The sequence below is a fragment of the Chelonoidis abingdonii genome, chromosome 1 (assembly GCF_003597395.2).
Source record: "Chelonoidis abingdonii isolate Lonesome George chromosome 1, CheloAbing_2.0, whole genome shotgun sequence".
NCBI lineage: Eukaryota > Metazoa > Chordata > Testudines > Testudinidae > Chelonoidis > Chelonoidis abingdonii.
In genome coordinates this window covers 65,984,411-66,128,589 of record NC_133769.1, presented here as the reverse complement: position 1 = coordinate 66,128,589, position 144,179 = coordinate 65,984,411, and the positions used below count along the sequence as shown (strand labels likewise).

At 41.9% G+C, this 144,179-nt stretch overlaps 2 protein-coding genes across 3 annotated transcripts in view; one reads left to right on the top strand and one right to left on the bottom strand.

Annotated features, from left to right (window-relative positions):
• The window catches only part of GNS (glucosamine (N-acetyl)-6-sulfatase), a 33,741-nt gene extending 28,477 nt beyond the window's left edge, over positions 1-5,264 (top strand). The window contains exon 14 of the mRNA XM_032775237.2: positions 1,249-5,264. Coding sequence (XP_032631128.1) covers positions 1,249-1,321 — 73 coding nt within the window. The 3' untranslated portion in view covers positions 1,322-5,264. The remainder of the gene's footprint in view (positions 1-1,248) is intronic.
• A 26,307-nt stretch (positions 5,265-31,571) lies between these two features.
• On the bottom strand, positions 31,572-131,328 carry RASSF3 (Ras association domain family member 3). 2 transcript variants are annotated; one of them, XM_075066116.1, is made up of 5 exons: positions 131,244-131,328; positions 42,209-42,316; positions 38,535-38,799; positions 36,349-36,464; positions 31,572-34,398 (listed from the first exon to the last, which is right to left on the bottom strand). In XM_075066116.1, the coding sequence occupies exons 1-5, from the start codon at positions 131,292-131,294 to the stop codon at positions 34,249-34,251; spliced, it is 690 nt and encodes a 229-aa protein (XP_074922217.1). In that variant the 5' UTR covers positions 131,295-131,328; the 3' UTR covers positions 31,572-34,248. The 2 variants fall into 2 exon arrangements, with proteins under 2 accessions (XP_074922217.1, XP_032631129.1); XM_032775238.2 differs by lacking the exon at positions 131,244-131,328 and adding an exon at positions 102,934-103,220.
• Between the last annotated feature and the right edge of the window lie 12,851 nt (positions 131,329-144,179).

Sequence of the window (144,179 nt, the reverse complement as noted above, 5' to 3'; positions counted from 1 at the left end):
TAATTTTGTAATCATCATTAACAATTGTGTAGCAGTTTAGGACTGTGTCTTATAAAATCAGTTCCCTTGACATAAGACTCAAAAGTTTTTTTTTACTTTTTTCGGAAGTAGGGCCTTCCCATCTCTCTAAAAAGATGGGGCCATAAATGTTTTTAAACTTAAATCCCTGGAAATTGTCAAGCAGTGTAGACATTTGGTCTGAGGAGGAGACTGTATTAATGGAAAGGAAGGTGGGTATGGGACAAACTAAATTCTAAAGCTGAATGTTTTGTCTCAGACCTAGTATTGCATTTTTCATCCAGGAAACTCCATCTAGACTTATAATTTAGTGTCAATTAATTTAAATGTAAACTTGAGACTATAAAGGCTAAATGTAGATAAATTTACTGTACCTGGTGGCTGTAAGATATGATAAACTATGGATATTTCAAATGTATCTTCAGCAATGGTGTCATTAAACATCCCTTTCCAGGTATCTTTATCAGTCACTGTTGGTTTGAAATGAATGCTGCCTATAGAGCTCTTCAGCTGTGCTGACCAATCAAAGGAACAATGGGTTAAATAAGGAAATAATCACTTGCAGCTTATTAAAAGCTTTGTGTGTTGCTCCACACAGGAACATTCTAACTAAAGTATTTGCTAGTCTTATCTTACTACTACTTTGGAATCAAGTCTTGAATATTCAAAACAAGGAATACTGTCAAACTGCCATGAAAACAGAGCTTGTATCATGCAGCAAAACCATCTGTGTGAGTCAGTCACACCTGCCTTCTCTCGAGTTAAAAGCTGCTGCTTTGTTTTGAGCTCAAAACACTTTTCTAGAATTTTTACAGCACTTAAAAGGCTGTTATTATTTATAAATAGGCTTGCATTTACATGGTAAACTGCTATAACATTTTGCTGCTGTAAATACTGCAAAATATTGAAAATGCAGCTCCTGGACACGCTTTTCCTTTATTCATATGTAATGCTGCTGCAGATACACCTTAGTATTGTACTTAGATGCAACATTTACACTGTTGCTAGAAGTGCCACTACACTGACTTTTGTCAACTTCTGAAGTATTCGTTTGTGACTAAATTGAAATGTTGTAGCACTGTCTGGTAGAGAACTAGTTCCCTATTGTGCTCTGCTGAGGGAGGCTGCCATTCCAATGAACTCTGCTTTAGTACTATATGTTAGATCTATTATGTTGCTGGTAATCCTTGATCTAAATGTAGCTCATGCAGACCTTCTCCCCACTCTTAGGTACAGATTTGACCCACGCCTAATGTTCAGTCATGGTATTTGGGCTCACAGACTTTCCACGCGGTCTCTGTAACAGCATTTATCAGCCTCTTCAGTTGGCTTCCTGTGTTCATTTCTTCAGAGGGACTCCAGCAGGTCTGTCTGTATCTAACTACAATAATTACAGCAGGGGTACTCAATCAACTGGTTTTGTTAAAACTTTTAGCGGTGGGGAAGGGCAGAATCCCTAGAGGGCTGCCTTGTGCCCAGTGTATATTTTTACAACTGACCTGTAATTCTGAACAGTCAGACATGGCTAATCTGTCTTGCTCATATACCTTGTCTTTCAAATACTTTTTCATATCAGAGGTATAGTGTTGACTTGTGACCTATAAATCTGACTTGGATTTATTTTGTTTTTGTATGAATAAAGACAGTTTATAAACTGAATCATGTTAACCCAGGCCAGGACATATTGCACAGAAATCTTCACCCATCTTCATTTACTCTTTTACAGACTTTCTTGAAAGCCAAGTGTTTAAGAGCAGTGTTGAACACCTGTAATTTAAATTAAGTGGAATAAACTACCATAGTATGGCATGGGAGAGTAAAAGAGAGAGCTTAGGGATCTGAGTAGAAACTGTCCATCTTGCAGACTTTAAAGCACTGTACATAATAATCTCAATTGCAAATTCGACCTGTAAAAATATTCATCTCACAGGTCTGCTTAAGCAGCTTTCAGACACAAGGATACTCTTTCAGACTGTTTCCAATTCAGAACATTGTAACGGGTTATTATATACAGTGGTAACTATTTCAAAATGTGTTATGTTAGAAGTAGGCTTTATTAATATGTTAAAACTAATTTGAAGGGTTGGAATAAAACTGAGTGCCTGTATATTGGTCATGATGGACCAGCTTTGCTTCACTAATCTGAACTGGAGTAAACATCAGAAAACAAAGAAATAGGCACCACAGTAATTGTCATGTGCACGTCATCTCCAGCCTTCTCAAGTATCTTGTGAATAATTAAACATTTCAGATTGACCTGATGCATACAGTTATATTGGCTTTGCCTCCTGAAATATAAAAATCACAAATCCTCATTTAGCAGAGATCATGGTAGGATGACTACTTAGGTCAGTTTGAGTGCCTCTGCCAGAGAGCTGCTTCTGTGCTGAAAACTACCTCCGTTATGCCCTTCATGCCAAAGGATTCTGGTATGTTACTGCTTTTGGTATTTGAGTGAGGAGGTAGTTGTCTGTCTTCAATTTACTGATGACACTATTTTCACACTTAAAAACACTCATATGAAATTAATAAGTGATGTTTGCTTTTTCAAAATATTGACTGCCTTTCTAAACTTAGAAAATCACCTAAATTCAAGAGCCAGCAAGCTTACTAAATTAGTCTCCATAGAAATGCATTACCAAACCAACAGCTAGAAACCTACTGAATTATCATCTTGATCTCTCAGGATCCTATAAGAAAATCATGCTGCTTGAAGGCAGTTGAACTGTAGCTGAAGGAAAAAACTGATATTACATATTTTTCATTGTCAAATTAAAGCTCTCCTCATTTTAAGCTGTTGCTATTTACTGTTTGTTTTTAATATATCTACTTATCCATTTAGAAAACAATATCCTTAGGTCAGAAGTGTAGGTACTTCCTGATTTGGTGCATTGTCAAGTAGATGAAGCCCTATGCTAAGTAAGTATTATTTCAGATAGCTGAACCATAAGAATAGATCTAATTTCAGAAACCAAAAAGTACACCCCATTTTACAGCTTCTTGAATCTGGTAAAAGCAACACTTACGCACATGGTATTGACTACATTTTACTTCAGTATTGACAAACCTGACCAGCTGCTACTCATCCTTCTTCCTTGTGTGACTTCCAACAGGAGGTAAACTTGATGCCATCCATAATCATATGGTGAACAGATTTAATTTTGCCTCCCAAATCTGAACATATTTATTGTTGATCCAGAGGCATTAGAGATGCCTGGGGAAAACAAAGGGAACATACTGAGAGGCTGTTTCTCTCAATGCATATTACAACACCTCACTACTTTCAGTCTCCTCCCATTAAATTACTTGGATCCTTTGAAATATTCCATTTTCTTTATCTACCATAATTATGATTTTCAACTTTTCTCCTCCATTCACCAAAACATCTTATCCCACCTCAGTGTCCCTGAGTCTCTGGCCTCTTCTGCAAACACATCTCCTTCCTAATCAGTGTGTTCCCTAGCATCTTACCTTTTTCTCTACCCATCTGTTAGGTCCTGCAACAAGTTTTTGCTCCTATTCTTTGACCAAGCCAAAAGTGATATAAATATATTTGTCTAACACTACCACACTTAGATTTGTGTTCTGCTTTTTCGTTAAACTTGCTGGTGGCTGTACTTGATTGTAGGTTGTGAAGGGTCTGGTGAGGCAAATCTTCAGTCAGTGATGTATGCGTTAAACTTTGAGCATCTCTGTCCAAACTATTCTAGCTGGTCATCGAATTGAAGTTCCAGTGTGATGTTTACTAAGTGTCCACAATGCAATGGTTGTCATTGTCTGCAACAGTGGTGTAGTGGTGGTCTTTTAAGTAGACATTTTCTCTTTTTGTAGAAAAAGCTAGTATATAATCATGACCAAAAGTATAATTTGATATAACCATGTTTCCTGGTATGATGTATTTGGTTAGCAGGAAGAATTTTACTCTTTAATGATAACTATGTATCTTGCATATTCTACCTCTATAATTCATTGACATGGAAATTGATTGTATAGAACTGGCGTAGAATATCCAGTAAGTCTGATCAGCGGGAAGAATTTCACCCTAACTTAACACGCTGTTAGTAATTTTCATGCAGAAAATACCGGTCAGTCATTTCAGTAGCAGCCAGACTTGTTCCCTTATATTGCCTTTTTCCTCAACTGACCATGAGTCTACCACACCCACATCTGAAGTTGGCCAGTTAATAATAATTTACCACAGAAAACCTTCACATCACTACGTTCTACTCATCAGTCCTGCTGTGACTTTGCAAAAATGCAAACACTTCTGAAGAAACGTGCACTGGAAGTGCATTTTAAGCTTAGCTGAAGCAAGGACAGTAACAATCAACTGCTGCCCTGTTTTTTGTTCTGATTTAACTGTTCAGTGTTTTTTCCCCACAGGCTGCAATAAATCCTACGGATATTTTCACACATGAATGATCAATATTTACTTTTTTCTTGAAAACTGAAATAGCATGCTACTTCAGTTAACTTACAGCTAGACCAAATTCCAGAACACAAGTGGTTCAAAAACTGAGCCTTCCTATGTTCCATTTAATAACTGGTTGAACACGGCTGTGTCCACTTGCACCTTATTACTTGAGCCATTTAATAGTTGAAAATGAATAGAAGCCTTACTAAGCACTAGTCTCTTTCATATCAAATGTGATTATAGGTCATTTTTAAATGTAAACTGTTTCTATTGATAGTCTAATCTGACTAAGCAGATACTTATTCTGCAAAACATTGCAGCAGAAGCAAAATTGTTGCATCTACTAACACACACATCCTTACTCACTTAACTGAAAGTGTTGTCACTTTAGCATGAGTGAAGAAATCTGATAAGTGCTTATAGGGCCAGGAAATTGACTACTTGTATGTCAGGGAGTAAATGTTGCTTTCACAGATTGTTGTCCCCTAGAGTGCTGATCTTAAATCGTCTATAGTAGGGGCAGTAGTCTCAGACTAAAATAACTTGGTAATGTCTAAATCTGTTTAAAATGATCCACTACACAAGGCAAATACAGACATTTGGTTGTAATACTGCTGAATCAATGAAGATGGCTGTTAAATTATTTTTTAATGTGCAACTCTATATGTATTCCTAACTTGTTCCTCCTTTGTACAGTGTCTGACTATACTTCACTGTGGACTTACTAATTTCTGCTCTCTATTGTACCATAATTGTTTTGTTTAGAAAGTGCCCTTCAAAAGACCCTGTTCACTGCTGCACCTTTTGAAAATAAAAATTGTCTACTATGAAACTCTCTCATACCTTTTTATGGTGAACTGAAATTGTGAACATCTTGAAGGGAGGTAGTTTTGTCTAGAAGTCTGCTGCCTAGTTTAGAACATTCTAGTGCCCAGAGCTCTGGTATCTATCCACCTTGCAAGGCTTAAATTAAGACTATTGCTTTTGGTCTTAATGAGATATTTAATGTCTCTAGTATTTAATCACTTGGGAAGACCTAAGGAAAAAAATATACCTTGCAGCTCTTCCTAATAGTGACCATGTCTGAACCTAATTCTCCACCTACCAGGAGCAGCTGCAGGCCCATTTAAAAGCTCGATCCCTAAGACAAAGTGACTGATTTACCCCTGCGGGGAATGTTGTGGCATTCAACCAAATCTGCTTAGAAAGTGATATTGAATTGGTGCAAAACCCTGGGGCGGACACTCAGACTGGTTGAAGTGCCTTATTGATTAGTTCTCCCTATGTTAAGAACTTTACCAGCAATGTTAACAGATTTTAAGTGAATTTGAAGCTGAGGTACATATTGCCACTATTGCCAACTCTTTAGAAAGTGCTGGAGCTCATCTTGTGATGACATAAGAAGATCCAGCCCCCTGGCAACATAGAGCTGTGCTTGAAACCAGCAGTCTCACCCATCTGCTCACCATTCTCACAGCAGCTCCACTGCTGCCACCCCTGCTGTAAGAAACAGATGAGATGGCACATCTGATCCTCCCCCCTGTGGCTCCCAGAACAGGAGGGTGAAGAATCCTAAGAGGCACAGAGGTGAGGATGGGGTAGGGTGGGTAGGGATTGGGAGACAGGATTAATTGCTGGGAAAGAGAGAGTGGGGAGTGAGCTTCCGCAGCGGGGGCTAGAATCACTTTACCTAATAGATTCAGGAGAGATTAAAATATCATGACATTTGATCTCTTGAAGTTGGCAATGCTGTATGGCTTTTCAGTATGTGGAAAGGGAAGTGAAAGTATTGGAATGCTATTGCCCATTGAAGGTAGCAAAGAATCTAGGAGACTTTTTTCCCTTTAACTTACTACCATGTTTTCAGGGTTTGGGTGGGTGTGGTGTCTCTTTACACAACCTTAGCTGTCACAAAATTAAGATTGTGTAAATACCAATTTAGCAAAAGTTAATGTGTTCATAGGCAGTTGTATACAGTATTATGCTTGCTTTAATTATACCCATTTCTAAACTACTTTAGATAAACTAGTATAACAAGTTTTAAGTGCATTTATACTTGTATCTGGATAAGGACCCAGTCAGGTACCTAGAGCACAGGCCAGTTGTCATACCTAGGTATGAACTATTTTGACAGAAAAGCTGATACTTAGAATTGCCAGCTATAGAAGATACCTTGTGGCTTACCCAGAAATCCTTGCCTACACAAACAAGCTGTGGTGTAAATTTACCCCAGCCTAGCCTGACATGACATCAGTATCGATGTGGACCCTGCTGACATACACTAAAATTCCTAGCATACTTTGACATACTCCCATTTCAAAGAAGGGTAGGTCAAAGCACACTAGGGAACTTCTAGTGTGTAGCAGGCTACTAGATAGAGTTACAAACACTGATTTCATGGTAAACGGGGGTGTAAGTAACCTAGTTAATCAAAGAGCATGAGTATTCTGTACTACTAAGGATTTGTAGTAGAGTTCTAAATTTTCTCATGCTCTTAAGGGCAAATGAGCACCCTATGCTTTCCAAAATATAAGTAGGTGGTTTAAAGAACATGACTACAACGACCATGACATGTACACTTAGAGGTTGCTTTGAATCTCACTGAGGTCTAGGCCCTATGGAGATTAGCCTATATTCAAGCAGTCAGAGGAAAGCGTAACTTCTACATCTGCCTGTGCAACTTCACATCTTACACAGTCCCGTGTTACTGGATTTTAGCCTTCATTTAAAGTGGATAATTGTTTATCATTATAATCCCTCTGCATCCAGAGCCAAAAATGGAACATTATCTGATCTAAGTTCTAGCTGAAATATTTGTACAATGTTGGAGGAAAGTTCAACATTAAAGTAGTGTGCAGAAGAGCTGTATTTCTGAAAATGCTTTGAAGTCGTTTGAAGAAACACCACTGTTTTTCTTTCCACGTACGTGAATTAGGTGTATTGTAAGCATACTTAACTCAAGTTTTGTGTATTAGTTTAGCACCCCAAGAAATGGCTGTTCTGTATTACCTCAATGTATTTTCCCATTGTTCTCAAAGACATCCCTCGTGGCCCATCATGCTACCATCAGGGTCATGAACACTCTCTACAGTTTCTCCTTGGTTATTAAGTCATGTTTATGCAGACAGATGTGCTGAGTGATACTGGAGTAACCTGTAAAAATGTAAGAAGGCATTGGTTATTTCAGAACATGTTCCATTAAAGGAAAATTGGTATTAATAGAAGGGGGATTATGTAGGTATAGCTGTAACCGTGCAGATTTGCCACTTGCCAGATAACATTACTCTTGTGGGCAGATGCAAATAAACCGACAGCTAAAGCACACTAACTACTTTCACTCAACTGTTTCTGCCACAGCTGGATGTCTGATAGCTCTGTGGTAAGTAACAGGTTGGTAACTCCTGAAATACAGCCACTGCCTTAGCATCTCAGGAAAGGGTGGGCAGTGGTGGAGATTATAAATTGCCAAAAAGCACTTAATGAGAGAGAGACTGAGGTCCCAGGGGAGCCATACCTGAGGTTGCTCAATTAGGGCAAACTACAGAGAATGGGGCAGACAGTCCCCGAAGCTGATGGGTATTCCAATACAGTACTGAGATTTACCAAGGCAGCACAAAACAGCTTCTATAATACCCTACTGGTTAACCAGAAGACAGCCTGGTTGCCCTTTAGCAACCCAGCCGCCCAAGTCACATATGAGTAAGATTACTGAAAACTGTATTCATCATATAAAAAAGTTCTACCACTCCCAAAGGATTGGGCACATTACCTCCCAAGTTGATGAATATTTCAAATCTTACCAAAATGCATGCTTACAGCTAATTCTTAACTAAACTAAAAATTTAAAGAGAATATTGGTTAAAAGATCATGAACACGAATAGAGTTTTGAGACCAGTTTCATAGTAGCGAGGGCAAGCTTTGTAGTTGCAAAGAGTTTTTACAATTAATCCATAGGCTATAGTCCAATGTTCATATCCAGGTGGGACTGGATATCTGTCTTATGACTCAAGTTTCCCCTGCATAAAGAATTAAGCAGATCTGAGATGAAAGGATCAGGTCTCAAGAGTCTTTTTATACAGGTTTTCTGGCAGCCTCTTGACCGTACAGTCCTGGGTGAACAATAGAAGTAGGATACTTTCAAAAGCCTAAACATCACCAGTAATTACTATATATGGATTAAATTAAGGAAATTTAGCCATTAAGCAGTTTGTCACAAACTTTAGAGATAACATTATTTCACTCAAGATTCATCTAAATGTTAATATTCCCTTTTGATCACTGAATCAATAGCTATAGTAAGAAACAAACTCTGTTTATATGGCTAATATCTAACAAGACACAAGTAAACATACAACTAGCATCACCTCTAATTCGCTAATAATACAGGTTTGCATTTCAAAGTTCTAGCCCATCTAACATGGAATGGCCCTAATTACCATTTACATGCTTTTCCAACATGTCTCTAAAGGTTGACTCTGGGTCATTTAGCCTGCGAGCTGCTTAACCCTTTTTGGCCATCTGTCACAATGTGGACTTGCTAAAGCAGAGTTGAAATCACTTACCAGTCCCAATCAAAATTATGTATCAAGTACGAAGAAAAGAAAAGATGAGTTCAAATTTCCCTAAGCAACTTGCTTAATCTCAGCCAACTGCAGGGTGATGATTTTACTCTGAGAGAAAGATGTGCTGACTCTCTGTATGTGCAGGCAAATAATGGCGCTCCAATAGTAAAATCCCAGCTGGGTGTCATAGTTTACGACTTCTACAACTGCCTTAGAATAGAAGTAATCAAAATGCAGAAGGAAGCATACTTAGGATATGTCTATACTACCCACCGGATTGGCGAGCAGTGATTGATCCGACGCAATAAAATCGACCCCCAGAGCACTCTCCCATCAACTCCTCTACTCCAGCGCTGCAAGAGTCCCAGGCAGAGTCGACGGGGTAGTGGCAGCAGTCAACTTACCAGTGAAGACACTGCGGTGAGTACATGTAAGTACATCGATTTCAGCTACGTTATTCACATAGCTGAAGTTGCGTAACTTAGATTGACACACTCCCCTGCCTCCTCAGTGTAGACAAGCCTTAGACTATAAGTGCTTTTGAATGGGGACCATGTTTGTATGGCAACTCATACAATGGGGTCGTGGTCCATGATGTCTTGTCTACACTAAGGGATTGCTGCTATAGTTATACTGGTAAGCTGTAGTGGTTCACCTTCCTAGGTCAGACATTGCTTATACCAACAACAGTGCTTTCGCCAGCATCATTTACATCAGTTCCCTGGCCAAAAAAGCCATACTGCCAACATCGCTTCTTTGCTGGTAGAATTGTTTATACTACTGCTTACAGCAGCATAGCAAAGCCCATTTAAAACAAAAGACAATAACCCGAACCAACAGTTCTCCAGAATAAGTTTTAGGTATAGGTCAGGCCTGAGATTCGAACATGCTACTGCAGTACTACTGTTACTCAATGTCAGATTTAATTCACCTTTGCAATAAGTCACTTCAGGGATGAGATCCTAAAGCATTCAGAAAAGGAGCAAAAGAAACTAGGAAAGCAAGGAGTAAATATTCTCAGTCTGTATGTGCCTTTTTTTGATAGTCTGATGTTAGGTGGATTGCCAGGTAGGTTTCAGACCAGCACTAGATCCACTCAGCCAACAGCTGCCAAAAAAAGTGAATTCATATCTGTTTAGGTACAGCAGCCATTGAGAAACACAGGCAGTGAAACAGTACAGTATATCAGTTGCTGTACAATTCACAAGAGGATTTTCAAATTGTAGAGGAAGGGGCTTCATCAGAACCAGCAAATCTGTTTGAACAAAGGGGATACTATTTATTGGCTATCCATCACGATGCTAACTGCATACAATTTACATAACTTAAATCTCTTCCTCAGAACAGCACCTTATAGTGGCTCCAAGCAGGGAAAACTACTTGCAGAACTCACATTCTTTGTAAAATGAGAGCTGTGCCCTAGCATGTTAAAATTAGCTCTGATGTTGTATGAGATGACCAAAATTCAAGAGTAGGAACTGCTGTACTAAGTTATCCTTTTAATCCCACTTCTCCTCTCCCTCTACCCCCGTAAAATGTTTTTAAAAATGGAAAACCATGGTAAATTAAGCATCTTAATTTGAAGAATGGGATACTTGGCTAATAATGCTAAATCACACAAATGTTTCCACTTTCTGAGGGCAGCTTTAGGAAATCCAGAGGTGCAAGTGTTTATAAGGAAGGATTATTTAAGCAGGACAATTGCAATAAGGTTTGATTAAATTAGGAACCAAAGTACAGTAGCCTTATAGGAGCAAGCACTTATAAAAGCTTTATACTGGGTGGAATGGCTTTCCACCTCCACTTAAAGCATACTTCCATTTCAATATTAACTAAACCTCAAGCGTTGGCCTTCAAAAAAGTTAATTTTAGACATTTCCAATATTATCATTTTTAAATGGACAGTTTCAGCTAAAGCATTAGAAAATTATGCTTGTGACTAGAAATTAAATCAACAAGTCAGCCTAACCTGATTTGCAATGTTTTAATTCCAGGAGGGGAAAATTGAGGTTTTACATACAGGATAATTCTGCATGTGCTTGTTTCTGTGATTAATATGTAGTCTTCAGCTGGAGACAATGCATTTGCCATGTATAAGCCACCAAGCAGAGTTCTGGCTGTTCTTGTGACAGGGTCATAGGCCAGCAGACATCCAAGACGGTTAGTTTCTATGATCTTAACCAAAACAAGTCATTAAAAAATGAAAGGACTTAGTAATTGAATCCAGATTTCTTTTAAAATATCTAGCTAACACAAAATAGGCAGCAATTGTTTTAACAATTTAGTTAAAAGCAGACCTTACATGTAGTACCACCATCTTTAATATAAAAAACATGTTTGCCACACTGTGAAGAAACAGACTGCTTTGTTCACTGTTTATTTCAGTGACTCTCCAGGGTTGTACACCTGGTTGATCACAGCCCTCAGGAAGTGAGAGGAAAGCCTCTCTGCTTCCTCTACAAGCCAGAGGAAAAAGTTTGGCAGTAAAGCCCTGAATCAGAACTCTCTGAGGCGTATCCTGCTTTGCCAAGCTGCTTGAAGCCTCTCCCTCAAGCCAGGCAAATCAGGAAACGGCATCACACCTGCTTGTCATGGCAAATAAAGATTTGACATTTCACTTCAAAATACCCCACAATTTAAGCAAGCTTCCTTTATTAAATGATCTGCATGACAAAGTTAGATTGTTTTTAACTGTAAACTCCACAAGGCAGGGGCTGCTTTTATGTCTATCTCTGTGCTGCCCAGCCCTTTGTCAGCATTTAAATAAGGATGAGACTACGCTATGCTATAGGACTGCAGCACTGATGAGTTAAGGACTGTTAAATTCCATCACTTGATTTCCAATCTCTAAGAGGAATCTTCAGATCATAAAAAGCTCTTTGGATTCCCTGCACCCTAATATTCCTCTGATTTAAATTGCCAGTCATTAAGTTCTCACATCCTTGCAGCCAAGGAAGACTAGATAAGACTATTGAAAGTTCATTAACATCACTTCCCTAAATGGCCAGGGAGGAAGCTATAGAGCAATGCAGCATGTTCCCCGCCTCCAGGGCTTAGCATATAGTCTCTACAACTTGCTTAGTTCAAACCAGCCACACAAGCAAGAGAGCAAAACTGCAAATCAAAGCTGTTTCTTCTCGGTGATAGTTCAGAGTACCACCAGCACCAAATGATGCTTTAAATATATTTAATCACCCCTACAACTGGCTAAGGAGAGCATCTCACATCATATCTGCTACTTGAATTAGTGAAATAAATGGTCCTGTTACATGATACTTCTAGTCCATTCAAGAACCTAAAAGGAATTCCATCTACACTGGATTAACAAAAACACCCAGTGATCAAATACAGCGGACAAAATCAAAGTCTGAAAGTGTACCTGATCTATCTTTTAAATGAAACTACCCACTTTCACTCATCCCATCAATCAGCTTTCTGAAAGTGAAACTATCCTGAAACATACAATATGTGATAGAAAGTAAAAACACAATATTTGCAGTGTTGTATCCCTGTTGGTCCCAGGCTATTAGAGAGACAGGGTGAGGGAGGGAATATCTTTTATTGGACCTACTTCGGTTGGGGGAAAGAGAGAAGCACTCAGAGGGTGTATCTACACTGCAAAGAAAAACTCACAGCACTGCATTTCAGAGCCTGGGTCAGTTGATTTGACCTTGCAGGCAGGGCCGGCTCCAGGCCACAGCGCGCCAAGCATGTGCTTGGGGCGGCATGCCATGGAGGGCGCTCTGCCATTTGCCGGGAGGGCAGCAGGCGGCTCCGGTGGACCTGCCGCAGGCGTCCCTGCGGAGGGTCCGCTGGTCCTGCGGCTCCGGTGGAGCATCCGCAGGCATGCCTGCGGCAGGTCCACCAAAGCTGCGGGACCACTGGACCCTCCGCAGGGACGCCTGCAGCAGGTCCACCAGAGCCGTGGGACCGGTGAGCGGCAGAGTGCCCCCTGCGGCGTGCCGCTGTGCTTGGGGCAGCAAAATTGCTAGAGCCAGCCCTGCTTGCAGGGCTGGGGCTGCAGGGCTAAAAATAGCAGTGCATATCTTCCCACTTGCGCTGGAACCCGGGCTTCAAGACTCCCTCCCCTCACTGGGTTTCCGAGCTGTGAGGAAACACTTTTCACAAAATTATCTCTCCGTACCTGACCTCTCAATACTCATCCTCAAAGGAAACCTGCACAACAACTTCAAACAGTGAGCCTGAGAGTGTAAATTCATAACTTTGCTGAACACTAAAAATCATGGCATGGAATGCCAAATTTTATATAATTAATGTCACAAAATGTTTTTAATTAAAAGAAACAAACATGAAATAATTGTCTCCTCATTTAGCATCTTGGTCTCCCTCAAATACTTCTTACTGAATCATTTTAAGCACTACATGCCTATGAGTCATTAACACATTGGGCTAAAAACTGGGACCAAGAAACTATATTCATAAGCCCGATATTCTTAGAAGTCAAATGTGTCTTCAGTTATAAAACAGTACTGCTATATTCTGAGAATTTTCTTTTAGGAGAGAAGCTGAATAGATCCAGTACCACATTTTTCCAAACATCCTCTAAAGGGCAGAGGGGCATTCTGGAGGTGAAAGATGGGTGTCTAAGAAACTGATCAGTTGCTGTCAGTGAGGATGCATCTCTGTGACCTTTCACATGGATTTAGCACCAGTGGAGCTCCAAGGATGCTAGCAAAGTTGGAAGCACTAATGTAGCTCAAGAAAAAAGTGTTTTATCAGTACATCATTTAATTCTGCACTTACAGCAATGCTACACAAACTGTGCAAAAAGTCAAAATATAGACAAGGCCTCAGCCTCTGCAGACATTTTAACAGTGCAGAAATTGTTTTAGTCCTCTGTACACTAATAGTTAAAACAGTTTTCAGCACTGGTTCAAGGAACAACCAATGTAAACAACAATTATTGGTGTAGATATGAATGGAAGTTGTCCGTAACTCTGAAATGTTTGGAATTGTGAACAAAGCACAGTTTGGGCTCCAGATCCAACGCTGAAACTCCAGGCCAGGCTTCAGCAGCAGCTTCCTTCCCTGGGTCCCACTGAGTAAGCTTGTTCTCCTCCCAGCAGGTGGGGGTGGGGTGAGGTGCATGGGAGTGTGTAAACAGCACACCTGTGGGGGCGGGGGGGGGAGAGGAAGGGGTGAAAGTGGCGCAGACCCCAGTGATGCTCCTCCTCTGCTGACTCTGGCTACCTTGGACTGGCAGCCCCAGTGTCTTCACCTTCTAGCTGTAGGTGGCTGCCCTGTCCATGGGGGTGAGGTAAGGACAGAGAGCCCAGATATGCCTACCTTTAAGATGCAATACAAGCACAGTACAGTATTTGCTTTTGAGGCGGGGGGAGGAGGGGGCTCTCTGCTGCTGCCTGATTGGTTACTTCCAGTTTCACATGGTCAATCCGTAACCCTGGTGTTCATATCTTTGAGGTTCTACTGTAGTTCTCTATTTTCTAAATCCAGAACACTCTTGTTTCAGTCACCATATGGATTTCAAACAAACAACAACTAGAAATATTCCAGATCTGAACAACTTTGAAATTTCTGAAAGTTCAGATCCAAACTTCATGGCTCGCCATATTCTAAAAGTGGCCCAAATTAAAATCCCACCTCTGAATGCCCTTGGGCTTTAGGGAGTAATGTCCAAACTGCAGCTCAACATTATATCTATGCCCCCCTCCCTCCACTCCACTCTCCCCAAAAATCCCTGGTTATTAAGAATATAGGGCACATTGAAGCCAATGAATGTTCAATCAGGCCCAGGCCCAGTATCGCAAATATGATGTTGGTCTCTAAGAATTAGAAATTCTTGCTCCTTTAGTCCATGTACTAACAGTTAGGGCAAAAAGCAGGCCAAATTAACTCCCTAAGTCAGCAGAGTGGTGTCACTTTTTTCACTGGAGAGCAGAAGGGTTTTCTCTCCTGTCCATGGATTGACTCTATACAGACCAAAATAAAATCTGCCACAATCAAGTAACCATCCTGATACATTTGTACTCCATGAGACCAGCCACACACAAGTTCATTGTCTGGAAATCCTGAGGAAAAAAAGGAGAAGTTACAGAACCAGTGGGTTCAGAAACCAACGATGCAGTGGCACACAGATAGAAAAGCGTTAACATGAGTATCACCTCCCTCAATAACTCAGATCCTTACAAGGATTCTCTGGTAACCCCTCAAAGGTAACCTACAAAGGAAAAAAATTGTTCTGTACCCCTTTTGCTTCTTTATAAAGACAGGCTGAAAAACATTTTTTGTGTTGTCTGCCTCATTTTTATGGGCTTTGTCCCCTCACCCTTTAAAAAAATGCAGGACTCCCTCATTTTTCCAGGAAGAGTTTATGGATGACTGAAGAATTGTTATAATTATAGTACCAGAAAGATCATGCAAGTGAAGCTGTGAAACTAACAAAAAATGATCTGTCAGACTGTTTAAAACTCTTTTTTGTTAATAGCTGTTTAATTCGAATCCCCAAGAAAATCTTGGAGAAAAATTGCCTTTGTTAAAGATTCAACTAATACTCCTCTTCAATTAAGGGGTACAAAGCCCTACAAGTCACATATAAGACTTCCAGCACATCCTTCAGCAAACAGGAAACACCAGATTGGACATTCTCAATTATTTCTAAAGTAAAAACACAAGCATCCCCTCTGAGGATCATTACCTTGTTGTGGTGGAGGGACTTAGGGGCTTGCATGTTTCAACAAACCTCAGGGCTATGTCGTCTGGAGCCTAGTGCTCCTGGTAGGGTCACCCTAAGCGAATAGGTCTGTGGGTGAGGTTCCAGACTAAAAAAAAAAAAAAGATCCCCCTCAAGACTCTCATGAAAGCCCAAAAATGACCATGTGAACCTCCCCTGGACTAGGGATACTGGGACCTACCTGGGGGGTGGTGTCAGGTAAACTTCTAGTGGTCGGGCTACCCATGTAACCTAGCCTGGCCCAGCCTGAAAAAGGGACTTGGACCCATCTCATGGGCTCACCACCTGTGAGGTGAAGGGTGAGGGTCAGGTGCGATGCCAGAATGTCAGCAGGAGAGACAGACCATGACAAACTGGCCCTCCGCAATGGAAACTGACTTTAGGGACGTGGAATGTCACTTCATTGGCAGGTAAGGAGCCAGAGTTGGTGGAAATGTACCGACTAGATACAGTTGGCTTCACCTCCACACACAGCATTGGCTGTCTGTGGAAATAAACTTCTCTATGGAGGGTGGTCTCTCCTACTCAGAAGTGGCCCTGTGTGAGAGGCCCCGGACAGGTATAGGGGTACTCACACGTCCCTGACTGGGTGATGTGCAGTTGGAGTTTGTCCCAATTGAGGAGAGGGTCACCTTGATGAGACTTTGGGTACCAGAGAGGAAAATCTTGACAGTTGTTTGCGCCTATGCACCTAACAGTAGTTCAGAGTCCTCAGGCTATCTGGAGACAGTGGGATTGGTGCTCAATAGAGCACCCCCTATAGACTCTGTAGTTCTACTGAGAGACTTCAATGCTCATGTAGAAAATGATGAAGATACCTGGAGGGGAGTGATCAGGTGGGCCTCTCTGGTCTGGACCTGAGAGGTGAATTGTTATTGGACTTCTGTGCTAGTCATGAATTGTCCATAACAAATACCATGTTCGAACACAAGGTTGCTCATAAGTGTACTTGGTACCAGAACACCTTAGGCTGAAGATTGATGATCAAATTTATAGTCATCTCGTCAGACCTAAGGCTGTATGTTCTGGACACTAAGGTGAAGAGAGGGGCAGAGCTGGCAGCCAATGACCATTTGGTGGTTAGTTGGATCCGATGCATGGGATGCTGGCCTGGTAGACACGGGAGGTCCAGACAATCAGTGTGAGTCGCCTGGGAACATCTCATGGAGGACCCTGTGCAGAAAGACTTCTTCCGGAGGTGGGAATTGAACTTCTCCTGCATTCCAGGTGAGGTCTTGAACATGGTCCACTTGGACTCAATGTCTAGGGTCTCAATCGTTAAGGCAGCCATGAAAAGCTGTGGCCTGAAGGTGGTTGGTGCTCATCATGGTGGCAACCCTAGGACCTGCTGGTGGACTCAATCCAGTGATAAGGGAAACTGTCAAGTTAAAGAAGGAGGCCTCCGAGCAATGCTTGCAAACTGGACTCCTGATACGGCTGAGAGGTACTGGCTGGCTAAGAGGGCTGCGGCTGAGGCAGTCATTGAAGCGAAAGCCCATGCTTGGGAGGAGTTTGGAGAGACTATGGAGAATGACTACCAGATGGCCTCAAAGGTGTTCTGGCAAACCATTCATTGCCTTAGGAGGGGTCAGCGAGACGTTGTCCAGGCTGTATTCAGCAAAGGTGGTGAAACACTGACCTCAGCTGAGAAGATCATACAGAGATGGAAGGAGCAATGAGGATACCAGACTTGTGTCTGCCAAGTTGTCGCAATCAAAATGACCTTGGCCATGTCCTGCTTGATCTTGTTGAGAAAAGAACGACGACACTGGTGGGTCAGTGTAAAGAAGGACCTTTGTTCATGAAATGAGAAAGGCATCTACTGGTGACTGAAGATCAAACCTCTTGAGCAAAACTCTTGCACTGGCTGCGATGGCAAAAAGGTTCACTTCTAGAAATCCCCAGATTAGAAATATGTTGTTGAGGACTCATGAATACAACTGTCACTTGGAATGCTGGGAGAAGTGTCTGATGAGGTCATCAGCTATAGTGTTTGGTGCACCCAGAAGGCGAGAAGCTGAGATGACTATCTGGTTGGCTGTGCACCTGTCCAGAACCCAAACTGTTTGTTGAGCCTGGACTTGTAATAAGGTTCTGTAGATTTGTACGTCTGAACACAGGTAGCTAAGCTCTGGTTTATACGGGCTCTAGAGCAACTCTTCTGAAATCTATCCATTGAACTAGGATCAAAATAGACTTCGAGATTGATCTGGAGGCCTAAATTGTAGAACAAGGACATTGTCATTTGTACAGCTGATAGAACCTCTTGAGTAGCCAATCATCAAGACAGGCAAAAACAGTTATGCCTAGATGACGCAGATGAGCAGCTACAACTGCCATGACCTTTGAGAATATTCTTGAGGCAGAGAAGGGGCCGAAAGGGAGCACTCAGTATTGGAAGTGGTTGTGGTTGACTGTGAATCGAAGGAACCTCTTGTGAGAGGGGTGAATCACAATGTGGAAGGTTGAGAGTTGCAAACAAGTTTCATTATTCTAAATGGTTTCATGTCATTATTGAGACATCCGAGATCTAATATTGGCTCCATCCTGTTTTATTTGGGGGACAAGAAAGTACTTGGAATAGAACCCTTTTTCCCTTGAGTTGAAGCAGAACTGGTTCTACTGCCCCTAAATGTAGAGAGGGTCCTCTACACTAGTCTGTACCTTCCTAGGAAAACCAGACAGCTGGAGCCAAGATTCTCATTGCATCATGATTGCAGTGAATATGAATCAGACTGCAAAGTCGGCTACATCCAAGAAGGCCTGTAAAGATGTCTTTGTTAACATCTAACCCTCATTTATGATGGTCTTAAATTGTTCATGATGTTCCTTTGGCAAATATTCACTAAAGGTGTTAAACTTATTATAGTTTAGATAGTCATATTTTGACATGAGTGCTTGATGGTTTCCTATTCTAAATTGTAATGTTGCAGAGGAATAGCTTATCAAAAGGACTTCTGGGTTTTTGCTTGGTGGGTTAATCTTTGTGTTATGCTGCCTCATTAACTGTATCTACAACCAAGTAATTCAGTGATGGATGTGAAAATAAAAATTCCAAATCCTTGGCTGAGACACAGTATTTATTGTCAGCATTTTTGCGAGTTGTGGGTGCTGTAGCCAGTGTTTGCCAGCTGGTCCTGTCTGGCTCTAAAAGAGCCTCATTAACTGGTAGTGCCATACGTGTTGAAGCTGAGGTGTGTAAAATGTCTAGGAGTTCGACAGGAGACCCCGTCTTCCTCAAGAGGAATCTGAAGCATATCCATGATTCACTTCATCAGTTCCTGGAATTGCCTGAAGTCATCTGCCCTGGAAGATGGTGGAGTCATTACAGTCTCATCTGGCAATGACGACGGTGTTACTTCCTTGTCAGCCTTTCCCTCTCGTTCTTCAAAGGTCTCCTCTACCAGTTCTAGCTGGAGAAGAGGGAGTGAAGGTACAGGAGAGCAAGAATGTCTATGCTCCCTGTGGGCTGAACTCTGAACCCTCAGAAATTGTTGGTTGTATAGAGTCCCTGGAGGTAGCCCGTTTTGGTCACCCTACCTGGTCAGAGGTCAAGGTTGCCTGTTCTCCCTTCTCTAAGCATGTAGAGGACAATAACATTCCATTGAATACACAGAAGATCCATGAACAAAGAGTTGTGAGTCAGAGCCAGAATTTCCTTCATTATAGGCCATGGAAGGTGATAAGTGCTTTCCCCGGATGGTAAGAGTTGGGGAATCAGGGTGTCTCAATAAGAAAAGTGCGATCACTGACCTAGAGGATCTCAGTACTGAAAGATGCGTGGAACCAGACAGCAGAGGAGACTGTTTTGTTGGATACAAAGAGGTCTTTTGAGTACCAGAACTCCTGAGATACCAGCAGAACGATGTAGGTTGACATCGATACTGATATAGATACCTGGCTAGCATGCACTGTGAGGTGGACCTGCGCAGGCATAGACTCAAATGCAGCAGTCCAGGATGCCAAAGTAAGTACCCAGGGCACTGAGAAGCCAGATAGTGCTGATCTCTTCATCATAAAATGTCTGCTAATACAGCTGTGACCACCTGAAGCAGAGGAGGTCTTTGGTACCAGCTCTTTTTTTTGGAAGAGGCATGGCTCTTAGAAGCCACGTTAAACACCTCCAAGATGCCAGATGCTTTTGGGGAGCCTCATTAATACTGCCCTTGGGGCCTGAGATCTCCAGTGACCAAGACCTCTTTGAAGGCGATCCAATGGTTATGCCCCTCTTGACATTATTATCAGCTTTAAATTTGAGGCTGCCAGTACCATAGGCATGGGTATAAATGTCTCGACTCCCGAGGCTTTCATTGACTGGCACCTCGAGGGTAGTGATCATCTTGTCCTTTGCTGCTCTTGGTGACTGGGACCTGACAGCAGATGGAGTAACAGCAGTTTTACCAACTGAAGCTCTTAGTGACTGGGATCCAGAGGTGGACAGGCACTATATACACAGTGGTTCTCATAACTCTAGTCAGAAGCCAGTCTCAGGGTTTGCTCCAACAAGAGGAGCCTGAATTTTATTGCCCTGTTCTTATGGGGTGTGTTTTTAAATGAACAGCAGATTTTACTCTTTGAGGGCATATGGGCATCCCCCAAACATTAAGGCACTGAGCATCTCCGTCACTAAGTGGGGAGGATTCCTGGCAGGAAGAACAATGTTTAAAGCAGTGGTTCTCAACCCACAGCCCAATCAGCACACAACTGCGGCCCATGTGGTACTGGACCTCAGGGCCATACAGGTAGTACTGGATGCAGCCTACAATGGTAAAGAGGTTAAGAACCACTGGGTTAAAGCCTGGGAATCCCAGCATACACCAGTAATGAGTCCAAAATAACCCCTGAAATGGGAGAAGAACACAGACAAAGGGGAAAGAACAACCTTAAACTAACTAAACTACTATCTAACTAAGCCCAGTCAAGTGGGCGTGCTCAATGCTCCAGCAAAGGCCAGAGGCGGTTGAGAAGGAACTGAGGATAGTTCATCAGCACATCCTCATATATCCTCAGTACAGAGCATGAGTTGTGTAGGGCGCGTGCATAGGCTGTACAGAGGCACATGCACACCTGAAGTGGGGCACTCATAAGAACATTACTCCTCGAAGAAGAATCGAGGTTTTTTAAGTTGTGATTGTTTTATTTACCACCAGGACAAAGCCAAAAGAGCATTAAAACTACAGAAGAGGGAAGATTTCTCTCCCTTTACAGGCTGAATAATTTATAGTTACTTTTGCTCTGTTCTTAAAAAATAAAAGAAAGAGGAAAAATATCATATTATAACTTGTTCTACTTCAAGTCCCATGACAATTTCTTTTCACTCCAAAAACATCTGTGGGGGATATGCAATGTATTTGTTTATTACATCACAGTGCTGGAAAAATGCTATCAATGATCTAGCTACACCACACCTTGGGAAAAAAGCAGGTACATTCTGCAACCTTTTAGATTGGTCTACCCTACAGCTACAGTTGTGTCAGGGTACTGTGATAGTCCAAGGCATGTTTCAGGGACATGACGGAAGTCCTATCTACACTGCAAAATGGAATGTGCTTTAACTATATCATGGATCAACCATGTTGGAAACGTTCCTCTGCCATGCCTGTAGTTGTACAGATTTGCAGTAAAGTTGACAGGATGATTTGATTATATGCTTCTTGCACTGCCACCTTGGCCTTGTCCTCTAAAAAAATGTGTACCTGTTATCCAGCGATACTGCAGGCACTAATGTTTGCAGCGTTCAGGAAGTTTTACCACCATGTCCTCTCTGACATGATGGCCAGGAGACTGGTAAAAATGCTGAGCCCTAACTACTCCAAGTGAGCACTTTCACTAGGGCTGATAACAGTTACAAAAACTCCCAGCACCTCCTCACCCTGGGAGTGTGCAAGCATATGGAAAAATGTTGTTGGCTGATGGACAGTTTTGCAAGATAGCAGCTGTCAAATTTAGATTTTAAAGCTTAAGAGAATGATAGAGAATTACAGCATACAGGAAGCACCTGTTTGTCCAAAGGACTTGAGACACTTCACTTAGTTTTTCTGGGGGAAGTAAGTCTGAACTTTGCTACTCCCAAATATACAGGCATTCAGCTCCCTCCCAGGCATGCTGGAAGTAGCTAGAATATATAGTGCTTTGCATACCAAAGTTCATATTTCCAAAGAGAAATATTAGACTTGCAGTGTGATTTCCTATCACCCTGTGTATTATGCTGATTTGCTCTATTTCAGTTAATGCAAAGACTAAGTGGATTTGCAGTAGATTTTTCTTAACAGTATATTTTGTTGTTAACAATTTACTACAAGTATTCATCACCATAGTATCTGGGTCCAGTCTCAGTTAAAAACAGTATTTCTCTATATCAGGGAACATTCCCAAATTTATTCCAACCTTCACCATCCTCTATAAACTCGACATTCTGCACCCCTCTCCCTTACCCCATAAACTCCCCCTCCCCCCCACAAAAAAAAACAAAAAAAAAACAACCCAAAATAGGAGAACACCGGCTAAGTCAGACCCATGATAGGGGAGTGCAAACAGCCACAATTAGGGGAAGTCTGACCAAAGATACACGTCATACTACACCATCATAAATGAAGCAAAACTCAGCAAGACATACCACTGGAGGGAGTTAATTCCAAAGCTGAAAAAGCACCCCTGAAAAGTGGCCATGCATTTCACACTGGGCACTGACAAGCAGGAGTGCTCCAGCTGATTTGCAGCTACCACTGTGGAACACAGTGAGAGAAGAGATCTTGGAGATAAGAGGGCCGAGGCTACTCAGGGGCTAAATGGAAAATCAATTTAATCAAAACTTAATTGTGCCAGAAATAAACAGTCAGTACAGAACACAGAGCACTGGTGTAATCTGCGCTCATCATTCTACCCTACCTAAAAGGAAAGCAGCCACATAATGCCACATTTGAAGTTTCTGAGGTCTTCAAAAATTGTCCCCTGCAGAGCACAGTGCAGTAACCTACTTAATCTTTGCAGTCCTGGAATCAGGAGAGTGCAAGCCACCAACTTCCCACCCCCATTCCATAAATTCCTTGAGTCCTTCTTTCGGGCAGCTAAACATTATTAAAAAGTCATCGCTCTCTGCAATTACATGAGAAATTTAGAAGCACAGATAAATCCAGTAAGACCCCAAAAATTGTGAACAATTTTGACAGTGGGACATATTCCCTCAATAGAAGGTGGAGTCACAGCACCTGTTAATTCCTTTAGAGCTTCTGCTTTGCCTAAAAACATCACCTGTCTTTCCTGGACTGAGCCTAAACCAGCTAAACTTCCATCCAGGTTCCTACCTCAACCAGACTGTGAAAGCAGGAAAATAGCTGGGTGAAAAAGCTTGATTTAATAATAGCACGGTCCATAAAGTCTCCCATTCATCTATAGTGTCCCTGTACACACCATTCTGCTGCTTCACAGCTATCACACAGACACAGTGGATTATGTAGACATGTAAGCAGAAGTTTTGTATTACAGTGCAGAATTTTGCAAAGTTACTTTATATCCCCCAAAGGGTTTAAAAATTATTACTGAACAATTGTGCAATGAATTTTTTAAAAAAAGCCCATGACCTACTCATCCCTCTCTAGTTCCACGTTCAGATGTGAAATAATGGTATTGTGTATGCTGGATTTGACAGCTAAGTGAGAGACCTGAAATGGAAAAAATTAAAGGTAGGTTCATAACTAGTTCTGTGCTGACTGTCCGTGTTATCCTCACTTTTTGGAGAATTTACATAAAATCACTTAGCTTAATTTTTGTAAAATATTTGCAGGTCACCTTTAATGGGTACCTTATTTGCCATCTTATCATAAAAAGATCTTTTGAGACCATTTCCATACAGACTGCCAGCTTTGTTTAAAATTCAGTAGTAGATACGTTGGCTGTACCCTCCTTGGAGCAGAAAAAATGTTGCCCTCCCAGGCAACAATAAATCATCATGAAATATTTTCAAATTTAAGAAAGGTAATTTATAAATGCACAATAGCAGCTGAGAGAGAAAATGGTTGTTTTATTATTCTTGGACTGTTGATCCTGCAAACCAGTCATTACTACAGCCCTATTTTCTGCCTTTAAATTTCATTCAGCAAGTTGACTTTTTTAATAGTTAGACCAACTGGACATATCCATTATTTAACTCTTGTGTAGATTATCTACTTACCATCATCATCAACAGTAAAAGATTAAGGAGCTTTCACATATCCTTGGAAGATTCTTCACCCTTTGTGAAATTTCTTATTTACTTGCAAATCTGTACCAAATGAACAACAAACAAGGCTTAACCACACTGGAAGATAGACTGTGAATTGATTTTAAGTAGCAATTGACATGAAAAAGACAGTAATAATGTTTATATATTTTCTTCCCAAGATATAAGTAACAAGATAGTCTCTAAAATGTCATTGTAACTGGGTTAACACACCACTCTGGCACCTCCTGCTGATTGCCTTGGGAATTAGCTCTGCATGGTAGTGTGCCCTCTTTGGGTGTTGCCTCACCTGCTGTAGGATCCACGTCTCTCCAAGGACCGCGGCATCCTCTTCAGTGATACAGCCCTCTGTCCGTGCCACACACTGCTCCCACCCTTCGGGGGGGTCCTACAGTCCACTGTTCAGCCACTTCCCTTAGCGGTTACTGCAGTGTATTGTCTGGCCACTTCCACGTGGCCCCAATATCCTCTTTGTCCTTGCCTCAGGGCCTTAGCCAGCAAACCCCAGCAGCCAGCCAGGAGCTGTCTCTTGCTCTCCCGGGCTTGTTAGCAGCACTGCTCTGCTCAGAGTGCTGGCAGTTCTCTGCCCTCCAGAGACACAGTCCTTCCTCCCTGGGATCCCAGCAGAAAACTTAACTCCTCTGCTCTGCAGCTCCCTTTTTATATGGCCTTGCTTTGCTGCTCTCTTCAGCCCTTCTCTGATTGGCTGCCTCCAGCACAGCCTCCCTAGGGCTGCTTTTAACCCCTTTTCTGCCAGTGAGGGGCAGCCGCCCCATCACAGTAATCTTGAAACAAACTCACTCACTGTCATGTGTTTTTCATAATTTCCATTCTAATCATGTTTGTTAAAAATAATTGTCTACCTCTCTTTATATTCTAATTTTCTATAATCATGCAGCAGATCTCACAGATTTGAGATAATCACAGTCCTTTTAACATTGCATTAGATGACCCTAAGAGAAGTTTGTGACTGTGCTGTGGCACCAAGCAGAAGAATTAGTTAGACTGTAAGAATGGAAAAAAGTTCTCTTTAAAAATAAAGCCTTCAGATATGTATGATGCTATTACAAAGCAGACTGCTGTTTAAATAGTCATTTTTTTTTCAATTTGAAATTCCCTCTTTATTTGAATATCTTATAATTTACCCCTCCCCATCCTCTTACCTCCACAAAAATGCAACTGGCATCATTGCCTGCAGCTGTCCCATCTTAACGTCCATTCCTGCCAAAACTCCACTATTCCCGGCACACGAGGGAGATTTTAAGGCTGCATGAACAGCTGTGCAGGAGATGAGCTGCCTGGACAGCATTTGAAAAATCCATCCTCCAAAATACCATTGTTGAAAATATTTCATCAATGAATTTTATGTTGCTTAGTTAACACCACCAATTGATATTAGTCATGTTTAGAGAGAGGCAACAAATGGGAATAAAGAGTATTTTATGAATAAATTCATATTGCTGTGAAATTTAGGAATGCTTGCTGTGGCGTTCACAGGGCCCAGATGAAAAGATACCCTACGTGCAGTATTTGGGGCCATCTCCTGAAGTATTTGTGTGGGCAAAACTTTCATTGGCTTTGATGGGAATTTTGATGGGAGTTTTATCCAAGTAGGGGGTCCAGGATCAGGTCCTCAGTCTTTAGCCTCACTGTCACCAGCTCTCAACCTATTAAAACATTAATACTGCACTGGTTAATACTATATTGATTTAAATACACTTTTTAGCAATGTTTCTCTTGTCTAATTTCAGCTGAGAAACACGTGGCACATTTTCTTGTGCATGAGATCAACTAACTTGCTTTATTTGCTGCTACAACATGAATATAGAAAATGAGTTGACGAGAAGGTTATGCACCTTATGCAGTAACAGAGGTTCTTCGAGGTGGTTGTCCCTGTGGGTTCTCCACTTTAGGTGTCTTGGTGCCCTGCGCTTCTAACTGGAGATTTGTAGTAGCAGTGCCCCAGTTGGCTGCACACACAGGGCAGCCACCTCGCACCACTCCGTGCGTGCAGCCAACCATCCCCCAGTTCCTTCTCTACTCCAGAGGATTGATGTGAAACTCTGAAGTACAGGAGAGGAGCGAGGGTAGTGGAGCACCCACAGGGACAACCATCTCGAAGAACCTCAGTTACTGCACCAGGTGAATAACCTTCTCTTCTTCTTCAAGGAGTGTCCCTATGGGTGCTCTGCTTTAGGTGGCTGTAGAGCAGTGCTCTCAGTGGAGAGGAGGGACTTCAGAGTTGATTTATGTACAGTGGAAAGCACCGAGAGCCAAAGTGAGCATCTGCAGCTGACTGCTGTTCTACGTCATAGTGCTGGGAGAAAGTATGGGGTGATGCCCAGGTAGCTGCTTTTCAAGTATCAGTGATGGGTACATCTTTGAGAAAGGCTATCGATGTGGACATAGCTCTAGTGGAGTGTGTGCAAAGTCTGGAAGGAGCTTGCACATTGTATTTTTGTTAACATAATTGAATACAGTTAGAGATCCATTTAGAAAGTCTCTGTTTGGAAATGGTTTGACCTTGTGACCCTTCTGTTGTGGATATGAATAGTCTGGATGATTTTCTGAATGTTTTTGTTTTCTCTCTATAGAATGCCAGCACTCTGCGGACGTCCAGCGTATGTAGGGACACCTCCATGTTGTCAGCATGTGGCTTGGGGAAGAATACAGGTAAGTAAATGGGTTGGTTGAGATGGAGGGGGAGGCGACCTTGGCTATGAATTTAGGATGTAGTCGTAGGACTACTTTGTCCTTGAGGAATGTGGTATAAGGTGGGTGTACCATTAGAGCACCCAACTCTCTCAACCTTCTTGCTGTGATCGCTACTAAAAAGGTGACTGTCATGGATAAGTGCAAGTACGAGCAGGTCGCTAGTAGTTCAAAGGGTTTGCCCATGAGAGCACAGAGAACAAGGATGAGGTCCCACATAGGGGTCAAGTCCCTTAGCATGGGATAAGTGTGCTCTATACCCTTGAGAAAGTGCTTGGTCAGTGGATGGGTGGACAGTGAATCTGTCCACCTTAGCATGAAAGGTGTGATAGCTGATAAGTGCACTGTGAGTGAACTAGTGGAAAGGCCCGATTTTTTGAATGTCAATATGTAATCGAGGATTGTGCGTAGTGGGGCCGATTGTGGAGTAATTTGCTTGTCCCAGCACCAGATGGAGAATCACTTCCACTTGTGCACATATTTTTTCATGTGGATAGTCATCGGCAGTTCGGTAGAATGTCCTGTACTTCCTTGAAACAGCACGTTTCAAGTTCTGTCATCCATGGATTAGCCCACCTTGAGATGGAGTATTGGAAAGTTGGGGTGATTGCGGTGTCCTGCATCCTCTGTCAGTAGATTAGACATGAGGGAAAGAGTTCGTGGTGGTCTCACAGCAATCTGGTCCAGATATGGGAACCATGTTTGTCTAGGCTGTGCTGGTGCGGGCCATGTTGGTGCAATTAGTATGACTCTGGATTTATCTTTCCTGATCTTGTGAAGGACACGGTTCAATAAGGGGGTTGGGGAGAAGGCACACAGGAGCGGGGCTTCCCATTTGATAAGGAAGGTGTCTCCCACAGAGTTGTGCCCCAGTCCAGCTCGGGAGCGGTATTGTGGGTATTTGGCATTGTGGTTTGTTGAGGGAGATCCCCATTGTTTGAATATAGTTTGCAATATTCCTGGGTCCAGCTCCCACTTATGCATTTGTGAGACTTTCCTGCTTAGGTCTTCTGCTGTGGCATTCTGGCTTCCAGGTAGGTAGGATGCCAGGGTATGTATGTTGTTGGGTATGTTGCAATGCCAGAGGTGAACTGCTTCTCTGCAGAGCAGGTAAAATCAGGCCCTCCTTGGTGATTTATACAAAACAGTTGCCAAGTTGTCCATCAGAATCTGGACAGTTTTGCTGCAGATAAGGGGGAGAAAGTGGTGGCAGGCGTTTCAGACTGCTCATAGCTCCAGTAGATTTATGTGGACATTTGACTCCGCTAGAGACCAGCAGCCCTGGATGGTGTTTTCAGACAAGTGTACCCCCCATCCCACCAGAGAGGCATCAGTGATGATAGTTACTGAGGGGGGTTCCCATTAGAAGGGGATACCTAAGCAAACATTTGTTTGTTTTGTCCACCATCACCCTGCTGGGCATTGTAAGAAGTCTGTTGATGGAGTGTCTGTGAAGAATACAGACAGCGCATAGCCAGGTTTGTAGACATCTCATATGAAACCTGTCACGTTTCACAACAAACATCATAGCTGACATGTGCCTTAGAAGTTGTAGGCACTTTATGGCGGACATCTGTGGGCTGTGTCATACTGTTGTAATTAGGTTTGTTAAGGTAAGAAACTGTTGTTGGGGTAGCCATGCTGATGCCGTGATACAGTCAAGGTGTGCTCCTATAAAGTCCAGTTGTTGGGTTGGAGTTAGGGTGTATTTCTGAAGCTCGATTTGTAACTCTAGGTTTGTAAACAGGGTTATAGTCGTGTAAGTGGCATCAGCTGCCTCCTGGTATGCTGGTGCTTTTAACAGGCAGTTGTCTAGGTAGGGAAAGATTATCACACCCTGCCTGCAAAGATGTGCTGCTGCAACGGCGAGAACTTTGGGAACCTTGGGGCCATGGATAAGCAGAAGGGGTGCACCCTGTACTGATAGTGCAGGTTCCCAACAGTGAATCAGGGGAACCTCCTGTGCACCAGGTGCATAGTGATGTGAAAGTAAGTATCCTATAGGTTCAGAGTCAAGAGCCAATCTCCATTCTCCAATGCCGAAATTATGGTTGCTAGGGTTAACCATCTTGAAGTGCTGTGTTCCCATGAACTTGTTTAGTTTGCGTAAATCCAGAATGGGCCTCCATCTGCCTGTTTTCTTTTGTGTAAGAAGTAATGTGAATAAAATCCCCGGCCCCTGTGCTGAGCCGGTACGGGTTCCACAGCATCTAATTGCAGGAGATGGTTTTTCCTGCTGTAGCATGTGCTCGTGAAATGGGTCCCTGAAGAGGGATGGGGAAGAGGGTGGGTAGGTGGAATAGAGACAAAGGGGATGGAATAGCCTGTCTGTATAATTGCCAGAACCCACTTGTCTGAGGTGATGGTTCTCCAGACTGGGTAAAAAGTTGTAAGCCCGTCCCTAAATGGGCTGGAAATTAAAAGTGACTCTGGAATTGGAGAATGTGGGCTCTTGTGTTCTCGACCAACACTTCTAAACGTTTGCCCAGAAGTGCATGGTTGAGACGCAGACGACTGCTCTTGCATTTGTCAGTGTCTCGTCTGGCTCTGCTTGCGGTGTTTGTCATAATTTCATTGAGGCTGGCTGTATGGGGCAGTCCGGAATCGTCGTTTCTTTTTGTTGGCGGGAAGGTATATGCCCAGTGTCTTTAAGTTGCACAGGAGTCCTTCAAGGTGTGTAAGGATACATCCGTGCTCTCTGCGAACAATTTTTGGCCTTCGAAAGGTAAGTCCTCTACGGTAGCCTGAACTTCCCTGGGGAAGCCAGTGAGATAGAGCCAGGAAGTCCTCCGCATGACGACGGATGTGGTGATTGATTGGGCTGAAATAAGAGGAATATCTAGAGTTGTTAAGGAAGCTGCTGTCATTCTGACTGAACAGGGGGATGGTTGGCTGCGCACCTGTGGTAACTGCTTGGAGTGGGTGAGGCAGCTGCCACACGTGTGCAGCCAACCGGGGCACTGCTACTACAAATCTCTGACACCAAGACACCTAAAGTGGAGCACCGACAAGGACACTCCTCAAAGAAGAAAGTACAATTACTTCTCAGCAAACATAAACATTACTGAACTTAAAAGTAAAAATAAATGAGGACCTACATGAATGGCTCTGGATCAATAGGCGATGGCAAAAGGTAAATACCAATAACGTTTGCAATGACAACAAGAAAGTTATCTCTGCCAATTGAGTTAAAGAGTTCTCCTTTGTTATTTACATACAGAATCATGATACTAATACAATATTAAAACCAGATCATTTTAAATACTCCAATCCCTTCTTGTTTTTGCTGTTTGGTTACTTTTTCCATTTTGTTATCAATTTGGACAGTGACAAAATCTCAATGTTGCAATGTTTAGAGTTACAACCATTACCAAAGAAAGTGTTTATTTTGTTAAAAACTACCCTTCCTATTGGAATTTTAAAGAAAACAATCCATGCAAACATTTCTTCTGGTCTCATGTTTCATAAAATTATGTTCTTCCAAAACCTAAATTTTGGGCCCCCTTTGAATTGAGCATGTCCCTTACAAATTCAAAGCACCCTTAATCCAAGTGCTGGTGCTAGAAAATAATGTACTGAATTAAGCATTTTTGTAACAAGGTTCTTAGGAGACAAGGAATTTTTCTTTTGTTTTATAAATAATTAAATAGCAGCTAGCTTTTAAGTAGCGTTTTTCATCATTAGATCTCACAGTGCTTTACACTTCGCCTTCCTGTTCCTTGTAACCTCCATGTTACAGATAGGAAAACTAAGGAACAGGAAGGTGAAGTGACTTGCCCAGTGTCACCCAGGATGACAATAGCAGAGGTGGGAACAGAACCTAAATCTCCAGAATCCTAATCCAATACTCTGTCTACTAACCTACTGTGAGTGCTTATATTGTTAATCAAACCAGGAGACAAAATAAAAAATAAACTTTATGCTGATGGTGTGCACATAGATACCAAAGTAAAATATTTCTTGTCTCAGATAAATTATCCTGGGGGAATTCTGCACCACTGCGCAATGCAGAGTTTCGCAGAAATTAATGTTGTGCATGCAAAATTTCCTTTCCCCCACAGAAATGAGCTGCAGTGCTTCTGGCCGCCACTAGGGGCTGCTGGACCCAGCAGAGCTCAGCTCTCATATAGAAGACACTGCTGGGGGAAGGGGAGAGAGCTAGAGGGTTCCCAGCAGCTTCAGTTCCCAGCATGCCCTGAAGGAAGGAGGCACTGGTGCACAGGAAACACCACACAAGCCCGGGATTTAGCATCAGGCTGATTTTCCCTCTGGATCCCTGAGCATCGAGGGGTAGAGAGGGTAGGTGTTTGGGCTGGGGGGGGGCCTGCAGCTGGGTTCTGAGGGAGTGAGGGTGGGTGTCTTGGCTGGGGGACCCTATGACTGGGCTCTGGGGGGAAAGAGGTGTGGGTATCTGGGCAATGGGGGCCCCCGCAGCTGGGCTGTGGGTGGGGAGGGGTTGCGGGTATCTGGGCAACGGCTGGGCTGTGGGTGGGGAGAGGTTGCGGGTGTCTGGCCCCCCAGCTGGGCTCTGGAGGGAAGGGGGCAGAGAAACAGGAACTGGGTTGTCATAGGGGTTTAACTTTCTCCTCCTGGGGGAATTTGTGTGTGTCTCTGTATTGTTACAGACATACTTGCTGACAGGTATTTTGAAATAAGTTAGTAAAATAATTGAAACTGCCATGATTATGTAGTATTATTTTGACAAATAAAATTTGCAGAATTTTAAAATATTGTGCGCAGAATTTTTTTTTATTTTTTGGCAGAGTAATAAATTCCTCCCAGAGTAATAAATCTTAATTTGTGCTTAAAAGGAGGCTGTATTTTGCCAAGTAGCTTCCTTATAAAGAGGTCTTGTTTAGCATTAAATGAACACAACTTGAACGTCAGGTAATACAATATTAGCAAGGTAAGTAAACACTACACAAATGACAAAGTACTGCCAACTTCAACTTTAATAATGGAACTATCATTTGCCATTTCAATAACAACATCAAGGGGAATAAAAACTTCCCTATAAAAATAAAATTAAACTTGTCAAAATTATAAATAGTATAATTTTTTTTAAGACATAAATTTTAAAGGTTTCCCTGCATTGCCCCCAGGTCATTTAATCATAATTCTGGTACCATCACATAATGAATACAAAACAGTTCTGCAACAAAGGTTTGACAGCTTGATCATTTGATAATAAAATTAAAAAGAAAAAAAAATGGTCCAGATTTGACCATTTCATTTAAATTAAAGCTGTTGTAGTAACCAGTATGTAAAAAAATAAAACAAAACAGTCTCAACAATTAACTGTGGACTAAGACAAAATTAAAATACAGTAAGGTTTTTTTTCCAAATTAAAACTTGTAGTGCATAAGACACTGATTGAGGTTTTGGCTAAAGCAAATGAAGATGCCCACTTTAAAGACAGATAATTTAGTTCAAGTAAAAAAATTCACATATCTATAAACTACAGACTCAAACAGTGTTGAAATCTGAAGAACAAATGGTTCAACGTTAACTATTATCTAATGATTACATTGTTATAGGTAACACCACATAAATTAAGTGGATGTTGATAGAATACTCATCCATATGCTGTAGTATTTATAGAAAAACAATGTTAACAAAATGTAAAAGTACTCCCTGAACCATTGTGGTAAAGTGTCTCAATTTGATGATAAACGTCCCACATGCCCTACAATGTTACATGTGAAATAAAATAAAAACAAACAAGATATACCATATATATTTTTATAGTTAGTCCTACTTTTTAAGTTCTCTTAACACTTTAAAATGTATGATTGTCTTGATGCATCTGCAAAAAATATTCCTCACAGCCCACCCCCCAAAAAAAGGAGTTGTCCATTACTAAATAAAGGAAACAAAGGCACAATTATGTCAAATTCATATAAAGAACAGAAACAGCTTGGAGTTTCACAGAGCATCCACTAGGTGTCACCAAAGTGTCAACTATTCCTTGGGAATTCACAATGAACATCTTTAGGGTAAGAGAAACAATTGCTGTTCTTGAATCCTCATCACTATCCATTTATCCATTTGTTTACTAGCATAAATCCTGATCACCACCACCACCACACCCTATGTGGCTCTGACTAAAATTTGTCAGTTATTCAAACCTTCTTCATGCTTTTATTGCACACCCATTTCTTTGGTATCTTTGAACGTGCTTCTTTAGATAAATATTTCTGAAAGAATAATAATTACATTTACAGTAAAGTACAAAATTTTCTTTTGCTACATTTTTTTTCCTACTCTTAATCAAGTAAATCAGCAGTGTACAGAATTTGGTAACTAGCTGCTGGACCATTTTTTAAAAATATAATTAGTAGAAAAAATCTAATTATCAGAACTGGAATTATTAAGCTGTTCATCTACAACATGACCAATATATTCTACTTCTCTGCTTCCTTGGAAATACAAACAAGAAATTCTACTTCTCTTTAAGTAAACACACTAGAAGGATGCTTTCATGTCTCCATAAGATTGGACAATTTCAAATTGTCTATCCTAAAAAATGTCTCTTTGACCTCAGTGGAAAGATCTGATTTCAGTTAGACCAGTGTACCTGCATCTATATTTCTAATCTAGACATTCAGTGACCAATTAGGTGGGTGTTCCTTATAAAAATGAGATATACTCACTATCCACGTTTCAAAATTCAAGCAGGTAAACAGCTCAGTAAGTTCGTTGCACATCTCAAACCACACATGCTTTCACATGTTTAGGAACTAGCTTCTCCAATATAGGCAGTTTAATCTCACTAATATTTAGCTTCCTTCCTTCCCTTCCAGTACTTGTATTAATTATCCTCATTTCTATTCTAGTGAGAATATACACAATTCTAAAAACTTATTCACAATATTAGAACATCCTAAAACTTTTTTTTTTTTACACAACTACTCACTATAAAAAATAAAATTCCACTTCTTCTTCTACATTTGTATTTCCACTCTACATCAATCTTCCATCAGCTATTACAGCACTTCCTCAGCTCTTGCCTTCTTTTCAACTTGCTCTTTACTTTCTCCAGTAAGACTACTTTAAAACTTTCCACAATTTCACAGAACCTCAAAGGTTTTGCATCCCTTCCACCTATAACTGTTTTCTCACAAATTACACAGTAAATATTTGAAAACAGAAAGGTAGTGCAAATCTATTTAATCTCAAACATAGTGCTCCAATCTGATTTTTGTTCACACATGGCTAAGCTGTTTTATTAATTTTTAAAATGATCAATTTGCACTTCCTTACTTTTAAAGCTATCATTAATATTAAAGCAAATAATAAAAAGTGGTAAAAAAATTCTTATTTGTTAGCATCCTAGGTAACAGATTCAGAGCTTACACAAAGGTAACCTGGAAAGCCCTCTAAGGCACAATAGGGGGTTGCAAGTTGATGTACAGACATGCAGAATTCCTTACTTATAGGTGCAAGACTCTAAGTGCCCTGATTTATGGGTCTAAATCTATAGAAAAGCACAAGTAACTCTCGCTTCACAAACCAGTCTTCTGAATAAAGAAGACTAATCTTTGCTGCTGTTCTGTACGTTTGGTTTGGCATGCTCCATCGCATTTTTCCTGAGTGTTCTTTGGCCCCACTTTAACCTGGTTTCCACACCCCACCAAGGGCTTCTTCAAGTTTGTCTTTGTAGGCTGCATAACGCCTCTTTAAGATCTGTAGTTGCTCATCTTCCTCTTTGTCCAGTATACGCAAGAAGTTCTGCAGTTCAGGAAGGCTAAAGGCTTCCCACTGGCATGAAAAGAAATGGGAAAGACTGATATAGTGAACCGGAAATACACAAGTTACTCAGATTGTATTTTTAAAGGGACACTTAACTCAAAACCTATTCTGCATCAAGAGAAGAGCTAAAAATAGTTTTTCATACTAGGCTGGAGGTCCCTCCTGCCAACTTCTGTGGTTTTTTTCTTTTTTTAAATTTTTCTCTTCTGTTCTGTGAGGAACAATGAGGAATCTAACTACACATGAAGTGTCTGCAAATCCACAAAATAAACACAATGGGGGGAAAAAAAACAGAAAAACATTTCTCTACACTCTTCTACACCATTACCTGTAACAAATAATACATTAATACAATACATTTCCAGACACAAGACCAAGTTATAATTTGATGGTAGCCACTTAATCCTAACTAAGTCAATGAATGAAAGTTGGAACTAAGTAATTTCATCCACATCCTAATAATAGCATTACTGTATGGCAGGGGTAGTCAATAGGCAGACCATGGGCCAAATCCGGACCACCAGACACTTTTGAATTGACCCCAGAATCTTTTTATTTACTTATTATTGTTATTTTTTTAATTATGTTTTCTGGCGTCTGGACCTGGACTATACCTTGACCAAGAAACGTGGACCTTGACAAAAAATAATTGTCAACTTGGTTTTTGTACACCATATAGCAGGAGTAAACACAAATGTGCCCAGTGGAAATATAAAGTTAAATTTCCCCTACAGAAACATCAACTTGGCCAGGTTACACATATGTATAAATTTCTATTCCTGTTTTTCTTGTAGCATACATTTTGACAAATGGCAATATACTATAAACTATACAGAATGTGCAGAGTAGCAGTTAATGTTGCTGTATTTACATTAGATTTCATGCTTACTGATAATTTAAATTATAACTTGGAACTTTCAAAACATTGCACTGACATAGAAAAAATTAAATGCAAACACTCTCTTTTTAAACGGTCTGATGCTTACTAATATTAGTATTGACATGGTCCCAAACAGGCTTTGAACTTCACATCTGACTGAGGTAAAAGGATTGGGAGGGAAGAATTCCAACCTTTACAGTTGCTGTAGTTGTCTGGTTAACTATGGTTAACAGTGGGACTATTCCTGTGACTAGAGATACACTTGTCCCTAGTTCCTAAGCATTTCCAATTGTTGATTCCCAGTGGGATATGCTTTGGGGGTGAGGGTGGAGGAGATTTTGTTTCAATTAAATATTTACAAATCAGAGTGATGCAAACCATTCCAGTAGTTGCCTAACAGCACCAGCCAACTCCTTGGCCAGGTGAGGCAGGGAAAACGTACATTGTGATGTCACAAAGAGGGTGGAGTTTTTGATTAAACGCTGCCATAAATGTGAGATATCCACGTATGCTCACAAATAATTTACACACTAACTTCAATACTCAATTATCATAATTATCTTATTTTAAAACTTGCTTGTGTATATACTGTACTTTGAGGACTATTTAATTTCAAATTTCAGTAACTTTTTAGTATTGGGGGAGCAGGAGTGTTTGTTTTCAAAATGGGAAGTTTTTCTCACCATTGCAGAACTCAAAACATGAAGAGATGTTGCTCATCCTTACCCCGTACTCCCTTCAAAAGTATGTATTCAACCTTGAACAGAGCCCAAGAATAGAAAAATTCAGTCCAAGGTGAATTGTTCAGAAAGGTGTATCTCATGTGAGAGGGGGGCAGGGAGGGGTCTAAAACAAAACACTCTTTTCTAGCTACACTGCAGTACTCACTGCTTTAATATTCCATGTTTGAAATAACCTGCATAGCTACTTTTGGTCAGTATTTCACAATTTTGTGTATAGTTATATAGACACTAAAATGGATCATCATGAAAAGACACTTTGGAGAGAGAGAGAGAGAGAGAATGAGTGTATTTAACAGATCAGTGAAGCTAAACAAAAAAGACACAGATGTAACTTACCATAACCTCTCCAGTTTCATGCTCATGCAGAACAAAACTGAGTGTTTCTGTGCTGGGACCTGCTACCAAACGCAGATAGAGGGGATGTTCTCTGTCTGAGAGCTTGCATGTATAAACTGCAGAAGGGAAAGTTACAATTATTATTCAGTTTTACAAATAAAAGGTCTTGACTATTAATAGAAAGTGTGCTAAGGAGCAAAATCTTTAAAAAACAATCCACTCTCCACCCCAAAATATACACTTGTAGCTACAAAACCTTTGCACTGCTGGGGAGATTTTTGTACAAACAGCCATTGCTGGGAAGACTGAGCAGAATGTATTGTGCATAACAGAGTGCAATAACTGACACTCAAAACTGAATGACCTGGCTCTTAACCAACATTAATATTTATTTTAATGTATATTCAAAAGAAACAAGAAAACAGGGAAAAAAACCCAGGAGCAAAATGGCACATAAGAAGAACAGAAACAAAAGTTTTAAAACTGGAAAATTAGCTGGTAATTTGCAGAGTTCCTTCCGCATCACCATTCTATGCAAGGTGCCCAAGGGCACAATGTGGCTACAGATATTTCCCACCCCCACCCATCCCAAGGATCCTTAAGTGACAGGAGGACAAAACACAGGGCATAAATCTTGTAGAGGGAAGCAAGAGCCTTCCCTCCACTTCCATGTCTGTATGATATGAGGGCCCTACTTGAAAGCTATAGGATTGGATCTTCTGGCATTTTGTATTTTTGGTCCAGTTCTTGCTGTTGCAGGCCACCGCCATTAGAACTTCTAAAGAAAAGGCTTCAGTGAAGGTTCCACATACACTCTCAGACATGCACACTGTCTACAAGACAACACTGCCTGTTTAGATGGAATCACTGCTGTCAAGAAGTGTCATATTTCAGCTGGCTGCTGTCATCGTCAGTTCAAGCAGCTGGATTCCAAGTGTGAAAGCAAGAAGCTGACAAAATGAAAATGCCCCTTGAGTATCTATTTTTGCTTTTCATTTGGCACTTCCTGATGTACATGCACTCCTAGCTTTTAACAACACTTAGTGCAAGGAGAGATTCCTCTCTGTACAGGTTAACTAACCCAGGAATCACATCAAGCACATTAACAGATTGAAAAAACACCTGTTACATTCCAGCAGAATGTTACTTTTGAAACTCTACTGCTACCTATTTTCCAATATCACTAACCATAAGTCAAAAAACATGAGACATTAATATTTTCTATCTTAACACTGGGCCACACTGTAGACTGTAGGTGACAGTATATAGATGCCTATTCACTTTTGCAGCATTAGCTATTCAGCTAAAACAGTATTTTAAAAGAATAAGTTCATATAACTATCCAATTCTTCTGCTTGCTTCCTCCAATTTATTAAACATTATCTGTCTCATCATAAATCTCAGCCAGCTACCAAGTACATCTCCTCCAAGTCCCAATTTCTAGCAGATATTCAGTCAATCCATTTCACTGCACCACCAGGATCCACCATTATGGAAATCTACAACTGCCTGTACATTGCAGCCACCATAACTCATGTCTCTACTACCCACCCTAGGAACCTCATGTTCGCAATGAGAAGCATCTTCGAGGAGACTAGTGGTCACCCAAAATCACTCTCTGGATCCTCCTAGATAGGAGTGAAGCCACCTCAGAGTGGTTCCCCACTCTCTTCTATGAGGGACCACAGACAAACTGCAAAGTCCTATTCCCACACATCACCTCCCCAAGAGACTTACATTCCCATCATACTATTACCCATTCCAGCAAATCCTCATTCCCTGTAAGTATAATTATAAAACAACAAATACCTCTCCCTTTATATATTCTTATTGCCTTATGTCCTTATTCCCAAAACATCTTACCATCCATTGCCTAAACCAAGATGGCTCTACAAAGGAACAAACCCCAGGACCTCTCTCCTCAGATAATAATGCTCTCTCATCTTACTCTCCCAACACCTGAAAAATAGCCAATCTGCTCCCACAACCAGAAAAGACATCCCCGACCCCCTCCCCCCCACAACACAAAATAAGAACCTGTAACCTGAATCTATGGAAATGAGAGAGTTATCGTCACCTCTCCCGTATCTGCCCTCTCCCATCCTGCTTATCTCAAACACAGCTATAGTACACCTCCCAACCCTTTGCCCATTCCAACATCAGAAGACAACAAATCTAAATTCTACCTTGATCTTCCTTGTGACAGCGTTTATAAAGTGCAAACTTGGCAGGGTTGTCAAACACTAAAAATTTTTTGAGCAAGGCCTCAATAACTTCACGAACAGTGTTAATGCTGCTTATATGAAGCTTATTCACGTAGCCTGGAGGCAAGTAAAATGAAGTCTCGTTATTGTGAGCATGCTCTCCTGGATTCACAGAAGTCTGTACAGTAATAGGTCTGTATAGTTCCATCTGAACTTTGATGAAGCCAGTGTAAGTCCCATTTGAGTTCTGCAGCAGGAAGACAAGCACAATATTTTATAAAATTAAGAGTGACCTATTTATTATGACAGCATCAATAGCAATAAGTACGGATTGCAATGGACTCTTTAAAATGTGTTATGATACATGAGGCAAATATTTTTTTTTGTAAGAGTCAGTGTTTTACACAGCCAGACACATTCACCTATTCCTCCATAGCTGACACAAAATTCACTTTAGTTTTTGGAATTACAGTTGAATTCCAAGAGATCTAGATAAGCATCAAGCAAATAATCCTATGAAAGCTAATGCTGAATTTTCAGTCTTGGTAGAAAAATTAAGCAGCCATCTCACCAAGCTACCAACTGATGGTGGAAACGGGGAAACTGCAGAGAGAGAGAGAGAGAGAGAGAGAACTGGTATTCCCAACAAGCTGCCAGAGCTCTGCTTTAGCAGGTTACAAAGGGGAGATTCCACTACTGGACACAAACAATTAATCCATCTTTTGAGCTCACACTGTGGTTAGTTGGGGAAAAAAATGAGATAAGTTTGCAAGATACTTGATTGTTATTTTATATTATAAATGTATTATTCATATTAGTCAGGAAGCATGTGAGATCTTGTAATTCAAACTGTGACCTCAAATTAACCTTTACAATTTATAACACAGATGTTAGAAAATTTACAATATTTTACAAATGAAAACTTGTTCAATGGATTCCTTACATTTTAAATATAAACTTTTTTTTAAAAGCACAAAGAAAAAAAATCAACAGGTTTGAGAAAAGTACCACTGAAAGTCTCCGTATGAAAGGAGAATAAAACCAAAGCATCTCCTTTTTACCTATCCCTCTTCCACCTATTTCACTTGTTCTGTGGTATACTTCCCATGAAACAAAATCTAAACTAGAGAGAATACATTTTGAGATTGTCAAACTAGTATAGTCACAAATTCCCCCACAAACATGTTCACACACTTTTTTTAATTTAAAATAGGCAGAGTTGGTAGCAATTCCTAATATTAAGGTTGCCCAACATTTCCCATTACAACAGCCTGTTTTCAGTTGCTTATAATTTTGCCAAACCCACTGTGAAACTCACTGGGAAACCACATCCATCTGTTCTCCCTTCCCCCCTGCTCTGCATGCTGGTCCACAAAGGATGACATCCTACTACTGCTAGCAGTTACTACATTAGCTCAAGTAGCAGGTGGATGAGTGTGTGTGTCTGTCTGTAGGTTCCAACCCTGCTAATGACCCATGTCAACATGGTGGAATTTGTTTTTTCCATTTACTTTTTTAAAAAAAAAAAAAAAAAACTAAGAAAACACACAGACAGACGGACAGACAGACAGAGTTAAACGAGCATCATTAAGGTAGCAAAGTCAAGCACTCAACAATTAGGAAATGCCACAAGTTGCTGTACATCCTTAATTTGGCCCTCTTGTACATATGCATTATGTTACAGTCTTTAATTACCTGATCATATCCTGTTTTTTCCACAGGATCCCTGATGGACTAGCTGTGGGAATAAGTCCGGGTTGTGTGATAAAGGACGCTGTTGTCTAAAAGTCCCCAACCTCATTTGTTGCCAAAACTGGAAGGTGTGTAGTAAATGAAGCAAGGTTTAAGGTAGTTGAATGCTTCTCTGGAGCACTGGATTCTATTCCTGCTTCTGCTGCAGAGTTCCTATGGGATGCTAGCCATGTCATGTAAGCCAAAAAAAACTTCACACAGGTGGTCACTAATTGTGTGTTCTTCATTTTCTAGGGGTCTGACTTGAGACCCTGGGGTCTGATTTGCAGAAGTGCTGAGCTCTCACAGCTGTAATGGAAGCCAGTGGGAGCTGTGCTTTGAATACGTGAAGTGCTATATAATGCTAATGAAGTATTCCGAAAAGTCGATTTCAAGGTGTCTCAAATGGGGCATCCAAAATTAGTAGGTACTTGTGATCTCTCTGTGCTTCAGTTCCTCATCTATAAAATGGGGATAATACTAGTCCCTCACCTCAAGGGGGAGTTGTGAAAAATACCTTCATTAATATTAGTGAAACAGATACTATAGTAATAAGTGCCACAGAAAAGTCAATGAGGAAATGAATAATTCTATTCAAATCCTGCTCTGAATATAATGTGAGTAAATAAGGCTTGACGGCCAAACACTGAAAAATGAGACTACAAAATATTGAATACCTGCTCATTAAAGACTGCATAATGCATATGCACAAGAGAACTGAAATTTTGGCATTTCCTAGCTTCTGGGCACTAGACTTTGCAACTGGAATAATGTTTTTAACAGAGTTTCTGTTTGTAAGATTATATATGTGCAGATATATTTGCATACACTTTATATTAAAAGCACACTCTACAATATAACTTTGCATACATACATAACACAATGTCATACACAGTTGTGCAATGCTAAAAGCTGTGATTGTCAAAGGGAGTTAGATGCCCAAATTCTATTGCAATTCAATGGGAATTGGGTGCCTAACAGACTTACCCCTTTGAATATCTCAGGCTAAATGCTTATGCTAACCTAACCAACATGGAAAATTTCTTCTTGTAATTAGTTCTGAAAACAAGTAATTAGTCAAATGTTACTGCATTACAGGGCTTTTGGCAACGTGATTTTACAAGTATTAATTCCAAACCATATGAAAATACATAACAAAAATCAGTTTAGTAGATAAGGGTTCCATATATAAAGTAATTTAGAATGTAACAGAACTTCTAAGTTTGGATGTACAGTACATCTAATGGAACATACAAGGATCTGACAATTTATATATAAATTGAGTTATAACATTTTAGCCAGGTAAATATGGATTTTATTAATAAACAATCACAGAAGATTTAGAAGTTAAGAATCAGTGTGCATCTTAACTTCTTTATTATGTAAAATATTTATTTATATTCTTATCACACTGAAAACCTATTTCTTAAAACCATCCCCAGAAATCAAACTTTCTGAAATTAATGTAAAAAGTGTCATAACTACAAGAGTTATTTTTGCTTGATTTAACATATTTGGGTGCCATAGTAATGTAGTTTTATAAGAGACATATGTATAGACAGTCTGATAAAAATAAACAGCCATATTCTCCCTGTGCTGGCTGTACTGGTATAATTGAGAGGCGGAAGGAATCCATTTATTTTTTGACACTTGAGCGTATTTTAAACATGTTAACTTTTCACAACACCATGTACAGGTTTGTGGTTTCTACCCTTATCCCCTTAACCCCAAACAAATGAGGGCTGAAAGTGGCTTAAATACATTTCAGGGCTAAGAAATGGCCCTTTCCCTGTAGTACACTACAAAGTCATTAAGCCACAGTTGCACATGAAAAATGCTAAAAGACAAAGTGTCAAATAATGCATTATATGGAGTTACATTCAGCTATTCAATTATAAACTACAGCAGTTCTATGTGAATCTTACCAAGGTCATCTTTAATTTGTCAGTAACAGATGAATTATAGTTTTGAATCTTCTCTTTAACTTCTTCTTTACTGAGATACGAGTGGGTTTCTCTCTCTTTCTGAACATCCTAGAACAAAACAAATATTGGCAATCTTAGAAAATGCAGAAAAAAACAACAGTTCATTTACATTCTAGGCTATGAGCAAACAGTGCAATCAATCATTACCTTACACAGGCTCCATATACAACAGTTATCCATGCAGTAATACAAAGATCTAACAAATGAGGTATGTCAAAAAAGCTGCTGTGCTGATCATAAACAGTTAAACTGACACACCCAAAAACACGTGTCATTTTTTGCCAACTATTTTTGTTCAAATATTTATTATCAGTATGCAAAGCAGCTCAACTCATTTCATGATTAGATTTTTTTCATTTCAATGCTATGTAATATTTTCCAGTCAGTACAGTATTGCATTTAAGGCATAGGTAATTAAAAGAAACGATCTCTACACAAAGCAGAAAAATATATAAGAAATCCAGTACCTGATAAATAAGTAAAATCAAGAATGTATAAGTACTGGAATATGAGCATCTCAGCATTCATCAAGTTATAATAGTCTATCTTCCTGCTTATATGATACATCACAAGTATGCATCTAGGCATATATTGCTTCTCCAAATTCAAGTTTTTTGTTGTTTTTTTAAGAAGCCCCTATCAGTTTGTCAACTGTTGTCTTTACAAGCAATATACTGATTTTACATGCCACTGTAAAACCAATCCTAAGCATTGGCTATTATCCAAAAAAGCATTTGTTCCCAATCCACATTACTGCAGCAAACCAGTATTATAAATACACTCAGATTTCTATCACTTGCATGAACACCATATATAGTTATGAAACTGATTCAGCTCTCAACTTTAATGATTTAAGACCTCTCTTAGGAGAGGAATATATTGGCTTGGAAACATCTGGGTACCTCTGAACACAGGAGTACTCATGCACCACGTGCACAATGGTCAAGGGTCAGTATTTTACATTACCCATCCGAATGGACCCTGGAGGAGTTTGGCCTAAGAAAAGGATTTTCCTGACCTCAAAACCCACTCCTATAACATAATCTCTTTGAGACTTCCCAGCACAGCTGGCAGGCATTTCAATTTGCCAGAACTGAACCCTGTGACATCTCCTCCCTGGTCACTTGGTTACAGACCTAAAAGTTGCAATATTACAAAAAAAAAACTTCAAAAACAGACTCCAACAAGAGATTGCTGACTTGGAATTAATTTGCAAAATGGACAGCATTAAATTAGGCTTGAATAAAGACTGGGAGTGGATGGGTCATCATGCAAAGTAAAACTATTTCCCCATGTTTATTACCTCCCAATCCCCATTCCTCACACATTCTCGTCAACTGCTGCAAATGGACCATTTTGATTACCACTACAAAGTTTTTTTCTCTCCTGCTGGCAATAGCTCACCTTAACTGATTACTCTCGTATGGTAACACCCATTGTTTCATGTTCTGTGTGTGTATGTTTATATCTATATATAGATATATACAATCTTCCTACTGTATTTTCCAGTGCATGCATCCAATGAAGTGGGCTGTAGCCCACAAAACCTTATGCTCAAATAAATATGTTAGTCTGTAAGGAGCCACAAGTCCTCCTGTTCTTTTTGTGACAACACTGTGTCTGATGCAGAGCTATACATTTTTGCTTGCCAGAAAGCCTATACAAAGCTGAGAGTTTTAGATTCTTTGATTTTTTACTATATACATGAATAAAGACACATGACTCCGCCATCCTCCCTACAGCTAGAAAAGATGTGGTCTGAGCAAAGGATTGGAAACAAAGAACTCCCAAACTCTAATCCTGGCTCAAATACTAACTTCCTTTGGGGTCTTCGATAAGACAATTTCTGCCTCAGTTTCACCATTTGTAAATTAAGGATACCACCCACCTTAGATATGAACATTACAGTTTTTATGATAAGAATGCTACTAGTTCCTTAATTACAGCATTTTTATCATGAAGTTACAATATTGTGGCACAGTGATCAACTCCACTACAAGCGGGACCAAACCACCTGGAAGTTTTCAGAATCAAGACTCCCCCTCTCACTAGAGAAATTAAAAATATTTATCATCCTTTTATTTTTTCCCTTCCTGTAGCCTGTTCCTAGAAAGCAGTAAGTACAGTAATACTTAGCACTTTAATATAATGCTTTTTATTCCCTTACAAATTTAGGGACTTTTATAGTTTTGCAAAGGGTTCCCTTTGCGTGAAAAAAATAAAATAAAAAAAAACAGTAATTTTTTCTTTAAAATAAGAAAAAATTTGTTGGAGCAATTTTAATGTTTAGAAATTATTAAATATAAAAGATTGTAGCGATATTATATGTGTAGCAAATAATAAGAATCTGAAAACACCAACATCCTAAACATTGTTTTTTGTTTTAAATTTTAAAAAAATATTTGAGGCAACTACTGCACCCTCAATTTTCATCCCATTACAAAAGATATGCTATGAGTAGGTAACGGTAATTCTGCAATTATTTGGCCACAGAATGTATGGAGCAAGCACCTGCCACAGAATTGTGCTCAAGAATCTACACATAAATTTTAAAAGTTTCTAGCCCTTACAGTTGTGAACATGTTCTTCCAAATTGGCACTGATTCAGACCCATATTCCTGAGGGTAGACAGTCTGAAACATTTGCTTTGAAAGGTGTGAACTCCTCATTCATCTCAATAGTGGAAGTTCTGAACACTAATAATGCCATTTGAAAATCAGAATGTGTAATTATTTTACTGCTGACTGTTTAGCAGATACTTCTAGCTGATAAGTTTGCCCATTTTTGTTGCATGCAGTCATGGATGGGGAAAGGAGGGAGTTGACCACTGTCAAGGATTGCTGCATCACCATCCACAACTACTGTCCAAAGAAGAAAACAACAGGGAACAGGAGGGAAAGAAAAGATTAATCTGCCCTTTCCCAGTGTCAAAAGCCTCAACCCATTTATCTGGTTCCAAAACCAGCTCCCTGTTTCCTTGACAGGACTACATATATCATGGAGGGCATAATTTGGCCTGCAGAAATGCTATTAGTGGAGATTACGAAAAGAACCAAACCTGCCTTTAACAGCAAAGGGTAAGTCTGCAGGGCTGACAGCTGGGAAAAAAAATTATCTATCTGCAATCTGAGCAAATTTGGTATAGACATCAACGAGACAATGAATAGGAAAGCCCATAAAGCCATTTTAGATAGTGTGTTTTATTTAGGGAAGAACAAGACTTTAATCACTATAATATTCATTGCTATTTTCATATGAAATTACTCACTCATCTATTTAATTCAGTAAGACCCTCTATTTTGAACATGCCTCAGAAATTCCAGTTTCTTTCACCAAAATGCCACAGAAAATCAGGGAGCCTTGCCACAGATTTTAGTCCAGCTTGCTGGAGAGTACACAGGGCCTTTCTTAGGGAAAGGTATAAGATGCATTATTACATGGCAGTGAGAAACATAAAGCAATAATTGACTCTGCCACCATGTACATCTGAACTGTTAACAGAGCATCTAAACAGTACGCAGATTAACTCCAAACTGCAAATTATATACAAAAAAAGGGCTGTGGGGGAGAAAACAAGCAGCAAAGCAATAAGGATCTGAACTTTTGAGGTCTCTATGGGCCTGATCCAACTCCCCTTAAATTCAGTGGAAAGACTCCCAATTTACTTCAATCAATGTTCTGGACCTTATGTTAGTTTCAGGTCAGTTAACAGTAAGGAAGGTGATGAAACTGTGGAAAATATTTTATTTTCAGCCAAAAAAAAGTTATGCCTCCACTTCAAGTCCATTATCCCAGGAAACCCAAGTCTGGGAACTAGAAGCACAAAAAGCATTAGATTCAAATGATAAATCACATAACCAGAGCTCAAACACTGCAACTATTTGTGCACTGAGGGATGCACTTCAAACCAACAAAAAAATTCCTTCGCAAGCAATTTACCACCACAAATTGTCTAATCAGCAAAGGTTATACAACAATTACATGGTCTGAAGAGAGGGGGGAAATCCTGCAAATTGCAACTGAGAGGCAACAAATGAAGAAATACCACATGAAAGTTGTAAGGAATGCTAGTGCAATCAAGTCTACTGTCATCAAGGATCAGAGGGGTAGCCGTGTTAGTCTGGATCTGGAAAAGCAGCAGGGTCCCATGGCACCTTATAGACTAACAGACGTATTGGAGCAGGAGCTTTCATGGGTGAATACCCACTTCGTCAAGCTAATGCTCCAATACGTCTGTTAGTCTGTAAGGTGCCACAGGTCTCTTTGCTGCTGTCATCAAGGAGTCAGTCATTCTGATTAGGTATCTCCAGCTAAATGTTAACACATCTGTCAACTCTTGAATACCTGTGGCACCCATGGATTATGATCTTTAGTTTAATTCAAACATCCAACAGCCACAACTTGCTGGCAAGATGCCATGTCGTTTCTTCCCAATACCCACAGAGCCAAATCACCAGCAGTATGTAATTAATCTTTATCATGGTCTCTGATCCAAAGTTTGGCTAGACAAAGCAATAGTGGCAGAAGTAATCTTCTTTTGGCCAGTGTGCCCAGGCTAAAATCAAGGAAAAGAAGGATTTTGCGAGAACTGCTAAACATTTCCTTCAGCTTCCCACAATCCTCTCCTTGCCTCCTGTATTCTTTACCTCCGGGGTTCTCAGCTGACCCATCTGTAAACCCTGATTGCCTGTCACAACCCAGAGACTTCCTGAGATGCCCCGAGACGAGATGCTGCTCCTCCCCACTCCCCGGCACTGCTCGGCTGCAGAGCGGGGGATACATCAGGGGCCAGCACTTACTGGAGAACATGACCACCACCCCTCTCCTGGCTCCTGTCCCTTGGGGCTAGCTGGGCTTGGCTCCCTGCTCTGGGTACTACAACCTCTAGGGTCGCAATACTGCTCACTGAAATGTGGCCCAGACGCTTTCCTCCCCCCCGCCCCCAACCAAATCATCATGATAGAGCAGCAGCTAGGCCAAACCTGGAGCAGTGCTGACACTCCCATGCACCAAGTCACAATGCCCAGAGCAAGGAGCTGAGTCTGGCCAGCCCCGCAACCCTCTGATGCAATTTTGAGTCACAATCCCCCAAGCTGAGAATCCTGCTTTACCTTACTGAAAGGGTCCTCTGCTAATACTTTGATTCGGTATAAGTCCATTTTAAGTTACATCAGTACAATTCCACTAACTTATAAGGAAATAAATATCCACCAGTTTGGAAACCTTGTATGCATCCAACGTAGCATGTACAGTAAATTAACAATGACAGGAATTAAGTACCATGCTGTTCACATGGATTATGGGGGTTGATCGAGAGGCCAGTAAACTCTTCTCTGCAATGACTGTGTGGGTGATATTATGTAAAAACATTCTTTCTGAGACTGGGAGTGCTGGCAAGGAACTCATTCATCCTCTACTGCTTTAGCTACTCTAACTGGATGGAAAAACTATTGCAGATTAGGTGTTGCAGCTAAGCAGGTCTCACTCCATTTGTTCTTGCAACAGTTCTCGCTGGCCAGTGAGAGGACAGACCGGTTCAGTTAATCCCCAAATAGATAAAGAGTACTACCCTCAGCTGTTGCTTTGTTTGTGAACTGAGCACCTGTTCTGTAAGTCCTGGCACAGCTCCTTGGAGCAGGTGCATTACAAGTGTGCAAATAGTAGCAGATGCATACCTCACAATACATTTCACGTATTACACAGATACAACTGATATCTGCATATGGTGCATTTAACCCAGCATACATCACTGAAACAGATTTATTTATGTTTTCATTTTCTAATACAGATTTTGCAAATAGTTGCTTCAGTAGTTAGTTCCAGTGATTGCTTCCAATGGTCTGTCCTACTCAGAGTATGTGTCATGAGCACAGAAGTGAAACACAACCATGGCAAGCCATCCTGGCAGAGGCCATAAGCTCTTCTTCACCCAGTGCTAGACAAGGCGACTATGCTGAGTGGGTTTAGTTTTACAGTATTTTTGTACAAATGTATTTTGACTAAAACACGGGAACTATATGAGGTGTGGCGTCATACTGCCACTATCTGCAAGTCAGAACCCTGGAATGATGTTCTCATTAACAGCCGCAGGCCATGTCATCATCATCTGCTCCTCCCAGTTCAACTGAGAAAATGTGTTTTGCTGCTCAGTGTTCTGGGCTTGTTTCCATTCCTGTGCCTCACATTTGTTGTTCTCTCCTTTTGAAGACAATTATGAATGGTGATAAAAACAATATTCAGTGCAATTCTAGGGAGCCTATGTATAATTTCTTCAGATCCACAACACCAGCCTCAGCCCAGGGCCAAGCTGTTAATTTGCTATGAAATTCAAGAAATATTTTCAGTAGTCTATGAAATAAACACACATCTCTGGTTCTCAGAATTTCCATTAAATTTAGAAACAAACCTTCCAACTAAGTATAAGAGTGCCTTTGAGTCTCAAATACAAGTTTCTAAGCAGTAGTAGCAGGCAGGACGGGACGGGACGGGACGGGACGTGTGTGCATTTGTTTCCATCAGGGAGAACAGCTGGGTTGTGATTAAGATACTGGAGAACTGGGTTCAGTTCCCAGCTCTCGCACAGATTTCCTGCATGACCTTTCACAAGTCACCACCTCTCCATGCTTCAGTTCCCCCATCTACAAAACGGGGAAAATAACACTTCCTTTTTCTCACCCTCTGTCCTGCCTACTTAGATCGTAAGGTCTTCAGGGCCGGGACTGACATATACTACATGCATGTACAGTCCACAGGATAACAGGACCCCAATCGCAGTTGGGGCCTGTGATTAATGAAGGAGGGGAGCTCCCTTTTATGGACACCCAGCCGGCCAATTACCTATAAAGTCCCTCTTGGTGGCTGCTTGCTTTACCTGTAAAGGGTTAAAAAGTCCCCAGGTACAGAAAAGGGAGTGGGCACCTGACCAAAACAGCCAATGGGAAGGCTAGAACTTTTTAAAATGGGAAAAAATTGTCTCTCCATTGTTCTCAATGGGCTGCAGGGACACGGAGCAGCAATGCTATAAGCAGGAATGCTGTGCAAGGTTTGAACCAGGTACCTCGAAGGAATCATGGGGACCCGGAATATTTAGACAGACGCGATCAGGTTTATTTTTTTATTTTGGTTTGTAGACTCCTCTGTGCTAACCCCAGATGCTTTTGTTTGCTTGTAACTTTTAAGCTGAACCCCCACAAAAGCTATTTTGGGTGCTTAATTTTTGAATTGCTCCTTTAAAATCTAGTAAAAGCCTAAGTTCCAGATGTATTTTCTTTCTTTTTGTTTTTAATAAAATTTACCTTGTCCTAAGAGGTTTGTGTATGTTTGATTAGCTGGTGGCAACAGCTAATTTCCTTTGTTTTCTTTCTCAGCTCTTCCCCGGAGGGTGGGGTGAAAGGGCTTGAGGGCATCCCACAGGGAGGAATTCCCAAGGTAGCTCCTTCCTGGGTTCAAAGGGTTTTTTGCATTTGGGTGGTGGCAGCGTTTACCAAGCCAAGGTTAGAGAAAAGCTGTAACCTTGGGAGTGTAATACAAGCCTGGAGTGACCAGAATTAGTTTTTAAAATCCTTGTGTGCCCCACTTCTGCATTTGAAGTGCCAGAGTGGGGATTCAGCCTTGACAGGGTCTCTAGATGCTAATGTGATACAAGTGCACATGAACAGTATTAACATCACACAAAACTCTGTTCAAGTGAGCTGCAGAACAAACCGTGATCCCACCCCCTCGCCACACACACACACTACATCTGTGTCACATGAAGTCCAAGCTTTGGTCTTAGGTGAGCATCTTGTTGCTATACCCAAACAGCTAGACACACTAGGCCCTCACACTAAATTTGGAAAAAACCCAACAATCCAGGACTTGATCTAATGAGTTCTAGATCACATTCCAAACAGAATTCCACTCTTCTACTTGCATCCACAAGGGAAATCAACTTTTCCAGTCAAGCAGTGACCTTAAGCGATAGCTCTAGTATAGGAAAAACAAGCTCCACTAAACAGAACACATCACAAAGGCTTGATAGAAGAAGGGAGACATAATGGAGGAAAATTGTACTTGAGCCAAAAAGGGAATAAAGTATTTTCTTAAGAAATTCAAAGAATCAAACAGCCTTGGGAGCTAAAGCCAACTTTTAAACAATGCCAGCACTCTACCTCCTCCTGTCCTCAGACCCACGCTCACCACAAACACAAAGCAACACTTGATCCTGTCATATCATGAAGACTCCATGATCTTGGATTACGTTCAAGACCGAGGGGTTAAAGTTTGACCTAAGAGTATGAAGTCCATCTACTCTTCCACACCAGAGACCAAGACATGTATAGCTGTGAAAAATACAATGAGAAATAAACAAACAAACTACAACACATCTCCATTAGAAAAGGGACCTAACTAGTGCCAGGATGAACATGGAAAAGTCAGTGTTTGTTGGGGTCTTTTTTTCTAGGGCACGGGAAGAGGAAGGAGGGGGGAAACATCCTGATTTCTTATGCACTGACCTCAATAAAGTGAGCTGCCAACTTAAATAAAATGAATGCACATTCTACTACCACCAAAGAGATATATACAATTTAAAAATCACTGACTTGAATTACTTTTGAAGTAAACATGTTTTTCCTCCATACAATGATGTTCCTGGGAAACAAAGGAACTCAACACCACCTTCTTCCTACCCAAGAAATGCCACTCTGTCCTCAGAAAATGCCCTCAGACTTCATTTGGCAACCCATCTGTGGATCATCAAGTGGAGAGACTAGCTGTATCTGTCTGTTAACTGACAGATACTACCTCCAAACCAAAACAGAGGCAGGGGGGAGGTAGAGGCAGAAGATACTAGAGGTGTTAGGTGAGGGGCTGTGAGGAAACCAGCTCCAAGCTTTGCTCCTGCCCAAGCCCATGATCTATTTATAATCCACAAAGGGCTCTTTCTGGAGTTGGGAAGGAGACAGATGATAGGGTGGAGGTAACTGACTCTACCAACTGAGTTTTCTTTTTGCAGTCAGTGCTGCTTGTGGTCTCTGTCTCCTATTCCATTGCCCTAGGAATCGGAAGCAGTTTATGTAAATCCACCATTTTGCTGGGCAGAGATGCCTCCTCTTATGCTGAATAGTAGTTTTAGAAGACAGAATGATTTCAAAAGCATTCTACACAACAGCCTGTTAATACTGAAACGCTTCAGGTGTCTGTGCTGTGTGGTCACTATGAAAGAGTTCTGAAAAAAGGTAAGAAACTCACATCATTAAATACTCAAATACAGGACTTTGTGGGATTATATTGCTAATCAGAGGTGTAACTTTTTTGGGGGGGGCAGAAATGCTTTAAAAAATGTACAGACATTCTAGAGAGTATTTGTTACTTTACATTATTTAAAAAGAGAAAAACACCAGTTTGTGTGTTTACCAACATACTGTCAAAGCCCTGTCATAGGGAAAACTAAGGGCAGGTCTTCACTACCCACTGGGTCGGTGTGTAGTGATCAATCTATCGGGCATCGATTTATCATGTCTCGTGTAGACCCGATAAAATCGATCCCTGATCGCACTCCCCGTCGACTCCGGGACTCCAGCGAGAGACGGAAGCGAGTCGATGAGGGAGTGACAGCGGTCGACTGGCCGCCATCCTCACGGCCAGGTAAGTTGACCTAAGATACACCAACTTCAGCTACGTGTCAACTCCCCCCCCACCACCACCAGTGTAGACCAGGGTTAAGACATAACCTGAACTGTGACAACCTACTAGCAGAACTCTAGAACCTATGTTTAAATTAGCTATTTTAAGAAGCACAGAATCAAGCCAAAAATCCTTACAGTTTACTCCTTTAAATATTCCTCTCCACAAACCAGAGGCAATATAAATACAGTATTCATTTCACTTATGAGTGTATTTGTTAGAGAGATGAATTATATTTGCTAGTGACATTAAAGCAGCAGCTCAAGTTTCATTTAAGTTTATCATGACCTCACTCTGAAAACCCCTTAGCACAAATTCGGTCAGACCTTATATGGCTGTACTTCAAAACTGGGTTGCATGCCAATTGTTAAACAGCAATCATTTGTTTAGAGTCCAAAACTAAATTGTATGAAGAATAGCATTTGAAGCTGTGGCCCTAGATTTTCTATCAAAAGGCACAGCAGGTTACAAGCCATTCTGACACCATTTTTAAAGTAATACATTGTATAGTTTTTGAATTAACATTTCAAAACCGTTTAGGTCTTGCACAGATTTTAATCAAACTAGATTTATGAACCAGCAAGAACAGAAAATAAATCAGCCACTATCAAATACCCTGCATAGGAAAAGTGTAAGTTAGACACTTGGCTATCCAAATACAAGTGGCTTAATGTAGTGAAATGGATTAGCAACCTCTCCTGACCCTACTCAAAGGGTCTGGATTTTAACTGATAAGGTTATATGGTGTAACAGTTCTTAACAAACAAGCTTATATGAGAGACAGTGTAAAGCTAATCAATGGATCTTGGAAAGAAGGTTAAGCACTGTCAAAATTGAACTATTCAGTTACTAACAGCACTAAAATAATGTCAGGGGCTCAGTTAAACACAAGCATAGCAGATTCAGAGGGAAAACTAAAAATCCAGCCCAACACTGAGGGTATGGCTACACTTGGAATTTCAAAGCGCTGCCGCGGCAGCGCTTTAAAGTGTGAGTGTGGTCGGAGCGGCAGCACTGGAAGAGAACTCTCCCAGCGCTGCATGTAAACCACATCCTTTACGGGTGTAGTGTGCAGCACTGGGAGCCACGCTCCCAGCGCTGCCGCCCTGATTACACTGATGCTTTACAACGCTGTATCTTGCAGCACTCAGGGGTGTGTTTTTTCACACCCCTGAGCGCAAAAGTTGGAGCGTTGTAAAGTGTGAGTGTAGCCATACCCTGAGTCTAAAATGCCCAAGGGGCGAAGGAGCCACTGGCTGAGCTGGAGTTTTACAATTTGCACCAACAAAGAATTAGGATGAGACCAAATTCCATTTCACTTGTAATCAAACCCAGAATCTGAACGAGGTTGGAGTAGCTGAAAGATTAACTCATTAATTCTTTATTCCACCTAGATACAGGCTATGTCTACAAGGAGCTAAGTTAAAAAGAATTCCCTACACTTTGGCTCTAACACTAGCTTTGGTATTAGAACTGGGGAAAGTTAGAATGTAGACAAGGCTCTGCCTGACAAAAAACTTTTTTTTTTTTTTTTTTTTTAAGTTACTGTTTTGATTAGACTTGTTTTAAAGCAAATTTAAAATCACACAGTGAAACGTTTCTGGTCTCTGGAGCCTTGTCTAACACTACAACTCCCATGAAATGTTATTAGACTCAGTAGGTAGGTAGTTTCCCCAGTGCAAGCAGGCCATAGCTTTAAGAGAAAACAGTAGCAATTAAAAAAGACAGTCCTTTGAAGCAATTACAGTCCACTAGGTAAATTCCTCATGGGGGAAGAGTTAGCTCTTGGAATGCTTTTGAGAAGTTATGGGATCTCTTTTGTTCAATGTGTGTGCAACTCATGCAGACCACATTCATGTGCTGAACATTTTTATGAAGTCATTGCGACGTTTCACTCCATATTCTTTCTGAAAAATATGCTTATGATATGAATATGATATAACAGATATACTTTATGCAAGATGGGTCCTGTAAGATATCATTGGAAAAGTTACAAGGAGTCCTGTGACATCTTATAGATTAACAGATGTATTGGAGCATAAGCTTTCGCAGGTGAATACCCACTTCGTCAGATGCAGGTAGTGGAAATTTCCAGAGGCAGGTTATTAAATATGCAAGCAGAATCAGGATAGAATTAACGAGGTTAGTCAATCAGGAGATAAGGCCCTCTTCTAGCAGTTGAGGTGTGGAACACCAAGGGAGGAGAAACTGGTTCTGTAGTTGGCAAGCCATTCACAGTCTTTGTTTAATCCTGAGCTGATGGTGTCAAATTTGCAAATGACTGAAGGTCAGCAGTTCTCTTTGAAGTCTGTCCCAAATGTTTTTTTGCTGCAAGATGGCTACCTTTAAATATGCTATTGTGTGTCCAGGGAGGTTGAAGTGTTCTCCTACAGGTTTTGGTATATTGCCATCCTAATATCTGACTTGTGTCCATTTATCCTTTTACGTAGGGATTGTCCAGTTTGGCCGATGTACATAGCAGAGGGGCATTGCTGCACATGATGGTGTATATTACATTGGTGGACATGCAAGCGAATGAACCAGTGATGTTGTGGCTGATCTGGTTAGGTCTTTTTACAGATATTGGAAAGGTTATAATTTACTGAATACGATTATCCAATTTGTATGCTTGTATAATTTCTGTATCTCAAGTTAAGAATATTGACTTTGTAACCGTATTTCAGCTATGCTACTTTGGGGTGATACCAGGGGTGAAAGTAACTTAAAAGACTTACCGGTATTCCGGAGTCCTTAGGAAGGGGAGGGGCTTCAACCGGAAGAGCGTGGCCTCTTCCAGAAGCGGCGGGGACTTTAAATCCCCAGACTCTTTAAATCACTCCCAGAGCTACCAGCTGCACAGGCAGCTGGGAGCTCCACAGCTAGGGGTGATTTAAAAGGCTTGGGGCTCCAGCTGCCCTACTGCAGCGCAGCCCCAGGCATTTTAAATCGTCATCATCGGAGCCTGGGGGGCTCCTGGCTGCCACCCCAGGCTCTGGTGGAGCTTTAAAGGGCCCTAGGCTCTGCTGCAGTAGCAGCAGCCGGGAGCCCCATGCTCTTTAAATCACCACTGGAGCCCCAGTGCCACTACCCCAGGAGTCCAGCAGCCAGACTCCAGTGGTGATTTAAAGGGCCCCAGAGGTAGCAGCAGTGGGAGCCCTTTAAATCCTTCAAAAACCGCCCACTGGGCAGGATTTTTGCAGTCCCTTCTCAATTGCATGAAACTAGTCCCTAGATTGCTGGGGAGGGGGGGAAGACCCAAAGACCTATGAAACATTTAAAGATGTTCACTCAAAAACCATCCCTATAGCTATTGAGAGCAAACACCTTCCACTTTCTGGAGTTCTGAAATGTCCTATATTTCAAATTGCCTTGTTCTGCCCCTGCCAACCAGTCCCTCCACCCCGCACCTCCAGCAGCCCCCTGCCAACCGGTCCCCCTATCCCGCGCCTCCAGCAGCACCCCACGACCCGGTCCCCCCTACCCCGCGCCTCCAGCGGCGCTATGCCAACCGGTCCCCCTACCCCGTGCCTCCAGCAGCCCCCTGCCAACTGGTCCCCCTACCCCGCGCCTCCAGCAGCACCCCGCCAGCAGTTTCCCCCCCCACTCCACGCCTTCAGCAGCGCACCACCAGCGGCTGGAGCCCCGGCCCTTTAAATCGTCCTCGAGCCCTGCTGCCGGATCCCCGAGAAGGCGCAGCAGGGCCCTGGCGGCTATTTGAAGGGCTGGGACTCTGGCCGCTGGCGGGGCACTGCTTGGGGCGCAGGGCAGGGGGGACCGGCTGGCAGGGCAGCACAGAGCAATTTGAAATATAGGAAATTTCAGAACTCTAGAAAGTGGAAGGTGTTTGCTCTCACTAGCTATAGGGATGGTTTTTGAGTGAAAATCTTTAAATGTTTCATAGGTGTTTGGGTCCTCCCCTCCACCCCCACCAGCAATCTAGGGACTAGTTTCACGCAGTTGAGAAGGAATTGCAAAAATCCTGCCCAGTCAGTGGTTTTTGAGCGATTTAAACGGGCCCCAAGCCTTTTAAATGGCTGCCGGGGAAGCCAATCTGCCCCGGTAGAGTGCACCAGCTCTTGCCAGTATGCCATATCGGGGCGCACAGGCTTACTTTCACCTCTGGGTGATACCCACTGCTAACACGTAAGGTACAACAACAGAAAAGCCAGACAGGGCTGATGACCCATCAGTGAGGACAATGGACTGTGAAAAAGCTTGGCCTTCCTGTGGATGCTCCATACTGCCACTGACTCATGGACGCATGACACTATAGAGTCAGATGGTCTTGTCACCTGATAGTAAACACTACTTGAGACTTCTTGTAACTTTCCACTGGAAGTGAAGGGGAGTCAAGTCTGGGAAACAAAGGATTCACACCTTATGTAAATCCTATTTAAGGATGAGGAGTAAGCCAAAAAGGGACTCTTCCTCTCCATGGCTAGGGTGCCCAAGAGAAAAGACTCCTAAAGCCAGCTGAAAGGAGGGGGAGTCCAGACTGAGACAAGGGTCCAGTCTGAAAAGAAATATAACAGGAACTCTGAACCACAGAAACTTTGTAACCTACCTAAAATAACATTTAGGGTAAGAAATTACATTTTGTAACCTGTTTCTTAAGTATACTGAGCTTAGCTTGCATATTTAGCTTTATTTGGTCAGTAATCTGCTTTGTTCTGTTAGTTATCTCTTATATTCACTTAAAATTCATTTGTTGTAGTTAATAAACTTATTGCTTGATAATAACATAACCCAGTTTATGTAATTTCTAATGGGAGTAAGCAAGAAGATGTGCACATCTCCCTCCACACTGAGGGAGGGGGCAGATTTCATAAAACCTTTGGGTTTGTACCCCTTAAAGGGAGTGGGCACGAGAGTGTTGGGGTAAGCTCCTAAGGCTGAATCCTTCCAGAGCTGATGGGTCTCTGTCTCTCTGTGCAACTGGGTGTGGCCCTGCCTGCGTGCTTGGCTGGAAGAGGCTGGGGAGCCTAACCCAGCAAGGCCAGGTAAAGGGGACCCAGGCTGGCAGAACAGGATGACTCTGTGGCACCTCAGCACATCAGGTGACACTCCAAGGGGCCCAAACCTGTCAGTCATAACTAAAAGAAAAAAGCCCTCATTCTTTTTGAACAAGTGCAGCCTGCTATCTATTTTTAAAAATAAAGTCTAAGCTTTATTTTGCTTTTTTCTTTTATAAAAGACAAGCAGTTTATTTTATAAGGTAATCGCTCCTAAAGCATTAAACAATTTATTTTTACAATGATGACCTCCTTAAAAAAAGTATACCTGTCTCTGTCTCCCCAAAACACAAAACTTTTCCTTCATATTTTTAATCTGACCACCGCAGACAGGCATGTCTAGCTTCAGTCTGCTATAAGTTTACAGCCAACTTACATACCTTCTGAGATGTCTTTTTAAGGCAGCAAAGTTAAGAACTAATCTGAACTTCAAGTTCCCTTCCTTTCTGCAGTTTTTTCTTCTTTTGCAGCTATTTTTCATTAGAATAACTGTCTTTTTCAGAAAACAGTCTTCACAAAGTACTTTTATAGCAATGCTAACTGTCTCAATAGGCCCTTTAAAATAACTGATCTACTGAACAGCTACAGAAAAAGTTAAAAACGTTGGATCTCTTCAAAACAAGCACCCAAGTCAAAAGCTTGATGCAGAAGAAACAAAAGAGAAGCCTTTGCAGTTGAGACTGTATCTAGGACTTAGATTTGATTTTATGTTAGGTGATTCAAAGCACTTTACACTGCTGTTAGCTCAATGTTAGCAGTGTGCTGACTGTGTAAGAAAGCAATATAAATTCTTCATTCACTCTCTCATAGTCATAGACATCTGAACTTTTTTGATCTAGAAGATTGATATTTGTGCAATTATCAGTATTGGAAAATTGACAAGAAGTCTATAGGATCATTACCTTCACCTAGATAGCCCAAGATGGCACCTAAACATTGCAGACTTTTGCCCCAAGTACTGTATTTTTCTCCTCAATAAAGGAAGGCCAAGAGACTGCTGCTAGAATTGCAGAGGGCGAAAAGAGTAGCTTACTCACAACCTGATTCAATGGCTAGAGTCCAAAAGCAATTTATTCTGCTGTGCTGGAGAAAGGCCACCAGGAAACAAAAAATTAGTTGCTTTGTTCTTAAGCCGGCACATGGAAGAATGTGTTGATTTTATAACAAAGTTAAAAAAAGTTATTCTCTCTTCATTCCAAACAGCAATTTCCCCATTCGTATGCACAGGAAACTAAAGTCACAAGGAAGTGTTGCTGCTACTCCGCCTTTCCTTAAACCCAACTTATGTTTAAGGTAATTCAGTTATGAAGCTCATCAAGACATGAGAAACCCATAATGGCTCATAGCGTGTGTGTGTGAAGAGAAGTGAGTCTATGCAAAATGCAAACTCTCTCACATTCTGAAAGTGACTAGAACTAACGACCAATATTAAAGAGGTAAGGTAGTCCAATCTAGAATCAGATTTTAGCCTAGCCTTATGATAGGCAATCACAGAAGTTATAATGCGTATGACAACATACATTACTAAAGGCTCTGTAGGCTTAGTAGCTGTGACTAGCATGGGAATGACCCAAAAGTAATAGCAACTTTAAAAATCTTACAGGCTGAAAATTAACAAAAAAGCAGAAACACAGTCAATTACTTTTCAAAGCCTCACAAATAATAGCAGAAGTGTCAGAGAGTGTCAGATATCATAAAATCTATCCTAGTGTGAAGCAATTTCACTGAAGAAGCATTGTGATATTTAGCCAACATACTTAAAGAGAAAAGGAATGTGCTTGATACAAATAGCTACCTAATTTCAATACAAGAGCAATTATTTTAGACAATAAAACTGCATGAGTGCACATACACACCCCAGTCTAATGCCTAATTGAAAACATTATGTTGACTTATTTAAAAACACAGTAACTTCCTGAAAAAAAATCCCCTCAATGTTATATAAAGTCCTGAGTAAAATAAAAAAACAAAAAAACCCACACAACCCACAACTGCCAACAAGATTTACAGAAAATAGAAGAAAATGGAGCCACTTTAAAGAGCTAGAGAGAAGATGGAAGAGTTCAGATTTCTAAACCACTGAACTCCTGTAATTCAAGTTGTGCATTTGGTTTTGTGCACAAAACATTATGACTGGTCTATCTACAGGATAGAATTTATTTACATGCAATGTTCTTGATGGAAGAAGAGGAGGTTACTCACCTGTAACTGGAGGTTCTCCGAGATGTGTGGTCTCTATCTGTATTCCACATGTGGGTGCGCATGCGTACCTTGTGCCTGAGTCCGGAGGTGTTTCCAAGCAGTACCTGTTGACCTGCACATGTGTAATGCATCTCCTCATGCTCCTGGCAGAGGATATAAGGGGCAGTGTGGGTTGATGCCACTCCAGTTTCCCCTCTTACCACTGCAGAATAGAGTCTGAAGCAACGAGGAAGGAAGGTGGGTAGTGGAACACAGAAGAACCATACATCTCCAAATTACACCTCAACATCACCTCAAGTTACAGGTGAGTTGCCTCCTCTGCTTCGAGTGATGGTCCCTATGTGTATTCCACAGGTGGGTGACCTACGAGTCATAATCACTGAAAAGGTGAGTGCGAGGATGCTAATGACACAGCCATCTAATACAGCGTGGCCCACGTCCATGTCCACTGCTGCCGTGTGTGTTATGGTGTAGTACACTATAAACGCGTGGATAAAGCGTCACATCGCAGCCTTGCAGATGTCCTGCCATGGGACATCAGCTAGTGAGGCTGAGGAGGCAGCTTGCACTTTTGTAAAAGGTGCTGTCATACCCCCGGGAGGGAGTAGGTTGGAGCGTTTATGCCAGCATGCAACCTGAGACCCATTTAGAGATCCTTTGGGAACAGATGGCTTTTCCCTTTGATCTCTCCTGCAATGGCGACGAAGAGTCTTGGAGACCTCCTAAAAGGTCTAGTCCTGTACAAGTACAACACCAGGGCACAGTGAATATTGAGAGAGCACAGGGCTCTGTCAGTAGGGGAGGCATGTGGCTTCAGATGGAACACAGTAAGTGGATGGATGGATTGAGTTGAAATTTGGACACCACCTTAGGAAGGAATTTGGGGGGTAGTCTTAAGGAATCCTTGTCCTTGTGAAATACCATGTAAGGAGGGTCTGTCATCATGGCAGAGAGCTCACTGACTCATCTGGCCAAGGCGAAGGCAACCAGGAATGCCACTTCCACAGAGAGGTGGGTCTAGATAATACTTAGTCCTGCCTTGAGTGCAGAGGACTGGACTAGATGACCTCTCGAGGTCCCTTCCAGTTCTGTGATTCTATGGAGCATGTTGTCATGAGTTCGAATGTTGTCATGAGTTCGTGAGGGCGGAGACAATGAGGTTAAGGTTCCATGGAGGTGTTGGCTTCACAACTGGTAGAAAAAGTTTGAGCAGGCCTTTCATGAAGCTCAGTGATAGGGTTTGTAAAGACAGAGGTGCCCTCCACCAGTAGGAAGGAAGGCATTAAGTGCTGCCAAGTGTACCCAGATAGAGTTGAGAGCTAAGCCTGATGCACTGAGAGCGAGGAGGTAGTCCAGGACAAGTGAGATGCTCACTGTGTCCACAGAGTGGGGGTGGGGAGGCCAGTTCTAGGAAGTGCTGCCAATTAGTGCGATAGCACATTCTGGGGACCCTTTCCTGCCCTGTCTGAGGATTTGCCGATCCAGAGTGGAGCATGCATGGTCTAGGATCCATACCATGTTTACTATAGTTTCTGTTTCACTATTCAGCATGAAATTACATTACAGTTATAAAGACAAAAATCTGAGGTCTGTTCACAATAAGGAGGGCAAGTTTTGATTTAACACAAATAGCTGCTCTTAGAACAGTGGTTCTCAAACATTTGTATTGGTGACCCCTTTCACACAGCAAACCTATGAGTGCAATCCCTCCTTATAAACTAAAAACACATATTTTACATTTAACACTATTATAAACGCTGGAGACGAAGCAGGGTTTAGGGTGGAAGCTGACAGCTTGCGACCCCCCTGTAATAACCTTGTGACCCTCTCAAGGGTATTGACCCCCAGTTTGAGAACCCCTGTCTTAGAAGGTGGCAGAAATCTGGTCCTTACTTATGTTTAGTCCCCTTGAAATCAACAGAAATATTCATGTGGTAAAGGAACTACTCAACGTGTGTAAGGGAGGCAGAATCTGGCTCACAGTCAGGTACAGAAAAAGCCCATAGCTTTTAGTTAAGAGAATGTACTAATACCCCAGATGTGTAGAAATAGTGGGATTTAAAGGAGTTCCTCACTAGTTACCTGTTTTCTAATCAAATGTATGTTATGATGTGAAGCTGGGAACAACCCAGCTGCAGCTGGCTGTGGTATCTAATTATTTTCAGAAGCACAAGGCTAGTCTAACCAAGCTAATTACACAAAGTCATTTAAAAAAGAAATAGTGCTGTAGGTAATATATTTTTATGATGCAAACTCTGCCAGTTTTTGCTTTAATAAAATATTATATACATCTCTCACTCTCAAGCTATTAGGTTTTACTAACAAGTCACTAATTATATTTTATATTTACAGGATAATTAACAAGTCTACAGGCAAACAAACAGTACTCTTCTAGCCAAGCATACGTACGACAGCATCAGCCAGACTAGAAAATATCACAGTACTACCAAACTGCAGCAAGATTCATAGTATCCAGTCAAAACATATTAGTCAAAAAGGGCCACATCTTGAGATTAATGGCAACATAATGAGAAGATAAAGTAAGACTAATTTTTTCTTAAGTAGCTTCATACTATTTGCCTACCAGTTCTATTAGAAATGAAGTACATCAGCTATTTTTCCCACCACAGATGCAATCTTGTTAAGATAATGAACTAACCCACACTCACCCACCACTGGATAATAATACTGTCACTTTTCTAATAAGGGAATTTGGGGATGATTAGTAATTATTATTTGTTCTTCTTTCCTAGTGATGTCCACTCAAACTATCTGTATTTGATTTCATTTTAGAAGTCTACTTGAAATATCTTCCCTAAAACTTCATCTTTGTACAAACAGATAGTTGCACCACTGTCCAAAGAATCATAGTACAATTTTAATTAGTTCAGGTTTCCTAGGATAACTGCTAACTACTGTGATGGTAAAAATGGCAGTGTAAACATTTGAGCGATGGCTAGAGCTAGGTTCTGAGACACCATGAGGGGGATGGGTCGCAGAGCCCAGGCTCCAGCCCTAGCCCAAACATCTACACTGCAATTTTTATGCCCACAAGCCTGAGTCAGTTGACCTGGGCTCTGAAACTTGTTGCTATGGGTTTGGGGTATTTTTTTACAGTGTACCCTTTGTGTCAGACTTAGGGATGTCAGGCATCCATTTTTTTACTGGAATGCCTGGTGGAAAAGGGACCCTGGTGGCTCCGGTCAGCACCGCTTACCGAGCCATTAAAAGTCTAGTTGGCCGCAGCGGGGCTGGCAGGCTGGGGTGCAGGAAGGGGTTCAGAGCACAGGCTCTGGGCGGCTGAGCTGGAGCAGGGGGTTGGGGCACAGTAGGGGTTTTGGGGTGCAGGTTTCAGGTGGTGCTCACTTCAGGTGGCTCCTGGAAGCAGCAACATGTCCCACCAGCTCCTAGAGCAGGGACGGCCAGGGAAGCTCCAAACATGTCCCCACCCTGAGCACCAGCTCTGTACCTTCCATTGGCCAGGAACATGTAGCCTGGACGGATATGTTGCTGCTTCTGGGAGCTGCCTGAGGTGAGCACCACCTGGAGCCCTCACCCTAATCCCTACCCTGGAGCTCCTCCACACTCTGAACCCCTCGGCCCCACTCCCCAGCCTTGAGCCCCCTCCCTTGCCCCAAGCCCCTCAGCCCCACCCCAGAGCCTGCACTCCCACCCGGAGTCCTCACCCCCTCCTGTACCCCAACCCCCCGTCCCAGCTCCAGTGAAAATGTGCGAGGGTAAGGGATAGCGAGCGATGGAGGAAAGGGGGATAGAGTGAGCGTGGGGGGGGCTTGGAGAACGGGCAGGAGTGAGGTGGGGCAAGGGTATTCACGTTTCTGCAAATAGAAAGTTGGAAACCCTAATCAGACTGTCCCTCTGGACAGCTCCTGATAATAAACCTGCCCCTGCCCCTCCTCCTTAGAAGTGTTTTTTAACTGTTTATTTCCTTTTGATCTTGTTCCCAGCATGGCAAAACAACTGTCAGTTCAGGCTAGAGCCTGGAAGTATACCATTGTCCTGTAATTGCCCCCTCCCTCAATGTTTGCTGGAAGATTTTCTTGTCTGTAGCTATTATGATGTTTTCCTTCTTGTTTTTCCAAGAGCTCTCTATTAAGCCAGATGAATGTACTGTACAACAACTTCATCTCGCTGGTCAGATACATCATGTATAAAGTTATTACATCTCAGTACTCTTAAATTATTACATAGCAGCTCCATGTCAGTCTCAGAGGGCGTTACCCTGATTTTAGAGATAGAGGACTGAGGCACAGAGAGAAGGCAGTCAGAAGAATCCGAAAATTAATGGTGCCCAGTTTGAGACACCTAGAATTTAATAGTTTCAGAGTACTTAGCCTGATATAGCACTTCATACGTTCAAAGCACCACTCCCATTGATTTTGGTTGAGCTGTGAGTTGCTCAGAACTTCTGCATATCAGACTGAAGTGTCCCAAGTTAGGCACACAGAAAAGGGGAAAAGCTTGGGTTTAAGTGTCTTGCCCAGCATTACATAGAAACTCTGTGGAAGAGGCAGGGATAGAATCCAGTTTTCAAGGGCAGAATTCATCTGCCTTAACCAGGAGATCAGCGTTTCTTTCTGTAATGCTCTGCCTTATCCACTACACCCCAACCAACTTCTGCCACAAATGAGGTATAGGTCCTATGGACAACATCCCATCCATGTTCTCTGTCCCCACTGTCTGCCAGTCCCAATCTCCCTTCCCATCTTCTGGTTTTTGTTCACTGAGTCTTGTTCTGTACAGAATTCAAGTGAACTCAACAGCAGCATTTTCTGTAGTTAATAGAGAAACATCTGAGTGCAAAGTTAAAGTTTTGAATAATTTTAGCTATTACAGCTATTCTATTTTTTTCATTTTGGCAGGGATGCTTTTTTTCCCCACAGATGGTGGAAGAACAGTCCTTGGGTAAGCCATACTGGTATCGAATGCACACCTGAACTTTTTAGGCACAGTTCCTGGCTGAGAACATAACAAAGACTCCATTGTGCTGTCACACAGCAAAGCCAATAAACGTGGATGAGTTCTTAAGTGGATGAGTTCTTCAGAGACAGAGATTGGATTTTCATGCACATGTATTTGACAAGGAAGAATGAGGAAAGAGAAATAGAAAAAAGTGACAGCTAAACTTATATTGTTCTGAAATAGACAGTTTTCAATTTCCTGTATCAGTTTCTACCTTAAAATTTTGTAAGTAAACTTCAGACTTTGGGGTATGATATACTTGGCTCTAGAAACGTGCTTAACCAACAGTCGTCTCCCCACATGCTCATTTCTAGTAAAACTATTGCCAATAGTTTAAGCAGCGTGGAAACTTGTGCCTTACTATAACTCATGCTACCTCATACACCATCTCCCTCTCCCTAAAACATTTAATTGATGCAGGGGTGGCTCCAGGCCCCAGGATGCCAAGTGCGTACTTGGGGCGGCAAGCTGCGGGGGGCGCTCTGCCGGCCGCTGGGAGGGCGGCAGACAGGGTGCCTTCGGCGGCATGCCTGCAGAGGGTCCGCTGGTCCCGCGGCTCCGGTGGACCTCCCGCAGCCATGCCTGCGGAGGGTCTGGTGGTCCCATGGCTCGGCGGTCCACCAGAGCCGTGGGACGGGCGACCAGCAGAGCGCTCCCCGTGGCATGATGCCGTGCTTGGGGTGGCGAAATGTCTAGAGCCGCCCTTGAATTGATGATTGCTAGATTAAAATCATCATTCTTTAAGCTCATAAGTATACTCATAGTAAAATCCTAACGGGCTTTTGGTCTTGATTAAAGTGGGGAAATGCAAACATTGAGTCCCCCTTATCCAGCTGTAAAGAGAAAAATGGAGGAAGGTCTCTTAAGCAATTAGATTGTTCTTGTTTCTAAAAAAGAAGCTTAGTGTTAAGACATTATAGGTTTGTTTGGATTCAGAGGTAGCTCTGTGTTCTCTGTTCCTCCTAAATCCAAATGAAGATGGCTGTCCCCTCCTGGCTCCTTTCACTACCATCAGTTATTAGTTTTTAATCTTGTTAAACTAGATTCGTCTGACATTCTTGTATTCCAGAAGCAAAGACAGATGTATCTACTTAAGCTGTAAACATGAGTGGTCCTAACTAGTGCTAGGAAAACCAATGTGAAAAAGGTGAGTTACGCTGCTAATTATTGTGGTTCGGATAATCTTGTTCAGTAACATTCACTTGAGCAGACCAATGTAAGCTGTTAAGCACACTCTTAAACTGCAAAACAAAAACAAGTTCTTGAGACTTTATGGGTTAGAGATAATGCAGCTAATTTGTGTGATTGATTTTAAAATGGCTCATTAAGTTTAGAGAGGCCAGTGGATTTTCAAAATATTCCCAGTAATCTTCAGAAATAGTTTACAAGGATGTTTCCAATTCCTGAAGGAATAGGAGCCTTGTATATGAATAACCACTGGCTATAAGAAGTGCATTTGATAACCAGAGCAGACGGGCTAATCCCATGACACCACAAATGTCTTAAACGCCTCTGCCTTTGTGAAACAAGTACGTCCCATACTCACAAGATGACTACTGTTACAGTTGCTCTGTGAAACTTTGCACTATTGCTGAATCAGCTCTTTCTCCATTTTTACATTTCACTGTTCCCAAAGGGGGGAGGAGAAGAATGGTTACATAGAAAACAAAATCATAACATGCTTTCTAGAGACTAAATTTAATTAACAAATTATCTTCCTGGCTAAAGAATCTTCTCTCACCCAAAGTTCTTCCCAATGTTTTCAACCAAGCCTGGCTGAGATCCCTCTTTCGTGAAGCAAACTCGCTGTCCATTTACTTCCTAGGTCAAGGATGACAGGGTGTCTTCTTTGTCCCCTAACATATACTAGAACAAACCTTAGATGCACCTCAAGACACGAAGAAGTAAACAATGGGCGGAGGGGACACTCTGTTACTTCTCTCTCTCTGTGAAAACTTCAATCCTTCATTAGCATTTGGTTCAGACGGGCGAGTAGACACCCATTTTGAACCACAGATTCATAGATACAAAGGGAGTTGGGAAATATCACCTATAATGTTTAGAAGTTCCAAGGAAATTTTAGTACTGGCAGCTTGAGACCCCCAGACTATGCCACTTTAAAAGAAGTCCCCCACAATCACACAGTTCTTTTTCCATACACATTGTACGTAGGTGGGTAAAGACGTGGTCATCCCATTCCCCAGTATGATTTGGTAGCCTGTAGCAGATACCATCTTGTGCTTTATCTGTTAGGACACTGGCCAATGTATATTCAAGATCATTTTCATCCTGGTTATCAGTGACTTTGAAACAGGTCATGCCATTTTTGACAGAGTGCCACTCCCTCTCCTCCCCTTTTGCACACTCTATCCCTCCTAAATAGGTTAGAACCATTAATTCTAACATGCCAGTTGTGCAAATCATCCCACCAGATTTCAGTAATACACTGAGATTGAATTTATGCTCATAAATGAGCAATTCCAATTCCTCTTGTTTATTACCCAGACTACTAGCATTAGTGTATGGGCAGCTGAAGAATATCTGTTCTTCACGTCCTTGTATTCTTTGATTAATTTTGTTCAACATCTCAATACTGTATTTTGCTAACCACACGATGTAGAAACAGACATATAGATAACCATTTATTGCCTGAAAGAAAACCTGTTTTTCACTTTTCTTGGTGACCAGTCCCGTAGACAGCTCTTAAGAACATAATTTTCCCTGTATATACATAACTCCTTACACAACATCTGCACATTCATTTCACAATTACTTTGATGCCCAGTGTGACACAAGCTTTTATTAGAGATCTCATATAACACTCTTTAGTGAACTAGAATGTAAATACTGTGCCTAGGAGATCTGTCACCCTTATTTATCTCCTCTGTGCCCCTTGCCAGTTGGCACTAAGCGATTGCTAGTTCATAGTATCTGAATGGACAGAAGTGGGGCACAGAAAGAAATTAGCATGTAAAAATTCTCCCCTTTGCCACCACTGGAGACAGATATGACCAGCATATTATAAATAGGGCCCTACTACCAAATTCACGGTCCATTTCGGTCAATTTCATCGTCATAGGATTTTAAAAATTGTAAATTTCTGATTTCAGCTATTTAAATTTGAAATGTCACGGTGTTGTAATTTTAGGGGTCCTGGCCCATAAAGGAGTTCTAGGGGGATAACAAGGTTATTGTGGGGGCCGGGGGGCTTGTGGTACTGCTGTCCTTACTTTTGCACTGCTGCTGGCAGCGGCACTGCGTTCAGAGCTGGGAAGCTGGAGAGTGGCGGCTGCTGGCCAGAAGCCCTGCTCTGAAAGCAGAGCTGCCACCAGCAGCATCACAGAACTAGGCATGGCATGATACGGTATTGCCACCCTTACTTCTGCGCTGCTGCTGGTGGGGTGCTGCCTTCAGAGCTGGGTACCCGGCCAGCAGCCACCACTCTCCAGCCACCCAGCTCTGAAGGCAGTGCAGAAGTAAGGATGGTAATACTGCAACTTCTCGTAAAATAACATTGTGACCCCCTTGCAACTCCCCTTTGGGTCAGGACCCCCAATTTGAGAAACGCTGGTCTTCTCCATGAAATCTGTATAGTGTAGGGTAAAAGCACACAAAAGACCTGATTTCATGGAGAGAGACCAGATTTCACAGTCTGTGATGCTTTTTTCATGGCCATGAATTTTATAGGGCCTTAATTATACATATAAATATATATAAAAAGAGGAAAGCGTCCAGATTAACAGATTACTTCAAGTGAAGATTCCCCTGCAAAATAGGCAACATTTTCAATGGAAAGGAGCCCACAGAAGGACAAAGATGCCACAAACAACATTGATGTTAGCATCTTAGTGGATAATTGCCAGGACAATTCAAAGCAGTTTCTGGGGAAGAGAGATTGTCAAATTCTCAAAGAAAGCCTACCTGTCCAGAATGACAGCCTGGCATACATCTTCACTTAAGGCATCTCCCCTTTCAATCTCAGAGGTAGATGTGAAAGTAATACAGTTGGTTTTAATTATGATAGGGCAACAGAAACCTGCAATCCTGTAAGCCTCTGAAATGTGAGAATGAATTTATTTGACCAGGACAAAATGAGAAGACACTTGTTTGCAGTCTTCAAAGATCACAAAGATTCAGATTTCCTGAACTCTGCCATTAAAAACAGGCAAAAGTCAGTAACTCTCCAATACAGACTAAATTGCCTCTGTTTCTGCAAGAACATTGGAAAAGAAGCTAGGTAATGTTATGTTCTGATTTAAATAAAATGGGGAAATTCTGCACAGAAGTTAAGCCAGGGGCATAAAATGACCTTATCCCAATGGAAAAATCAAAGAACAGGAAATTTCAGAAAAGAAAAAACAAACGCTGTCACCTTCCTAGCTGCAGCAGTGGCTAAAAGAAAGGCCACTTTCCTAGGAAACTAATTCCTCCTGTTTGTCTGCAAGGGCTGCCTTTCAGATAATTGAAAATTCTCAAAACACAGGACAATGAACCCAAGGTGTTGATGCTAGCCTTTACAAATCACAGAGACTGGGTGGGCTGAGGAGAAGCCTCAGAGTTTTGGGCAGGATGGAAAGAGCCAGGCATGCTTTCCTAACTGGGGGCGGGGAGAAGGAGTTTAGCTGCAGGACCAACCAAGGTCAGAATAAGCAAGCTGCCCTAGGGGGAGAGGCTCCATTGTTCAGAAGTCAAGCTATGAGCAGCAGCAGGAGGTTCCTGACACATGCAGAGAACCCTGACCCCAGTACAAGAATATTCAGAATGGGGAGGAAACCAAAGCAGGGAAGTGTATGTAGGGGTTTCTTTGTTTTGTTTTTAAATAGATCTGTGTACTTCTCAGGTTATAAAAGGAAAGAAGTGGTTGTTTTTAGACTCCTATGTAAGGTCTCTCTGTATACATTTTGTGTGTTTCACCTATCACATGCTCCTAAAGAGTAAACTGCGGACCCACAGCCTGCACATGGCCAGTATTTTGTGAGAGGGTGTCCTTAAGCTACAGTGGACTCTGGGATGTTAGTAGTGGTCTAGGGGTTGGACAGCTGGATCATGAGGTCTCATCTCTCAGGAGAGGGTGCTAGATAGAGGATCGGCACCCCAAGAGTGTGCTTGGTGTCCCTAACACCTCCACACATATTGTGGAGTCTTAAAGCACATGGGATCCAGCAGTTGGTTCCCTCACAGCAGTCGGGTGAGTGCCCAAGAGGGGTTGGGCGTTTGATGAGATCTGTGAGAAATGTTCCTTATGGAAGTGAGAAGAAACCTGGCCTCTGAGGTAACTAGAGGCCAATCCCTCATTAGACACACATTGCAGGAAGCGAAATACTGTTGGAGGTCAGTTTTTTTAGCTGCAACCCTTACAGTAACACCAGTGAGAGAAAATAGTCCAGATTCTATAATCAACTATTGCATTTCCTTCTTTTTTGGATAATATACATAGAACTTTGTCCAAAACCCCTTATTACACATGTGCACAACAGCGAGAACAATAGATAGAGCTTTCTGGATGCTGGTAGAGGCAAACATCTAACTTGTACAATGGACAAATAAATTTGATGGTGCTAGGACATTTCCATTAGGCCTGCAAAAATAAAAGTCAAGCCAATCTTCACTTGGTCCTTTGATCATTTTTGCAATGCTTTCCCTAGTAGAGGGAGTAAGGGAGAAACCTGCTTGAAGTACCCTGAGACTGAGAATTCAGCTTGGGTGAAGGCAAGAGGGTCCCACCACCCATTGCATCTTGTAGGAAAGATCTATTTTAAAACAGACTATTCCAGAGATAGAATCGGACACATCATTCCTCTGACAGTACTCTCATGCCCAGGGGTGGGCAAACTATGGCCCGTCAGGGCTTTGGATCCAGCCCAAAGGATTGCTACCCCCGTAGCGCCATGAGGCTAATGCGGAAGTGGCCGGCACCACGTCCCTGTGGCCCCTGGGGGAGGGGGACACAGAGGTCTCCGCAGGCTGCCCTTGCTTGCAGGGGCCACAGGAACGTGATGCTGGCCGCTTCTGGTAGTGGTGCGGGGCCAGGGCAGGGAGGGAGCCTGCCTTAGCCCTGCAGCACGCCGCTGCCATCCCAGAGCCTCTCAAGGTAAGTGGTGCCAGGCCGGAGCCCGCATCCCAAACCCCTCCTGCACCCCAACCCTTTGCCCTGAGCCTCCGCCGCACCGCTCCTGCACCCCAGCCCCTGCCCTGAGTCCCTGCCGCACCCCGCACCCCAACCCCCTGCCCTGGGCCCCCCTCCTGCACCTGAATTCCCTGCCCTGAGCCCCCGGCTGCACCTGTTCTGCACCCCAACCCCCTGCCCTGAGTCCCCAACCCTCGCCCTGAGCCCTCTCCCGCACTCCACACCCCTCCCTACACCCCAATCCCCTGTCCTGAGCCCCCTCCTGCACACAGCACCCCCTCCCACGCCTCGCACTCCCTCTCATACTCCAACCTCTGCCCCAGCCCTACATTCATGGCCCTGCATGCAATTTCCCCACCCAGCTGTTGCCTTTGGGCCTAAAAGTTTGCTCATCCCTGTCTTAGCCAGCGGATTGAAATGAGGTGGAAATGTGACTTACAGGTCCTGTGGCCAAAGGCAAACAAATATCTAGAAAGGAAAACTGCACATCTCTAATCTGCCTTGTTTGCTCTAACACTGTGCTCTGTCCACACAGGCAGCTATGCAACGGAGCTGCCAGGAATCAGCCTCAGTCAAGGCTAGCCCTATGAAGAAGTTTGGGGTATCTGGCACAGCTGTCAGCATGACCAGGAAATAGCGTATTTAGACTCCGGAGTCGTACTAACTAGAGCAGGGGTTCTCAAACTGGGGGTTGCGACCCCTCAGAGAGTCACGGGATTATTACATGAGGGTCATGAGCTGTCAGCCTCCACCCCCAAATCCCACTTTGCCTCCAGCATTTATAATAGTGTTAAATATAAAAAAAAAAGTGGTTTTTAATTTATAAGATGGGTTGCATTCAGAGGTTTGCTGTGTGAAAGGGATCACCAGTACCAAAGCTTGAGAACCAGTGAATTAGAGAGAATAATTGCAGTATCACCAACCCTAAGACTTTAAAAAACAAGAGCCACACACTCCTCCCCAAATCACAAGATTAGCCTAAAAATCATTATTCTTTTAAAAAAATTAAATCCTGATCTTCAGTCTGAGTTTTGAACTCCCCCGGCCTACTCTGATCGTACGTGTGTGACAAGTACAGTATTGCCAGTTCTTGCATATTTATTGCAGGTCTAAGATGATCTTGGCCCCTCTCAAAATAATGCAAAGAGCTCTTGCCTTTCCAAAATTTTGGAGCAGGTGCCTGCAGCTCCCACACCCTAGTTCTCACCCTCCCAGGCTGTGGCAGCCACCTGTCCCCACAGCTGCCAAAGTCTGTGCAGCTCCACATATGACATTTCTTAACAGGGTGCAAAAGTCACTGATCTCACCACCATTGCTTGAGTGGGACATTAGCAACTCTCACTGACGAAGAAAATCACACATGGAGCTGCACAAAACTTCACTGCCTCCAAAAAGTCAGTTGTTACTGTCACCTTCTCCCAAAACACTCAATTACTGCCCCCTAGATTTTTGTGGACCCTACTGCCCCAGATCTTGCTGCTCGTCTGCAGGAAGCCCTCAGTCAGGATGGGAGGGATGCAGAGGAAAGCAATGGAATACCAACTCCCACCCCATCCCTTTGATAGACAGGGCCCTCAGAAAGCCTTTTTTCAGTATCAGGGGATTTACACACCCATATACAGGCTATCCCAGAGAGAATCCCAAGCCTTTAGAGCTCAGCTGATTAAGTATGGGAAGGGGTCCTTCCTCTGACACTGATGACAGCAGAACCTCACTAGATGCATGGATTGGGGGAGGGCGGCAGGACAGTGATCCCCTTGGTGCAGAAGATGTGGGAACTGAGCCAGACACCTTCAGAAGCCTGGAGAGGGGACTCAAGACCAGACCCCCACCACACAGACTTCCAGGGTGAGGGGGAGAGAAGAAACAGTTTGGGAGATGGGGCAGTGTGGAGCTGATGGAATTTGGGAGAGGGAGAAGCTCTAGCTGGTTGGGAAAGCAAGTGGCTGCAGGGCCCAGGGAAGGCTCAGGGCAGTAGGTTCCTGGTGGGGAGCCCAGACTAGGGAGGGAAAGAGCCAGGAAACAGGTACTTGTCAGGGCCAAGGAGTGGCAAAGGCTGAGGGGAGGGATCAGGAAAGCAGGAACTCTGAAGGAGGGAGTAGGTAGGGCAGGGATGGCGGGAGAGGATGGAATTAAAGGTCTGAGTTGCAGGTATTTGCCCAGGCCAGGTCTGTGGAAGGAAAGGAAAGGAAAGGATCAGGGAAGCAGAGCTCTAAGGAGAAGACAGCAGAGTCGGCTGGGGAAGGGGCTGTGTAGTAGGCAACTGCTGGGTAGTAGCGAGAGCTGTAACAACGAGGTGTGGCGGGGGGGGGGGAGAAGAGGGAGCAGAGGGGCACCAGGAGTTCAAGAGATCTGAGACCAATCATAGGGGAGGTTAGGTGGCAGGGAACCAGATACCTGGTGGAGCCAGGGAGAGGGACAGTAGGTGGCTGCTGGAACAGGAAGAGAGAAATCAGATAGCTACTGTAAGTGGGAGGGAAGGGAGAGCAGCCACCTGCTCCCCAATCAAGTGAGGCCAGAAACTCTTCAAGCCATCATACAAGAGTTTCTGAAACAAGGGGGGGAGAGGGGGGAAATCATGTGAGAACTGGTAATATTGCATTTATGTCAAACAAAATTGTTTTCAAGTAAAGTAATGCCATGAGAAAAGGGAGTCCCATGGACTCCAGACCCAGGCGAGGGAGCTCTGTAGAGGAGAGGAATCTTAAAAAGATTCACACTGGACTGTGCTATAAATTTGGATGATCAAAGAGATTATCCCAGGAGCAAGTATTTATTTTTAGCCCAGCCTCTTGGTTTGCTGCGCAGAGTAAAAGTCCTGGATATCCACCACTTCACAGCCTCCAGCTGTTTGGAATTCAAAAGAGTTTTCAACAGAAGGCTCTGCCTTTGCTTGGAGGCTTCCCTGGTGTTGTGCAGTCTGGATTATCTGAAGCTTGTCCTTTGATCTCCCACCAACAGCCATGCCTCTTTGGAGAGGCCTGAGGCATCCTCAGAGTGCATGAAGGAGCTGGCTATAAAGGCTGCAAAACATTGCAACCTCTTTTCTTTGGAGTTGCTGCTTATGCTGTGAAAAAAGAGCGGGTGGGAGTGAGGAACGGACTAAAACTAGACAGATTACCAAAATGGAAGCAAGAGGCAGGAAGAAAACTGGAGGCAGAAAAAGCAAGAGAGCTTTGTTTGACCAGAGGGAGCCAAAACTTGAAAGAATATTGGTTGCCACTTGGCCTGACTAATAAAGGATCTATTTGGATTGGTGGACACCAAGGCACAGAAATTAAACTCTCATTCATATGTAGGCATAGAGCCAAGGGATCTGGAATTGCCCATTGAAGAGGAAACGAAAAGTAGATTCTCCTCCAATGTTTGAACACATTAACTGAATTCTATTGTTCTCTGAAACCTGGGAGAAGCCATCATTCAAACATCACACCCAACCAAACATACCATTGAGAACGCACACAGCCATTCATATTCTCCAACTGGAAGTTGCCAAGTGTCACTGACTTGAACTCTATTTGTGTAAATCAAAGGTCAAAAGCAAGATTGCTCCTACTGTCATATTCAACTAGCACTTCCATTATTAAATTTGTTTTGACTTCCTTGTTTTTAAGAGTGCCTATTACAATAGCTAGGGACTTTTTAGCACTGTAAATATGTTTGGTAAAGAACAAGCTACATAGAGTTTTAAATTAGATGTCTACAGGCCTCAAATGTTGTTTGTTACACTCAAATTACCTTTAATTTAAATACAAAATTTATCAGCTCGCTAGGTCAGAATGCAGAGAAGGCTTTTTTGGAATTTAAACAAGCAAACCAGGACTTAATTTTCAAGGGTGCCACGCACCTGAGCTCTCATGGACTTCTGCTGAAATTGTGGTGCTCAGAAAATGATCAGGTCCATTTAAACACCAAAAATCCTTCACCTCTTCCCACAGGAAGAAAAGCAACAAAAATACAGTATCTGCTTAAACAACTGTAATACAATTACAAGTGCCAAGAATTTTAAAGATAAGTCTTAAAGTCTGTTCTTCACATTTAAAATCACAGAATGCTTGTGACAGTGTGCCCACAAAATTGAAAACAAAGCGTCAGGCTTGTTTAGACCTTTATTATAGCCTTAACATCACACTCTTTCATGCTGCATATTAAGCCAAGAAGTATTTCATGCAATTGATCAGCTTTGGTAATAAGACTGTGTTCCCCATGTAAAAGGAAGACTGGGGTTTGTGGGTGTGAAAAGGGAAATAGAAATTTAGTTAGATTGGAGACTTTCCTAGTCTTATTTAAATATTATATTGCTGCTTTATGGTGTATTAACTACAAAAAGAAAAAATATGTAGCCAAGAAAACCTTGGCTACACTTGCAAGTTGCAGCGCTGGTGAGGGGGTTACAGTCCACACTTACAAAGCTCAGCCAGCGCTGCAACTCCCTGGCTGCAGCGCTGGCTGTACTCCTTGTCTGCTACGGGTGTAGCGAATCCACCGCTGGTGATGCAGCGCTGCTCCATCAGGTGTGGACTCACGCGCGTGTAATTGGCCTCCAGGGTATTAGAGGTTAGCAGAATTTCTGTCTACAAAAACTGAAGGCTACTCCCGAGCTACAAACACAGCTTGATCTTTCTCCAGGAGCGAGCCGAGGCGAGCTTTTGAATGTGTCACAGCTAGTTTGCTTGAGAGACAACAGCAGGTGGGGGAGGGAGTCCTCGAGAAGCTGCTTTTTCTGGTCTGAAGCTTTTTAATTTAAGAATATGAGAGAGGGTCTGGGGAAATGGGCAGATTTTGCAAGGCCAGGGAGCTCACAGTGTCTGCTCCAAAAATCCTCTGTCTCCGATCTCCTGTCACACTCCACTCAGCCCACCCACCCGCTTTTACTTGCAAGACAGGAGCGTCACGTGTCTGCTCAAAATCGCTCTCTCTGTTCCGACGCTCCCGTCACACTCCATCCGCGCCCTTTTTTGAACTGCAAGGCAGGGAGCTGTACAGTGTCTGCTCCAAAATTCCACTCTCCTGTTCCCCCGAGCTCCCTGTTCACACGCCACCGCCCTTTTTGAAAAGCATGCTGCAGCCACTTGACGCTGGAAGCTGCCAACAATGCACAGTCCACAGCACTGCAAATGCTGCAAATGTGGCCACACTGCAGCGCTGGTAGCTGTGAGTGTGGCCACACCGCAGCGCTGTTCCTACACAGCTGTATGACCACAGCTGTAACTCCCAGCGCTGCACATTTCCAAGTGTAGCCATACCCTTAGATGCACATTTTGTCTTCCCCTTTACTCCACTATTCCTTCCTATGGCAGGACATCTTGAATGCTGTCCATCTGCTCAGTCTTTGGGTGAAGAAGAATGCTTCATACTCTAAAGCCTAAAAAGGCTAAACAGAGAGCTTTCTGGCCAAATAAAAAGTAGAACTTGAGAGGAAGTCATGTACAGTCTCTGTCTGGAAAAACAGATACCAAAATGCAAGATCTTTGTAGGGGGGAAGGAAGGCCATGTATGTGGAATTGGAAGGTGATCCTCTGCACTCCAATAAACTTACGGAATTTTAGGGAGGATGGGGAATAGTCAGACCATTCCTCACCTGTCAAAGACATTCACATCATGTTTTTATGAGTTGTAAAGTGGAACGACTGCTCCTAATAAAAATAAAATAATTGAAAAGGTTATTAGGTCTCTCTACAATAAGAACTGAAAATACAGCAGTTAACTGTGTTAATACACAAAACAAAAGCTTACTGTGCACTAGACTAGTGGTTTTCAAACTGCAGCACTGGCTGGCAGAATGTAAGGCACTGGGTCGCGGCGGCTCTGGTCAGCACTGCCTCCCGGGCCATTAGAAGTCCCATTAGCGGTGCTGCCCGGCTAAGGCAGGCTGTCCCTACCGGTTTGACACCACACTGCGCCCTGGAAGCAGCCAGCAGCAGGTCCGGCTCCTAGTGTGTGGAGCCCCATGGCCCCCCCCACTTATCTCCACCCTGAGCACTGGCTCCGCACCAGGAGCCGGTTGGGAGAGGACGGTGCCTGAGGGCGAGAGCCGCACAGAGCTGCTTGCACGCTTTCGCCTAGGAGCCACACCTGCTGCTGGCCTCTTCCGGGGCACAGCGCGGTGCACAGTGCCTTAGCACCCCCGCTGCACCACTGACTAGGAGCCACCCAAGGTAAGCCCACGCCCCAGCCTCGTACTCCAATCCCCTGCCCCAGCCCTAAGCCCCCCCCTAAACCTGTATCCCCTTCCTGCACCCCAAACCCTTCATTGACAGCCCCACCTCAGAGCCTGCATTCCCACCCCAGAGCCCTGATCCCCTCCTGTATGCCAACCTTCTACCTCAGCCCCCGCAAACCCAGAGCCCCTTCCTGCACCCCAAATCCTTCATCCCTGGCCTCACCCCAGAACCTGCACACCCAGCCCAGAGCCAGGCTCCCCCCCGGACTCCAACCCCCTGCCCCAGCCCAGAGTACTCCCCCACATCCTGAACCCCTCATTCACTGCCCCACCTCGCAGCCCTGAGCCCCTCCGCCCCAGCCCTGAGCCCCTCCAACACCCCAAATTCTTCATCCACAGCTCTGTTGGGTCACAGGCATCAATAATTTTCTTCAACTGAGTCGCCAGAAAAAAAAGTTTGAAAACCACTGCACTAGACTCCCAGTATCAGTGAGAGTGGACGGATATAGAGCAGTCTATGTTTTAAAGACTTGAATGGTGTTTGTATTCTGCAGACAGAGTAACAAGCTAGAGAGAGCTTGGGACTTTCAAGACAAATATTTTTAAAACATTATTTTAATTGACTAGAATCATAGAATATCAGGGTTGGAAGAGACCTCGGGAGGTCATCTAGTCCAACCCCCTGCTCAAACCAGGACTACATTTAGTACAGATCATAATGTTTATTGTTGATACTATTTGACTAAAATAAAAATATTTGTGAAGTCTTATCCCCCACAGCTCCTCAAATTATAATTTAAAGGGTAAGTGCACAGCAAAACACAAACACAAAAATAACAGTTCCTTTTGCTCATTGGATATATTATTTTTTCCTCCAGAGACAACAAAGTGATGAGGACAGAGTTTACCTGAATGGTGAGTAATGCATAGTCAACACAACACTACTAAATTAAAAAAAAAAAAAAAGGAACAGCTTCTCCACAAACGGAAAAGAGCAAGAACTGAAAAACCAAAGGCTTCCAGAAGGAGAAAAAGCCAGGAGAACTGTAACTGCATACCCTCTGTAGGGGCGAGAGAGAGAGAGATTACTTAGACATGTAACTGTGATAGTGTGGGCATTTGCTAAGTAGATATGTGTATTCTCTTGCACAGAATAAAAATTTCAGGAGATAAGCACTTCAGACTGTGTAAAAGACTTGGACCGTTTCCCAGAATTCAGAAGGTCATAAGTAGAGAATCTAAAAAACTACAAAGGGTGACAGAACGGAGCAGCTTCCACTCAGTGCTACAGGACTGCTCACCTGGCCCAAAATAAAATGATACACTTTCTATATCAATGCTGTGGCAAAGAAAAAGCGTGCATGTGCCTGTTAAAAGCGGCAATATTTCAGACTTCAGTCACCCACTCACTTCCACACAATTTCCTGGCTTCTATGTTTGGTCTCAAACAAGATATTTGTAGGAGTACAGCCTGAGCATGCTGAAGACCTGCTTGAAAAAGACCAGCTTGGTTCCAGCTTTAACCAATCATTTTCTGATAAAAGGAGCAACTACAATAATTACCCGAATACTCATGTTTACCAATACAATTGCTTAACAAAGGTCTGTTGTAAAGTGGAATTTACATTTTCTAAAAAGCAATTACACTGTAATATTTTTTGACCTCTTAAGGAAGCACAGCCATGAAAGAGGCCTAAAAAGATATGCACAAATATCAAAGGCTGGAGTGATGGCACCAGCTTCAAAGCCAGTCCAACAGGTATCTGGACAAGAACAACTTCCCACACACACACCTAAAACATGTGCAGGGAAAAGATGACAAAAATAATACACTGACCTGCTCTTCTCTGACTTGTCTGCACAGCACAGAGCCAATGCCATCTCTCAAAAAGGAGTATACATAAGGCTCTAAGCATTCAAATAAGCAGAACCACACGTCATTTTATAAACATTAAGATATTTAAACCCATTTCAAAGATCCCAAGTAAGATGTTGCTAACAACGAATCTTATCCTGCAAGTTGTTGAGACCACTTATGTTGGTAGAGACTTATGTCAGTATAACTACGTTGGATTTTCCACACCCCTGAGCGATGCCATTGTACCAACCTAACCCCTGGTGTAGACACCACTATGTCAACAGGAGGCTTCTCTGGTTGACATAGCTACTGCTTCTCAGGAAGGTAAGAGTACGTATGCCAAGGGAGAAGCCCTCCCATCGGTGTTCATAGCCTCTTCACAGTGGTGCAGCTGCACTGCTGCAAGTATAGACAAGTCAATTAAGAGATGAAGGCTCTAAGCCTCTCATCATTATCCAGTCCCTTGTTACCAACCTGCAGGTTTGGGGTAGCTACTAGAGTCCGTTTCAGAGACTTATCAGGACAAATGGGGGGGGGGGGGGAGACAAACAAAACAAAAAAAACTTTTCTCCTCTGCAATTGCTGTTTAAATGTTATCAAGGTAGAAACTAGCTTTAATCCTCATAAAAGAACAGATCATTTTACACTTTATAAAAATTAAGCTATTCTAGTATTCGTTCAAACTAAACCATTCTCCACGATCCTGGTTATGAGCAGTGCCTTACTCAGCTGAGCCTTGTCCTATTTTTTGTCTTCTCCCTTTCAAGAGAAGGGCTGATACTCAATAGTTCTGACCTTGGTTTTAAAAAAAAAAAAAAAAAAAGTAGTAAACAATTAGTCAATATTTTTCCTGGAAAATATTGGGCAAAACAAAACAAAAAGTATTTCACTCCAAAAATCTCAGAAATTTTTGATTTTACAATTAAACAAATAATAATGTTCAACGTGATACAAAATGAAAATGTTTTGATTTTCTCCAACCTTCGCTTTCTTGGTCCAATGGAGGAAAAAAAGGGGAGGAAGAGAGAGACTGGGGAGAAGGGGGAACACAAGGGAAGAGATACTAAAGAAGAAAACCAAATAACTTTTTTTTCTCCTTTACTTTATTTGAAACCTTTAAAAAATACTCAAAGGAAATTAACATTTTTTCCACAGTTTTAATTTCCTTAAAAATAAAAATTGTCACCAGCTCTAGTCAAAACCTTTTCTTACAGGTCTGAAGCAGGATTAATGTGTTTGACTTCCACAGTGCTTTGAAACTAGTAAAAGAGCACACAGTTAGATCTAGTTAATGCAAATCACTTGACAGAGTCAATTTTTATGCAGATTAACAAATAAGGAGGACAAAACAAATTACACTGGTGGCACACTATCAGCTTTGGATACACATCTGAATTAATCAGTTGTGACTGTAGTAACTTCTACATCAGCCTATTAGCAACTAATGTACCAATTAATCCAATACTCTCTTACAGGACTTGAAAAAAATGTAACTAACACCAGGCTACCAATGAAGATTAAGCCTACTGGCCAGAGCGAAAGATACCTCTGTTCTATATCCTTACCGAGCAATAGCAGAGTGAAACTGAACTGAGAATTTTGTTGGTTTCATTGTTGAATTCACAGAATTCTAAAAAAAACCAGCAGTGAACATTGAGACCACTTAGGTCAGTTGTCTCTGCAGGGAGGGTAACTGTCTAGTGCAGGGTAGATGGCACTAGAGTTACCCATCTTCACCCTTAGGAAGACAGCACTGTTTTTCAAGCCTTACTTTATCATTCTATAACTTGACTAAGGCACATGAGCTTTCGTGGGTGAATACCCACTTCGTCAGATGCATGCATGCATCTGACGAAGTGAGTATTCACCCACGAAAGCTCATGCGCCAAAACGTCTGTTAGTCTATAAGATGCCACAGAATTCTTTGCTGCTTTTACAGATCCAGACTAACACGGCTACCCCTCTGATACTTGACTAAGGCACAAATCTATGAATGCAATAATAATTACAGACAGATGGCTTCAGATGTTAACCTTTTGTTATATGAAACTATAACAATGTAATATGCAATCCTTTCAACATGTATGCAACATATTTTCTCCATCCTGTACACCCATCTTCCATGCACCCCCCCGCCGCCCAAAAAAACCTACCACCACCTACCTGCAGGGTTTAAAAAGTAAATCAAAGACTTTAGTACTAAATGTTTATTAGCAAATACATTATTCCAATGGAAAATGTGCAATATGTTTGAATAACTATAGTATCCAAATCAGGCAAAGAGTGCAAGATGTAGTTTCCGATTTGGCAGGACTTTGTTGTTTTTTTTTTTTAAAAAAAAAAAGTGTTACTAAGTTTAAGTGAAGTTGAATCACTTTTTCATTTGTTCCCTAAATGAAAAAACAATATGGCTTCTAAAATCTTGCATCTAATTGTAGCCCTTAAATATATTGCAATTTTGAAGCCACAGAAGAGACTTATAAAAGATAAATATAGAATAAAGCAATTTTTTTTAATATCATGAAGTAGCAAGTATAAGTTAAATTTAGGTTATTATAGTCCTGCTCACCATATAACTAGTATTCTTCTTGTCTTAGATGTATATAATTTTTTTCCAATTTAGCTAACCCTAATGTCTAATCAATGAAATACAGGAAGAGGAGCAAAAATAAATTAATAATATTCATGGGACAAGTGACAATGCCACCTTATGGTTATCTGTAACATTACTGTGAAACATTAGTAAAGATGCTTGTCTAAGTGCATGTCTTGACTGTAGAGTTTACTGGAGTTACCTGCACTCAAGTTACTCTTCTCAAACTAGCCTAGTTGGAGTGAGAACAGTCACATTGCAAAGTAACACAAGCTACTGTGTCCATACTGGAGCTGTACTCACTCACTGCCAATTAAGTCAAAGCCTTAAAACAATTAAGAGATCAGTTATAATTAACACAACATTACCATTACATTTCCAAACTAAGAAAATACTCTTGAATGCACCAAAGCTTTGTCACCACTCATCTCCATCTCGCCCCCATCTCCTAGTACTCACTGTAGCATGGATCTCTGTTCCATCCTCATTCTTCTTTATCTGTCTGCTGTTTTTGACATGGTTAATCATCTCCTTTGTTGACATCTTCATTGAGTTTTTCCTCTTGCCTCTCACTCTGCCTTCAGCATCTCTCTTGGTGGTTTGTCCTTTCTCACAGTATCTGGGGGCAACCCTTAGGCTCTGTCCTTGGCCTTCTCCCCTTTTCACTTTATAGTCTCTCTTGGGACAACATCAATCATACATAGCTTCAACTATTGTCTCCACAACCCTCTGTCTGGTTTTAGATTGTGAGATGCTTGGGGCAGAGACCATTCCTCCCATTCTATTTGGAAAGCATCCAGCACATCACCACCTAGTATTTGTGAGCACTACCAGAAATGATTACTGCAAGGAAATACAGCTATGTCTTGTCTTCTGTTTGCTTCACACAACTCAACATTCCATTACTGGGCCAATCATGAGAAAAAACAACTTCTATTCCATTTTGTGATACTGCTTTGATGTTGATAACTGAGACAAGACTAAAACTAAACTCACTCTACTAGAGCCCCCAATTTAAATTTGAAACCAAGAACAGAGTATGAGCGTATTAAACATAGCCCCTATAGAACTATTTTGAGCTGTAATTACAAAGAGAAAAAGTCTTTCCAGGTCTCCCATCAACTTTGTTCAAGGAAAATCACTAGGCTCTCTGTTTTACTTCTGGTAACTAAATACCATGCTATTTTCATGGAACGTGTTATTTTATCATCTTATTCTTGAGCCACACACCTGTCTAGCTGTGGATCTATTATTTTCACAATTCAAAAGCTATGTTTTCATATCCCAGTGACAATTAGAGCTTTAAGAGCTCAGTTCTAAGGGAGGGGAGCATATCTTTATTTCTTCATTAAAAACAAATATGCTTTGAAGAATTTTTTTGATCAGCTGTGAATTTTAAAGTTCAGAACTTGATATCACATTTGGAAACCACTTTGCTGTTTCACTGTATATAACAATCAGCCTTTCAACACAGTGAAAACAATCACATTTCCCAGTCTTGAGATAAGACTTGTATCACGTGAGCTTGTAACTGGATCAAAAGCAGCTGCCAACTCAGGCAGAATATATCAACCCTACACTTAAAAAACAAAACACCATCCACCAAATTCCTCTATTATTCCCATTGTAAAATACTGCATAATTCCATGGACTAGATAGATGTGTGCTGAAAAACATGCAAAACTACTAAAAAGATGCCAACAAAGGCATTTCATAATCTTCATCCCACTAGAACACTTTATATCATAGTTAGCCTTCTAATGTTTATTTTAAGACATGGCATGCTTCTTTCTATGCTTGTGAGCAGCAATGGAACAACACCAGAGACATCTGATGAACTAAAACTCTTCTTCCAATAATTTAATTAAAGCTCTTAGATAAACCTGTCCTAGCTGTAGAAGTGGCAGAACAATCTGCAAGATGGCACACGAAAAGATGATGTAAATGCTTTCCTAGAACTCAACAGATGCTACAGTGTTGAACAGGAGAATTTTGTGATCAGTTTTTGCAATTAAGTCATGCAGTAATAATAGTTAGGAATAAACCAAATGTTTTCCCAGGGGACAAGCCAGCACAAAAAACTGCCAACAGATTTCACTACTATTGAACATTATTATAACAGCTCACAAATTCACCTATAGATTTTGGACTAATATCTTATGATTCTTATGTGTTTTTGGAATGAAAGTATTCTCAGGCAGTATTGTATTACCAGATCTGCAATGTGGTCAATGGGATCTCTGACAGCTGGACTGTAATGGAGTTTCCAAACAGTAACAGTTTCATAATCAAGCTCTTTCTAGCTCACATTGTGGAGAGGCTGAGAACCAATAACTCTCTCTCTCAGTATTTATATGTCCATCATATCATCTCCGTAGCTATTAATGCACATTTTATCATGGCTTATTGGTTTATTAAGCGCTAGGGAAATGCCTTGTAGCTGGGTCATGTCATGTTTGATTACTATCTTCACACAAAGTATTGTTTTCCCCAAAAATCTGACCATTTGTCCAGATGATCTCTTGCACCTTGTGACCAAGCTCAAGGGTGTGCTAGCCCAGCCTGGGAGCCAGTTTGCCTGGATTTAAAATGCCACTGAACAGCCATCATATTAAATCAAAAATAACTTTAAATATATAAGCTGCCTGAATTTAAGTCACAAGAGCCAGAGAATTCAGAATTAAGACAAATAAGTCCAGGCTGAGGTCCTAGACCCATGTTCAACTCATGCCACCACAGCAAAATCAAAATGCACAATGCCATGAACTAGCAAAGGAGCAGTCACAATGTGTTTTTACCTTTGATAACATCCTTTACTGAGGTGTGTCTTTAGAACAATGCTGTAGTTACAGCACATATAAAACTATGGGTACCGTAAATATGAACTATTTTTCCAGTTTCTCTACTTCTCTATATTTGTATTAGGACCTGAATGTTAGGTACTTTTTAACTCCCACAGACCTTTATATATTTTTTAAATGGTAAAATACCTTTTACATAATAAGAAATGAAAGAATGTTCAGCCAATCAGATCACACGATTGGCTGAACATCCTAATACCGTTTTTCAAATTTTATAAAAACAAATTTCTCAGGCTGAGAACATGTCAAACAAGTTAAAGCCCAGAGCAATTTTTCCAGCAGGGATACAGAATCTCTAAAGAAGGGGTTTATAACAGAACTGCCGATAAACCTGAGGTATAGCAGTGCAAAATGGGCTCAGACTGAAATCAGAAGTGGATAGTGATCCACTTAAGGAGCATATCAGAAGTTCTCCATCCTGCATCTCGAAAACAGAGGCCTTGAGGAAGAGGCAGACAATAGAGAGAAACACCACACTGCATCTTGTCAGTTGTGGAGCCTCTGGCCTGGTCTACACTACGCGTTTAAATCGATTTAACGCTGTACCCGTCCACACTACAACGCCCTTTATATCGATATAAAAGGCTCTTTAAATCGATTTCTGTACTCCTCCCTGACGAGAGGAGTAGCGCTAAAATCGATATTGCTACTTCGGCAATGAGCGTTAGTGATGGACGAAATCGACGTTATGGCCTCCGGGAGGTATCCCACAGTGCACCACTGACCGTCTGGACACAATCAGAACTCTGAGGCACTGGCCAGGTAAACAGGAAAAGCCCGCGAACTTTTGAATTCAATTTCCTGTTGCCAGCGTGGAGCTCTGATCAGCACAGGTGACCCGCAGAGCTTCATCAGCTCAGGTAACAATGCGTCTCCTGAGAATCGAAAAGAGCACCAGCCTGGACCGCACAAGGGTACTGGATCTGATCGTCATTGGGAGAGATCCAGTGCTAACAGACTCCGTTCGAAAAGACGAAATGAAATACTTTGAAAGAATTCAAAGTCTATGACGGGAAGGCCACGCAGGGACTCATGCAGTGCAGAGTAAAAGTTAAGGAGCTCAGACAGGATACCAGAAACCAGAAGCAAACAGAGTCTGGGTCGGGCCAAAACATGCCGCTTCTATGCGAGCTGCATGCATCTTATAAGGGCTGCGCAACCAGTACCCCACCCCTGGCGTGGATTCAGAGGTCAGGGTTGTAATATCACCGTGCTAGATTTCTGCGAGGGGAGATGAGGAGGAAGAGTTTGTGAGACACACGCATCCGTTAGCCCAACAGCAGGAGCATTTTGTGACCCCGAATTACCGTCCCAGCCTTCCAAGCACAGCCAGACAGTGAGCCTGAAGCGACCTCTGGTGGTGTACTTTGTAAATATCTATGAACCGCTTTGGAGGTACTCAAAAGCTTTTGCAGAACATTTCTGGGCAAGGCACCTATTGTCCCCATTGTATGACCTTTCTACGCCATGCATGTAGCAAGTAATTCGATACTAGCTTCACAAGCACAGCCGCGTATGCCCAGGTGACCGCTGGCATTCAGAAACTACGTTTGCATCCTGCGGTGGTATTCTCAGAGGAGGTTTATCATTCATTGTAACCTGGTGAAATTCAGGACTTTATCTAGGGGCAGACATGGCAATTTCCTACTGGGCAGCCGCTTAATCCTACCTTGCTCGTAGCAAAGCGGGGGAGGGGAGGAATGATGCGCTGAGTTTCTCAGCGTTTGGCGAGCAGGAATCTTCCAGGTACACCATGATCACTACATGCATTTACATGATAGCAGCCTGCGGTGGGGGAGGAGGGAAGAGGGGGTTTTTGGGGTTTGCTGGTTCCTTAACAGGAACAAGGCATCAGATCACTGTGTATATGAACGCTGAGAATTCAAACAGAAAGCCTTACCATAGCGCATGAAGCTTAACTTGGATGCCTGGACCTGTGCTGTGAGATCTGCACACCAGAGCCACAGCACTCAATATTAAACGATGCAAAATGCGACCTTGTAGATGAAATCAATGTGCTATGTAGGTGGAAGTGTTATTCACTGTGAAAGAATACAAGCATTGTCTGTAATGTATCTTTTACTACTTCTCTCCCTCTTTTCCCTCCCCCTGCAGCTGCACAGTTGTCCGGCCTCCTACGCCATCCCGAAGCTAGCTCAGATAAGGCGGGGAGGAAGAGAACGAGATGAAATGTTCTCAGAATCATAGAGTAACACGCATGACAGAGCTCATCAAGAATGAGTGGAGGATGGCTAGCAAGTACAGGAAAGATGCCAGTGAACGGGGAGGATAGGAGAGCACCTCGAGATGAGAGGTGTAGGCAGGAAGATCAGCGGTGGGGGATGCTACGCTACAGTGCTGCGTGCTAAACTGATATCCTCCAACGCATGGTGGATCTTCAGGAAGAGCAGCGGGTTACGAGTGCCGCTGCAGCCCTGTTCAACAACCTCAAAGCTCCCACGTTCCATATCTCCCTCACCCAAGACGTGTAAGAACGCGTGGGGGAAGGCTTTCTGCACCTGCCCACTCCACCCCTGGACAGTCCAAGCAAAAGGCTGTCATTACGTTGAAATGAGCTTATGGCCTTTTCCTTCCTCCTATCCTCTCCTAAAGCACACAGGCAGGATACCTTTATAATTGTCTGCTCTTTTTATAAGGATACATCCAAAGGGGGAGGGTGGTTGCTTACAGGGAATACTTTTAAGAAAGAATACATGATTTTAAACAATACTGACTTTATTTCCTTCGCAGCTGAAGTAAAGGGGAAGGGTGGGTTGCTTACAGGGAATGAGTCAATCAAGGGGGGAGGCTCATCAAGGGGAAACAAACACAGCGTACACCGTACCTGGCCCGTGCTGAAATCTCGTTTTCAAGGCTTCTCTGATGTGCACCGCTCCTGGTGTGCTCTTCTAATCGCCCTGGTCTCTGGCTGCTCGTACTCGCGGCAGGTGATTTGCCTCAGCCTCCCACCCCGCATTAATGTCTCCCCTTACTCTCACGAGATTGTGGACACAGCAAGCAGCAATACAACGGGACATTGGTTTGGCTGAGGTCTGAGCGAGTAAAGTATGTTAGCCACGCCTTTTAAACGCCAATGCACATTCTACCACCATCCTGCACTTTGCTCAGCTGTAGTTGAACAGCTCCTGCCACTGTCACGCTGCCTGTGTATGGCTTCATGAGCATGGCATCAAGGATAGGCTGGGTCACCGCAGGATAACACAGCATTTCAACATCCCCAGCGGTTATTTCTGGTTGGAAGTAATTCCCTTGCTGCAGCCGTTTAAACAGGTAGTGCTTTGAGACGCGAGCGTCATGACCTTCCTGGCCAACCACGTGGATGTTGGTGAACGTTCCTTGTGATCCACCAGTGCTTGCAGCACATTGAAAAGTCCCCTTGCGGTTTACGTATGGGTGCCCTGCGCTTCTGGGGCCAAGATAGGGATATGGGTTCCATCTATGGCCCACCACAGTTGGGATCCTTGCCAGCAACCATCCTATCACCTGCACGTTTCCAGAGTCACCACCTTTCGTAGCAGCAGCTTAACTTGCTTTGGCACTTGCATCCAGCAGCCCCCACAGTAGATTTGCCCACTCCAAATTGATTCCCGATGACCGTGCTGTTCTGGCGTTGCAAGCTTCCAGAGGGTTATTGCCACTCGCTTCTCCACTGTGAGGGCGCTCTCATCTTAGTATTATGGCGTTTCAGGGCAGGGGAAAGCATGTCACAAAGTTCAAAGGATGCTCTTACGCATGCGAAAGTTTTGCAGCCACTGGGATCGTCCACACCTCAAAACTATGCGGTCACACCAGTCTGTGCTTTTTCCCACGCCAAAATCGGTGTTCAATGGGTAGAACCTGCCCCATTACCAGCAGTAGCCTCAAAACGCAGGGCGCAGTTAGGAAATTAGTGCCATTCTTCGCTCTCGTCGCCGCGCTGCCGTAGCTGCCTCCTCCTCTCCTCCTGCCTTTGCAGTTCATGGTTCAGCATAGACAGCACAAGAGTGTGCGAGGCGTTGACAACGTTCACGATAGCATTACTGATCTCAGCAGGGTCCATGCTTGCTGTGCTATGGCGTTTGCTCAGTTCACCCAGGGAAAAAGGCGCGAAATGGTTGTCTGCTGCTTTCACAAAGGGAGGGGTGAGGCTGTACCCAGAACCACCCACGACAATGATATCTGCCCCATCAGGCACTGGGGTCTCAACCCAGAATTCCAAGGGGCGGGGGAGACTGAGGGAACTATGGGATAGCTACGGAACGGCTACCCACAGTGGACCGCTCCAGAAAATCGACGCTAGCCTTGGACCATGGACGCACACCATCGAATTAATGTGCCTAGTGTGGACGCGCACACTCGACTTTATAATATCAGTTTTAAGAAACCGATTTTAGCTAATTCGATATTATCCTGTAGTGTAGACGTGGCCTCTGTTGGGCACCAATATGAGAGAAACACAACGTAAAGAGCAAAAAAAGGAATTTAAGAAGGACAACTTGAGTTTAAATGAAGACAACAGAAATGCAGTGAACAAATACTGTATTTATTTAACTCAGACTGTTGTCCTTCAAGCACTTACTGGTGCTTTAAGAGCTGGCTAGATATATGGTACTAGCTCTTCACGGTTCTGGCTACTAAATTGCACTGAAAGACAGCTAAAATATATCAATTCAACAAATCTTTCCTGATGTTACTTTTCCATGTAAGCAATTGCTGTACATGCAAATGCAATCGTGAATGGGTGGAATGCCCAATGATAAATGGGAAGGATAGGTTACAGCTGAGAAGATAATCTTTCGTTTTAAAAAAGGCCTTATGTTCTGCTTCACAAATCATACGGCAAAAGGATAAATTCTGTGCAGTACAATACATGGGGCCCTGATTACTCGCAGTATAAGATTGTTTGTACTGATAACGCCCCCTATAACTGAACTGGAATATTTCCAGTGCCAATCAAGGTGTATAGGGATTGGATCCTGTAGTTGCTGTGAGTATGGAGCTCTCCTCTTTTTGTACTGTGTGCGTACATCACCAAACAGAACAGAGTCCTGGCCCATGACTAGGCTCGTAAGCACTACAGCAGGGGTCAGCAACCTTTCAGAATTGCTGTGCCGAGTCTTCATTTATTCACTCTAATTTATGGTTTCGCGTCCCAGTAATACATTTTAACGTTTTTAAAAGGTCTCTTTCTATAAGTCTATAATATATAACTAAACTATTGCTGTATGTAAAGTAAATAAGGTTTTTAAAATGTTTAAGAAGCTTTATTTAAAACAAAATTAAAATGCAGAGCCCCCCGGACTGGTGGCCAGGACCCAGGAAGTGAGAGTGCCACTGAAAATCAGTTTGCGTGCCTCCTTCGGCACACGTGCCATAGGTTGCCTACCCCTGCACTACAGTAACATGAATAATAAATCATAAGAACCTCCCTTTTAAAGTCAGTTATTGCAGCCAGAGGGCTGTAGTCCCCTTTCCTTTTTTTTCGGTCTTTTTTCTTAAGTAAAGAGCCTTCAATCACAAACTCCCTCCCAGTCTCCAGGGTGACCCTTATTGGGCCTCTCATTCAAGCTTGCCATTTTGTTCTCAAGGGCTGGCACAAGGTCCTATTGGCCACTTTGCAACAAGGATCCTCTGTTATAGAACATATCCCTGTTCTCACACCCTACACACTACTGTAATAATATCTGTACAAGGTATGACTTGTGAAGTATCTTTTAAATACTCAACTTGCGGAGCAATAATATGATGGCAAAATGCACATAGCAAAATTATACGTAAAGTTATGAACATAAGCTGAAATCATGACTGAAGTATGTTACCCAAATAAATTTGGGAGGGGGGGGGTGGCTAAACTAGTTCCTCAGAGACAAAGAGCAAACTGACGCCTCAGCCAGGTGCCAGCAAGGTTGATGGACCACTGCCTGCTAAGTGGCCATTCTCGGGCAAAGAAGTGGACAGGGTCAAAAACCTACGTCTTAGCAAAGAAAAACAACAGTATGGAGTTTTCTTTCTTCATCAGACTGCCTGTCACCTTGCTGCCAATTGGAAATGCATTTCAAAAGGAGGAACAGAACTATAAAAAGAAGGGGCAGACGCCCCAAGACATCCTCCTCTCTTCCCATCTGCATCTGGCAATACACATAAGTTGATACACGAAAACAGTTGTTGGACTTGTGGGAAGAGGCTTACCTGAGAGCCTGGTCAGTAATCTGCTGGAGCATGTGGTGAAAAACTTTGTTTGAATCTAATATAGTTTATTACAGTAGTCATTAGTAAATGTTTTATCTTTATTTTTCTTGGAAGCATTTCTGACTTTGATGCCTCATTCCTTATACTCACTTAAAATCTCTCTCTGTAGTTAATAAACTTGTTTTACTGTTTTAGCTAATCAAGTGCACTCAGATTGAAGTGTCTGGGTTTAAAATAATAAACTCACATATTATTCCCTTGGAGGAATAATGGACTTAATGTGTACTGTCCTGGGCAGTAGAGGACATTTATTTCCGTGAGACGATCCAAGATTGGGGCGTGGAGGAGGCAGGTGTTGGGGTCACTGTGCAGTATAACCAAGCTTGGTGAGAGTCAAAGCGAGGCTGACTGCAGCATACACAGACATAGCTGAGAGTGACTTACAAACTGGGGGCTCCTGTGAGCAGTCCAGATTGGAGGCTAGAGCAGCAAGGCAATGTACAGGGCACCCCAGGTTACAAGGTAGGGGTGACACCGCCCACACCTAGTCTGGATTGTGATCCAGTATGTCATACTCTCTCACACACTCCAAAAATATAGAGTGCAATACCCCTTTTTAACCTTTATTTCAATTGAAGACAACCTCTGTGGCTGGTAAATGAATAAGATAAGTCTAATGTCAGTCCAGGCAAATTAGTTGAAACAATAGTAAAGAATAAAATTGTCAGACACCTAGAAGAACATAAATAGTTGGGAAAAAGTCAACGTGGTTTCTGCAAAGGGAAATCATGTCTTACTAATCTATTAGAGTTCTTTGAAGGGGTCAGCAAACATGCAGACAAGGGATAATCCAGTGGACATTTCCAGTAGATTTCCAGAAAGTCTTTGACAAGGTCCCTCACCAAAGGCTCTTACGTAAATTAAGTTGTCATGGGATAAAAGAGAAGGTCCTTTCATGGATTGAAAACTGGTTAAAAGACAGGGAACAAAGGGTAGGAATAAATGGTAAATTCTCAGGGGTAACTAGTGGTGTTCCCTAAGGGTCTGTCCTAAAACCAATCCTATTCAACTTATTCATAAATGATCTGGAGAAAGCGGTAAAAAGTGAGGTGGCAAAGTTTGCAGATGATACTAAACTGCTCAAGATAGTTAAGACCAAAGCAGACTGTGAAGAACTTCAAATTAAGAGATCTCACAAAACTAAGTGTTGGGCAAAACAATGGCAAATGAAATTAATGTGGATAAATGTAAAGTAATGCACATTGGAAAAATAACCCAACTATACATACAATATGATGGGGCTATTTAGCTACAACGAATCAGGAAAAGTCTTGGAGTCATCGTGGAAGTTCTCTGAAATGTCCATTGCAGTGCGCAGAAGCAGTAAAAAAGTAACAGATGTTAGGAACATTACAAGGAAGAGAATAAGACTGGAATATATTATTGCCCCTTAATAATCGATGATACGCCCATCTTGAATACTGCCGCACAGATGTTGGTCTCCTATCTACAAAAGATATACTGGCATTAGAACAGGGCAACTAAAATGATTAGGGGTTGGAATGGGTCCTATTGAGAGAGGATTAAAGAGGCTAGGATTTTTCAGCTTGGAAGAAAGAGGATGACTAAGGGCGGGATATGATAAGCGGTGTATAAAATCATGAGTGATGTGGAGAAAAGTAGATCAGGAAAAGTTATTTACGTGATGATTCCAAAATACGAGAACTTAGGACACCATAAATGGAGTTATAATAGGGCCACAGGTTTAAACAAATAAAAGGAAGTTTTTCTCGCACCAGGCGGCACAGTCACTTGTGGGAACTCCTTACCTGAGGAGGTTGTGAAGGCTAGGACTATAACAAGGTTTAAAAGAGAACTGGATAAATTCACAGAGGTTAAGTCCATTAATGGCTATTAGCCAGGATGGGTAAGGAATGGTGTCCCTAGCCTCTGCCTGTCAGAGGATGGGGATGGATGGCAGAAGAGAGATCACTTGATCATTACCTGTTAGGTTCACTCCCTCTGGGGCACCTGGCATTGGTCACTGTAGGTAGACAAGATACTGGGCTAGATGGACGATTGGTCTGACCCAGTACGGCCGATCTTATGTTTTATGTTCTAAGATGGACTCTGCCATGCCTCATACTTTTTCTTCCTGTTCCTAACTTACCAGGTCAATAAGTGACCTGTTACAAGTTAACTCTGGTCCTGCTGCTAACCAGGGTTGCAAGCAAATTAATCACCTGCCTCAGAAACGGTGAAAGTCAGCATCCAGATATTCTTATTTATGTGTGTGTATAAAAATTCAACAATGTAAAATCCCATTGTCATCAGTGGCACAAGTAACATCTATTTCAAGCAAGTCTTGCATCAATAGGTATAGCAAGTCACTCTATAGTATTATACCACACACAATCCCATACACTGCAATCACTGTGCACACGGTTAATAACCCAATACAGGTCACATAATACACACCATATTTTTACTCTTACATTGTACCACAGAATACATGTCACATGACCATGTCAAGTAGAAATTATTAGCACAGCTACCTATTAATTTACATAGCATTTGCCAGATATGCCACAAAAAGAATATGAAGGTTGATGTTTGCAATTAGATGGGATTAGTTCAACACAGAAAAGAGCTTTCCATATTCTTAACTTCTTTATATGCGAGTATATGGAAGTAAAAAATAATCCCACCAAGTTTGTATGGGTTTTAGATAAATTTTGCTCTCTGATTAACATCATCCTTCAGAATGTACTTAAGCAGTAAAAAAAAGGAGATGCTCTGTATATTATTAAATACTATGGTTTTCTTTAAATCTTTTCTTAAGTGGTGAGTTGTAATCCAGTGCACATGCTACCAAAAAAAGGTAATAAGAGGACATGCGCTGCAATAAAGGTTACTACCTAACAACTTGGTATGAATATTGCAAAGACAGCTTAACATAAGAAGCTTAATGTCCCCACTTTTCCACTAAAAAACAAAAAACTCAATCCTGAAGTTTTTAACTCAACACCTAATCCTGTTGCCATGTAAGTCTAAGGCCAAGTTATCATTAACTTACATGGGAGCACGATCTGGTCCTCAGTTTTTACTAGTACTTTACTAGAGTCAATCCCCCAAGAGGATGGGCTGGGGGCATCCCAGGATTGTGCCTGATATTTGGAGTGACGTGGCCATTAAAATACTCCTGTGAGGGGCATGGCTTAAGAATCTAGATGGCAAGTCTGTACACACACACGGAAATATAGTACAGCTATGATTAGATGAATACAAAGCCTTAATAAACAGGAGTAACCACAGTAGCTGTGGACAACAGAAAGTAATTATCAGTAGTACTGTCCTGAAACAAGCGCTGAATAAAAAAAAATTACTCAGGAAAATTCAGACAAAAATTAAAAAAATAAATCATTTTCATATAAAATTTCTACAGAAAAAAGATTTAACTTTTTTCTTTTTTGGGAGAAAAAGTCAAAAACTCTTGAGTTTTTGAATGAAAACCAAGGATTTCTATTTGGAATTGCTGCCACAGTACCTCATGCTCCCATTCTCCTGGGTGGGCTGGGCTCCCTGGCCAGACTATCTCTCTCATGATGCATCACCATCTCCCCTCCTGCTGTTCCATCACGGTACATCATAGGAGATTTAGTCCACATGGGGAATCTGACCCATAAAATAGAATGAGGGCATGAGTCACCCAAACCACAACTCTCATGAGGCATCATAACATTATTTCTGAATACAAATTTTTTTGATTTACAGACAAAGTTGTTTATTTTCATGTGTTTTTTTTTTTTTTTTTTACAAAGTCAAACTGTTCTCTAGAAACAGAATGTGTTTTTGAGAAGTTTCATTTTGGTGAAAACCTAATTTCGTGTTGGGAAAGAATTTCAATGGAAAATTTTCAGCCAGTACTACTTAAACCTTAGTAACTAATGAGGCGAACAAACACACAAAAAAAGACAGAAAAACATTACGGAAAAGTAGTTATTACACATGCTCTGTACCTCATATAAAAACATGCATCCAATTGGTTTTAGAACATTTACTTTTATTGTTGTACACCTTTCTGAAGAGGAATTACTTCAGTTTAAAAAAGGGAAATGTCTTACCAAATGTCATTTTCAACAGTTACGCAGTGTAGAATTTTCAAAGCTGTCTAGGAAAGAGGGAGAACGAGAACAAGACCAATCTTTGAAATCCTCAGACTTCCCCCCACACCAACTTTAAGTTAAAAAAATGGCCAAATTACTTTTTCAGAAGATTTTGATCAAACTACACCAAGCCTAACAATGTCTGTTAATGAAACTCTATTAAATATGAAGCAGATGAAATGCTAACACACCGTAAGTACATCAACTCTATTATCAGAGGGGTAGCCATGTTAGTCTGGATCTGTAAAAGCAGCAGAGAATCCTGTGGCACCTTATAGACTAACAGATATACCTGCCCCTGGAAATTTCCACTTCCTGCGTCTGACGAAGTGGGTAGTCACCCACGAAAGCTCACGCTCCAAAACGTCTGTTAGTCTATAAGGTGCCACAGGATTCTCTGCTGCTTTTATCAACCCTATTGTAAGTGCAACCTTGAAGCAAAGGGCAGTGAACTTGATAAAAACACACACATACACATGGTAACTATAAAATACTTCCACATGGGTGGGGATATTTTACACTTGCCATTTCTTCTGAACTAGACATGGAGGAACTGCTATTGCTTTTGCTCCAGAAGACTGTTTATATGCATAGGTTTCAGAGTGGTAGCCATGTTAGTCTGTATCAGCAAAAACAAAGAGTCTTCGTGGCACATGTTAGTCTCTAAGGTGCCACAAGGGCACCTCGTTGTTTACATGCAGGCACCCAAATTCTTCTCCTGCACACTATGTGAGGTATGCTACAAAAAGCACATGACCATTTAACTTATCCAAATACAAAGCTGTACAGGACACTCGCTCTTCAAAACTATGTTGCATTTTGTCGACCTTACAGAAAAGCAATTCTCAGTTCTTCATGGGGAAAAAAATGCACGGGATGTCACTTGTCCCAAAGCAACTAAAACATACCATATGGTAGGAAATTTGTGTGTGCATCTATGTGTGTGTGCGCCTCTTGACAATGCTGAAATAACTGCAATAACAACAGAAAAGTGCTTTGCTGAATTTAGGCCTGAGTGAAGTATATGCTTAACTTGAAGCATGTGCTTATAGTTCCTTTCAAGTCAATAGGACTTAAGCAAGGGCTTAAGCTCTTTGCTGAACTGGAGCCTTACAGAGAAAAAATATAGCTACATGGATATTGCTTTACAAATGCTCTTATTTCAAATTTGCTACACAAATTCTACCATTTTTACCCTCAAATAGAAACTGAGCATATAAAATGAGGGACAAATTCTGGCCTTACTTACATCCTGTGCAACCCCACTGATGTCATTCCAGAGTTACTTTGCTATGAATGAAAGCAGAATTTAGTCCAGATTCTTGGATGTAAGGCAAGGGGATTTGTCCACCGCAATTATATCTTTATGACACTTAAATTGCTTAGATTGGCTCCTAAGGATACTGCTACAAGTCTATGATGCATTACAGATCTATTGCCTCACCTCAAATCCTCTTCTAACACGTTTATCCGGAACTGTTAATCCATACCAGCGTTAATGGTTTTTGCACATTGTGGCAAGATATTTTTCCAAGTAGTATCCGTTTCAACTTTCCTTCTCTCATACATGTATATACAGTATTGTGTGCATCTCTGTGTGTCTCTGCATCTGTGTGTCTTAAACTCCAGCCATCAGTGAGTTTTTGCATCTCTTCCTACCTCTGGCTGCCCTGATACTGTTTATACAGAGAGGTGTACAGCAGAAAAGAAGATTAGCAAGACAGGGTTCCCCTCTTCCCTATTAAGACAGTTATTAGAGGTTACTATTTACCTTTGTTTTCACTAATTCAGATGTCCCTGTGGCCTACTCATTCTGTCTATACTAGGTGCACTAAGAGGGACACATCCAACACTCCTACTGATGGCTGGACACTGAGTCTTGTAGACTAGAAAACAAAGTCCAGAGGACAATTCTGAACTTCAACCATATGTTACCACCTGGCAAATTATAGTGGAACACTGAAATCTATATGTCTAACCATACAGATATACTGTACACTTCTGACAACTTATGAACTCTTCAGCACAATAAGTCGTTACTGTATTTGAACATTTAGATATGTTAAACCAAAGGTTTTCTGTAACTGAACAAGACATGTCAGTGCATGGTTGGCGTACATGACTATCACCAGCCTGAAATTTCTAACAAATCCTATAGCACATGAGTTGGGCTCTGCATGGGTTTGCTCAAACAGATCAGATTTCAGGAGATGGGCCTACGTGTATTGATATGGTAGAAGGAAAACAAAGTAAAAGGATAACATTTTATTCTCCATGCCGTGTTCTTCTATCTACAATATCACTGCACGGAAATACGCCACGACACCTTTAATCTGATTTGCTGAGTGTAACAGCACAGGTTAGATGTTCCAGTAATTCAGACCACCTTAGGGACATTACATTAATCTCCTACCAGGAAGCAAAATATTTAAGATACAAGTTCGGAACTTCTACCTCAATTCTGGAGTTCAGGTATTGCCATTAGATAAGCCCCCAAAATACAACCCCATGAATATCAGACCCCAACTGTGTGCTATGTACAAAAAAAGAATACCTAAATGTACATGTTAAGACATTTTGATTGAAAAGTACTCTGCGGGCTTCTGAGACTGTTACAAAAGCATGACTGGGTAATGATTTAATGCTAAAGCACATCAACCTTGCTCTAAAGCAAGCAACATGCACCTAAACTCCACACCAGTCTGCCCAATGACAAACAAAAAAAGATACAAACATGAACCTCAAAAAGGTTTGCTCCATTAGTGATGCTGGCAAACAGTGTCACTATATGTGTAAAAAAGCTCTCTCAAATCTTTCAGCATCTCCTTTCCCAGCACTGGTATGGAGAGAAAGTAAGTGGTTGGAGTGCATTGCCTCCTGTTGGATAAAACAAGAGCAGTATGGACAGCAACTGATTTTTATCTAGGGTTTTATACTATGTTCATCACTATAGGGTAAAAGGTCTCTCCTGACTTTCAGTTTTTTTAGCTGTAAGAAAGAATGTTTATAGCTTAATATCCCCTGATTGCCAAAGGAATTATAAAGAGAATAAGCCACATTGCTGGATATTTTTAGTTTTACTTTTAATAAATTTCATGACAGCTTGTCAAACAAGTCTAACCTTTCTGGGTAAAAAGAAAATCTAAAAATAGAATCCTCATTTGTTCTAATAATCAAGAGAGATGTTTTCTCCAGTGAATGTTACTGAGCAGAAACTCCATAGGATTCTGTAGAAAGGGTCACAATGGCCAACTGTGTGAAACTCAGCCTAATTGTGGACATTAAGGTATAAAGCCAGCATCAGATTCATAATGTAGACAGTGCAGAGGAAGAAACCACAACTTGACTCTTGGGAAGGGCAAGAGAGGCCATGGAGGCCCTTGTACCTGTAAGAGGGAAAAGGTGGAAAAGAATGGAGAAGTGGGACAAGGAAGACTAAGCCAAGACGTAGGGAAATGAGGATTTGACGGGGGGGGGGGCGAGGAGAGAGGAATATCTGAGACTGACAGAAAGAAATGGAAATCACCTGCATATACACTTCACATGGACCTATGAAGTGGATGAAAAGTGCAATGAGAAAACCTTCAAAATGTCAAGCAAGTTGTAACCAAATATGGCTGTCTGCATGAGTATGGAGAAAGCCTTAAACAATAGCTTGGAGATATGAACTGTCCCAGGCATTTCAATGGAACGCTAAATTATATTCCAGTGAGGATACTTTAAACGCCAACACTGCTAACTATTTCACCAGCTATTAAAGTCTGTAAGAATAGCAAGGAAGTATAATGAAGTTCTACATCAGCATTACCCAAAATGGAGGAATGCAAGGACTAGCTGGGGAAGGAGAAGGCACAGAACAGGGGTTCTCAAAGTTTGTACTGATGACCCCTTTCACATAGCAAGCCTCTGAGTGCAACCTCCCCTTATAAATTAAAAACACTTTTTTATATATTTAACACCATTATAAATGCTGGAGGCAAAGCAGGGCTTGGGGTGGAAACTGACAGCCCCCCTGTAATAACCCCGTGACTCCCTGAGGGGTCCCAACCCCAGTTTGAGAACCCCTGGCATAGAAGATGTATAAAGGAAGATCTGTAGCCCTCTCACAACATGACAGGTTGGCAGACATGATTGTGTTTTCCTGAAGAAGCAGCTCAACTTTCAAAAGTTTGAGAAACATTGCACAGGGAATGGAAGAGCCACACAGACTAGATCATATAAAGCTATAAGACCTGATATTGCAGAGACTTACACACCGGAATAACTTCACATACTAATAGTCTCAATCTCCGGACCCAACTTTCTACAGTTCTTCCCATTTCATCTAGAAAACATATAACAGTGATACAAGAAGCTACAGTAGTCCAGGCCCTCCTGGATATTTATGTAGTCTAGTCTCTCCACAGTTCCTCCTGTCTCTGTATTACTGATACTACAGAAGATAAGAGAAAGCACAGAAAAAAAGTAATATCCCCTTCCATGGGCCACAATATGGCACAAAGCAAGCTGCATTTTGAGCACCCTACCATAACCATGAAAACATATTCTCTTCCCAGCTTAATTTCCCTTTTGATAAGATGACTGATGTAATTTGAAAAATATATATAATTAGTTTGACCATTAAATACTTTAATTTACTTAGAAATCTTGTTTAAGCTACTGTGTTGTATGCTTAACAACCTCTTGGAAGCTTAGTAGTGATTTCATTTTACTTTATATCAAAACTTTGTGTTCTTCCAGCATGCAGTTTTACAAGTGATAGGCTGATGGAATTTGGAAAAGTTATTTATTCTAAAAGAAAATCATTAAAGCTTTTGATTTGGGAAGGAAAAAAGCCATACAGGTGAATAATGATATGGACATGGCATCCAAGTTGGGATTTACCACCTCCAAGAGTGCCCCTTTAACTGCACCATGTCATATAGGTAGGACTATTAATTGCAATCTGTACTACATGAAATGGAACATGCTTCTTATTTATAGAGTACCAACGCATGATAGGCACTTAACAGACTGCTATGAAGACAAGATCCCTGCCCTGAAGAGAGTGCGCTGAAACTCAGCAACAGCAATGTGATACAACAAATAGTGTTTCATCTCACATTTTAATTTCAATACTTCTATTTAGATTTTTTTTAAGGTGGGAAAAGGAAAAAGAAAGGAGACATAATAACCTGTTACCTTGGTTTTAAAAAACTCCACTGAAGACATTACATTTTATAAAGCTGTAAAGAGAGGCCATTATGAGATTTTTAAATTTCTAACCCAGAAGTGGTTTCATTTAATTTCTCTTGTTATGCAACTTAATTCCTGTTGTTACGGTGGGCAGACCATTGGCTCCAGGACAAAAACTCAATAGTCCACTAATTATACAGATTAACTGATCTTTGCTTCCAACTCCTTTCTCCCTGCCCCCTTAAACATGACTTAAAAGATCCAGTGTGAGTGCTGATTTCTTTAGACAGATAAAAGAAGCCTGCAAGCCAGTACGTCTCTATCTGCCTGCAAAGCTGTAAGCTAAAAGTTTTCACTCATTCTTTTGGGTGGGTGTGTATGCAGAGGTGTGGAGGTGTAAAACAAAGTTAGGATGGAGTACTTAAATTGGTTATATTTAAATATGAGTACCACTGGTTAGTCCTAGACCGGGGGTGGGGGGGGGACACTTCAAAATTACAGTGTGTACATTTGAAAAGAGACACTGGAACAGAAACTGCCCTCTAGCTCTCAGGGGATTTACCATGCATTTTTGACTAAGCCTCAAACCCAAACCTAAGTAACATCCTCATATATACACAAAGAGTCTAATTATGACAGCTTCCCTTCCAAGGAAAAGAATCTTTCAGTAGTCACATGACCACTGAAATGTATGTTCGGTTAAAAAAAGAGGAGCATCAATGCAACTGATAATAAGTATAAGCTTTGTGACTAGAAATATTTAGCTGAGTATTTCTGAGACTGCAGAGTCACTGATGTAGCTGAATTCTGCCCAATATCAAAGTCTCGCTGTTTGTACTCTGTGACAACATGTTGTTGCACTATAAAGAGCTTTTAATGTTAGATACAAGGGCAAACGCTGTCTAGCCTTACTCATGTGAATAGTCTTCAACTGGAAGACTCATATGAGCCAAGTTTTGAAGGGCATAGCTTGCAGGCACAGAGCCTAGAACTGCTAACAACATAGGAGAGGAAGATGAACAGTGGCAAGAAGGAGTAGTAAGAAAGTGAAAAGGAATACAAAGTAAAGGCAAGTCTACACTACAAAATTAAGTTGATCTAAGTTACATTGACGTACAGCCACCGCAGTAATTAAATCACTTTTGCATGTCCACACTCTGCTCGTATCGACAGTGCATGTCCACCACACCAGGAGTGCCTCCACTGATTTAACTGTCAGCGGGGCATTGTGGGATGGCTTTGGAAAAGTTGCAACAGTTGATATAAGCAACGCAGTATCTACATTCACACTGCATTGACTTAACTACATCGACCTAAGTGCTATGCCTCCCGTGGAGTTAGAGTTATTAAGTTGCTGTAATGGGTGAATTACGTTGGTGGGAGCTACATTTTGGCGTAGACACCTACAGAGTTAGGTTGATGTAAGCTGCCTTATGTCAACCCAACTTTGTAGTGTAGACCAGGCTTAAAAGGGAACATTTAAAAAAAAAAATGGATGGAAGCAGAGCTATCACTAAGAAAAGATACACAACGAAACAACGGCTCATCAGTTTCCAAAGACAAGAACAATCATCTCTAGAAAAGCCAACTCAGGCTTCCGGAAGCAGAAAGACTAATGAAGGAGGGCTGAATCCTCTGATTAAAGAGGATCAAAATAAGAGGAACAAAGTTTACTATGGAATGTTTGACCCCTATTTTGCATCTTTCATGGGACACTGCATCTACTTGACATTTTTTAATTGAATCCTGGTACTGCTGGAGGTGAGTTGCTGCTGCTTCATTTTCAAACTTTCAGTATTTTGAACTCATAAGACTAGGGTACACCTAGTTAATGAAATATCTATTTGATAACACCAGAGTATTGACCATTTAGCAGAGTTTAAAAAAAAATCTGTTTCATTTCTGAGTCTATCTTGTATTACTAAAGAAGACACTTTACATTTCTCATATCCTCGCTCCCCGTCAAAAGGCTGAAATGGTCCTTACCTCAATTCAACTCATGTCTGCCGGGCTCAAAACAAAAGTACAGAGCCACACTACAACTAAAAGGAAAGCAGGAAACGGAAAGCTGAGAGCATGATTACTCACTACCAGGAAAACGTGATTTTTAATCTCAACATCTAGGCTTCATAACTTTGTTTTCACATTGAAGAATTTTGAGTTTATCTAAGTTTTTATAAGATTGTCCATTAGCCTAGTATCTGGTTGCCTGCCACAAAAAGTAAAACACAAAAGTATCCCAAAAAAATTGAACTCCCAATTAAAATATTTATTAAATTAAATTAATTATCAATCTAGTGTCAGTGTGCTCACTCTCGGTAGCACTCTTGCTTCTAAGCCAGACCAGAGAGCTCAAGTCTCAATTTTAACAACATATCCAGTGTTATATCTGTTAAGCACTATTAGGGGATGCCACACTATTAAAACTGGTGTCTTTTCTCTACCTGTATTGTATATTAAAGATTCCAAGACATTTCCCCAAATGGAGTAAGGATCTGGCCAACATTCTCTTTCTCAGTAAGCATTATTTCATATCCAGACTGTGTGAATTACTGCTGAGTACTTAATGATGCCATGTTGCTATCCCAGCATCAGTATCTGAAGTGTCTGTAATGCACTTTGGGACATCTAAAGCATTGAAGTCAGTAAACAAAATCTATTTCTATTTCATTTCAATTCAATATATAGAAGGAAAATCTGCCATACTGCCATTTATAGAACATGCCTCCAGGGCTAACACTAAAGAAAACAAGTTGTCAAGTCACACCTTAATCTAACAGATCAGATTAAAAAGAGAACTGCAACACATTTAATAAATTAACCGTTGAGACCCCATCACTAAACACATTGTGCATGCTGTTTTAAATTACTGATTATGGCTTATCTGTAACAGAATATTTGAAAACTTTTATTTCAGTATTGTGTATCCACCTTAATCCAGAGGGGTAGAGGGTTTACTGGGAGGGAAGGGGTTGGGTTTGGAAGGATGCAGAGGAGGTGTCAGTGTTACCTCGGAAGATGAGGATGCCTCACTACCATCTAAGGCAGAATAAGGAGACAGAAGCTCCTGATTTCGGTGCCTGGAATATGTTACCCACTCTTGTCGGCTACCAGGGAATCCTGGAGCTGGGTTAACGCCTATTCAGGTTTTATGGCTATCCCACTGCATCCATGCAACAGTTACTAACACGGCAGAACAGAGCAGCGGAGTCGGACTCGGACACGGACCGTGGCCCTGACCGGGGCGATCCGGATCAGGCTGTGCATGCACTAAACCAGCCTTATACGGAGGAGCTTATTCCACAGATCCCCTAAAGAGCATTTTCTAAATCGGGGCAGGAGGGTGGCCCAGTAAGGACCAAGGGCAAATATTCCCTTTCCCCAAAGGGGGAAGCAGCTTCGCTAGGGTGAAAAAACATCGGCAGCTTCTGCTACTACCTCACAGCCGGGCCCGGGACACGTGGAGGCCTGAAATAAGGCAGCGGGGGCGGGAGGTGGGCGCAAATCAGCGCCTGGTGAGCGGCTACCCGGTGGGGGGAGGCAGCCTGGAGCGGGACGAGCCAGGGCACAGCTCGACGATCTGGTCCCGACTCGGGTCAGCCTGCAGCACACGCGGCCCGCGCGCCGCGGGGGAGAGACCGGGGCTGCCCCGGCCCGGGGACGTAGCACTCACTTGCAGCTCGGGCCTGGCTTTGGCCGGGGGCCTCCCGAAGAAGGAGGTGCGGGCGGTGAAGAACTCCTCGGACTCCTCCTCCTCCAGGCTGCTGTAGCCGCTGCTCATGCTGCTACTCCAGGGCGGCGTCAGCGGCCGCCGCTGCTGTTGCAGGGGCCCGCAGGCGGAGACCCCCTTCCCCGCCGCCGCATGGGGGCCCGCTGCTCTCCCTCCCAAGGCCTCCGGGACGCGGGAGCAACAGCTGATGCGGCTGCAGCAGCCGGCTCCCGCCTGCCCAGCCTCCCTGCAGCACAAGTTCACACGGGGCAGCGCAGCCCAAAGGGGAGCTCCGGCTACAGCGCCGCCCTCGCCCCTGCCTCCTCCCCCGGCAGCAGGGACTGGCCTGACGGCCGGCAGCGCCCCCGCCTCGCAGGAGAGGGCAGGTGGTGCAATACAAACAGCCCGGAAGCCAGCAGCGCCTCTCCCTGCTCACCTTGGGCTGGGATGGACTTTAATCCCCGAACAGCAGGTGAGCTGGGTGGAGGCACCGTCTGCTGCAGAGCCAGCGCCGAGCAGTTCACTTGTAAGCAACTAGCTCCACATCCAGCGCTGGCCAAACCTTTGTTATGGACGCCTAGGGTGAAAGTCGGATCGGTAATGGGGAAGAAAGAAGATAGTGGGAGGGCCAGTTTGATGGCTCAAAAACCCCCATCTTCAGTGCGCTGATTACTTACCGTTGTGCCAATAAGCTGCCAGCCAGGCACTTTAGTAGGAAGAGCAAAGACAGAGACCCTGCCCTTGTCTAAGAGCTGCTCTGCTCTCAAACTAGCACCCAAGCAACAAAAACCATTTTAACCCACCACTTGTTATTTCAGGCGCAGTCTGGGTGTACACATACTCTTCTTTGGCAATACATGTGGCTTATGTTTCTGTCTCTCCAACCAACAGGGTTACAACAAAACTGCAAACCCAAAGCCTATGACTGCCAGATGCTGGGGGACTGGATGATGGGATGGATCACTACATAATTGCCCTGTTCTATTTATTCCCTTTGAAGCATCTGGCATTGGCCACTGTCTAATGACAGGATACTGGGCTAGATGGGCCATTGGTCTGACCCAGTATGGCCGTTCTTATGTAGCTTCTCAGTTTTACTTCAATTTAGTTTAAAGCAATTTTCCAATTTAAGCAAAATCAAACAGTGTTATTCCCCAGGAAGAATGTCCACCCCCAGACTGGCACTGTGGTAACAAAAGGTGTGAATTAAAACTGATTTAGCTATGTTGGGGCAAGTCTGTGCTTACACCAACTCTCAGATAGGGGATAGGGTGTCTGTCTTCACACATCTTTAAAGTGTCTGGCATGCTATTGGCACAATATAAATATTAATTAACTTGGGGTATGGCTACGCTTGAAATTTCAAAGCACTGCCGCGGCTGTGAGTGTAGTCGGGATGCCAGCGCTGGGAGAGAGCTCTCCCGGCGCTGCATGTAAACCACATCCTCTATGGGTGTAGCTTGCAGCACTGGGAGCCGCGCTCCCAGCGCTGCGGCACTTATTACAGTGAGACTTTACAGCACTGTATCTTGCAGCGCTCAGGGGGATGTTTTTTCACCCCCCTGAGCGCAAAAGTTGCAGCGCTGTAAAGTGCCAGTGTAGCCATACCCTTGGAGTTTTGGGATCTTTGCACCAACAAACTGTCCATCCACATACATTGATTGCTTCCTTCCCCATTACTGACTAGGGGTATGTCTACACTTACAGCTGTACAGCGCTGGGAGTTACCGCTGTCTTCGTACATCTATGCAGGGAAAGAGCTGCAGTGTGGCCACACTGACAGCTACCAGTGCTGCAGTGTGGCCACATTTGCAGCACTGTTGGGAGTGGTTGAACAGGCATTCTAGGATACCTCCGAATAGTCTGGAGGCCAATTACAGCGCTTTTGGTGGCCACACTGGCGGAGCAGTGCTGCACACGCACCAGCGCTGACAAATTGTTCATCACTCCCAGGCAGAGCAGGAGTACATAGCCAGTGCTGAGCAGGGAGGATGCGCGCTGTATGTCCTTGCAAGTGTGGACGGTGCGTAAGTGCAGTGCTGTACAGAGCCTACCACCAGCGCTGCAAACTCTCCAATGTAGCCATACCCTAGCCCTAGAGTACCTCTCAGGAAGTGTCATAAGCATAATTCAATTCTGAACCTTAGAGTCCAAAATATGGGTGCCTGCATGAAACCTCCAAGCTTAATTACCAGCTTGGATTCTGATAGCACTGCACCAGCCAAAAAATTTCCAGTGTTTGGTACTCTGGGTCTCCCCAAACCTTCCCTGGGAACCCCAAGACTCAAATGCCCTGAATCTTACCACAAAGGGACATAACCCCCCGCCCCTTGTCTTCTCTTTACTTCCTCCCAGGCTTCCCTCTGTGGGTTATCCTGGAGATTACTGTACTTAAACTCCTTGAATTACAAAACAGAGAGGGCATTTACCTTCCCTCTTCTTTTTCCCCCTCCCAGTCTTTCTCTGAGAGAGACTGTAATCCTGGCACAGGGATTTCTATCCCAGAGCCTCACATAGAAAAGAAAATCCACAGGTTTTAAAAAGAAAAGCTTTATATAAAAAGAAAGAAAAGACATAAAAATGGTCTGTATCAAGATAACAATATACAGAGTCAATTGCTTAAAAGAAAAAATATGAATAACCAGCCTTAGTCAAAAAGAAATACAATTTAAACATTCCAGCAGCTACACACATGTAATACAAAAAACAATAAAAGACCATTGTTTCTATCTTTGTATTCACAACTTGAAACTGGAGATTAGAAGCTTGAAGATAGAAAGATCCCTCTCATAGCCGAGAGACAGACAAAAGACCCACACAAAGGGACACACACCCAAACATTTCCTCCCTGAGCTTTTAAAAATCTGGTTTCCTGATTGGTTCTCTGGTCAGGTGTTTGGTTCCCTTTGTTAACCCTTTACAGGTGAAAGAAACATTAACCCTTAACTCTCCAATGTAGCCATACCCTAGCCCTAGAGTATTCTACTCCAGGATAGGCCAGTCCTAAAGCAAGATGCACCTAAACAATAGAGATCAGGGAGCCCACAACCAACAAAGCAATTAGGCATAAGAATTAGTAACTGTCTTGCTGGGTCTACAACTTTTGTTTAGTTGTTTTTAAAAGTTCTCCCCTTGAAGGGATGATTAGGAGATACAGGCCTTTGGAAGGACTGATATTTAAGGAGAGACCTGAAGAAGAAGCGGATGAAGGGATGGCAATCAAGCTGGGAATTTCAACTACAGCACTGGCAAAGGTGTAGAGGCAGGAGTAGGAGGCCCAAAGAGGGGCAGTTATTTGTATGGCTTAGTTGAGGCAAGAGTGAAAAGAGATCAGTGCAGAGAAGTAGGCTGATGGTTACTAGATATTTTTTAAATTTTCCATTTCCGTCATTCTCCACTGTCTTTGCAAATGGCCTCATCCTTTTCATGTAGCTCTCAATTTCCCCGCAGAGACATTTAAGTGGGACTGTTCTCCAGAAAACTCTGCAAAAGAAACAAAAGGTCCCAGATTTTCCCCCAACTATATCATATATTTGATCTTTTTTTAAAAAAAGGTTTTGAAGGCACACTGAGATGTGAGTTACACTTGCACCGACACTTTGATCTTCCTCCTCCACCCACCTCAAGTGCACTTTTCCTCCAAGTCTTTTTGCCCCCTTCCAAATGGATTTCATTTTACCTAAATCTTCCTCCAATGCTTTTCATTTGCTTATTGGGCATTGGATTGGGTCCTGCAGAGACTACCAGGCACAGGTTTTTTCTTACTCCACCCCGACAAACTTTACCAATTATTTAACCAAAAAAAGTAATAGTGCATACTGAAAACAAAGATCCACAGCTGGAAGATATACTTACTGATAACTCTGCTGAAAGCAGGCTTGTTTTTGTGCAGAATTAATGAAGTGTTATCTGAACATAACGACGTTAGAAGTCAAGGAACAGGGCAAAGATTTAAACAACACTTACAAGCACTATGCAGCATAAAGTTAGTTAATGTTTGTGAAACAGATGTATAGAGCTGTATAAATGCTGCAATAAGTGGAAAAGGAAGGAGCCAAAGGGGGTGAATACCCATCTAGGAATGCTCAGTTCAAATATAGAATATTTTTCTATGGCAGAAGTGCTAGATGGTCAAGCGATTCCCAACGTCAGATGGAACAAGTGTCACAGCCCATGCAATCAACGAGAACTCCTGCTGGTTTCTAACTGTTTGCTTAATGAACTGTCTTTACTAACCATATATTTTATCTTGAACAACAATAGCAAATCACAATATAATTATTGGGTCATATTCTAGAGTGCATTGGCTGTCAATCAGTCACAAAGAAAGAAAGAAAGAAAGAAAAAGAAAGAAAGAAAGAAAGGAAAACTAAATCTGCTGAGAAATAAGTCTGGTTCACTTAGTCTGGTAAATGGATCACAATCCATTGGTGTAATCATTTGAGTAACTGGCAAGAGGACAATAGATAATGGAGAACACATTTGAAAAAATTAAACAGAATTTAATCCAAATAATACTACAGATACCCACATAAAAGGACTAGAGAACAACATTCTTAAAAAAAAGCATAGTGTCTATAGAAATCTAATTTTAAAATAGGTTTTTAAACTACTGCCCTTCTAAGGTCAAAATAAGTTTAAAAGTTTGTGAACCAAATAAAACATCTGTGACCAGAAATAGTAACAGGCATACAGTGTTCTGGAACAATGTTCTCATGAATGATTATTAATATAAAGCAAGTGCAGGAAAAGATGAACTTTGTATAATACAACTGCATGTATTTTACACAAATAACAAGATAAATATTTTCCATTATAGGTAGAGCTAACTGCAACCTTATACTTGCATCAAGGATTTGAAAGTTCACTTTATTGAAATGCAACACCAGGTTCAGCTTCATAAGAGCTGCACAGTTAAAGCTGAGATTTTCCTTACAGGAAAAGAAACATGAACATTTTGACTAACCTGGCAAGGACTCTGAATTGTCAAACATAATTTCATGAAGTCAGATATCAAATATAATAAAAGTGGACTCTTCTTCAGAATCTAGTGACTTCATTATGTAAACATTTTTTGTTTGCTTGCATTAAAGTATTAGTTTATTCAACACTGTTAAAAAAAACTCTGTGGAGTTTACATAGTTCCAGCAATAACTGTGTTGTGTTTGCTCTTGCTTTCTGTGTCATATGATTTAAGAGTGTGTAATCTCATCAAAAAGGAACTTTATCAGACACTCACTGGCCAGTTGGGGTGGCCTAGTAATAGTGCTCTGCACCACCAGGCAGAAGACCCAGCTCCATAAACCAGTCCCAGTCTTTTCTCTTGTTCACAAGGCTGGAGTACAGGAAAGGTACTGGGCCCTTAGATGCAGCAAGGAAGTAAAAGATGGGGTGAGGAGTAGGCTTAGAGGGTCCTACATCATTTAAAATAACTGAGCCTCTAGCTAAACAACAAAACAATCAGAAGGACAGCAGAGTTTTAAGCATATACATGACTTTGACATTGAAGATAACAGATCTGATCCTGTGCTGCATCCTTAGATTCTAGGCTGCTCAAAAGTCCAAAACAGTCCCTGGCAATCTCCCAAGAGCTATGTTACAGCCCATAATCTCCATATTGCAATGTCATACAGGCCCACTACCTCCCCAACTCTCCTGCACAATATCTATGCCAAGGCCTGTGAGAGGATGTAGCATTGGACCACTTCTGGTGGCTCTATACCATGCCTGTGTCAGAGGAATCCTTCCTCAGTTCTTTTTAGTGCTTGCTCCGTTCTCTGCCCAAGTGACATATGGAGGCAGAGTGGGGGACAGAGCCTGTCCCATAAGGACTATTGTGCATAAAGTTACACATGTGCTTAAGTCTTTGAAGGATCAGGTTAATGTCTCCTAAAAGATGTAAAGCAGGTGACAAGAGAGAGGACCCTAGGGCACTGAAAAGACTCCCAAAAGCAAACCCTTCACCAAAAAACACCTCCCCAAAAATTCTGCTCCTGACATTTAGAAAGCTAAAAATATAGTTTAATGAAGGAAAATCCATAAGCACATGTTCAGCAAGATACCACTGAGCTAAGGAAGAGAAGGAATTGATGAGCTGCAAAAATCAGAGGCAATCAAAGTAAATTCATTCCCAAAATTAAAGAGAGCTCTGAGATATGTCATTGATTGCATTATAAAAGTGACTGAGGAAAGATGAATTTGTTAGTTTCCTGCAATGTTGATTATAAATACAATATCTGTGATTCATACTGGGAACTACTGTATGTTATTACAACGTACACATTTCTAAAATATTGGTTTATAAGGATGCTAATAATTTCAATAGGATATAATTCTAAAAGCTAATTTTATTGTAAGTAGTATTACAGCTAGTCTGCAATCAGCATTCTGAAATACTGAGAAGAATTGTAAATTAGAGGGTTGCTAATAAAATAGGAAAAGCTTTGAACAAAGAATTAATCCTTCCTGCCAAATGAAAAAGATTCAGGTTCAGATTTTATCAACCTGATAGTCATTCAATTGGTAACAGAGCACTGATAAACTGTTACAAGGCTGCTGGGTATCCTGATTTTTCTTCAAAACTTAAAAAAGCCAAATATTTATATCCTCTAAATTCTGTATCACAAAGCATCTTATTGTCTTTTCTTGTGAGGTATGCTAAGAAATCCCATATACTATTAATTGGTAATGGAGACTGATTTAATGTTTGGGTCTCTGTCTTGTAACTTTAAATACTGTTTGCTATATCTTGTGTACTCAGATATCATGGCTGAAAAACATAATAATGAATAATAAATAACAATAGTTAGTAAAACTCTCCTTTCACAAAGTTGTTGAATGCTGCTGAGCCCCTCTGATCAGTTGTCATCCAATAGTCTTTGTTCAGTGCTGATACCACTGAAACACCATCTATATTTTCCCTTCTTTTATCAAGATTGACTCTTTCAGTAAAACACAGAAATTTCCATAATGATTAAACTATAACAGTGGGAGAGGCTCTATGTGAAAATACAACTTTAAGGAAATGTATTCTATAATAATGTGTACTTAAAACAGAAACAAAAGTTCTTCTGCTTTTTACACTTTTCCTAATTGTTAACAGTAGGCAAGAGTATTTGGAGCAATAAAAATGAACCAGACCTTCTGTTTTAAAGACACCACAACTGTGGAAGCTTGCATGCTTATGAATACCAGGAAAATGCCAGTCCTAATATACTATAACTGGCAATTTGATTCCCAACATCTGTCTTGAAACCAGTAAATAAATGAGAGGTGGGGCCTTCCAGTCAGGCAATCAAGTCAGCAGTGTGATTTCTAAGGCAAAGAAAAAGAGATCCTCTTGTTACACTTTAGATGTGTCATTTTTTCTATTTAATTACAAACTTGCTTAGAGGTGCAGTGGAAACTTTCTAGAGATCATCCACACTGCAGCTTGGAACTTAAAGTATTATTTTAAAAACCAGTATTGGAAACTGTTGATTAACACAGTGACAAGAGAAGGGAATATAACTTTTGATTGGACCTAACTTTTAAAAGCCAGTTGTTGAAAGCCATTTTCTAGCCTTTTCCACTCACCCTCAACCACCATCTTAAAAAAAAAAAAGTTTGAGGTCATCCTATCAACAATTTATGAAATTGAATTGCATCCTCAGAAGGAAATGATGCTGTCACTATCCTGACATTGGTCATCAACAACTCTGTATCTCTGTGATGTTGTGCTGAAAGTCATCCTGTGGAGGTCCTCCTGATAATCCTCTACTGAGAATACCTCCTGTACCTAGGTGGAGTAGGGCATTCCTCATGATGCATTGTCTGTTTGTTTATTTATAAAATTCAGTTCACCAGTTGCTAAAACAAATTAATGATAGTTTTCTGTACTTCTACAGCACAGCTATAAGGGCAAAATTTTCAGGACTGTCAATGAGACTTAAGTACCTTTGAAAATTTTACCCTAATTCTAATTTTGCTTTAGCCAGGGCTCACCAACTCACGCCATATTTGGAAGCCAACATTTACAAATGTATTCCATCTCCTGCTCACCATACAAAAGTGTTCTCATCCTACCAAAGAAGATGAGGGTAGAAGTGGAGTGGACTATGGAGGGTCAAAATGGGGTAAATACAGTGAACAAAACACACAAAGTAAGTATTAAGCCAAAGAAAAACCAAATCAGATAGGTAACGTGTTAAAGAGAAAGTATTAGGAAGAAGGAGAAAGTACTGACAAAAGATGTATCAAGATACAGAAGGAAACAGAGATAGGAAAAGCAAAGAAAGAAAATAGAAATATATTATTAAAATAAATTAAAGAGTAATGCATACAGTGTCTTGAACTCACATTTTAATGGATTTAAGATCAATTTCCTGGCTTAGAACTGATGGCAGGGGGATACTCAAATCGCAAGTTTTGACCTACTCATATACTACAGATGACATTCATCTTTTTAAAAAGCGGACAGGAATGTCTGAGATTGCTGTAAGACTTCCCTTGTACCCGTTCACTCCTGAGTCTTGTCTACAGTATGCACTGGCGGAGCTCCATTGGTGGGGAATTATGAACTCTAATTTTCTTAGCCTAGAGACTCATCGCTAGACAGCAGAAAAGAGCAGGGAAGAAAGGAGGGAAATGTCTTTACATTAATGAGTTGTCCAGCAGAGCTAAGGCCATTACACTGCTCAGGCACTGATGAAAGGAGGCTTCCTGCTTTTGTACAGCTCTGATTCTCCTCTACTTTCCATCACTCAGCCCTAGCAATAGGCATGGCAGAAAGAACAGAGAACAAGAACAAGAAAAATCCAAGATTCTCACAAATTACATAGGTCAGGAGCCAATATCGGGGAGGTGGAGGGACTAGGATGAGTTACTCTGGATTACCTCCTAGACAGAGCACATGGTGCTAGCAGCTTCCCCCACCACACTGAGATAACAGCCTTCCCCTACTGTCACCTACAGTGGTGTAGCTGTGCTGAAGTTTTAGAGTTCAAACCTTGATGATTATGCAACAGAATTCACCTTTCCCTGAAAAGGCGCACCTCCCCCATACAGAAATTATGTACAAAAACTTACATCAGAAAAGAATATAGATTGCAATGACGAGCAGTCAAAAACTAGGAAATGCTATATTTCCAGTTGCTTGTGCATCTTTAATTCAGAATCAGCCCCATCATGATTTAGTTTTTAATTACATGATCACACACTGTTTTCCACAGGGCCCCTGCCTTATTTAGTCTATGGGTACAGCCAAGGGGTCAATTTAAGGTTGCACTGGCATCTGTAAATCTGATATTTCCTAATTTTTGACTGCGTGTCTTTGCAACCTAAACAACTGTTTTCACATAAAAGCGACAAACAATCCTGTGGCACCTTATAGACTAACAGAAGTATGGGAGCATGAGCTTTTGTGGGTGAATACATGCATCTGACAAAGTGGGTATTCACCCACGAAAGCTTATGCTCCCATACTTCTTTTAGTCTGTAAGGTGCCACAGGACTCTTTGTTGCTTTTTACAGATCCAGACTAACACAGCTACCCCTCCGACACTTGTTTTAACATATGCTTTTTAAAAGGAATAACTAATAGTTTAATTATTAGCTCTATACTGTTAGATTTACAGAATTTGCAATATATCTGAGTTTGGCGCCTTGTATTGCATTCCTTGCCTATAATTTTAAAATGGAAAAAAAACCTTAAAATTGTATTTGTTTCACATATAATTTTCTTCTGTTTTAAAATAGAAGAGGAAAGCATGGTCTTATTAATGTTAATATTTAAATGATCCATATCTGTATTATGCTTTGAAGGTCACACCTCATTGATGGGAAAGGGTTGGAGTACAGAGAATGTATAAATTTACTCTGGTTATAGTTGGCTGGAGACTCTAATTTTTCCCACCCATGTGCGGAATGAATTCTGTTATGTGCACCAAGATGGAGGTGATGTGTGACACATCACCTTCATCTTGGTGCACATAACAAAATTCATGTAGTGAGGGTGGGGCCGAGGGGTTTGGAGTGGTGGGGGGGGCTCAGGGCTGAGGCAGATGGTTGGGATACAGGGGTGTGAGGGCTCCAGCTGGAGGTGCAGGCTCAGGGGGTGGTGCTGGGGATGAAGGGCTTAGGGCTGGGGCAGAGGGTTGGGTGCAAGGGGTGAGGGCTCCGGCTGGGGATGCGGGCTCTGGGGTGGGGCCGGGGATGAGAGGTTTAGGGTACAGAAGGGTACTCCCGGGCTACTGCAGGGAGAGAGGACTCCCCCTCAGCCCCCTCTGCCCGCAGCAGCACCTAGGCTTGGGAGGAGAGGCGCTTCTCCCTGCCATGGCAGCTCCAGGGCAGGGGCCACAGGATAGGTGCCCATCCCCCAGCCTTGCAGGTCCAGGCCAGGGCTGGCTTCGGGCCAGGGGAGGGGTGCCCCAGCAGCAGCTGGTCCGGGCACCCCAGCCGCAGCAGGTTTGGGGTTGGGTTAATTTGGGGCCAGGGGAGCGGCACCCCTCCCCGAACCTGCTCCAGACGGGAATTTTCAAATTGCTTGTAAGAATCTTTATCCAAATGTGATCATGGACAAACTCCAAAAGAAGAACGATTTACATTTGTGCACTTCAGAATTCAAATGTTTTTGAGTTCTGGGTCAAAAGGGGGAGGGGGGAGGTTTTTCTCTTTTAAACATACATTGGACTCAGTTTATATTTCAGCACTGCATATCCAAAATGGTGGACAGATTTTCCTCAAAAACTTTTTTTTTTAAATTTACTCTTCAGCTAACATCAAGTGTGGAAAATATTATACCCCAAAGGACAATTTTTTTGGAAGTCTGTGAATGAGTGAGAGCAGGCACTTCTAACTCAAATTGTTTCAAAGCTGTATAAACTATAGCATTTGCTTTACACTGAAATATTATGTTTTCCAGATGAAAGCTAACTGCCATTAAATTAGGAATTGTTATATGTGAATTGCACTATAAAATTAAATAGGCACAAAAGTCTGCACTAACTAGATGTTTACCTCTGTGTTTTACTACACCACATAAGTTATAATCAGAGGAAGGAAACTCATAGGAGGTCTGAAGGCTTTTAATTGTTCTGGAGTGCAGATGGTTTGAATCACAGTGAATTGACATAGCTCAAGGTCAAAATTTTGAGTGCTAATAACTGCTTGAGTAAGTGATTTTAGCTTGTTTACACCTCTTCTGGGAAAGAGCTTTTCCAACCACTTTTATTGGCTTTGTTAGTTACTTTGAAGAAGAGCTCTGTGAAGTTTGAAAGCTCCTCTCTTTCACCAATATAAGTTGGTCCAATAAGAGAGATGACCTCACCCACCTTGTCACTGTGAAAATAGTGCTTGGGTTGACAAACATCGCCATAGCAGAAAATGAAATTTAATGAGCAAAGATGCCAAAGACATTTTCTTTACCACTTGTACCACTGCAGTAGCAAGGTTTGCAGTGGTAAATCTTGCTACTACATTTTCAAACGGTTTCTTTTAACATACTTTCTTCTCCAGTTCCTGGCTGTATAAAATCAGGCTTTCTGCTGACATCTCTGCATTCATCACACTTGGTTCACAGTTCTGAAGTCTTCTTTGCAACCATAGAGCTAAAGACTTAATTTTAAAAAAGTAAGTGAGATTTCAGCAAACAAGATAGAAACTTAAGAGAGGTACCAATACCATGTACCAGCTGAATGTGAGCCCTACCCTGCTGGCTACCATTATGTGTTAATGATAGTAGTATTACCAATCCAAGCATTCAAAAATCATGAGTCAGTCCTCAAAAAACAAAACAAAACCCACTCACCTCGAGCCCCATGATTTTGGCTTAAAAGTTTTTTTCTTCTCTTGTTGTTGGACTTAAGTTCCAACTCTCCTGGAACGTTATAGTGGCAAGTTGTATGTCCAGGACTATTAAGCAATCAATAAATGATTATAATGTGCATGTCCATTTGAGACCTTCAACATATTTCATAAAACCTACTTTGGCCTTCCAATACTGCTGTGAAGTAGCTAAAGAAAAAAGAATACTGCATGCTCAGCTATTTGCACAAAGCCATCTTGTTTATGTTTGGACTTAAGAGGCCTTTAAAAAAATTGTCAACCCTTGAAAGCTCAGTTTTTACATGAAAACTGAACTTCTTAGCAAAACCCTGCATAATTTTTAATGAAAATATTTAGATCTTGTTGCAGCTTTAGTAGGGCTGTAGGTCTTACATGGAGTCTTACTTCCATCCTCATCACAAAGCGTCCCTCTGTGTGTATTCAGTATGGATGAGTCTCTGTGGCATTTTCTCTTGCCTGAGTACCTGTTCTTAGGGCAGCCTCTGGCTACAACATGGTTTAGAAGAGCTGCCTTCACTTGCATGTAGTCCTGATGAACTGCATCCAGGGGCCTAGTAGGTGGAGGAAGTTTCCTTACTTAGGTATGGCCTCAGCTGTTGAAGTCACTGAATACCCTTTTGAAGGTGACCAGAAAAGTCTCCAGCTCATTCTCAGGCCCTGTTTTCTTCAGTGGTTCTGTCACTAAAGATGGTATTGAGCCAGCATTAGCTAATCCTTTCATAGCCCTGCTTTCTCAAAGATGCCAAGCTGCTAGCTCCTCCTCTTCAGGACCGACAGTATATACAATCCATGTGGCAGGTACTTTTCCATCCTTCTTGGGAAATTTATTCACTTCATCTTCTTGTTGGGGTTGTGGTATATTTACAACATCATCTGCCTAAAAACCATCTTTACAGGATCCTTTTAAAATAGCTTCAGGAGCCAATGGCCATGTAGTCTTTGGTTTAATTCTTCATGTGTAACATTCTAAGAGCCACAACCTCTTGTCAGTGTAACACTGACAAGAGACTGCAAATGCCTGAGCCACCACATGTCAGTCTCTGTCAAAGTGAAACAGACAGATGAGAGTGGAGCAAATATTGAACTGTCTATAGCAACATTGGCAGCAGATTCTGCAGGGCACTTATCAAATTTATTTTCAGCACATTTTGCATTTTGGAAGCAGCCATCACTGAATGACCATGGTGAAAATGTGGGAGAGTAGGGGAGGGGAATGCTGTTGAAAAGAATCCATTTCCTAATCAAAATAACAAAGAAGGAGGGTTTTCCCAAATCTGGCACTGACAGCCTATCTGTGACAGGGAGATAATTCCTGGAAGTAACTAGATTGAAACTGCCAAAACTAGAAGGGAGTTGGCAACATTTAGCTTTTTATTCCCCTTTCATTATTGGAGCCAAAAAACACAGGTGCCTTAAAAGAAATGAAAGTGCACGGAAGAGTGCAGAATGACCAGGAAATATTACTCTTGCAGCTTTTGCTATAACATAGCCTAATGGACCTCTTTGTGAAATGCTGCTGTAGCACATTGTGTAATGGGTAGATGTCAGTTATTCTTAAAGTTACAAAGGTTTTGGGAAGGGTGAGGTGCAGGCTTACATTCCTGACATAAGAGGTCTTGGGTCACTCAAGCAGCCTTCTGGCTGAGGAGGGAGGGAACAGATTCCTTCCCCTCAGCCCATGCGTGCTCTGGAACTAAATTATGCTAATCTGCAGCAGGCAAGAACAGTTTAAAGAGGCAATGAAGTTATTAACAGAGGAGTATTAAAAATCAAATTATAATTAATAAATGCCTACCATCTCCAGGTGAAATGCTAAACTGCTGATTGGAACTGCTTTGGAGGACAGGGTCAAAATTCAAAATGATCTGGACAAATTGGAGAAATGGTCTGAGGTAAACCGGATGAAGTTCAATAAAGACAAATGCAAAGTGCTCCACTTAGGAAGGAACAATCAGTTTCACACATAAGAATGGGAAGAGACTGTCTAGGAAGGAGTACAGGCAAAAGAGATCTAAGGGTCCATTAAGTGGACCACAAGCTAAATATGATCAACATGGATACTAGATGCAAAAAAAAAGAGCAACGTAATTTTGGGAGCATTAACAGGTGTTTGTAAAACACGACCCCGAGAAGTATTCTTCCGCTCTACTCTGCGCTGGTTAGGCCTCAACTGGAGTATTGTGTCCAGTCTAGGCACTGCATTTTTTAAGAAAGATGTGGACGAAATTGGAGAGGGTCCAGAGAAGAGCAACAAGAATGATGAGAACATGACCTGTGAAGGAAGGCTTAAAGAAATTGGGTATCATTTAGTTTGGAAAAGAGAAGACTGAGAGGGACATGAGAGCAGTTTTCAGGATTTAAACGGGTCATTCAGGAGGAGGGAGAAAACTGTTCACTCTTAGCCTCTAATGACAGAAACAAGAAGCAATGGGCTTAACTGCAGGCAAGGGAGATTGAGGTGGACATTAGAAAAAGTTCAACTGTAGGGTAGTTAAAACACTGGAATAAATTGCCTAGGAAGGTTGTGGAATCTCCATCTCTGGAGATATTTAAGAATAGGTTAGATAAATGTCTATCAGGGATGGTCTAGACAGTATTTGGTCCTGCCATGAGGGCAGGAGACTGGACTTGATGACCTCTCAAGGTCCCTTCCAGTTTTAGAGTCTATGAATCTATGAACCTACTGACATCAATGGGAGTTTTGCCATAGGCATCAATGGAGTCAGGATTTCAACCTCACTTAGTGACATGTGCAAAGTTAGTGTACCTATAGGCTCAGTTTGAAGAATGACTTTCAGGTGCTTCTAATTCACTTTTATGTCTTCCAGAGAATTACTTCTGCTGATCCTCACCTCAGCCATAATCAGCTATTGCAATATCACCACTCACAAAGGACATGATCAAAGACTGGCCCCAGAACTGATACTCCTTGGAAATTGCCCTATTTGTAATACCTTAGGTTCAAGAATTTCTTCCCTCCCCCTGCAAATAAATGTTTCTTTAACAGATACAATCAAAGACTCTTCCAAGATAAATCATTCTACAGCAGTTCTTGAGTGAATCTTAAGCATATCTAGATTTCCAATACAGTAAAAGCATACTTATGGCATAGAGATTAAGAAATAAATTTCAGAATATACTACTACTAACCATTTTATAGTATGAAATATACTATGAAAATTGTACCAAATGCTTTATAAAGAATAATCTTCACAATACAACTGTGAGGTATGTAGATAGTAAGTATTGGTATCCCCACTTTCTATATAGGAAACAAACAGAGGTAAATGCCACGATTTTAAAAATATCTGCTAATTTTGTGTGCCTAACCTGAGATATGTTGAAGCAGGACTGGGGGAGGGGGAAGGGGAATCAGACTCAAGTTGTCTCAGGTTGGGCATCCAAAAAATGGAGGCACTCAAAATTAATGGGTGCTTCAGAAAATTGTGGTCTAAGTGACTTCCTGAAGGCCGCACAGTAAATCAGTGATAGAACTAGGCCTACAAGCCTGGTCTCCCAACTCCTAGTATCATGCTCTAATCCCTACATCATTCCAATTCCAATAAATTGCTTCTTAATAATCATATTATTTCTTTCTGATTAGTTATATTTGCAGGCAGAGGAATCCTATAAAGAAAGATGATGATCAGGGTGGCAAGTAGAAAGAGGTTGGATAGTGTTGATGAGGAGTGGTGCTGAAAGCCACATTCTGGGAGGTGGAATGGGGTGACACAAGAGTCCTCTCCCCCCAACTCCAACTCAGAAGTCTTCAATCATTTGACTGCAAGTGATGGGTTTACATTACCCACTACCCATGCTGCCATGTCCACACCTTTTTAGCACCTATCTAAAGTGGCTTATCTCCACTATGTTTTTATCATGATGTAAACTAGGCAGGGTCAGCTCTGGGTTGGGGGTATATAGCTGACATCACCTAGCTATCTCACAGTAAAAACTACAAGTGCCTTAACACCATTTTAGATTTTTCAGTCAGATAACTATTGTGCATTGGTTATCTCAATATTAAAAACACCTTTGTGTCAGTGAAGACAAAGCCTTAGAAGGGGCATGGCCATGACTCCAAACACATCCAGCGTGCTGGCAAGCAAAACCAGGTCAATACTAAGGGGAGCACAGGCTACACCTTTTCAAAGGTATAGCAAATACTTCTGCTTACCATACTCACTTCAGCACATCTGCAGGCAATATATCTTAAAACAAGTGTAATGCCTCTCTACAGGGTCAGACATCACAGGTCTTTCTCCCTGCAGTGCTCCACTGGCTTATAGGGCTGCTAGTGATGTTCTAGAAGGGTTTGTGGGGTCCTCTCATTAAAGTTCTCCCAACAAACGGAAGAGAGGGTTAGGCTGTTTTTGCTTTTGTCATGCAGCTTCTTGAAGTACAGGAGGAAGACACACAAAAGCCCAGTACTTCTGCACTCTTCCTGGGGTACTCTCTAGCTCTCAAGCAGCATGGCTTCAGGAACTCTCAAGCCATCAGCTGCCCCAGAACTCACCCTTAAGAGAGATTTACAGAGCAGAGGAGGTTCACAGAGAACCTGATATAGACTTAAAATACACACATTTTCCTTCAGATTCTCCATAAGTCTTAAGGGCAGAGCAATGTGCATTCCCATTCCAATATCTCTTCCCTTCATGACTCCACCTTGCTCCATCCCTCTACTAACTCCTGGCACTATGGAGGGCACTATGGACGGCCTGTCCATGTCAGAACAGGATAGTGCTGTGGAGGCAGCTGCACCCCACCATACACACACACAATATGAAGATAAAGTCTGCACAGTTCTTTTCCATGATTGAGGAATGACTTGGGGGTTACATTTGAAATGTTTGTAGTGATACCTATGGAAAATACCTTTAGTAACCGGGAGATTGCAAGTCAATTAATTTCATTTGCTTGGTAGATGTATCACAAGTTCCCAGCAGCACAATTTCCCCCTTTTGTTCTGACTGACTATTCCTGAATTCTTTTTCTGGTCACCATATCAAACAAGATGTAGATAACATGGCTTAATACATAAAGGGACCCCTTGGATGAAAAATCATCCAAACCCAGAACGCACTTTTGGGATGAAAGATCTGATTAAAGATATCACAGCCATAGTATGAATACGTAGATCTTGAAGAAGGTTAGGTGAGGGTGCTGGATTTTGTTTGATGAAATGGATATAACATCCACATGATAAATGAAAACCAGAGAAGCCAAATAATAGCATCTGTGAATCATCCTATCAATTTTCTGGCTGGCATTAAAAACAACAAATTCAGAACAGTGACGCTTGCAGGAAGATATTCCTTAGCATTGCTGTCACGCTGCTTTTGGAAGTAGCAGCCTCTTGTCTTTTGACAGCTTCTGTAGCCCCAAGTGCTGCAAGGAACTTGTAGGGCAGTGGAAGATTATGGTCACAAGAATTAAGAGATGAAAAGTCCCTACTTGAGTTGAACCTACATCAAGCAATGGAGGTATACAAGAGCTGAATGAAAATCAAGACCAAAACATTACACCATATAAGGTAATTATGACCTCAAGCCCATGAAGTGCTGAGCTTGTTCCTGATGAGCTCAGAACCTGGTTGTATGTTTTCTCCAGGGAGAGTCTGCAACTTATTTACATTGGGTAAACATAGTGGCTACACCCAGAAAGTTCAAACAACATGACATCATTGCCATTACTTTTAAAAGACACATCTCTAGTGACAGTACAGTTTCCAATAGATGTGTCATTAATAGCTAGGGCATTAATACTACTTAAATAATAGAATTTTACAGAAATTGTACTAATTAATACACATTTTTATTACACAAATACATGTATTTATATCCATATGTGGTTATTTGTTTTTCCAAAGCTTTGCTAGGCTAAGACAAAAAAAAAAAGCCATTCCTCACCTTTCTTATAACCAGAGTGGCGTTACTGGGCCACACCTAGGGCTTGATCCAAAGCACACAGAAGAATCTCATTGACCTCAAAGGGCTTTGGTTCTGGCCCCTGCTGCACTGAGTCAATAGTCAGCAGTGACTATTTCTCTCTGCAGGTTCCAACAGCTGCAAATAGGATAGGTCGATAGACGAACATCGACATTACAGCTGGTAAAAAATAAATGAATACAATTTCAAGTACATTCAATTTAAATTTAAAAAAAGATGAAATTTTCACTAAAAATCTTGATAATTCTTTTGACCAGTTCTACTTGCTGCCTTTTTAATACTTCAGGGCTTGTCTTTACAGGGAATTGTCTGACATAGCTATTCCAGAATAGCTCTGGAATATTCTCCCCAGATGGACACACACTATTCCAGAATAAAAGTCATTTTTATTCCAGAGTAATTAGTGCACTTCCAAAGTTGAGTAATTCTTCTAGAATTTTAAAAAATTACTTTTCTTTTGGAACAGTGTGTCCATCCGGGAAGCTCTTCCAAAATAGCTAGTCAATTTCTCTGTATAGCAAAGCCCTCATTCTTGCAATTAAGAGTTCTAGAAATTGTGTCCAATGAAGCATTTAGTCTCTCACTCATTACATTTTGAAATCTCACCCATTTAAACCATCACCAGCCTCACATGGAGCTTTCTGCAAGGGGAAAGCAGAGTGAAGTCACAGCTGGAATTCCACAGGAGCTGAGCTGGTGCAGACAACTGCAAGGATGCACTGAATTAGCACAACTGCCTGTTACCCTGCACACACAAATTCGCCAGCCAGCACCCATTAATCTTTTGGGTGGTATTGGCTCTCTGCCTGTGGATGTATGTTTTGAGTCTCATTATTTACCTTCACATCAGTGAGACACTTAATTATTTATCATACTGAGATATTTATTGTGGTGCCTCTCCCCAAACAACTGGATGTCTGACACATATAAAAAGACATTCAATAATACAACAGTAAAATCAGCCTTCCTGCTTTCACCACAATTCTTTCTCCAGGCAACCAAAACCCACTTGTCTGAACACATCCCAACAAAAAAATGTCTCCAGTGCTGCCCCAACCACTGCTGTCCTTGTTTGCACTATTAAAGACAAGAAATAATAATAAAACTGCAATCTAATCCACATAATGTAAATTATCATAACTGCATCTCTTAGCACCTAGCAAGTTGCAGTGTTCCCCTTCCTCAGGCAAAGTATGGCTACCCCTGGTTATGTGTGCATGCATAATATTATATAATTTGCACAAATATATACAGCCAAGTTTTATAGAATCATTTCTGATTAAACTCTTCACTGCAGCAAGTCCTGCAACAGTTTTTTTTTCAAATTACAAGGCAGCACCTCCCACTTACAGAATTTCACAAACCTATATTGTTTCCTTAAGAAGTGTTTAAATATGATGTAGGTGCTGTTAGCTCTATAGTTGCATTTTGCAAGTGAATTAACAACTTTGAGTTAGCAAAAAAAATTATGCCACAGAAAAGCACAGATGGTATTTTACATTAAATATATATTGTTTTCAGATTACCTCTGGCCCCTGCTGCCTTCTCCGGCCATGGGCTTATCTCTCTCCCCCCTATCCCCATAGTCCCTGACCCCCGCTACCTCTTCTGGCACTGGGCTTCAGCCATGTGCTCTGTCCTCTGGCCGCAGGGCTTCGGGACCCAGGATTTGGCCACAGGGCTTTGGGCTTGGACCCCAGGATACGTCCATAGGGCTTCAGGCTCAGACCCTGGGATCCAGCCACAGGGCTTCGGGCTCGGGCCCCCAGCCATGTGGTGGCGGGTGTTGGCCCCAAGCTCACACCCTCCTCCTCCAATTGTCCCTGGTGCCCATTGCTACCCTGGGCTTTGGCCGCGCAGTGGCGGGCTCTGTCCCCCAGCTGCAGGGCCCCGGGCTCACCACCCCTCTTCCCTATCACTCCTGGCCCCCACCACCTTCTCTGCCCTGGGCTTCGGCTGTATGCTCCATCCCCAGTGCACAGGGCTTCAGGCTCGGGCCCTGGGATGTGGCTGCAGGACTTTGAGCACCGGCCCTCAGTCTAATTCCACTGGTAGTCAGAGGAGTTACACTGGTATAAAAGCTGTGCAAGAGGATAAGACAACAGGAGGTGCCCTTTGATGGAGAGGTAAGATCATCAATTTATTAAGTGACAGCCTGTGGAAGAGCCTATGGTCTTGATTTGTCTGTCTCATGTTTTTTTGAATATTTGCCTAACTGTAACCCTGGGCCTTGCAGTAACCCTAACTCTGCATGTGTTGCCTTGTCAATATATTGCTGGTTTTGATTCATTCTTTGATGGCATCAAATGTAAGGCAATATAATAATCATGGGGGCTGTCTACATGTAAAAGTTGCCCTGGTTTAACTGAAGGGATGAATTTAAACTGATTTAGTTAAACCAGTGTAAACTCCAGCGTAGCTGCTCTTATTTCAGTTTAAGGCTATGTGTTCATGCAAAAATGGCATGTTTTGATATTAGGATCACTAATTCAATATAAAATTGAATGGAGAGCAGCAGCCAGAGCCCCGGGCCCTTAAAATCACCACAAGAGGCCTGCTGCTGGAGCCCCAGGATAGCGGCGGTGGCTGGGAGCACCAGGGCTCCAGCGGCAATTTAAAGCACCTGGGGCTCCCAGCAGCGGCCCTTTAAATCGCTGCCAGAGCCCTGCTGCTGGAGCCCCGAGGTAGCAGCGGTGGCCAGGAGCTGGAGTACAGGAGTCAATGGAAGAGTGCTCTGGGGTTGATTTATCATGGCTAGACTAGACACAATAAATCGATCCGCGCTGGATTGATCACTGCCTACCGATCTGGTGGGTAGTGAAGACATACCCATAGATTGTAAGCTCATGGGAGCAAGAACTATCTTTTTGTTGTGTTTGTACAGTGCCAAGCACAACAGAATCTTAATCCATGACTAGGACTCCTGGGTGCTATTAGAATACATACGATAAATAATAATAAATATATTGATATCTCTATCTTGATGTGAAATCCTAGTGGAGACAAGGCACACGTAGTTTTTACCTTCATGTAGCTAGTCAAAGTCAACACAAAGTCCCACAGACCTCAACTAGCTACAGAGACATGGAGGTAAAAGCTACAGTGCTTTGTCTTCACTAGGATTTTATAGCAACACAACTCTCTCAGGTTAGTTATCTCGATGTAAAAATACATTTTTTTGCAATGAAGATATAGCCAGAGACTGTGATTTTACCCCATTAGCTGGGCAGACAGAAGAGTTGGTCAGAGCTGGTCAGATAATGGTAAGTATTTTCCAGAATTTTTTTTTGAAAGAAATGAAAAAAAAATGTTTTGAAAGAAATGAAAAAAAATGGCAAAAACTTTCCAGGTTTTGACTGAAAAAGTGAAAACATTTTGGTTTGCAGGAACATCTGATTTTTCAAAACTGAAAAAAATTACCCAAAATGGAACAATTTCCAGTTTTAGGTTATTAAAAAAAAAAAAAAAGATTCTCTTAAAAAAAACTCCCAAACCCCAGAACATTAAAATGGCCATTTTTTGTCTAAAAAAAGGTTTCAACAGAATAATTGTGACTAGCTGTAATGCAATGTGACCCATTGCCCAGAGCAAATCCCTTTGCTTACTCAAAGACAAGCTGAGGAGATTGTAATGGAGAGGGGTATAAACCAGCAACCAAGCAGAGGCCAGTACTGGTCAGACAATGTCAAGAGGCTTAGGAGGAGGGATCTCCCAAAAGTCATCTGGTGAAGTCTGAGAAGAGGGTATCATCCCAGCGGTCAGGTGTGAACAAAGGCACACAAGCAGTGTCAAATTCTGGTCCCTCTGAATTTAACAGGGGCTTTGCCATTACTTTTAACAGGACTGAGATTTAGACCTTTCGGGCCTGATCCAAAATGAAGCGTAATCGACATCAGAATCCGACCCCAGACCAGGAGCTGGACTTGGCAGGCCCATCTCTGTATAAAGAGGGAAGAAAGGGCGATTGGAATGTTCAACTTAGAATACTGTGTGGGGAGAAGCTGCTGTGAGGTAGTGGAGGATGTCCGGTGCTGAATATTTCATGGGCCTTCCTATCCCTGCATTGTTTATCTGGCTAAAATGGCGCAGGCACCCAGCTGTTCTATAACATCTGTCAAAAAGGAAAACTTTACGGTAAGCGAGTGGCATGTGATTCACCAACAAGCCAAAAGGAAATGATCCCAGCCCCTCCACTTTGGACCAACAGCTCTGCCTCTGTCTTTGTTCATGTGTATTAAATAAAACCTTCAAAACAAACCCCACAAACCACAGTCACAATGGGTACAATACACAGCTAAAAAAGAAAACATCAGAACGCTCCCCATGCCAGACACTGTGTCCTAAGAATGAAAAGGTCATTTTGATGCAACAAGGTCTTGTGCCAACTGCCATTTTACCAAACTAATCCGTTTGCTCTCTGCCACTGCTAGCAACTGAATAACTGTAAGAATAGTCTGAACTAGAGTGTCAGGTGAGTCATCCTGTGGCTGAAAACAGGCTGAACAGCTTTGCTATAGGTAACACAGAACTACTGAGTTAGCAACTGCCAGGGGCTCAAAGACGCTACATGGCAAATGTCTGTTCTGCCTTCCTTAGCAAGGTAAATGCTGAATCCTCTGGTGCCTGAAAAAGTCCAAAAGCCAAGTGTCCATAAGCCTGCCCACGTAACAAAGAAATTCTCAGTGTTGAGGCCAATAGATTCCAAATGTTTACGTTAAAGGAGCAGCAGAATATAAAGCATTCCATCATCCCCTGTCCAGGGGTCAGTGGTAGATTAACGCAAGGGCCCATGGGGCCGATGCCCAGGGTCCCCAGCCAATTTGGGGGTTTCCATAGGAGCGCCGGAACCTATGTAGAAGTAGGGGGGGCCACCAGTACCAGAACTGTGGCCTCACCCCCAGCCCCTCCTCTTCCCCCTCAGTGGCCTGCTCCCTGCTCTTCCTCTTCTCCCTGAGGCTCTGCCCCCAGGCGAAGCTGGAGCTGGACAGTGGTAGGAGTCACCCAAGGAGCCTGGGTTGCTGTTGGGGGCCCTAGACCCTCCACCTGCCCTGGGCAGGAGGCCGGGGTGCCCAAGAGCAGTCCCTACCCCATGTCCCCGTCTCCTGGGGTGCGCTGCCCAGGGCAGGTAGAGTGTCCAAGGTGGCCCACAGCGGCCCAGGCTTCCTGAGCGGCTCCTACCAATGCTCAGCTCCAGCTTCTGGCCTGGCTAGAGGGTGAAGACTTGGGAGGAAGAGAAAGAGTATGTGGCAGGGCCCCCCTGCAAGGGGGGTCCACATGTTCTTTGTGCTCAGGGCCCCAATAAATCTTAATCCACCTCTGAGCTTGGCTTCTGACCGGTTTCGTATGTACCCTGTGTTTTGGGTGGTGTCTCCTACTGTTTCAGGTATCTTGCTCCAAAAAGGAGCTTAACTGCTTCTTATATTTGTGCTGAATGAAGGGTGGCTGTCACACCCAACAGCTTCAATGAGATTTCACCCAACCCCCAGCACAACATCCCCCCATCGGTCTCAGTTCCACCCATTGTGCAAATGGAGTCCAAAATGGAGAGGAGGTGTTAATCTCATGTTTGGCCTGAAGAGGTTAATGTAGGCTAAGAAGGGGGACAGTTAACCAGACAGGCCATAGCTAAGGGGAATCAGGTGGCTTATGTAATCGCTAGAGTGACCAGGAGGAGGCGCACTAGCAGTGAGCTGTAACCTGGAGTAGAGGATGGGCCTGGGTTCCTCTGCCAGCCATTGGGGAAGTGGCACCTGATGGGCAGCAAACAGGAAGACTGCCTGAGCCTGTTTGGAAGAGACTGATACCCTGGAAGGGTAGGACACATGTGACTTGGCTGGAGGGCTAAGCCACGTACACAGAGCATCTTGCCTCACTGAAAGCCAGGAAAAGAAGGCAGGGCATGTGGCAAGAGGTGGAAAGGAGGCATCAGACCTGGCATCAGCTAATCCACAGAGCGACTAGGAGGAAGTGCACTAGTGGTGAGCAGACCCCATAAGATCAGTCCAAACAGAAAGAAAAGAAATAATTTACAAATTACAAATGACACAAGCATGCGTATTTACATAGTGTTTTTTCTGCCAGGACTTCTTCAAATCACTAACCCTGACTGATTTACTCCCATCCAAATCTCCTTGGGGTGTTCTCTTTCCCTGCCCAGTTTTCTTTCAGCTATCCAAGGGGGGGCCTCTTTCAATGAGCCCTGGGGATTGTCTGTTGTGTCTGTGAAATCTGCTGTCTGGGGAAGACACTGCCTATGTTGTTCTAATGGGGAACTCATTGTCATAATAACTGTTTCACCTCCCATTTTAAATCACACTCTACATTTTCTCTTGAATTTGACTGCATTCCATTTCTTAGTGCTGCAAGTGCAAATGTTTTAATTTTCTCATCAGACTGTGGTTTCTTACCACTGCAGCCATCTCCTCATCTGTAAGCCACTTTAGGCATATGTTCCCCTAGTAACATAATTTCCATTAAGAAGAAGGAGCATAACACACAAGCATCACATATGTCCCTTAGTTAGCTTTGTGTGTGGGTGTATGTATGTATTATACACAGAGAACAAAACTATGTTGAAAGAACATTATTTCAATCCAAAGTCAATCACTGAAAAAGTTAAATGCCAGAATTAAGGTTGCCTCTACAACCTTAATTTGGACCCCTTATGCATAAACAGTATGATGCACTAATTATATAATCACCTGCTATTTTTAACACAGGACTCATTCAGTGACCCAAAAGGACAGTACTCACTCAACGAGCAGCTATTCAATATTTTGTTTTCTCCTTGTTCAACAGGTGATTCCAGGCCTTATTTACAGCACACTATTCACACCCTGCTGTGAAGACAGAATTATACATTTCCTAATGGGCTTTTCTATGGTGCTCATCACTATAATATCTGTGTGCTTCACAAACATTAATGAATTTATTTTCACAACACACCTATGAGGTGAAGGGGTGTTATCTTATCTTACAAATGGGGGAACTAAGGCACAGAGATATTAAGGTCAAAAGTGTCCAAATTGATGCACCTAGGATCTGATTTTTTAAAGTACTTAGCATTATATAGCACTTTATATGTTCAAATAATTTATATGTACAGCTCCCATTAACTTCAGTTGTAGCTGTGAGTTTTCAGTAGTTCTGCAAATCAGACCCCACGGTCTAAAGTCTGGCATTCAGAAAATGAGGAATTAGTGACCACTTAAGAAAATTCTGGCTTAAAGTACTTGACTAGCATCATATAGGAAATTCATGGAAAAAGCAGGAATAGAATCTAATTTTCCAGGGCAGCATTCAGCTACCTTAACCCTGAGGCCATCCTTTCTCTTCCTCCAGTCTCCTGCCTCATTCACTACACACCTGCCAACTTCTGAAACAAATGAAGCTGGGTCCTACAGACAACAGCCTTCTTCATTACACAACCTGGTTTACCCCCAGAGCTCAATTCACCCTGTATAGTGAATGAGTTGGGTTCTCTGGAAAAATGTGATCATGTAATTAAAGATATCAAAATGCATACACACAGGGGGGTGGAATTATGGATGCAAAAGCAAGCATTTCTTAACTTTTGCATGCTTGACTTAGCAATCATAATAATGTTCTCTTAGTGTAATTTTGTGTGTGTAATTTCCTTAGTTTCTAAAAAAGAAATCTGAAAAAAAAAAAACCCAGAAGTTCCATCTTGTGGCATCATATAGACAGCAGCATGGGTCATCAGCAGGGTTGGAACCTTTTCATCCATCACAGACCTCTGTCACTTGAGCTAAGGGAGTGATAGATAACAGTAGAAGGTTGTCATCCTCTGTGGGTATGTGTACACTGCAAAAAAAGACTTGAGACAATAAATCTCAGAGCTTGGGTCAACTGACTGGAGCTCATGAGGCTGGTACTATGAGGCTAAAAATAGCAGTGCAGATGTTTGGGCTTAGGCTGGAGCCTGGGCTCCGAAACACAGTGAGGGTGGTGGGTCTCAGATCCCAGGCTGCAGCCCAAGCCCGAACATCTACATTACGATTTTTAGTCCTGTAGTGCAAGCCCCATGAGCCCAAGTTAGTTTTCTCAGGTTCGGAAACTTGCTGTCCTGTATCTCTTCTTGCACTGTAGACATACCCTACATGTACCAGCACTAGAAAGGAATGGGACCCTTTGCCAGTGGGTTTCACAGATATTTGCTGACAGCAGAGGCATGGTGAGACTCAGGAATCTTGTGTTTCATTCCTGTCTCTGGATATGAGTGTTATAGTGAAAACAGACTTTTCTGCCTGTTCCTCCCAGCTTGACCCTTCTATCCTGTCTCCTCTGTGACACTAAAAGCCCCTTTATGCCAACTGGCAAAGGGAGCACCCAACACACTGTTGTCAGGATATTTAGCCAAACAGCATCTTGTAAGATATCATATAAAAAAATAATGACATGCTGATAATGGAGATCATTGAATGATATATGTATGGTTTGTGTATAAAGAGTTATGTATATATGCTGGAAATATAGTCTTAAAAATGTTGTGGAGGCAGCTAATAAAAAAGCCTGTCCTATAGAAAGGAATGTGCATTCCCCTGTCTGCACGGATCAAGCCAACAGGCAGATCAGAAAAACAGCATAGTTTGATCATAAGCAAAAGAAAACAAAAGTACATTTGCATCTAAGGTAAACAAAGTGACAACGCCAATTGAGAAAACAAATTGACCTGAGGAAGAAACAATCCCAGTCTCTTCCTGGCTTCCAATCCCAGTCCAAGTCTCCTTACCAGGGCCGGCGCTTCCATTTAGGCAACCGAGGCGGTCACCTAGGGCACCAGGATTTGGGGGGGTGGCATTTTGCTGCCCTCAGCAGCAATTCAGCGGAGGGGGGTGTCATAAATAGATAGGTAAGGTAAGGGTTAAGTTTCTTTTACCTGGAAAGGGTGACCAAACACCTGACCAGAGGACCAATCAAAGAACTGGATTGTTTAAGGTCTGGGACTGGGAGGCTAGATTACCACAGGGGGTCCTTCCGCGCTCCAGGTCTTCGGCGGCAATTCTGTGGCGGGTCCTTCACTTGCTCCAGGACCCGCCGCCAAAATGTCCCGAAGACCGGAAGCATGGAAGGACCCCCGCCTAGGGCGCCAAAAATCCTGGCATCGCTCCTGCTCCTTACCCCACTACACCAGTCTCCCCACAACTCCCAGTCCGAGTTTTTCTCTCTCTCCAGCCCCAGGCTCTAGTCCTACTCCCCCCCTGCCCCAATGTTCCTTGCCCCAATCTACTCCCTTGATCACTCATATGTCCTAGTCCTCTCTGTATTTGACTTGTCTGCTTCCTCCTTCACCAGCAGGAAGTCCTTGAGAACACAAGAGAGACAGGTTCCTTGCTCTCAGGTCAGATGCCTGGACATAGCATGGCTTGCAGTAGCCCAGAGCTACAATTGTAGGAAAAGAGTCCTGCTCAGCCCCAGGCTGGAGCACGCCCATTGAGGATGGACTATTTAGGGCATCTAGCTTCCAAAATCTAAGAAGTCTTTATTAAGCATGTATGAACTGCCATTTTTCAAAGCTTATGCCATTTGGCTTATAACTTGGCCAAATCTGGGTCGATTTTCATGGGGATGGCAAAAGGCACATCCCTGACACAAAGGCTACTCCCTGCCAAATTTCAAGTCCCTTTCCCAAAGCTTGGGGCACTAGAGCTTTAAAAAAAAGTCACCAGAATGTAACATGGGCAAAACAGTGTATTTTCCCCTAGCCTTGTTTTTGGAAACAGCTGAACTGTTTTGGCTGAAATAAATAATAAAATAATAATAATAATAATAATTTAAACTGAGGCAATGACCTGGCATGGAAAATTTCAGCCCAAACAGTTAAAGTTTGGCAAACCTATAAGCAACTGAAAATAGGGTCTTATCATGGGAAGTGTTGGGTAACCTTAATAATAATAGGTATACAGCTGACTGACAGTGAGTGCGTGCATGATTGCAGTAGAGTGTATTAGTCATAGAGTGTAAACTCTGTGCCTTTTCAGGTGAGGAGAAAAACTCCTCTGTTTGTACTGTTTTGAAGTCTACCACAAATAAAAACAAAAATATTGATATGAGGCGCTCCTCAGGGCTGGAAAGCAAGCAGTAACATAACACGATAGTTAAGGAAAAGAAAGGAAAAAGCATATTGTTTCTATTTAAAATTTGAGAAGTATCTACATAAGCAAATATGAAATTACCCAAATTGAAATTTGATCACAACAGAATGATTAAAACCTTTATTCTTTCACAACAAAACTTGAGCAGGATCTTTATCACAAATGGTCAAGCCCTTGGCTTTATTTCTTATCCAAAATATAATACTTCCAGCAGCACAGAACTTCTGGTACATTTATTCTGTATTGACTTAGCAGGAAAGTATCAGCTACTGAATTACAAGTAGAAGTACATTTTGATCTTGAATAGATGGGTGGAACAGGAAGAAGGTTCTTTATTATGTAACTGACAGTTGGATAGTAGCAATTCTGCAAATGCAAAACATATTACCTGACCATTGTTGGTTTGATCCAATTCGTCATATATGGAGATGCATTCCATTAATTTTCCATTCTGATGACAGTCTAGATGCACCAGATCTCGGCAGTGAGAGTGACATGTATATCTGCAATCTGAAACATATAGATAAAGAAAAGATATTTAGAGAAGAACTTGCTGTTGCTTTGAGAGCAACATAAATCATTTTAATGCAAATTAGAGTCTGAATGCAAATAGGTCTCTTTCCAAAATAGCACATGTTTAATGTAATGTATGCTATAATTTTTTAAAAATCCCTCTCACAAAGTAAGCTACAAAGTGAAATTCCTAAGCTGTTTAAACAGTTTATGTTTAGACACTTATGAATTTAATGAACTATCTAGTATACCTGTGAGAGGCAGCGTGGTCTTGTAGATAGGAGATGAAACTAGGGGTTAGAATCAGCAACAGAAACCAGATCTCTTGACACTGATTTCCTGTGTGAGGTCAGGCAAATTAATTAATTTCTTTGAGTTTCAGTTTCCCCATCTGTAAAATGGGGCTAATAATAGTACACACCCTGCCAAATGAAAACACACTTTTCTAGAGAGAATTGAGGTCTACAAATGGTATGTGCTAGGTATTATTAACTATTATCATTTAATTACCACAGAGGAAATATTGTCCAAAGCAGAACAGGGGATTTTGTCAAGTTTCCTGCATTCTTTTCCTGGCATTGCCACTGACTTGCTAAATGATCTTGGACAAGTCATTTAAACTCAATTTACCAGTCTGTTAAATGGACATAACAACACTTAGCATTTTCCGATCAAAAGTTCAGATAAAAGGTTGTAGATGATCCCAGCTTCAGTGCCCTTTAGGAATAAATTAATGCACACTGAAAGCTGGATAACAAACACACACCAAGTGACAGGTACTCTGTGTGGTAAAGTATTACCATCAGAAACCTGCATTTAGTAGTGATGTATAAACCTCACTTCCTGGCTCACAACGATCAGCTGTGATGACCACTGGATATTTAAATCAATAACAATAGGTACGTAAAATATAATTCTATTTTGACAAAAGGCTCATCAGGTTTCACTTTTCTACCCTCAAACCTATAAATATTTATTTTTATGCCATTTTTAAAGCAACTACTGGCTTGCTCAGAAACATTGCTAGATTTGCTGTTTTCATGTCTATCAAAACCCGGCAGAGCTGGTAGTGCCAACTATAGTTAAGTTTTCAAAACATTTTCCATTTTAAGACCTTGTTTTAAGTTGCTTACAGTTTTCCCAAACTTTAACCATTCTGACTGAAATTTTTCATGCTGGTTGACTGCTTCAAGTTGAGTTTTTTCAAAAAGTTTCAGCTAAAATGGTTCAGCCATTTCTGAGCATGAGGTTAGGAATCTTTGAAAAAAAACAAAAACCCCCCACCCATTTAGTTGAAAACTTTAGTATTTCTATCCTTTAGCGCAAAGGTTTGAAATTTGGTACGGGCTTTGCTCTGGTGACAGGGTTGTGCCTTTTCATGTTCATGTGAATAAAAATCCAAATTTGGCAAAGTTATAAGCCTTTGAAAAATCTAAGTTCATGTGTTTAGTAAAGACTTGTTAGAGTTAAGCAACTAAACTCTCCAAAGATTGCATCTGCAATGAGCATGGTCCAGCTTAGGGCTATAGGGACCAAGCAGGACTTTCCCTGAAACTGCTGCATTTGTGGTGGGCTATATCATCATTAAATAAGGAGTTAGGTGGGAGCGGAGAGACTGGGACCAGATTAGCAAGGAGACTGGAACAGGGAGCCTTGGGGTAGGGAGCACAGGCATGAGGAGCCTAAACAAGAAGACTGGGAGTGGGACCAGGTTTTTGGGGGAGATGGAGAGATTGAGATGTTAACTTAGTGGGGAGATACTGGGGCAAGGAGTGTGGAGGTGAGACTGGCAGCCAAGTGGGTGGCGATGGACGACTGGTTGGGAAAAGAGACTGGGATCAGGGAAGGACATTCCTGAGTCTCATCATTCCTCAGCTATCAGCAAATATCTGTGAAGCTCACTAGCAAAGTTTGTGTGTCTTGTCCCTTTCTGCCGCTATCAGTTACTCCATCAGCTCAACTGGCAAGAGGTCTGTGTAGTAGATCTGAAAGTTCAAACCCTGCTGATGACCCATGAGGGTGTCTACATGATGGAATTTGTGTTTACATTTGGCAGGGTGTGTAATCAATAAGGCAGGAGACTAAAGGAAGAGAAAGGATAGTTCATGGTTAGGGCAGCCGAATTATGCCCTGGAGAATTAGATTCTAACCATACCTCTGCCACAGAGTTCCTATGTGATGTTGGGCAAGGCACTTCAACCAAACATCAACTAATTGTGTGTTCCTCATCTTCTGGATGTACAACTTGAACCCCTGGGTCTGATTTCCAGAAGTGCTAGGAATTCAGATCTGTATCTGAAATCAACAGATGTGCTTTGAACATATAAAGTCCTATATAATGCTAAGTCCTCTGAAAAATCAAGTCCTGTGTGTCTCAAGTTGGGCAACCAAAATATATGAACACTTTTTTGACCTTGAACACTTTGTGCCTCAGTTCCCCATCTGAATATTAGATACTACCCCTCACTGCACAGGTACATTGTGAAAACAAAATTATTAATGTCTGTGAAGACCTCAGATATAATTAATGATGAGAATCATAAAAAAGCCCACAAGGAAGTTAATATTCTCTATTCAGAATAGAGTCTGGGTACCATTCAATCAGTCCTAAAGCACACACTCATGAATAACAAGAATAAAATATTAAATAGATGCTCAGTTAGTGAGTAGGGTCCATGGTCCATTCAGTGCACTGACTGCGGCAGGGGGCCTATGGTGGAAAAACAGTATGTGATCATGTAATTAAAGACTGTCTCATAATGCATATACACTAGGTGGGAGAGGGGGGTCAAATTAAGGTAGCACTGGCATTGCTAACTTTTGAGTACTTGACTTTGCAACCTTAATAATGTTTTTATGTAGTTTGTGTGTGTATATAGAGCATGTTCCCATTATATACACAATCATTTTGACAAATCATATTAGGGAACAGTGTGTTGGTTAAATAGTATTCTGAGACAGGATTAACTAATGAAATTAGGAAACATTCTCTTTCAATGCTATTTTGTTTCTTATTTATAATTCATTTTAATCTGTGTGTCTTTAATGTCATTTATAAGACAGGCCCATAACTTCCTCATGACTCTTAGAGAGATAATTACTGAAAACATAAAAGCTTCATCTCTGTAAATCCAATTAAAGCTTTCTGTCATAACCTAGATTTTAACAGACTGAATGTAAGTTTAATGAGTGAGACTGGAAAAGAAAAGATTATCTCTACTATAACAGAAACACAATTAGAACATTTTACCCACGCAGTTCAGTTTTTTAAAAAAACTATTCCACAGATAAGAGTACAATGTACAACAGAGGTACAAGTATTGTCAAACTAAAGGGAATTTACTTATTGGATGATCCTTTACTGAAATAGTTACTACTCCTGCTCTCAAAATATCTGAACTTCAGAAAAAATTATCTGTGCTTCTAAGATCAGTATTTTGCTAGATTATCAATGGACTTCTGCTTGGAAATTTATTAGAATCTAGTTATTCTTTTCTGATGGCATCTGAAATGTCTGTTGCCCTGGAAGAAATCAAAACCTTTAACAACTACTGCTGACAAAAACATTCACTGACTTAAAAAAAAAAAAAAAGACCTGCTCAAATTAATCAGTCAGGATATTAAGTCGGTCTTCTGAAATAAAACTATTGTAAAAGTGAGGTATATGTATAATAAAAACTTTAGCTATACTTATCTCACTGGTGTTATAAATTAAAAATGCAAATGTAAATGTGTAAATATTTATTAAATATACAAATATTATCTTTTAAAAATTGTGTTGTCGATTCCTGAGGTAAAATCTAACATTTTATGTTACTTAGCATTTCACTACTGCATTAGATTCAAGTTGCCTTATTCAACAGCTTAAAGTTGAAGAAAAAACAATTAAATAAATTCTAAAATTATGTGATGTTGAGACCACTTGTATTTTGCTTTTGCGGTAAACTGTGAGAGTCTCAAGCATTCGTTTAGGTGCATAGTCCCTACCTGATGCTTGTGTTTTCTTCACTTGAAACTTGGTTTTGCTTGATAGCTTGTATATAGCAGTTCCCATAACCAATTCTCTGCAGCGTTGTGCAGAAATAGACAAGCAACTGAATAGGCAGGCAGCTGAGCAGATGCTACAACAAACAGACCTTGGTAATTGAGCTTCATTGGCTCAGATAGGAGCAAGGAAGAAATATGGTGCTCAAGAGCACAAGTCCCTACATTCTGATGAGGTCTTTTTTCTGGCCCTTGTAAATTAGAACACTAATTCCTGTAATAACTTGGGCAAATTTGACTTTCAAATGAATATGCATACTATAGAGTGTGTGCAACCAAAACAAAGAGTACAGAGAAAACAGACGTATGCTTATATCTTTTTAAACTGAAATAAATCCTTCAGAATAAGTCTTTATTTCAAGCTCTGAGGAAGCTATGCTGTATAGTTCTACTACTCCATAGATTAGGAAGTTAGCCAGTACAACCTATGTTACTTGATTGATTGTGGTTTGCTTCCCAACATCACAAGAAAGATGATTACTACAACTGCTGCAAGAGAAGTATACTTTTAGAGCTTCCTGGAAAATGCTTCATATTTTTATTCAAAAGTCTATTTTCAGGCAACAGATCACAGAAGGAAGGAGAAACCAATGTAATTTCCACATGGCAATGACTCCTTTTGATTTACACTGTATTTATATAGTGCCTTTACTATTAATATCCTACATTTGAATTTGAACTTAACTTATACTTGAGTTAAGTGTTTGGACTTGTTTTGGTTATGTTTACATTATTGAATAAGTCTCAGATGCTTACATTCCATTTTTCCATTTTTGTTTCCAAACTGGGGCTGGTTCACCAGGTTCATTAGCAGTCATGGGAAAATTAGAAAACAAATTGGATTCCTTGGGTTTCAAGAAATTGCTAAATATAGGTTGTTTGCAGCTCAGTTCTGCTCTTATGCTGGTTTTACCTCTCTGTAATTCCCTTTGCTAAATGGATTTATTCCTGATTTGCAGTATCTTTATGTTCCCAGCCTCCTCGCAACTCTGGGGCTGGCCCAGGCTAGCTCAATCTGTATCAGAACATGGAACATTCCCCCGACTGCTGTAAATTGTGCCCATCTGCAATAGCCCTCAAAGGTCATTCTGCCCAGCAAAGATTGTCTGCAGTAATATGGCCACTCCTTCAGTCTTCAGGCTCACTTCAAAGGCCATGAGGCCTTCTTCGTCATCTGGAGAGAGATCCCTCATAGCCATTCCGGAGGCAGAAAGGGACTATGCAGTTGGCTTAACTAGCTTCTAAGGGAAATTTGCTAGGAAACCAGCTAAGCCAACTGGAAGAATCTCCAGGAAGGCTGTTAAACCAGCTACACAACACCTTTGTGCCACTGAATGGCACAAAGGGGATGTATCAGGTCAGAGGATCTGGCAGTGGGGGTATCTTTACACTGCAGTTAAAAACCCACGGCTGCTCTGTGCCAGCTGACTCAGGCTTGCTGGTCTCAGGATAAAGGGCTGTTTAATTGCAGTGTAGACATTTGGGCTCAGTTTGGAGCTCTAAGACCCTGCGAGGTGGGAGGGTCCCAGACCTCGGGCTGCAGTCCGAGCCAGATCATCTACACCGCAATTAAACAGCCCTTTTGCCTGAGCCCCACAAGCCCAAGTCAACTGGCATGTGCCAGCCAAAGGTGTCTAATTGCAGTGCAGACATACCCTAGGTCTCTTATCTTTTAAGCAACTAATGCTCTGCTGGAAAGTACAAGTTATCAATCATTCACAGCTCTTCTCTCTTTTTATAACTGTCCCAATCCACTTAAAAATACTAGTGGAAATATATATAAGCAATAAATAAGTAACAGTTTAATATCTAGACGCATAAAGTTAGTCAACAAAATCCATATTTAGAAACCAAGAAATGGGCAGGTTTTCAGAAGTATTGAACATTCAGAATCCATATTGACTTCAAGTGTCAAGTGATGTTTAGGCTGTTCAGCACCTCTGAGAAATCAAGTGATTATTTAGATGCCTAGATTTGAAAACTTTGGCCAACATGCCAGGCATATCATCTGCTTTTCCTCATCTGCAATGCAGATCAGAACATGGGATGCTGCACAACTGACCTTCCTCTCTTTCATGTCTGGTATGCAAATAAATAAGCTCCAGTGGCCAAAACAGAAAAGGTGCAATAAGCTTATTCATTTATTGTAGAATAAGAATAAAAAATGGAACAGCCGATCTATTGTATTTCAAAAATATAACCTTTGCTCTGTAGCAGATAAAAAAAGTTGATCAAGAAAGTATGTAGTTATGACATAGGGGCTCATAAAAGGACACTGTGGGTTTATAAGGAATAAGACAATACTGTAGATAGAAATCCACTGAGCTTCAAACAGAAAAGTGAAGGATGTAACTGCAAATGAAAAAATTGCTATTTGATAGTACATATTAATAGTATAAAAGGACAAAGTGAAGTTTTTAATCATTTTTGATAAAATAATGATATTTTTCTTCTATACAGCTGCCAAATATAATTATGATTATTACTATTTTTAATTCATGTAAAACAACAACACTAATCCATCATTATGCCTGTCACCTACAAAAGCTTTTTTACTGGTTACACTGATAAGTTGTGTGTTTGCTGTATAAAACTAAAATTTGAGCTAAAAAATCAGAGGGGTACAACTGCAGGTTTAGCAACAAGAACTAAACTATAATCTTTCTGTAACTTTAAAGAGTTGTAACCTTGTTGACAGACATAGAAGCCAGGATGTAACATGCTACATCTCGCATTCAATATTGATTGGCTTCTTAGAGATGGTCCAGTTTACTAAAATCAAGTGTAGTACTGAAAAACTACAGTGAGACAAATTATCCATTTTAACAATATTGTTCATGATAAAAGTGGGGGGATAGGACAATGTGGAAGTGTTTGCATTTGAAAATAACTTCAACACAAATGTCCAAAGTTTAAAATGTTTTGCCTTAATCTGTACTTATGAGGGGAAAGGGCCATATATAACAATGTTTTATTCCTTCCTATATTTTTCTCCTTAATAGAAATTAGAAAATAAAGACTTTTCTATAAATCTATGACTTAGGCCTGGTCTAGGGTACAAAGTTGGGTCAACATAAGTCACCTAGCATTACCCTAGTTGTGCATGAATCTACACTCACATTTGTCTCTGGCTGATGTAAGGGCCCCATTATGGCAATGCAGTAACATCACTTCCCAGAATTGTGTTGAGCCTTGGTCAACCTACAGTGCGAGTGCATACATTGCGTTACCTATGTCAACCCTAACAGTTCTCCAGCGGCTGTCCCACAATGTCTAACAATGACCATTCTAATCACAATTGTCAACTCCACTGCCCAGGGGTCAGAGACTGGAAACCATTGAGCCAGCCCCCACCCCCCACTTTAAAAACCTGCATATTTTTTAAATGCATTTTCCTGACTGCCCAGCTTGGTAAGCATCATAGAAGTCATCTCTTGAGTACACCTACCCAACTGACCATGCTGGCTACACACTTCCGACATGCTCCTGCCTATAGCAGACAAGAGGTATTTGATCTTCTGGGCCTGTAAGGAAAAAAGGCTGAGCAGGTAGAGCTATGGCGCAGATGGAGAAATGTGGACAACCTATGAGCAGATTGTATGGGGATGCAGGCGAAGCGGTACAACAGGGATCAGCAACAATACTGCATGAAAGCAAAGGAACTGCAACAGGCACACCACAAGGCAAGGGAGGCCAACAGTCGATCTGTTACTGAACTGCAGCTTTGTTAATTTTACAATGATCATTTCTCCAGTTTTTCCAGATCATTATGAATTTTAATCCTATCCTCCAAAGCACTTGCAACCCCTCCCAGCTTGGTATCATCTGCCAACTTTAGAAGTGTACACTCTATGCCATTATCTAAATCATTGATGAAGATATTGAACAGAACCAGACCCAGAACTGATCCCTGCGGGAACCTACTTGATATGCCCTTCCAGCCTGACTGTGAATCACTGATAACTATTCTCTGGGAATGTTTTTCCAACCACTTATCCCTCCACCTTATAGTAGCTCTATCTCAATTGTATTTTCCTAGTTTGGGAGAAGGCCATGTGAGACAGTATCAAAAGCTGAGGGAATGGCTACACTTGCAGCTGTACAGCGCTGGAAGTTAAACCTGTCTTCAAACAGCTGAGTAGGGAAAGCGCTGCAGTCTGTCCACACTGACAGCTGACAGCTGACACTGTCGTGGCCACATTTGCAGCATCTGCAGCAGCATTGGGAGTGGTGCATTATGAGCAGCTATCCCAGTGTTCAAGTGGCTGCAACGTGCTTTTCAAAAGAGGAGGGTGGGGTAGAGTGTGACAGGGACCATGGGGGAGAGAGAGCTATGTTTGTTTTTTTTAACAAGCAGCTTCAGGAGCCCGGAGTTCACAGCAAAACAAAGAGAGGCATCACAAAAAAACAAAGAGAGTAATCTTTACTTAAAAGGATTATGGGAAGCTTCCGGAGATCAGTTACAGTGTACTAAGATTATTCCCTGTTTACACTGGCACCCCAGCGCTGCAGCAGCAGCGCTATACTCTTTATTCTTCTCATGGAGGTGGAGTACAAGCAGCGCTGTAGCCAGGGAGATACAGCAGTGTATGTGCCTTGCCAGTGTGGATGGGGAGTGAGTTACAGTGCTATAAAGCCACTAACAGCGCTGTAACTCTCAAGTGTAGCCAAGGCCTTAGTTAAATCAAGATATATCACATCTACCACCTTCCCCTCATCCCCAAGCCTTGTTGCACTATCAAAGAAAGCTATAATGATATGATTTGTTCTTGACAAATCCATGTTGACTGTTACTTATCACTTTATTATCTGCTAGGTGTTTGTAACTTGATTGCTTAATTATTTGCTTCATTATCTTTCCAGGTATTAAAGTAAAGATGACTGGTCTGTAATTCCCCGGGTTGTCCTTATTCCCCTTTCATAGATTGGCACTATATTTGCCCTTTTCCAGTCCTCTAGAATCTGTCCCATCTTCCATGACATTTTGAAAAGAATCGCTAATGGCTCAGCTATCTCCTCAGTCAGCTCCTTGAGTATTCTAGGGAGTATTTCATTAGGCCCTGGTGACTTGAAGACATCTAAGTAATTTTTAACTTGTTCTTTCCCTATTTTAGCCTCTGATCCTACCTCATTTTCACTGGTATTCACTATGTTAGATGTCCAATCACTACTAAACATCTATACTTTGTTCTTGTTCAAAGGATGCTTTCATAATGCAGGAGCACTTGCCTACTGTACAGGTGGAACACATAGCAATGTAGTGATATTTTTAAGACTCTGTGGAGCAATATATTTTGTATAGCCACTGTACTAACAATTGGTTTCGCCTACACATTGGCTGGTGCCTGTAGGTGCCTCACTACTATTTCAGATGGAATGACAGACTGTCTCAAGCTTGTGACTGTCTTGTAGCAGCAAGACTAAGATTCTACATTTCAGCTGCTATTACTAATGACAGCAATATTTCTCCATTACTTTAATTGGTAAAGGCCTATATTTCTGAAGCAGGAAATTGTAAGCTTTATTCTCTGTGCTACAGGTTGGCACAACTGGAGCAGAGATCCACCACAAAAGAACCAAAATAACACTCCTGAAGTTAGACTATTAAGTTCAATTTCACCTCTAATAATAGTTTCTATGATTTTTTTCATCTGATTTACCGTACTATGAGTAATATATCTTTCTTATGCTCATTTATTTGTATAGGATTCTAGTAATTATTAGGCAGCTCTAAACATTGCGATATTGTATTGTAACTAAATGAACTACAAATGCAGTTTAGCGATCGGTCTTAAATGTGTTGTACAATGGGAATTGCACCTGAGTAAGGACTGAGCCCTCATTCAGCAAGGTATTTAAGTACATGCACAACATCTTTAAGCTTGTGTTTCAGTGGACCTGCTCATGCACTTAAAGTTGTACATGGATTTAAGTACCTTGCTGAATTGAGGCCTGAAGGATTTGACCCTGTATGTTTAAAAATTGCTTTCCCTTTGCAAGAACATGCTTATTTTGCATAATTGTAAGAACATTTTTTCCCCATTGTTTATTACAGCTTACTGCAGTTTCCTGTCTCACTCTCTTTCTCACTGCCAGTTCTGTTCCCTTCCAGCTCTTAGACTCCCTCAGATCCTTTATAGACCAGGTGCAGGCACAAGGACCTATTTCAGTTACAGCAGCCAACCACCCTGTGACAAGTATTTATATTTTCACACTGTTTATGAAGTATTGCTAGGGTTGAGCATTTTCTAGCAGCTAATGGCTGAGTTATGATCCAAGGTAAAACTCAAGGGTCCACAACTCCAACCAAACTGATTATTAACTGCAAGGAAATGCTTGACCTAGAGGTTATTATTGCCAAAACTTGCATACTCCTGCTGCTTGATTCAGGAAAAGCATAAATCTTCATAAATATTATTTAAGAGAGAGATATCCAGACAATGGGAAAGCTCATGGCCATGTAAGACCATTACACAAATTATTATAATACATGGACTTGTTTTAGTGGAAACTGCATGACAATGAAGTCAGCATCTCTGTAACCCTTTTTCCTAAACTAGTCATTATTTGTGGGAAGGATACAAAAGACTATACATATATTTTATCTTAGATTTCCATATTGCCAGCCCTAAGAACTAAAAAATCATGAGTCAGGCCTCAAAATATCATGAAATTGATTTTAAAATCATAAGATTAAAAAAACACTTCGTTATTTGTCTTCTGACTTCTTAACCCTTTAGGTGCTTTGGGTCAAGTCAAGCTATCACAAAGGCTATACTTTTTTTAATAAATTGGAAGTGAATTTCTATGCACACTTGTGACTCCAGGTGCCGAAAAACTAAATCAAAATTTGAATTAAATTGAGTGAGACAACCATAATATTGCATTTTTAATCTATTTAAAAATGGAATGAATTAATTATCAATTAATTTAATTACACAAAATTTCACCTTTGTACATGTTTGTGAATATCTCTGTGAACAGTCATGGTTTTCTCAAATTTTTTATTATTCAATTATTTGGTAAAATCCTTTAGAGAAGAATATTTTTATAGGCTTGCTTTTTGAAGTTCAATCTCTGTTCTTAGTTTGTGATTGGCCTCCTTTAAATCCGTGCTACTTTTTACCTGTCCTTATTGGATATTTTGTTACTCATAACACCATTTGGGGGTACTTTGCAGAAAATGCATTAAATTCACCTTCTAGGAGTAGTAGCGTCAACAGCTTTACATTCACTTTCAGCAACATGTCTGTGTTAGAAAAATCATAGTGTGAAAACATTTCTGAAGAGGTGAAACACAAAATTAGGGGCAAGATAGCTGAAGCAAAATTTGTTTAAAAATTAAAAATAAACAAGAGAAAATGGTTTCACATATTTGCAAGATCGTCTGTCTCTAATAATTCTGTCTTTCTGCAATTACATGGTGCACTAATATTTTTCTTTTCTGTACATTTTTAAAAAGCTAATAAAGTGAAAAAAACTGAGCACACACACTATAAGAAATTACTCTTTCCAGCAGTTAATTTGGGCGACTGTGAAATTACAGCCCTGCGGTAATTAAACTGCGTTTCAAAAGTATCTACTCTAGTGCCCTCTAGTGAGTATCAAAATAGCAGCATAAATTAACACCAAATATGTCTCTTTCTGGACCTATACGTTGATGCACTTCCGCCGACTGTGGAGCACACATGGCTAGAGATCACATGAGGTACGTGGGACAAAAACCTAGCTATCGACCTTGTGCCTCGCATAATGACCTAATGTCGTTGTGCAATGCATGCCATCCAGCAGCCTCAGAAACCACCCTGAATATATCAGGTCAAAGAGGACGATGCTAAAGAATTGCTTGTTGTCTCTATGAACAAGGTCTGACTTACCGAAAGGAGGCGCCAGACAAACTCTCCAATCAAATTCTACAGGCCACTTTCCTCAGATCCCACTGAGGATACACTAGAAACTGGATCCATCACTCAGGACACTCCTACACTAACACCAAATCAATCGATACTAGAGCCAGCCGACCAGGTATTTCTATCTACTACCAGATCCACAAACCGAGAAATCCTGGACACCCCATCATTTCGGGCATTGGCCTATCTCACTGAGGACTGTCTGGAATATGTGGACTCTCTACTCAGACCTATTGCACCAGGCACTCCACGCTATCTCCATGACACCAACTATTTCCTGAGGAAACCACAACACATTGGTCACCTCCAGAAAACACCTCTAAAGCCACTCATGGATGTGAGGGCCTCTCTACAACAAACATTACCACACACAGATGGTAAAGTTGTTATGACAGTATTCCCTGATGATTGCCACGCCAACTGGCTGCTGAGCTCGTGTGCTCTTTATACTCACACACTAGATCTAGTGATGACGATATATACCTCCTTAGATCGAGTGGCAGCTGCGCAGGGCCCCGCAGCCGCAAGTACGCCAATATTTTCATGGCTGACACTGGAGTTTCATCTCAGCTCATCCCACTTCACGCCCTTCTCTGCCTACGCTACATTGATGACATCTTCATCATCTGGACCCAGCGGATAGGAGACTCTAGAAAATTCCACACGATTTTTAACAACTTTCCACCCCACCTCAACCCCAGCCTGGACCCTACACGGGAGTTCCACTTCTAGACACCACGGCGCAAAAAGTGATGGTCACATCATATTCGAAACCTACCGACCGCACCGCCGTACCTTCATGCCTCCAGCTTCCATCCCTGGGCACATCACACGATCCATTGTCTACAGCAAGCACT

Coding starts and splice junctions, on each gene's coding strand:
- RASSF3 (XM_032775238.2), bottom strand. CDS start 103,041: ATGAGCAGCGGCTACAGCAGCCTGGAGGAGGAGGAGTCCGAGGAGTTC. Junction 42,317..102,933: donor AAGCCAGGCCCGAGCTGCAA/GTGAGTGCTACG, acceptor GTTTTGTTCTAG/GATGTTCAGAAAGAGAGAGA. Junction 38,800..42,208: donor ACAAATTAAAGATGACCTTG/GTAAGATTCACA, acceptor TTCCTGCTGCAG/AACTCAAATGGGACTTACAC.